The sequence below is a fragment of the Pseudoliparis swirei genome, chromosome 23 (genome assembly GCF_029220125.1).
Source record: "Pseudoliparis swirei isolate HS2019 ecotype Mariana Trench chromosome 23, NWPU_hadal_v1, whole genome shotgun sequence".
NCBI lineage: Eukaryota > Metazoa > Chordata > Actinopteri > Perciformes > Liparidae > Pseudoliparis > Pseudoliparis swirei.
Window position 1 is genome coordinate 16,687,470 of NC_079410.1, and position 137,500 is coordinate 16,824,969.

General features: G+C 45.0%; 7 protein-coding genes across 16 annotated transcripts; 5 read left to right on the forward strand and 2 right to left on the reverse strand.

The window, feature by feature from the left end:
- Window positions 1-12,576: 12,576 nt before the first annotated feature.
- On the forward strand, window positions 12,577-18,819 carry LOC130188773 (prostaglandin E2 receptor EP1 subtype-like). The gene is made up of 3 exons (XM_056407250.1): window positions 12,577-12,964; window positions 13,561-14,447; window positions 17,784-18,819. The coding sequence occupies exons 2-3, from the start codon at window positions 13,608-13,610 to the stop codon at window positions 18,057-18,059; spliced, it is 1,116 nt and encodes a 371-aa protein (XP_056263225.1). The 5' UTR covers window positions 12,577-12,964; window positions 13,561-13,607; the 3' UTR covers window positions 18,060-18,819.
- Window positions 18,820-20,141: 1,322 nt separating this feature from the next.
- On the forward strand, window positions 20,142-34,478 carry LOC130188340 (interleukin enhancer-binding factor 3 homolog). Of its 4 annotated transcripts, none has more exons than XM_056406646.1 (18): window positions 20,142-20,212; window positions 21,792-21,884; window positions 22,773-22,996; window positions 23,143-23,317; window positions 24,242-24,389; window positions 25,748-25,839; window positions 26,874-26,969; window positions 27,659-27,776; window positions 27,865-27,962; window positions 28,046-28,157; window positions 28,301-28,414; window positions 29,506-29,768; window positions 29,863-30,042; window positions 30,151-30,432; window positions 30,846-30,975; window positions 31,081-31,128; window positions 32,581-33,012; window positions 33,635-34,478. In XM_056406646.1, the coding sequence occupies exons 2-18, from the start codon at window positions 21,882-21,884 to the stop codon at window positions 33,793-33,795; spliced, it is 2,676 nt and encodes an 891-aa protein (XP_056262621.1). In that variant the 5' UTR covers window positions 20,142-20,212; window positions 21,792-21,881; the 3' UTR covers window positions 33,796-34,478. The 4 variants fall into 4 exon arrangements, with proteins under 4 accessions (XP_056262621.1, XP_056262622.1, XP_056262623.1 ...); XM_056406647.1 differs by having other exon boundaries at window positions 29,563-29,768; XM_056406648.1 differs by lacking the exons at window positions 32,581-33,012; window positions 33,635-34,478 and adding an exon at window positions 31,611-31,928.
- Window positions 34,479-35,317: 839 nt separating this feature from the next.
- farsa (phenylalanyl-tRNA synthetase subunit alpha) lies at window positions 35,318-43,517 on the forward strand. Its single transcript, XM_056407799.1, has 13 exons — window positions 35,318-35,545; window positions 35,741-35,878; window positions 36,649-36,747; window positions 36,818-36,936; window positions 37,364-37,456; window positions 38,608-38,736; window positions 38,815-38,930; window positions 39,592-39,676; window positions 40,470-40,569; window positions 41,961-42,129; window positions 42,223-42,300; window positions 42,946-43,060; window positions 43,166-43,517. The coding sequence occupies exons 1-13, from the start codon at window positions 35,399-35,401 to the stop codon at window positions 43,269-43,271; spliced, it is 1,494 nt and encodes a 497-aa protein (XP_056263774.1). The 5' UTR covers window positions 35,318-35,398; the 3' UTR covers window positions 43,272-43,517.
- Window positions 43,518-46,508: 2,991 nt separating this feature from the next.
- On the reverse strand, window positions 46,509-53,403 carry LOC130189089 (glutaryl-CoA dehydrogenase, mitochondrial-like). Its single transcript, XM_056407748.1, has 12 exons — window positions 53,311-53,403; window positions 51,721-51,836; window positions 51,367-51,399; window positions 51,094-51,234; window positions 50,827-50,889; window positions 50,357-50,527; window positions 50,137-50,266; window positions 48,437-48,653; window positions 48,259-48,362; window positions 48,041-48,166; window positions 47,704-47,864; window positions 46,509-47,284 (listed from the first exon to the last, which is right to left on the reverse strand). The coding sequence occupies exons 2-12, from the start codon at window positions 51,821-51,823 to the stop codon at window positions 47,211-47,213; spliced, it is 1,323 nt and encodes a 440-aa protein (XP_056263723.1). The 5' UTR covers window positions 51,824-51,836; window positions 53,311-53,403; the 3' UTR covers window positions 46,509-47,210.
- Window positions 53,404-55,691: 2,288 nt separating this feature from the next.
- Window positions 55,692-76,387, forward strand: LOC130188784 (choline transporter-like protein 2). Of its 4 annotated transcripts, XR_008830650.1 has the most exons (24): window positions 61,466-62,256; window positions 62,359-62,483; window positions 63,992-64,040; window positions 64,131-64,204; window positions 64,287-64,371; window positions 65,238-65,322; window positions 65,421-65,534; window positions 65,624-65,684; window positions 65,798-65,921; window positions 66,004-66,087; window positions 67,158-67,270; window positions 68,403-68,534; window positions 68,631-68,730; window positions 68,841-68,933; window positions 70,242-70,326; window positions 71,094-71,356; window positions 71,458-71,552; window positions 71,632-71,735; window positions 71,834-71,907; window positions 72,020-72,090; window positions 73,172-73,260; window positions 73,367-73,451; window positions 73,946-74,191; window positions 75,661-75,749. XR_008830650.1 is itself a non-coding variant. In XM_056407272.1 (22 exons), exons 1-22 carry the CDS (start codon window positions 55,828-55,830, stop codon window positions 75,765-75,767), a joined length of 2,115 nt encoding a protein of 704 aa, XP_056263247.1. In that variant the 5' UTR covers window positions 55,692-55,827; the 3' UTR covers window positions 75,768-76,387. The 4 variants fall into 4 exon arrangements, 2 of the variants coding, with proteins under 2 accessions (XP_056263247.1, XP_056263246.1); XR_008830651.1 differs by lacking the exons at window positions 61,466-62,256; window positions 62,359-62,483 and adding an exon at window positions 55,692-55,855; XM_056407272.1 differs by lacking the exons at window positions 61,466-62,256; window positions 62,359-62,483; window positions 73,946-74,191 and adding an exon at window positions 55,692-55,855 and having other exon boundaries at window positions 75,661-76,387.
- A 7,004-nt stretch (window positions 76,388-83,391) lies between these two features.
- On the forward strand, window positions 83,392-97,952 carry LOC130189329 (ral guanine nucleotide dissociation stimulator-like 1). 2 transcript variants are annotated; one of them, XM_056408116.1, is made up of 13 exons: window positions 83,392-83,728; window positions 88,909-89,198; window positions 89,519-89,563; window positions 89,698-89,897; window positions 90,008-90,168; window positions 90,269-90,502; window positions 90,614-90,717; window positions 90,991-91,075; window positions 93,403-93,474; window positions 94,049-94,135; window positions 96,339-96,371; window positions 96,618-96,739; window positions 97,811-97,952. In XM_056408116.1, the coding sequence occupies exons 1-13, from the start codon at window positions 83,705-83,707 to the stop codon at window positions 97,902-97,904; spliced, it is 1,551 nt and encodes a 516-aa protein (XP_056264091.1). In that variant the 5' UTR covers window positions 83,392-83,704; the 3' UTR covers window positions 97,905-97,952. The 2 variants fall into 2 exon arrangements, with proteins under 2 accessions (XP_056264091.1, XP_056264092.1); XM_056408117.1 differs by having other exon boundaries at window positions 90,011-90,168.
- A 27,612-nt stretch (window positions 97,953-125,564) lies between these two features.
- LOC130189031 (nuclear factor interleukin-3-regulated protein-like) lies at window positions 125,565-134,093 on the reverse strand. Of its 3 annotated transcripts, none has more exons than XM_056407643.1 (2): window positions 133,881-134,093; window positions 125,565-129,827 (listed from the first exon to the last, which is right to left on the reverse strand). In XM_056407643.1, exon 2 carries the CDS (start codon window positions 129,318-129,320, stop codon window positions 127,569-127,571), a length of 1,752 nt encoding a protein of 583 aa, XP_056263618.1. In that variant the 5' UTR covers window positions 129,321-129,827; window positions 133,881-134,093; the 3' UTR covers window positions 125,565-127,568. The 3 variants fall into 3 exon arrangements, with proteins under 3 accessions (XP_056263618.1, XP_056263620.1, XP_056263619.1); XM_056407645.1 differs by lacking the exon at window positions 133,881-134,093 and adding an exon at window positions 133,590-133,631; XM_056407644.1 differs by lacking the exon at window positions 133,881-134,093 and adding an exon at window positions 133,018-133,557.
- Window positions 134,094-137,500: the final 3,407 nt, after the last annotated feature.

A 137,500-nucleotide genomic window follows, 5' to 3' on the forward strand; every position in this document is an offset into this window, starting at 1 on the left:
ACAAACGGATGGCCATCATTTGTTTTCCGTCTCAAACACACAGTACAGTTTGTCTGCTTTGTGATTCACATCCGCCCCCAAGGTTCAAGAACGTAGAACATCTTGAGTGACAAAAAGAGTCCCTGCAGCTGCCGACAACCTTGTCTGCAGAAGGATCCGAAAACTGGAACAACAAGCACTCAGTCAGTGAGGTTTCCTTTAGCTCTGGGCTCCTCTTGTGGCCGCTCCACACACGCTAACACAGAGACAGCGTGTCCTTGTCTGTCTCTACGCTGCTCTTGTTAGGGTATTCTAGAAGGTTTTAGCCTTCTGGAAATACAAATATGCAAGGAGGACATCCGGGTGAAATGCCCGACATTGTTGTCTGGACCATGAGGCTCTACAAGAGACCCTCCCTTATCTTTGGAGGCCAAGAGGGAATTACAACAAGTGATTGGATGAATGCTAAAGAAATGCAAATCCAAACAGTTTGACTTGCAGATAGTATCTTTCAATAGTGTTATTGTTTTGGGACTCTGTGCCAGTTATGGATAAACAATGATCTCACGTCTGAGGGGACTGCAGCTATTTCTCATGCGAGTTCCCACACCAACGGGCTTTCAAAATTCACCCAAGGAATAGCATTTCATTTGAGCTCTTCAGAAACACATTGGGTAAAGTCACGGAGACGATGTCCATGTTTTATAGGGCGAAGACAGCCTCAAGTGGCCATCTGAGGAACTGTCGCGTTCGCCACTTCCACGATGGTTTCATTTCCGTGCACCGGAAGTTGCCCTCTTGTGTTTCCAGCCAGCTCATAGCTAATCAGCTTGCTCGCTAGCTCAGCCGAGTAAATAAAAGATCCCGGCTTGAGACGATGAGCCCGTGGGGAGGACATCAACGGTCTCACTGACTGCATTACGGACGACATTAACTCCTGCGTTGAGAGCACCGTGCCGACCAGGGCCGTACGGCGCTTCTCAAACAGCAAACGCTGAATCTCCGTGGAAACAAAGGCCCCTCCTCAAGGAGAAGAAGAGGGTCTTTAGATCTGGTCACATGAACGAGCTGAGGACTGTCCTGACATCCTGCGGTGCAGGGTAGTGGAGCATGTCTTCAACCTGAGCTTGAGGTTGTGGAAAGTACCGGAGCTATGGAAAACCTCTTGCGTGGTACCGGTACCAAAGACCCCACGGCCCAAGGACTTCAACAGCTTCAGGCCCGTGGCGTTAACATTGTGATGAAGACCCTGGAGAGGCTGGTTCTTGTACATCATGGCCCCTGGTAAACTCATCTTTGGACCCACTTCAGTCAGCCTACCAATCGGGCATCAGCCATCTTTTATGGAGCAGCAGCATCCCGACAGCGGACAGGAAGAGACTGAACACACTGGTCAAGAAGGCCGTGTGCTGGGCTGTCAGCGGCGTACGGTGGAGGTGTTGGGAGACAGGAGCATGATGTCGTCCCTGATGGACAACACCTCCCACAGGACACTGTGGCAGCTCTACAGCTCCTTCAGCCACCGGCAGAGGAACCACACCTCCTTCCTTTGTGCACAACCAGCGGAGCTCCCAGTAGACCACAAAAACACGTCAATCACTCCAACCTGTGCAATATTAATACACTGTGGACAATAGCTATATCTGCCAGAGTATATGTAATATTAAGTTAATGTAGGTTATTTCATTTTTATTTATTACTGTTTTATTGTTTAGTATTTATATCACTTGTTTTGATGTCTTTAGTGTTTTTTATTATTGTTATCTATATTTAAAAGGGACCATGCCGTTAAAACATAAATGCCACCATTTGATGCTCTGTACCAGATTGTAGATAGAGCTAATTTGCATCTGTAGTCCCTTGACAGACCACAACAAACATAAAACAATAACAAACATAAAACAATAACAAACATAAAACAATAACAGCCAGTACAGGATAAGACACACAACAACTGTATATGAGAGACTGAACAAGGGATAAACAAAGCACTTTAACCCTTTGCTGCTGTAATCCTGTACATGTACCCACTGCGGGACTAATAAAGGATCATCTTATTTGATTTTATCTTTAATCTACCTCTTTCTGAAATCAAGGACCTACAACAACTAAAAGATCTAAAGAGGTTTTATTGTCATTGTTGTTTTACAACGAAATTCCATTTGATGGCCCACAGCCAGTAGCAGTAAACCACAAAGATAAACAAGTACAAGATAAAAATACACAAGAGGAATACATTTTCTTTCTTTTTTTAAACATTACCAAGTAAAATGAGGTGTGTTTGTTTTGATAGTGCAAGAGTATAAAGTGTCACGTGTCTGCCATGATGTGTACGTACTGTACGACAACAGAAAGACAGGAGTAGTAACAAAGGAGCTTTTTTTCTGATTAAATTTGAGTTCCAATAAGCAACCAGTGGAGCGACTCATCGAGGCACCAGTGTGAGCATCATTTATTATTCCAGCTGTTAAACCTCCACGACAAGCAGCCGTTAAATCCCTCACACAAGGCTTGTTTTCATGTAGTATCTGGTTCAGTTTAATCTCATTTCTCAACTCCAGAAAGGTGAAATGCAAACGTTGAGCCGGGTCGTCCACCTCAACAGGAAGTGATGGCAGAGATACGGGGAGCTCTGCTGGGCTGATGTGCTGCAGGGGGAAGCATCGGCAACATCTGGCCTCAATCTCGGAGGCCGTGGGCAGGAGCTCTCTGGCACTTTGTGAATGAAGCCCTTTATGAGAGGTTTGGAAGCGACTGTGGACTAAAACCGCCAGTTCAAGTCACACTGACATTTAAATGAGTTTTTGGGCACGAGCTGATGGTGCCACACGAAGGTGTGTTCGGGAGGCGTCTGTGAGTGTGGCTCACAACACCAATGGCTCTGTAGAAGAGAATGTCCAATATGCATTTATGCAAGGAAGGATAAATGATATAGATCCCTTTTTTTTTAATCCATTATGAATTCTAAAATACTACGTTTTTTTACTTTCTTTATCATAATCGTGAGATAGTTCTGCATGTTCTCTCGGTGGCAGCATGGCTTCCTCCCACAGTCCAGAGAGCTCAGACTCTTAATTGCCCATCGGTGTGAATGTGGGCGTGAATGATTGTCTCTACATAAAGGGGAGGACACGCAGTTTGGATACTGGAATATTAAGAATGTGAGATCTTATAAAATGTTGTATTTTTTAGATCAGATAAGAAATCAAAGTCAGACTTCAAACTTTGATGTCGTAATCGTAAATAAAATACGATGTGGTGCACGCGAGAAAATAATTCCAATAATTAGGACGTTATAATTCTTAGTTATAGGATTTAAATGATTTATTACTGAGCCATAATTATCATATGCTTCATAGCAGTCAATATTATGATGTATTTACTAACCTAGTGACATGCTATCTCATAATGAGTATCGTTTAAACTATGAACTGAAAGTTCTCTCTTTTTGACATATTTTACTGGAACAACTCGTCTTGTCTCAGGAGAGACGAGCGGTCAACGTGTGCTCTTGGCGAGTGTGTTTCTGCAGAAGCACGAAAGTTTGCAGAACTGACAGGAATGACAGGCGTCAAGGTGTGGCGTCTGAGTCCCTGTGCGTCTGTGGTGGGAAAATGATGAGAAAAAAAGAATCCTGGACATGTCTCACATCAAGGACACCAACTAGCCCACGCAACGGCAAAGTAGAAGCACGGCGTTGTGTACTCGTTGCTGCCTCGCGGCTGTTCTCATGACTTCACTGGGATGTTTCCCAGGTACAGTGAATGCAATCACAAGGAATCCCATGGTCGTCAAAATCATGCTGCACTTTTTAAAATTGCGTTCCCTTTTCACTTCCAGGCAACTTGGAAACGAAAAGAAACCTCCATGGCAGGAACGTTTCCCAAAAAAATTACAGAATGTAAATTACGTTTGGAAACCCGTTGGCAGGATTGTCGAGTCATGTGTGATGCGGCCTGCGAATGTGCATGAACCCTGGGATGATCTGTGTCAGAGATCTAAATGTATATGATTCATACCGAGCTCGTACAGTTTGTGATGCAAATGCAGTAGCAGGTATCGTCGTAAGACTTTAGCCCATTGAGTGTGACGACATGGGCCAAAGAGGAGGCTTGTTCTCATTGGGCGGTCCTGATGTTTATTAAAAATCAACAACTCGAGATTTGATAGCAGCTCTGTGCGAAAAAACTTCCACCATTAACCGAGCTGTGCCTTAAAGCCCCGCTGGGCGAGGACTACTGTCTACTGTGTTTCCATCAACTATGAAAGACCAGATTGACATCGGGGCCAGATTCCAACAAAGGGACCTTCAGCTCGCTGCTCTGGGAACATGTCGGCCTGATCACGGAATGTTTGTTCTGTGTTCGGTGTTTACAACTGCACAGGTTGGTACGATGTGTTTAGGACGAGAGCTAACGCAATTTTACAGCAACACAACTTTGCCAAAATATTTATTCTACCCAAAGTATTCTGATTCAGCCTCATAGGTTACTCATTTTAATGTACAACCTGGATGGAGACAAAGCGCCCCCCAGAGGAGAAAGCACTGATCAAAATGCACTGTAACGTTAACAAAATGCACTGTAATGTTAACAAAATGCACGTTAACAACAAAAATGCTAACGTTAACAAAATGCACTGTAATGTTAACAAAATGCACTGTAACGTTAACAAAATGCACTGTAATGTTAACAAAATGCACTATAACGTTAACAAAATGCACTGTAACGTTAACAAAATGCACTGTAACGTTAACAAAATGCACTGTAACGTTAACAAAATGCACTGTAACGTTAATAAAATGCACTGTAACGTTAACAAAATGCACTGTAACGTTAATAAAATGCACTGTAACGTTAACAAAATGCACTATAACGTTAACAAAATGCACTGTAACGTTAACAAAATGCACTGTAACGTTAACAAAATGCACTGTAACGTTAACAAAATGCACTGTAACGTTAATAAAATGCACTGTAACGTTAACAAAATGCACTATAACGTTAACAAAATGCAAATGCACTGTAACGTTAATAAAATGCACTGTAACGTTAATAAAATGCACTGTAACGTTAACAAAATGCACTGTAACGTTAACAAAATGCACTATAACGTTAATAAAATACATTGTAACGTTAACAAAATGCCGACAATTCGCCGAAAACTGTCCTCCAGTTCTGCCGCGTGAAGCCGATGCAAAAGTATCTTAAAACTGTCATTCCGTCTACTGACCAGCGGAGGGCGACTCTTCTGGTTACAAAAAAATAAAAAGGTCTAAGTCTACCGCATTCCAAATTTGGGAACTTCTGTTCGTTGTTAAAAAAAACATGGCGAAACAGCCGTATTCCAAGATGCCGGCGGCTAAATCTCCAAACTCACGGCTTCATGAAGGTAGCCTACTAACCAGTCACAACGTTTGTGTCCACTTCTTCTATAAAGTCGACGGTGTGGACAGATTGCTGGCTGCTAACGTAACGGAGGCTTCAGAGTCAGGGTCCCAGTTCCCCCGTTCTTCCTACGCCTCACTTTTGTCAAAGGCTAATATTTTAGGTGCTGCAGTTTATTACTATAGTTTATTGGTATAAGTGCATCAACAACTCAACAGCTTTGAGTTGTTGATATATGTGTTATTGTATATGTGGATATGGATAGTGTGTGGGTGTTCCTGTGTGTGTAGATTGGCATTTGTACTCGCGGTGGGCTGGACTATGCATACGAGCTACTTTTGTATGTGTGCTGTTTGTTTTGTTGTGTTTACTTATTTGGATGTCAAGGATTACTCTGTTTTGTTGAAAATGCTAAATATAAAGTTGTAAAAAAATTTTTTTACGTAGTTCCAATGCATACTTTTTTATTTGACATGTCAGCTTTTGAGGTTGTGGTCATTTCAAGTGTTTCTGTGAGACGACATTGTTTCTTTTTGTACTGGATAAAACAAAATGTGCTGCGCATCTGTCGTGGTGTTCTGACAACCACGTGACTCATAAGTTGTTTCACAAGTTAAAGTTTGGGCTAATGCAAAAATACATTGTATTATGACAACGATGTCATTGTAAAGTCGATGAATAGCCACAACTGTCCCTTTATGTCATATTCATAGGCGACCTCTCCATGTGTCGGTCCCACGTAAGATGATGAGGTCTTTACGTAATGATGTAACACCTGGTCCAAAAAGACCCGGTGTCTAAATGTTCCCTCCGCGTGTCCTCGGCAGTCTTTGCCCGGCCGTCGTGTTTGAGTGGTGTTGACGAGCTCTGCACGCCGTGAGTCTGGCGAGCGACTCCACTCCTCTGCGGAAAAAGTGAGAGCGGAGAGTAAAAACAAAAACAAACCGACCTGTAGTTGCACAGGGCAGACCATTTGGACTTCACACGTGAGTGGAAGTCTTCCGGTGGTTTCCTAAAGGTCCTTTTCAGCTGATAGGAATGCCAGCATAACCAGAGCATTTGAAGCTGATAGGTTTTATAGTGCCTGTTGTATTGTTTGTTTCCACCTTTTTAAGAAGCACGACACGTTTTAGGAATGTAATACTTCAGGTTGTAAAAATAGCTTTTTTTAGGTCCTATTTGTTAGAATTCTCTTTAAATGCCAACCAAACAGTCGTGTATCTGTGGCTGTAACAAGCCCATCCGGGTATTTAATTAGGCCCGCATGACATGATAAGAGGGCATCTACCCAATCCTGATGACATTAGGTCCTCTTGGTAATTAAAACATGCTGTTCTGCCATAATCAACCTCCACTTACACCACTGAGACACTGAGCCGAGCGACTCTCCGCCCGACGCCTACCGCTCAGTACAATGTGACGGCCGTGAAGGGAGAGGACAAGTGAGAACAAGACGTAACTACCTTGAGCAGTGAAGATTAAAATAGCTCAGACACACCACAAGTCATCGTGTTTAAGAATGGGAAAACCCGCTGTGAGAAATCCCTCAGGAACAAATACTCTGGAAAAGATTGAAAACAGGACTCACTACCACCAGTGAGCTCGCTTTAAAAAAAACTTAGTAATAAGCGTGTAATAATAGTAATAAAAACACTTAATAAAGCAAGCTTATCTCTAACCACCATGACTGCAGAAGGCAGTGATGAGATTAGACATGCATTAAAGGAGTCATGCATTAAAGGAGTCATGCATTGAAGGAGTCATGCATTAAAGGAGTCATACATTAAAGTACTCATGCATTAAATGAGTCATGCATTAAAGGACTCATACATTAAAGAAGTCATGCATTAAAGGAGTCATGCATTGAAGGAGTCATGCATTAAAGGATTCATGCATTAAATGACTCATGCATTAAAGGAGTCATGCATTAAAGGAGTCATGCATTGAAGGAGTCATGCATTAAAGGACTCATGCATTAAAGGAGTCATGCATTAAAGGACTCATGCATTAAAGGAGTCATGCATTAAATGACTCATACATTAAAGGAGTCATGCATTGAAGGAGTCATGCATTAAATGACTCATGCATTAAAGGAGTCATGCATTAAATGACTCATGCATTAAAGGAGTCATGCATTGAAGGACTCATGCATTAAAGGACTCATGCATTGAAGGAGTCATGCATTAAAGGAGTCATGCATTAAATGACTCATGCATTAAAGGAGTCATGCATTGAAGGACTCATGCATTGAAGGACTCATGCATTAAAGGACTCATGCATTAAAGGAGCCATGCATTGAAGGAGTCATGCATTAAAGGACTCATGCATTAAAGGAGTCATGCATTGAAGGAGTCATGCATTAAAGGACTCATGCATTAAATGAGTCATGCATTAAAGGAGTCATGCATTGAAGGAGTCATGCATTAAAGGACTCATGCATTAAAGGACTCATGCATTAAATGACTCATACATTAAAGGAGGCATGCATTGAAGGAGTCATGCATTAAAGGACTCATGCATTGAAGGAGCCATGCATTAAAGGACTCATGCATTAAAGGAGTCATGCATTGAAGGAGTCATGCATTAAAGGACTCATGCATTAAAGGAGTCATGCATTAAAGGAGTCATGCATTGAAGGACTCATGCATTAAAGGACTCATGCATTAAAGGACTCATGCATTAAATGACTCATACATTAAAGGAGTCATGCATTGAAGGAGTCATGCATTAAAGGACTCATGCATTAAAGGACTCATGCATTAAAGGACTCATGCATTGAAGGAGTCATGCATTAAATGACTCATGCATTAAAGGAGTCATGCATTAAAGGAGTCATGAGTAAAGGAGTCATGCATTAAAGGAGTCATGGATTAAAAGACTCATGCATTAAAGGAGTCATGATTAAAGGAGTCATGCATTGAAGTAGTCATGCATTAAAGGAGTCATTCATTAAAGGAGTCATGCATTAAAGGAGTCATGCATTAAATGACTCATGCATTAAAGGAGTCATGCATTAAAGGAGTCATGAGTAAATGAGTCATGCATTAAATGACTCATGCATTAAAGGAGTCATGAGTAAAGGAGTCATGCATTAAAGGAGTCATGGATTAAATGACTCATGCATTAAAGGAGTCATGATTAAAGGACTCATGCATTAAAGGAGTCATGCATTAAAGGAGTCATGCATTAAAGGAGTCATGCATTAAAGGAGTCATGCATTAAAGGAGTCATGCATTAAAGGAGTCATGAGTAAATGAGTCATGCATTAAAGGAGTCATGAGTAAAGGAGTCATGCATTAAAGGACTCATGCATTAAAGGAGTCATGCATTAAAGGACTCATGCATTAAAGGAGTCCTGCATTAAAGGAGTCATGCATTAAAGGACTCAAGCATTAAAGGAGTCATGCATTAAAGGACTCAAGCATTAAAGGAGTCCTGCATTAAATGACTCAAGCATTAAAGGAGTCATGCATTAAAGGAGTCCTGCATTAAAGGAGTCAAGCATTAAAGGAGTCCTGCATTAAAGGACTCAAGCATTAAAGGAGTCATGCATTAAAGGAGTCATGCATTAAAGGAGTCAAGCATTAAAGGAGTCCTGCATTAAAGGAGTCAAGCATTAAAGGAGTCCTGCATTAAAGGAGTCATGCATTAAAGGAGTCAAGCATTAAAGGACTCATGCATTAAAGGAGTCCTGCATTAAAGGACTCAAGCATTAAAGGAGTCCTGCATTAAAGGAGTCATGATTAAAGGAGTCCTGCATTAAAGGACTCAAGCATTAAAGGAGTCCTGCATTAAAGGAGTCATGATTAAAGGAGTCCTGCATTAAAGGACTCAAGCATTAAAGGAGTCCTGCATTAAAGGAGTCATGATTAAAGGAGTCCTGCATTAAAGGACTCAAGCATTAAAGGAGTCAGGCATTAAAGGCGTCCTGCGTTCGCAATAGTGACTTAAGATAGAGCCTTTTTTCCAAAGTTCATATTCAGTAATGACGTTTCTCTTTCCTCTGCTCTCTTTTGAAATACGATGCAACGGCATCATTTTTAAAAAACGTGGCGCCGTGGAGACTCGGCATTGGACTGTCCAGTAAAGTAACAGTGTGTACATCTGCACTTCGTTCGTTGACTCTGAGCTAACCGGGTAACGTAGAGCTCCTGCTAGTTAGCCCCATGTGGCAACCAACACACCACGCTCATGGCTACACAATTAAACAAGTTGTACCAACTCATTAGTGCTGAAATACTATGAAGATAATATGAATAATTCTGGGTGAAGGTCCTTTATTTAAATGTGAAACATAAGATCCAGCCCTCCTCCCTCCAAAAATGTGTGTCCCTTCTTCTTTTTTAAAATTAGTATCTTTTGTTTCATTCACCTTGAAGCAGATTAATTCGATAAATTTGAACTCAAAAATAAATAAACAAACCAAACAAATCGTCTACTGGCCACAAAACTAGTAAGTTAAGCGGAGGCGTACCTTTATTTTGAAAGGCCTTTCCACTGTTGGTTCACCAAAAAAAGGGAAAAATACAAACCGTCTGGCCACGCAGAGACTTGTATCTGCCTCAAGATGTTTCTTACAAAACACGGTACATAACGTGTCACGAATTCCCCACCTTCCTAGCTAAATTCATCCTCCTGTCATTCCAGATCCTGTCATATTCACCTGATTGTCCCTCATTCCCTTCACCTGGTCCTCACGCCCTTCTCACCTGCAGCCCATCCCCTCATTAGTCCCTCACTATTTAGATCCCTCACTTCCTCTTGTCCTCTGCCAGATAGTCTTGTGTGTCACTGCCAAACTTTCCAGCGAATACCTAGTACTAGTTCTGATCTGCCTGTTCACCCGACTTGAGATTTTTGCCTGCCCCTTTTTGGATTTGTTGCCCTGTTTGACGGACCACCCGGTTTTGACCCTGCCTGAAACATTGAGTAAACTGCCTCCTCCTGCATTCTTGTGTTTGTTGTGCTTTTGGGTTCCAGTACCTGTAACCTTTACATAACGTCTCTCCTCTCCTCAAACCCCACAACCACCGTGAGGGGCGGACCGACATGTTTCACTTCATGTGGTCAGTCCAGGGGGCCGTTACATCAGCAGGGCCAGGGCAGGAGGCTGGCCCACCAGGCAGGAGGCTCCAGAAACAGCCAGGGGAACTCACAAGGACTCCGGGGAGGAAGCAGAGTTAGTAATGTGTGATGGAGAGATGTAAATTCAACCCAATAAGGAGAGAGAGAAGAGGAGAGAGAAGAGAGAGGTGCTCAGTGTGTCCTAAAGGTCCCCCAGCAGCCTATAAGCCTCTAGCAGCATCTGAAGGGGCTGGACCAGGTAAACCTGATTCAGCCATAACTATAAGACTATCAAAGCTCTCGATATATCTATATATGTAATAATATCCAAGATTCCTTTGGGGTCTTGGGTATGTCGTCCATCTGGGCCCATAAAGACAGATTTATTCAAGATGAAGTGCCAGAAACAATCTCACCTCGTTAAAGTGCACTTTCACTGAGACAGTGAAGAAGTCAACGCACATAAAAACCAACAAGCATAATTATACAAAAATGTCTGGACAACAATCCTGGTAATTATAAGGCTGCAGTTGTAATGAAAAGAGAATTCAGAGAATGCTGCTCACAAACTGCAGCTGGCCACATCCGACCGATCCAGAAGAGGATGGTGGTCGTCCTCGAGCCCGGCGTCCCGTCAGTCAACGCACGTTGTGAGCGTACGACTCCAACCCCTCGAGAAGACTTGTTTACGGCCGCTCTCGCCGTGTGGTTTTCCACTTTTATGTCCCTTTGGCGCAAATGAAAAAACCTGCAATTAACATTGGCTGCACAAGCAAATGGCCTCCATGTGGAGTTAGGATGCAACCGCCAACCCGACCACTCAAAAATACTTTTATTCCTCTTACTCTTTACGCGGTTTACGCAAAAAGTAAGAAAGTGTCAACGCGTTTATAAAACTCTTCTTTTTTTCTTTGGATTCTTTGAGTGGGTTCGCATTGTGAGATATATTTTTTCACCTGAGACCATCTCCCTTTGGTCGTACTTTTTTTTCTTTTCTTCTTCTGCTGTAACGACGGTGAGTTAAGAGAGGAGCTCGAGCTCACGTGCTGTTGCAGACGGAGAAAGAACACTTCGCCCCGGCTGCGGTTGATAATAAACGTCTCCCCTCTTCGGTTTGGCTCTTTTTCTCGGAGCAGACTTGCTTCCTGTCTCCTAACCCCGAAGGGCCCTTCCTCTCGAGTCCCTCCACTTAGCCATCTCAGCCGGGTTTCCTAGATAGACATGCACATGAGCATTAACCCCCCCCCCCCCCCCCGGCTCATAACCGCCACCTGTCTCTTAATTGCACGCCGTCTAAACATATTCAGACCTGCCGATACAGGAAAGCATTCCAGACTCAGGTGTGTGCTCATGAACCGCCTTATCAAAACAACTCTCAACACACTGGCATGTGTCACTTATACACACGCCTCATTGCAAAGAGGACATCGCTTTTTTCAACACACACACCGAGGTGTGTGTGTTGTGCACGTTGTCTGTTTTGACATACGGAGGCGGCGGTGAAGCAAGAAGACCCCTCTCCCTCTCTCTCTCCCTCTCTCCCTCCCCCTCGCTCTCTCTCTCTCCCCCCCCCCCCCTCTCTCTCTGGAGGAGGTATTTCAGACAAGTGCAAAGATACGCCCGGCCGGTGATGAGATGAACCCGAGAAGCTTCAGATTCTTCCTTCATGATTCGACACTGCAGCCTTTTGTGCGTTGTCCGTATCAGTTGTGCGTGCTTATCATTTTTGCCCAAATTCCCTCCCAAAACACTCCGACAGCCGGCGGTTGTTTGTGGGGCAGCCGGTTTGCATGGATGAGAGGATGTGGAGGTTGTTGAAGCGAGGCTCAGTGGAGGAGGGCGGTGTGTTCCCATTTCTACGAGGGCCAATATCTGGAGCAGTGAACGTATAACGCAACAAGATTCAGCTCGTCAGCAGCCGGTTTTTATTATGAAGAATCGGGCATCAATCAGGACATTACTCATTTTGTTTTTTGTGATATGAAGTCATCCTTCTTCCAGTGAAAAGCTAGACTCCTGCTTATAAAAGTGATACTTGAAAGGAGTTTTATTTCCCAGCCTCGGGCAGGTTTCACTTCTTCAGGTTGTTGTTGTTGTTGTTGTTGAGGGCTTAGTATTTCAGCCCTTTGCCTTGGAGTCAGCATGTTTTGTTTTTTGTTGATATTAGACATATCGCGGAGCATCAATTGTTCCCGCTCCGGGGAGGCTCTGCCGGGAGGACCACGCTGGGTCCTGACCCCACCGGGGGCGGTGTGAGCGCGGCGCAGCTCCTCGGTATAAAAGCAGCCAGCAGCAGTTGGAGTGTCAGAGGCTTGAGCAACGCAACAGAGAGGCTGTCCTCAGAGGAGAGTTACAACACAGTGTGCACATGGGGAAGCGGTTGAGGTAGAAGAACAAGAAGAAGAAGAAGTCCTCTTACTTTGGATCTATACCAGACCGCAACCTGGATTAATTTGTTCTTATTTGCTGCAGTTATGAGAAACCGTCCGGATCAGAGGGACTCTGATCACCCCCTCGGATCTATTATTTCAAAGGTGGGTTGAATATCTTTCACGTGTATGCAGGCAGGCTGTGGTTCCAACTGTAGTGCTGCTTAATTCTGTCACAATGTGTTGAAACTATTTGAAGAAACTTTGAAAATAGAAACATTTAACGGAAAGAGAAATGAAACGCCCTCATGTTAATTATTAAAAAAACTCTGGGGCATTCTGGCATTGCAGTGAATCATTATGTAATATCATTGGGTTATGTTTTGTAAATTATTAAGTTTCTATCACGTTTATAACAACATATATTATAGCTCTTATAGGTATACTATATCATATAATATAATATAGGTTTAATAGGTTGTATAGGTTGGCACAGATAATAACATTTAAGCATAAAATACACAAAAAGAGAAAAACTGTAGTATATCAGTATTTGTTAAAGCTGCATTCAATACATCCTGAGCAGTACGCTGTGTGTAAATAAACGTCTGCAGAGCGACGCCTCGTCTCAAAGTGAAAGGCTCTCTGCACCAAGACCTCAAGAGTGCTCTGAGGACTCGTCTGTGGGGGTTGAAATGTGAGCCGCTTAGTCGTGAGGAGCTGAGCAGAACCCTCACCCTGTCTTGTTGCTTCTTTTTTAGGGTCATCTGAGCCAGAGGAACCCCATCAGGCCCGGAGCCCGGCAGTGATGCTGGCCATGCCGCACGACAACTCCTCCGGCGGTAGCCCCTTCCTCCTCCCCTCCAACCACACCCCCGGGAAGCAGGAGCTGCGCAATGCCACCCGTCCGCAGATCAATGCCGCGTACGCCGGCCTCACCATGACTCTGGGCATCCTGTTCAACGTGGTGGCGCTCATCATCCTCGCCAAGGCGTACAACCGCTTCCGCCGGCGCTCCAAGGCCACGTTCCTGCTCTTCGCCAGCTCCCTGGTGGCCACGGATCTGGCGGGGCACGTCATCCTCGGGGCTCTGGTGCTGAGGAGATACTCGGTGGGCCCCGTCTCCGGCCTTCGCGGCGGCGACAACAATCCGGACGTGTCGTGTCTGTTTCAGGGAGGCTGCATGGTGTTCTTCGGCCTGTGCTCGCTGTTCCTGGGCTGCGCCATGGCCGCCGAGCGCTGCCTCGGGGTCACCGAGCCTCTGCTGCACGCTCGCCTGGTCACCACGGCGCGGACAAAGATGGCGCTGGCCTTGATCTGGCTGCTGGCGGTGTGCGTGGCCCTGCTGCCCTTCTTCGGGCTGGGCGCCTACACGTACCAGTACCCGTGGACGTGGTGCTTCATCAAGGTGATAGAGGACACCAAAGCGACGGACCTGGCCTTCGTGGCGCTCTTCTCCGGGCTGGCGCTGACCTCCCTGACCTCGGCCTTCGTGTGCAACACCATCAGCGGCATCACGCTGGTGAGAGCCCGGCTCAAGAAGAGCTGCTGCTCACGCCGGCGCTCAGCCGGCTCCCACGACACCGAGATGGTGGTCCAGCTGGTCGGCATCATGGTCACCTCCTGCATCTGCTGGAGCCCCCTGCTGGTGAGCAGACCTCCTCTGTCTGAAGAAGGCCTGGTCAGCTTTAAATATTGCGGCTAAGAAGTTGTTTTTAAACTGATTTTTAAATGCACATACATATGATTACTATACACATATTACAAAGCAATATATATATATATACCCCAAAATACAATACATGTAATTCCTGCTCTTATTTGCTTGAGATTTCATGCTTTCTGTCAAAACACTTTTAAAAACATTATCTGCAGGTTGTTTTTTGGGGAAAAAAGAAACATCACTATGAGGTGTCATGACATCATTTCATCTGAAGAAGGCTTTTTTAGCTTAAATTATTGCGACTATGTTGTGGTTTTTAACCCTTGTGTTGCCTTCGGGTCAATTTGACCCGATTCAATGTTTCACCCTCCTGTCGCCTTCGGGTCAATATGACCCAATTCAATGTTTAACCCTCCTGTTACCTTTATATTTACTAACATATTTTACCCTTGAGGTCAATATGACCCCAGCTATTAAAATCTCCAGAAAATTCTTAGAATTAATATTGTTTTCTAAGTTTAAGTGTGAGGTACTTTATATTTGTTTGTTGAATCCCGAAAGAACACCGACATTAAACATTGAATCGGGTCAAATTGACCCGAAGGCGACAGGAGGGTTAAATATTGAATCGGGTCAAAATGACCCGAAGGCAACACAAGTTAAATAGAAGTTTAATGTACATAAACATGATTACTATTCACATATTACAAGGCTATATATACACCCCCAAAATACAATACATGTCATTCCTGCTCTTATTTGCTTGAGATTTCATACTTTCTGTCAAAACATTAGTTATCTGCAGCTGATTTTTTTGGGGAAAGAAACATCACTATGAGGTGTCATGACATCATTTCATATGTTGTGTTTAAAAAAAAATAGATTTTATATATACATGTATACAATATACATATTACAAAGTAATATATACAGTATACCCCAAAATGCAATACAGTGAACATGTCATTCCTGAGATGTCATACTCTCTGTCTAACACTTTTGAAAACATTAGTTATCTGCAGCTGATTTTTTGGGGGGAAAATAGGAAACATCACTCTGATGGGTCGTGGGAACAAATCAGCTGATGTGGGAATCACCGGATAGATGAGGAGTTTTATTTTGAAACTTTTGGTTTCTGACTTTTTTTTTACAATCAACACTTAAAATGACGAAGGCACTTGCAAATGACACTTTAGTACATAATATAAACCGTAAGTTTAATTTGTACCTCTTTCTTTAAGATTTAATTAAACATTTTTTTTCCTTTACAAAATGTACCAAAACACTGGCGACGAGGAAGATCTCGGGGTAGAAAATGACAAAAATAAATATGAAAGAAATTCAAATGTTCAGCACGGAATTTCATACCAAAGGACAAAGTGATGATCAGACCCTTTAAACGGCTGTTTAGGAGGATTCAAATAATCTGGGGGTGTAATGCTTATTATTGCACCCATGCATCATCACAGCCAGTTCAGAGCAGCAGGAAACAGGAAGTTTTGAATTCCACAATAAGTTCAACAGAGTCGCACCACAGTGTTTATTTTGTTTATTCACATTGCAGTTCAGGGCGACACTGGACCGTGTACCAAAAATATGACGCACAACCATAGCGTGGTTTAGGAAAAAAGTTTTAAAGTGCTCTCAGGGCTTTATGGTGCTTTATTAAGTTCAATTCAATTCAATTCAGTTTATTTGTATAACCCAATTTCACAAATTACAAATTTGTCTCGGAGTGCTTTACAATCTGTACACATAGACATCCCTGCCACAAAACCTCGCATCGGACGCATCAAGTAACTTCATTTAAGCCAACGGTCTTTTTATGTTTTCAAAAGACTAATGATGCATATCAAGATAAACACATTCATACTCATTCAGTGCAAACCTACATTTGATCACTGCTATGAATAAATACAATGTATTTCCACTTTCTGGGAAAAATATGTATTTTAAAAAAAAAGTCTTAACATACACCCTTTTCAATTCCTCCATTGTACTTTTAAGGTCAGACATATTTATATTAATAAGTAATTAAAAAGGTAATCTTTTATTGGAGCAATATGACGTTTACAAATTACATTTTTATGGCCGCTGCCTTTGATCAAATATAAATATTCAACATATATTTTGCTTCATTTTATACACACACACATATATATATACAGGACTCTCAGAAAATTAGAATATTGTGAAAAAGTTCTTTATTTTCTGTAATGCAATTAAAAAAACAAAAATGTCATGCATTCTGGATTCATTACAAATCAACTGAAATATTGCAAGCCTTTTATTCTTTTAATATTGCTGATTATGGCTTACAGCTTAAGAAAACTCAAATATCCTATCTCTAAATATTAGAATATCATGAAAAAGTATACTAGTAGGGTATTAAACAAATCACTTGAATCGTCTAATTAACTCGAAACACCTGGAAACACATTTTCAAATGTTTGATTTTGTTTTGCTGTTATAAATAATTTTTTTTACTTGGTCTGAGGAAATATTCAAATTTTATGAGATAGGATTTTAGAGTTTTCTTAAGCTGTAAGCCATAATCAGCAATATTAAAAGAATAAAAGGCTTGCAATATTTCAGTTGATTTGTAATGAATCCAGAATGCATGACATTTTTGTTTTTTTAATTGCATTACAGAAAATAAAGAACTTTATCACAATATTCTAATTTTCTGAGACAGTCCTGTATATTATATTTGGGCATTTTTGGAAACTTTCTGATCTCCACCAAATTTCAGTTCATGTTCTGTGGGCTACAATGCACTGTATGATATTGTAATGCATGACGAGTGAGCTCTATTTAACCCTCCTGTTACCTTTGGGGTCAATTTGACCCCATTCAATGTTTAACGTCTCTAAAAAGATGATTGACATCATTTTTTTCACTTCATATTTCATGACTTTTCCGAATTTATTGGGGACAACTAGAAAAACCTAAAATTCACATCATGATATGTTTTCAATGTCCTGTACACAATTTATGAATTTGTAAATTTGACCCCAGGCGGTTTTTCACTGTGTAAAACATATAAGAAATATCAACTTTTTTATTTATTTAAAGGGCTATTTAGGTAGTCAACAAACAAACAAACATAAAGTGACACTTAAACTTGCGAAACAATATAAATTCTAATAATTTTCTGGAGGTTTTAATTGCTGGGGTCAAATTGACCGCACGGGTAAAATATGTTAGTTAATTTGAAGGTAACAGGAGGGTTAAAACAGTGGCTGTTACTGTGTTTATATTAAAGATCCAGTTTAAGAGATGATCTTTCATCCTATAATTGTTTCAATCATTTCTTTGTAGGTCTTTGGACTGATGTCAGCCACAAAGTCCTACAGCGGCCTCCTGGGCGACGACAGCGATACGTATCGGGGTCTGATGGTGATCGGGGTCCGGATGGCGACCTGCAACCAGATCCTGGACCCGTGGGTCTACATCCTGCTGCGGCGCGCCATCCTCCAGAAGATCTACCGCATCACCAAAAGACGGCCCAGCTTCAAGGGGAGCACGCTCCGCTCCGTCCGCTGGGAGCTCAGCTCCTTTCAGAACTCAGAGAAAAACTGTGTCAGTAAGATCTGAATGGACATATAGACACACATATATATATATGGACTTTATAAATATATATATATAAGGAGGCAGAAAAGAGGAAGAGGCCGGGTAATCTGTCCCTTTTGTGCTCAGTCCAGCGGTCCACATCTGGATCCACATTCAGAGTTGAAAGGTTCCTATGAAAAGGGAAGTCTGGTTTAGGTCAATGAAGGAAATGTGTCGGGATCCAAAAAATGGAACGTGTTCCAGATTTTTTAACATCCCTGAGTTGTTTTGTCTCCAGTACAAGCCAGTGTTATACATATGAACTGTTTTATCATAAGAGATTACGGCCCAGCCACAGGACATGTCCTCGACGAGAGGCGTGAATGAAAACGACTTCGTAAGTTGGAATGTGAATGTTTATTGTTTTTTTGCTGAAGTGAAGACCGTAAGTATCCATATAGTCTCAAAGCAAACATCTCAACTCAAAGGTTTCGTTCCCTTTGTTCTCCAACACAATGTAAAAGTCAATGACTTGTGTAAATAAATGCTCACATAAAGAGAGCCGTAAAAAAAAAAAAAGAAGAAGAAGGGCCGTGCTGTTACCTCAGCCTAAAGATGTGAAGAAGACGATGTGCTGTGACATGAATGTGAACGTCTGTTTCTGCGTGTTTGTAGATGTGTCGGCGGTGTTTTCACCGAGTGTCTCGGGACTGAAAGTGAAGCTGCAAAAAAAGCTAATTGGATGTGATATTGTGAACAAAAGGGAATGTACTTTTAGATAATAAATGATCTGTTAATGTTTCATCTTATTCTGGTTAATGCATGATGCCATAGTTTTTTTTAATTATTATTATAAGAGAAAAGACAATGCTAGAGGATGACAAAACAGTGGACAAAACATCATGAAGTCAGAGTATTGGAGAATGGTGTGGGTGTAGGTGTGAGTGTAGGTGTGTGTGTTGTGTGTGTGTGTCTGTGATTGTGTGTGTATCTGAGCCTTTTTATCTAAGAAAAAAAAAACATAGATGAGGGCAGATTTATATGTATGTGTGTATGCATGTACGTGGAATTTAATTGGTTTTCAGTCAAGGGAAAATGAAAAATAAAAATGAAGATTAATCATGGCATAGTTTTTAAGTAATGTTTCCCGAGTTAAGGCAAGGCACTCTCATGTCCTCTTGATGGAAGCCTGTTAGCTTAGCACAAAGACAGGAAACAGGGAACCAGCTTGGTGGTTCTGGAACAACAACACCTCAAAAGCACACCAATATAGTGTAGAACTATTTGCATAATGCCTAAGACCAGCAGGAACATGATACAAAATATAAGCTGGCAAAATATAAACATACATAGACTGATTATAAGGGGACCATGTATTGAGCTTTGTGGAACTCCACAGGTCGCGCTAACCTGTGAGAACACAAGACCTGAACCAGTGGATGTGAGTGGTTGGCGGGATTGACATGTCACATGTTCTTTATCTCATCTGTCATTTAGTAGCGACAGATTTGTGTTCCCTCAGAACAAAGGTTGGTGACCTGACACTGTCATATGATGCCTTTATGTTCTGGCTGTGTAAATACATTGTCACTGGGTTTCACAGCACTGAAAGTGAGTGGTCACTCTTGTGTTTACAATGTTCAGAAGGCTATCGATTTTATTTGGGGTCGAACTGGAGAATTCACGCTATAATGACACACACGCTTATAGGAAATAAGAATATACAGATGTGATACAATGGTTACACCTGTGTAATGATCGTGTTTTAATACTTTTATTACACATATATGTATATATCAATATATATATCGATATATAAATATATCGATATATCTATATATATCACACCGTTAAATTCACACTATAATGACAAACACGCTTATAGGAAATAAGAATATACAGATGTGATACAATATGTATATATACAGTATATATACAGTATATATATATATATCGATATATATATCGATATATATCACACCGTTAAATGAATGAGCCATGCATGGAGGCGATTCAATTCAATCAATCATTCGTAGCCACGCCCCCCTTGTTCCCATTGGCCACAGTTGCAGTCACCAGTAATCTCTGTCCAATGAGCGTCATCGTTTTCCCCTCGTGCGCGTTTCCGTGCACACTCCTGGCCGAGACCGGGAGCGAGCGTGCAGCAGCCGTCCATTAACAGCAACGACACTCCGGTGAGCGAGAATAAACACACACGTTCAGCGCTTAACAGACACGCAGTTAGTAGTTGTTGTGGTCGTTGGGCGCCACAGGGAACCCACGAAGCCTGCGAGCGGGTTATGAGCGGCGCTTTATTTCATATGCGCGTCAGAAGTGTGTCGGTTGAGCTTTTGTTCGGCTAAAGCTAACATGCTAAGTGCGAGCGGAGGGTGAGCTTTACAACGGGGTCTCGTCTCCTCGACCATTTTGCTTTCTGGCTCGACAGCCCCGGTATCCGGAACATAGCGTCCCGTGACGTCTTTGCACTTCTTTGTAGTCGCTTAGTCGACCGCCGTGAGGTGTTTCTGCGCGTCGTGAGGCTTTAAACGGTTGAGCCGTTTGCCTTTTCTGCGGGGGGGTTGGGTGCTAGTTTGCTGTAGCTAGCTTGAGCTAGCTTTAGCTCGCAGCCGCGGCCAGTCAAAGTAAAATGGCGTCTGTTTTTAAATTCCCCTGACGGGAGCCGCGGGGCCTGAGACGCATCACGGCCGGGCTACCTCTTCCTCCACGACGCACTCTATACAGGAATAAATACAAATCGTGTGTCAGTGTCGGTTTAACAGGTGTGTGTTGGTGGCACGCGACAGCAACTTGTTGACTAAAACGCAACGTGGGCGATGTGTATCCTCGTTATTATTGTTTTACCTCGTCGGCCCGAGACCACAACGTTAAACCAACGCGACGTTAAACCGAACATGTACACGCTGCCGATGATCTCCTAACGTTAAACAACGGAGCGTGTTAGATTACCGCATGAGGCTGTTGACTAATGTGTTCACCCAGATACCGTGGTGGTGTTGTTGTTGTTGTTGTGGCTGCTGCACAGGAGCACAATCAAAACATTGACAGTCGTCCGTGTAGAACTTGTTGACCTCTACCCAGAGATCAATCGCACAGCACAGCCCTAACTGTCTGTGTTTACTCATCACACCACCAGTTCACTTTAACACTGCACTACATATGAAATGTGTGCTTGAAAGTCAGATTTATTTCACGTTTCAGCTTTACTGCCGAGGAAAGTATGGGTGTGTTTGTAATCCTCGAGGCATGCCTTGCTCTCTCCACATTCCTCCGCTAGTACCACGTTTATCTCATTGATGGATAAGTGATTCAGGGTTCGTACAGTCACGGAAAACCTGGAAAAGTCATGGAAAAAAACTTAAATCCTAAAAGTTTTGGAAAAGTCATGGAAATTTGTTATCACATGTTCATTTACGGCGAGTTTGAAATAACCAATATGTTTTTTTAAAGAAAGATGCTCAAAATATAAGCTGGCATACGCTCACAATACGCAACATTTTCTAAATTGTTCATGTTTATAACGAGATTTCAGTTTGGGCATGGAAATTTGGTTTCAAGTCATGGAAATCCATAGGTCAAAATGTGTAAGAACCCTGGAGATCGTCAGTCACTTGAATGTGAAGTGTTTTACCCGCTTCATTGTTAAAAGCCTCATGTACAGAAATTAAAATATCTTAGTTTTTCGTAGGCTGCAGATTTGCCCGTCTACTTTAAAGTTATGTTGAAACTCGTGCCTGTTGTCTCGCCTGTTTACAGAAGGACTGCAACATTGTCATCGGCTGCCGAGAAGACATTTTCAACACTGGTTCACTGGATAAGGGAGTCGCCACGGTCTCTCTCGCAACAATGGTAAATACTTCATTTCTAGCATCTCGGTTTGACATGAGGCTGGCCGCCAAAGCAGCGGACACGCTTGCTTCATATGGGATATCACATGGAACGGGATGAATAAACGCAACTCCTTTAATTTAAGCCACAGGGCTGGTTTCTAGTGTCTCTCTGCCGTCTGCCTGGGGCTTGAGGAACACATGCTGGCTTTGGCTGCCTGTGTGCACACAGGGTTTAGGTAATTCAATTCAATTCACTTTATTTGTATAGCCCAATTTCACAAATTACTAATTTGTCTCGGAGTGCTTTATAATCTGTCCACATAGACATCCCTGTCCCAAAACCTCACATCGGACCAGGAAAAACTCCCAAATAACCCTTCAGGGGGAAAAAAAGGGAAGAAACCTTCAGGAGAGCAACAGAGGAGGATCCCTCTCCAGGATGGACAGATGCAATAGATGTAATGTGTACAGAAGGACAGATTTAGAGTTAAAATACATTCAATGAATATGACAGAGTGTATGAATAGTTCATAGTAGGCTTATTCCACGATAATCCCTGGTGTTAGAAGCCTGACCCAGACGTGAGACCATGTTGCTCTTCTTTGGGGTTTTCATTAATCAAAGATAAGAGAACTGGAGTTTTGCAGGTCAAAGCAGGATTAATTAAGTTGTTTAAATAACTGAACATTTCCAAACTGCAACATGGTCTGAAGTGTATTTTCTGTCCAGTTGGCTGTCGTCTTGCTTCCTTGATACAGGTCCATGTGTTATGTAAATACTACGGATTTGTTTTATTATTCAGAAAGCACAGTGTCTGTTTTTTTGTTTTCTGCAATAAATTGTTTTGTGCTAACCCGGGCTGGTATGGTCTCCATTCATATTGATCTTGTGTCTTCTCGCTCCTCAGCCCCCTCCAATGCGCCACCGCTCCATGCGCGTCTTCATGAACGACGACCGCCACGTCATGGCCAAACACTCGGTCATCTACCCAACTCAAGACGAGCTGGAGAGCGTACAAAAGATGGTGTCCCACTCGGAGCGGGCCCTCAAGGCCGTCTCCGACTGGCTGGATAAGCAGGAGAAGGTACCCCCGATGTCCGACTTGGACAGCGCAGACACCGATAAGGAAAGGTGAGGAGATGTCTTCACGTTCAGCTGGTAGGACAAACGAGTCGGCCAGTAGGATTTGTTTCAGTTCCTCTTCTCTGACCACTGCTCTCTTTCTCTTGTCTGTCTTGTGCGTTTTCCATGTGTTCGCTGTGTGTTTTTTTTGGTAGTGAGCAGAAAGATCAGGCCACCCGCTCCCTGCGGGGCGTCATGAGGGTGGGCCTGGTTGCCAAAGGCCTCCTACTGAAGGGGGACCTGGACCTGGAGCTGGTCCTCCTCTGTAAGGAAAAGCCAACCATCAATCTGCTGAAGAAAGTGTCTGAAAACCTTGTGGCGCGGCTCAAGGTGAGAATGCGGCTCGGCTGAAGCTTTTTTTTATAAACCGCTCTTGTTGTCGCGGCGACGGCCTCCGCAGACGAACGGAGGCGTTTTTTGTTCTGTGCGCTTCGTTACTCAAACAAAAGCAACGAGTGCACCCCAGAGAAAATCCCATAGACTGTAGGTGTACCCGGCAAAGCGCCATAAAGCCACCTCCACAGTGCCGAGGAGGGATTGTAATTATCTGTAAACTCGTACCTCGTGTTCATGGGCTACTGTAGCCCTATTAGACTCATTACAAAAACTACATTTGAATATCCTGTAAACAATTTGGTTTGGCTGCAAATTATTTACTCCGTGAACGCCTCCTGTTTCTAGAGCATCTACAAATGAATCGTTTGTGTAATCTACAGATGTGTAAATGGTGCTTTTATAAGTGAGCTATGTATCCGTGGTTACCGAGGTGCGCCACCACGAAGCTTAATTCAGTGTAATGAATAATGTGACATGTTGTGTGAGTAGCTGATGCTTTGGTTGTGAGGTTGTTACAGATTTTATTTTTTGACGCAAAAAAACACACAACATAAGTTAGTTATTGAAGAATTATAACATGGATAAGTGAGACTTGCAGCTAAACAAAATAACCATTACACTGCCTTCTTGTGGGAAAACTATGTAATGGGGACACTGTCTCTATATAGCTCTATTTCTGTACAGCTATTTTGTTTATCATTCTTCATATACAGTAAACTATAAATCGACTGGAACATCAGTCTGCCAATTCATCTGACCGGCTCTCTTCATCGTCTGTGTTGACGTGAGACTGGAGTAGTCTAGATTAAACCACAGACATGATTCCAGACCTAGTTGTACCTCATATAAATGTATGTGGTACCAAAAATAATAACAATTGACTTCCTTTGTCGTGTCCTAAACACTTTGCTCTCACAGGCGATCACAGAAGAAGAGTACGTGGTCACCCAGCATATCCCCGAGGCCAGTATCGTCATCACGAACACCAAGGAGCCCCCCCTCACCCTCACCATCCACCTGACCTCCCCGCTGGTCCGCGAGGACGTGGAGAAGGCCTTGTCCGGAGGTAAGCCGCGGCACCCGAGGGCCCCAGTGCTTCTTGAGCACCGCCTCCTCCGAGCGGGGAGGCCCGGCCGGCAGCCAGGCGAGATAGATATTGTTTATTGGGCCTTCAATGGAGCTGGGGGGACAAGAATGCACCGTCACGTAATGAAACTGGGCTATGCTTAAAGCGCTCTAGACTCTCTCTCTCGTAGTTCCATGTGATGTAATTGTACATTTTTGATGGCCCAATATACAGTATAGGGCAGGTAGCTTACTGACTTTTGAAGACGTGGCTTTCCCTCCCTTAACTGTCAAGGTCACCAACAAAATGAAGGCTTACTGAGAATTTAACCAAAAGGAGAGAGACCACTTTGTCTGCATGTGTTCTTATCACTGATGGTAGACGGTTCGCATTGCAGCAAAAATGAGAAGCAAAACAAGTGTTGGAAGCTGTCCTGGGGCGCTAGACCCAACATCGAGCTGTTGACCGCCCCTGATGTTCATTAGCGGGGAAGGCTCAGGGTTACAGATGGCGACGAGGGACGCACTCCAAAACGCACCCGAGTCTTTAGAATGACACCGACTAGCGCATCATTAAATAAGTATACAATCACTAAGCCGGTTTTTGGCTGTGCAATTTCGTCAAAGACGTTGTTTTCGAAAGTGGGAGCGAGGACCTGTTTTTAGCCGGTGTTGAACCTCGGTCGTATCTGTAGCCCTGGGCGAACAGTGATGCCCGGTTTGGGTCTCCTTCTTTTACTTTATTGTTTTTTTTCTTTCTTTCAGTTTTGCTGCAGTGTGGACTTGTTTTGATACCCCACTTTTGTGTGCATCTGATAACTTCTGCCTGTGGTTCCAATTCTGATTCTCTCTGTCAAGCCTTCTAGTTTGTCAATTTTTAGGGACGCTGGACCTTTGACCAACTGGCCGCTCTCTGTCTCGGAAGGGGCAAAGTGCAGCGCACACCCAGTGTAGGGGCGAAGGGGAGGGGCTCTGCCTCCCGTTTGACGCCGGAAAGGGGAAAAGCAGAACCTGAAGCAACCACGGAGAGACAACCTCCCACTTGATGCGACCCGTTGGCCTGTAATGAAAGAAAAGCACGTATAGCTTCGACGGGGACGCTTTTAGTCTAGTCAGGTTACCACCCGCTTCACAACTCTGTTGTTCTGGTGGGTTTTAAGTCCCACCATTGTGTGCCGGGTCAGACAAAACGCTATTAACTGGGAGGTTGAGAGCGCTTGGTGGTTCTGCAGTGGAGGGGTCCCCCTCCCCTTCCCCCTTCCTGCCTGGTCTGGGAAGGCTGCCTGTGTTCCCCCTGGCCGGCTGACAGAACTCCCCTTGGTCAAACTGTACCTTGTCTTCTTATCCACCTGCCAATAGAATCGCTTTCAGTCAACGATCCCCCGGAAGTTCTGGACAGGCAGAAATGCCTAACTGCCTTGGCGTCTCTCCGCCACGCTAAGTGGTTCCAGGTTTGGATCTTGTCTTTATTTGTCTCTAAAAACAGAAGTAGTGTTGAGTTTTGGTTTAATGCTGTTTGTCCTTTTGTCTTTTGATTTGGGTGTTCCGTGTGTTTTTATTTCCTCTTTTGAAGTCTACCTACTGTAGTAGTACGAGACTATCTGGATGTGCGTTTCTTAGGAAACCTTTTGTCATTACACTGTTGTAGCGTCGTCTTGCTAACTGGATTCTACTGCAGTGCCTTCTTTTCTTTTTCTTTAAAGAAGTTCAATGCTGCTTTTTAGTCCCTGACTTCCGTAGTCTACCTCGCATCTGCTCAACTCAATCAACAACACAAATAATCTGGGACTAATACACCCTGTGTCCAGGTGCAATATCTCTTCAATATTAGTGTTGGTGTGAGTTGTCGTCTTCACATTTCTATAAGCTGCTCGTAGAACCCCCGTGACCCCGTTCTGTAGTTTTGAAGAGAGACATGTATAATTAGTTCTGCCGTGTTGATACCTCGTTCTAGTTCTGTGTCACCTTTGGTCCTTCACGCCGTAACAGTCTCCGGCTCTGATTGTTACGGAGTGAAAGAGTACAGAGCATGTGGCCTCCACTTCCTGCTCTCTGTCTTCTCTGTCACTCTGTGTGCCACAAAATCAACAATAATATTGCACCGTGGGTCTTTTCATTTTTTGTGACCACTGGCTTCATCGCCGCCTTTTTTTAATGACGGTAGATCTTCCTTGTCGCACATTAAAGCTCACGTGATGTTTTGAGGTGGCTTCATTCACACTTTACCTCCTGAACTTAATTTGCGAGCATGTTCCGTCGGATCGAGGTTACAAATGCGACCGATCATATTCAGGATCTCCAAACATTCTGTCATGCAATATAACCATAACGACAACGCTCAGCTGTTGTAGTCTGTGTGGCTTCCATTTTTAATACACATCTCCCCTTTTTGTTTATTTCGACGTCTGCGTTGCTTCGCGCCTCGCTGTCGTCCTCGACTAAAGCCGCGTGTCCTCCCCGTGCCCCTCCCTGCTTTTGTCCTCAGGCCAGAGCCAACGGTCTGCGCTCCTGCGTCATCGTCATCCGGATCCTGCGGGACCTCTGCGCCCGCGTCCCCACGTGGGCGCCGCTCCGTGGCTGGGTGAGTGAGCGCCGCCGTAACACGGCCTCGATACGGCGAGGTCTTGTGGCTGGGAACCTACGGCCATGTAGGAGGAAGCGTTCCCAACTTTGACGTGGCTGCCTGAAGCGCGGAAGGTTATGTTTTGATCGCCGTGTATTTATTTATTTATTTGTATGCGTGTTACTCGCATAACAAAAAGTTTTAAACCCAATTGCATGACATTTTGTGGGATGATTGGTTATTATCCGGGGACCATTTGATTAGATTTTGGGATCAATTGGGTTAAAGGTCAACGTCAAGGTCATGAAAAGGTCAAAATCTTCTTGAATCGCATGACATTTGGTGGGATGATTGGTTATTATTCGGGGACCATCTGATTAGATTTTGGGGTCAAGGCCATGAAACGGTCAACATCTTCTTTTTACCATAGTACGGTCAATTTGTATCCAATTGGCATGCAACTAATGCCGAAATGTTCATAATTCAATGCCCAATCTTGTGATATGCGCTCTACCGAGTGCCCGTTCTAGTTATATTATCAGATGGTTATAATTTTCTTTTGATGGCCCCTTTTCTGCCTGGATACCAAAAAATAAGACGTTGCTCAACTGCTGAGGTCACGTCTAACGCAGTGACCTAAACTCTGTCTGCGTGGCCGAGCTTAAAAATGTTCTTCTCAAGCAACCTGTCTCTCTCCCGCTCTGCAGCCGCTGGAGCTGATCTGTGAGAAGGCCATCGGCACGGGGAACCGGCCCATGGGGGCGGGGGAAGCTCTGCGCCGAGTCCTGGAGTGTCTGGCTTCTGGCATCCTCATGTCGGGTATATGTATGTGACGTGTCTTCTTTTTAAATTTACATTTCAAGTTCCACTTTTTATTTGTATTTTCTCTAAGTGTCGTGTGCACTGGGTATAGATGGGGCCGGAATCTCCGATCCGTGCGAGAAGGAGGCCACGGACGCCATCGGCCACTTGGACTGCCAGCAGAGAGAAGACATCACAGCGAGCGCCCAGGTGAGCGAGGCCACGGCGGGTCCGTGTGCGTGTTCCCGATTTCGGTGACCGCGTAACTGACCAACGCCTCCTTGTGTCTTCAGCATGCCTTGCGGCTGTCGGCGTTCGGACAGCTTCACAAAGTGCTTGGGATGGATCCCCTCCCTTCAAAGATGCCCAAGAAACCCCGCAGCGAGACTCCTATTGACTACACAGGTAAACCGGGCCGGCTCACCTGTGAGATTCAAACCATCCTGATTGTTGGTTCTTTAGTTTTAAGATGTACTGTGTATAGATGCAACGCACCTCGGTGCCTCGCATGCTCTTATGCCTTTTTTGTGTGTGTGTGTGCGACGCAGTGCAAATCCCACCCAGCACGGCGTACGCCCCACCAATGAAGCGGCCCATCGAGGAAGAGGAGGGAATCGATGACAAGAGTCCAAATAAGAAGAAGAAAAAGCTGCAGAAGAAATGTGAGTGCTCCTCCTGCTGAGTTTGCTGAAAGCCAATGAAAACAGTCATTCCTAACTCGTATCTGCCTTGTTGGTTATTGAATTAACTCTTGGAGAGCGGTGGCGCCTTCACCCCACGACAGACAGCGACGTGCAAAGTACCGCAGCGCTTCGACCTTTTGTGCTATCGGCGTAATTATATCAGTTTACACCGAGAGCGATTACATTACGTGAATGGTCAAAACTAGTGGCACGATTACATCTGGGGGAGGAGTGAGCAGAGCAGCAGGGGAGAGGCTTGGAGTGGCATTTTCATTGTAGATGATACTTTGATGTTGGAAATAGGGAAACCTCTGGACCCCAAAATAACAGCCTGGAACATAGACGGCTAGAACAGCCTGTAACATGGACACGTATGACAGCCTGTAACATGGACACGTATGACGGCCTGTAACATGGACACGTATGACAGCCTGTAACATGGACACGTATGACGGCCTGTAACATGGACACGTATGACGGCCTGTAACATGGACACGTATGACAGCCTGTAACATGGACACGTATGACGGCCTGTAACATGGACACGTATGACGGCCTGTAACATGGACAAGTATGACAGCCTGTAACATGGACACGTATGACGGCCTGTAACATGGACACGTATGACGGCCTGTAACATGGACACGTATGACAGCCTGTAACATGGACACGTATGACGGCCTGTAACATGGACAAGTATGACGGCTTTGAGAAGATGTAAAATGGGTTAAATTTCCTTCTTGTAATGTAATAGTTCATTTAAAATGTTTATAAAGAGAAACCTGATGATGCATTCAAATACGTTACTTTACTTTTGTGTTCTAACAGTTTAAAGAATCTATGACATAATAATAATGACGAATACTAATAAAGTGCAAAAATAATTAACACAAAGGGCATTTTCTAACACATTTAGTGATTTGTAAAAAAAGAGGAAAAGAACCAAGCGGCCACGCTACAGCTCTAGACGGGTTGAGCGTGCATTAATCGTTTAGTTTTGGATATAACAAGCAATTTAAAAATGTCACCTCTTAGAGCTTGTGAGTTTTCATAATCTTTTGACTCTACAGTTGAGATGATGAATCAACTGATGGGTGATAATAGCAAACACTCTGTTGTGATGAAAGCTCCGGAGGAGAAGGCCGAGCCGCCCCAGGCCATGAACGCTCTGATGAGGCTCAACCAGCTGAAGCCGGGTCTCCAGTACAAGCTGCTCTCTCAGACCGGCCCGATCCACGTCCCGGTCTTCACGATGTCCGTGGAGGTGGACAGCAAGACCTTCGAGGCGTCCGGTCCCTCCAAGCGCACCGCCAAGCTGCACGTAGCCGTAAAGGTGAGCGCGGCGCGGGAACACGTAAATCTGTCTGTTTTTCCCTTTTTTATTATACGTGAGTTTTTTTTTTTTAAACTACGCTTGTTGTGTGCAGGTCCTCCAGGACATGGGTCTGCCCACCGGAGTGGAGCTGAAGGCGGCGGAGGTGGTGAAACTGGAGGAGGTGGAAGTTCCTGTCGCTGTGGAGGAATTTAAACCGGTTAAAACACCGGTCGAAGCCCCGGCTGCTGCCGCCGCAGCACCGGCCAACGCCGACGCCACGGACGCCGCAGAGGTACAGAAGCTCCCCCCCCCCGTGTGTGAGGGTGACGATCGCATGAGGGGAATTTTAGCCTTTTTTGTGTGTCCCGTTTTCCACCGACCCCGTGTCTGTCGCCATCAGAACGCTCGCCAACAGGGACCGATTCTCACGAAGCACGGCAAGAACCCCGTGATGGAGCTGAACGAGAAGCGCCGCGGCCTGAAGTACGAGCTCATCTCCGAGACCGGCGGCAGCCACGACAAGCGCTTCGTCATGGAGGTGGAGATCGACGGCCAGAAGTTTCAGGGCACGGGGTCCAACAAGAAGGTGGCCAAGGCCCACGCGGCGCTGGCCGCTCTGGATCGCCTCTTCCCCGAGGGCTCCATGGCCGAGGCCGCCAAAAAGAAGAAAGGGCCGCCCATGGTACGACGTCACCTCCCCACGGCGCGATGCTGCCGGGGAAAACACGCTGCGGACCTCTGGCCAGGGGACGTGCATCTAGTATAAAACATAGATATATCCATCAATCAAAAGTCAATTATTTCTTTAGTGCGTGTAAAATAGATTTTTTTAAATGATATTAAATATTTGAGACATTTATCAATTTGGCTTCTGACGGTGAACTTAAGATATGTGGATTGCTTACATGCGGAATCAGTCGTATTGAATATGACTCAAACTAAATGGACCCAAATTGCCCAAAGAGTTGTTTTTTTCTTAAAATAATAAAGTAACTGGGCGTTACAGGGTTACATTACGGTCGTTAGATGGAGGGGAAATGGCTGCTCAACGTTGATATAAGAAGGTCAACAATAACGTGTGTGTGTCCCCGTCAGCACACGCCCGGCTTCAACATGATGGGGTCCTCCGGGGCCGGTGACACTGCTCCGCCCAGGGGCCGAGGAAGAGGGCGAGGTCGCGGAAAGGGGCGGGGCTTCAATAACGGAGGAGGCTACAACCAAGGAGGTAAAAATACCTTTTGACTGTCGCACACGCGCACTCCTGAGAACACATTATCATTATTATGAGTGTTCAAATCGGCATATTAAAGTGAGTTTTGTATCCGGCCAGGTGGCTTTGGAACGTACAACTACGGAAACAACGCGGTCTCCGGATACAGTGAGTATTGATTTAACCCATTCTGATTATCCTGGTCTGACTGGATGTTTGCTCGTTGTCTGGGCTGCAGCTACGCTTTCATGTAAGACGTGGATGTTGTGTCCTGGGGGGCGGGGGGAGGTGCATCGGGCCCGGACTGAACCAGTATGACTAGTGTTGTGTTCTAGAAGACCACGTAATGATAAACCATGTTGGGACGTTCCCAGTTCAATGATTTTACATTTCTCTGCTTTAAGCAGAGAAATGTAAAATGAGAACCCCTTTCTTCCCTCTGGCAGCCTGTCCTGAGGACTGTCCTCCCCGAGCGTGACAGGAGCAGAGAAATCAAAAAAAAAAAAATGATCAAACTTAATCTGACCAAATGAGTCGCACAGCTGCCTGTTTTATGGCAGGGGAGAAAAAAGAGGAAAAAAACCTTCCAAATAAAGAAACCTAATTTTGATTTATTTGTTTCCCCTTCTCTGCCCTGTCTCACTCTTTAGGTGACTTTGTCTCAGACTGCTATGGCTACCACGAGTTTGCAACATAGATCTCCCCCAGACTAGAAATCAAAAACAGTCCTTGTAGAAAAGGATAACACAAAAAGGACAATAGTCAGTAGTGTTCCAGCCGCATCATGAACTCTCTTCACCGTCAAGTCCACAACCCTGGGAATAAAGTGACCCCTCCCCCCCCTCCCCCTTCGACCCCATCTCACCTCTCCACTTGTCACGTCCGACACCTCGGGGGAGACTATCTGCCCCACTGCATGCGTGTAGACAAAAGTCGCACACTGTGGATGCACCTGACTGCCTGGAGCCCCCGAACTAAAACCACAGGGCTGATTTTATTTATGATTGCCTCCATGTGTCGGACCGGGCTCTGGGATTTGTTTCCGTTTGTGTGGATCACGCTGAAGGCTGCTGGGAGCTGGACGACACACTGACTTCTGGATTATTGTCAACACTGCAACCGCCTGTCCTCTCTCTCTCTCTCTCTCTCTCTCCCTCTCTCCCTCCCTCTCTCTCTCCCTCTCTCTCTCTCTCTCTAAACTGTTTACTTCGATGAGAATACTGAAAGGAATCTTAACATGACTTTATTTCATTCTAATATTCTGTCACTTCCAAACGATACTGAGCTGTCTTTAAAAAAAAAAAAAAAATTATGTAGAATCTGCCGTTACTGTGTCATATTGGCAACACTGTTAGTGTGTGTGTGTGTGTGTGTGCATGGATGAACTGAGGCTGTTGCCACTAACTGTGCACACATACTTGCTGAATTATGGAATCTGAATGTTTGGGGATGAGACGACTTGTTGCTTTTATGTTTCTTTGTTTTTTTTAAGAATAAATGTGACGCCACCCATCATGACCGTTACTCCAGGTCTGACTTAATTACACGTAGAGTATATTTAGTAGCTTTTTAAATACACGTCGTGCCCATTTTAAGATGTGTGCCGTGCTTACTCCCCAGATTACAACAACAGTGGCACCAACGGGGGAGCCGGGGCATCGAACAGCCCGTCGGGTGGCGGCGGCGGCAGCGACGGCCCCCCCACCAGCCCGGGGCCGGGGTCCTCTCAGGCCTCTTACGGCTCCTATTACCAGATCGATGGCGGCTACACCGCCCCGTCCGCCACAAAGAGTGCCAAAAAGAAGCCTATGAACAAGGGCGGGAAGGCCGCCTTCACGAGTCTCCTGGGGGCGAACAGCGGGACCACCGGGGGGTACCAGTGCAGCAACCCCCCCGGGCAGGGCTCCTATAACCAGTTCGGCCAGGGCTACGGTCAGGGGAAGAAGACTTTCAGCCAGAACCAGGGGGGGGCGGGCGCATACTCGTACAGCACGGCCTATCCCAGCCAGGTGACCGGGGGGGCCGGAGGCAGCCAAGACTACAGCTACGAAGGCGAGTTGGTTTTAATTATTTTTACTTTCTCAGTTTCTTGTAATAGCGAGAAGATATTCTTCGAACAAGATCCTTTTCACGTGAAGCTATACTTCATCGTTACGACATTTTCCTCCCCACTTCCTGTAGTTTATAACGACGCATCATTTATTAAACGCTCGTTTTCCCCCACAAGTCACCAAAAATATAATTAATTGCAGTTTTTCAGTCTTAAGATGAGAAGAGATAATCCTTTGAGTCCAGGATTACAGCAGCAGGTACTCGGTAGTGAGCAGTAATATAAAAAAATGTAAACGGTAAGAAGAATACAATAGTAATAGTTCGACTATGTTGAGGAAATGTTACTTCCTGTATTCTTGTTGTTCTTAGTTTGTACTCTAGGTTGAAATGCACTTACTGTTTGGATAAAAGCTTAAAGCAAAAGCATGTGCTGTGTAATGTAATGTAATTAGATATACAGACGGAATAAAAGTATATGCACGGTAATAATAATTTAGTGTATTTGCATTGCACAAAAATGAAAGTGTCCAAAGTGAAAGTGATATGAAGTTAAAATACAGAATATGTTATGTTTATTCTTTTGGGAAATCTTTTGACCAACTACCAAACACTTTGCTGCTAGGTTTCAACAACCAGTCCAATTACAACTCACAAGGAGGTGTGGGAGGAGGAGGAAACGACGACAACGACAACAACCAGGGCTTTGGCACCAACCACTCCCAGTACCACAACCCAGTGGGCTACGGCCGAGAGGACGGCAGCATGAGCTACCAGTACAGATAAACTCTCACCGCGCCGCACTCCAGCACGCCGCTGCGTCTCCCGTCTCCAAAGAGCCAGCGCTCTCTGCCCCCCCTCCCCCCTGTTTGCTTCTTCTGTGCGTTTTGATTTTCCGTGGGCACAAACGGAGACGTCTGAACTTTTCAAAGTCGGAGACGTGCTGCGGCTGAATTTCGTGGTTGTTCCAGTGGTCCGGTCAGTGCTTAGTCTTGTGTTTTTAGGTTTTTCTTCTTAAATCTATGCTACCAGTCCTCTTCGTCACTATATGAGGAAGGCTGATTCCACAAGTTACTCACCGTCTCTGACTTTGTTTCCTTTTCATTCTAAAGATCTGTGTGGCGCAGGCAGTTTCCTTTTCTCCTGTGAAACTAGTAAAAATCTACAACGCTTGTTGTATTTTCTTTTTTTTAAATAATAATTCATGAGAATGCGAGAATAGCTTGTTCTGTTTCTGCATTGCTTGTAATTCCGGCTCATTTTGTAATTTACCTAATGTGATGTAGTTATTTTAATGAATGTTTTTTTTTGGGGAGTTTACCGGAAAATAAACTTACATTCTGATAAGTTCACATTTCTGCTCAATGTAGCATTTTCATTGGGTTGGATTTGTTCCTGTTAATGTATAACCAAGTGTTTGTATGAAATGATTTTTATTTTGAAATTTATTAAAGTTCGACTTTAAAGTATCCAGTTTGTACAATTGATACTATTGATTAAAAGTTTTAAGTTCATTATGAATGACCAGATTAACTATGAATTACTTGACTAAGGGCTCACCAGCAAAACCTGGCAACCCGAACTTGCTCTTATTAATGGCGAAAAACCTCAAACTGAGTTTTAGTAAAGCAACTTGTTGTGACTTCTATGGGTAGTTTACGACAATCTTAAATCAAAGGAGTAAATTTCACAAAGATACATGATGAAATTAGCATTACAGACTTCAGGGGGCCCATAAGAGACTTTATAAAGCTAAAGACCCATTTTCACAATGTTCATGTTAAGCAATTAAAAGAATCAAATATGTAGCATTTGAGCGTTTAAAACTAACTTATGAATTGTGCTAACGGGATTTAATTATCAGACCTGGTCAGCATGAAACTATAGAAGCCCGTTTATGAAACTGAGAAAAAAATTAGCATTCTGTAAGTCATAATGAGATAGTATCTCATTATTTCGACTTACTATCTTATGAGTTAGTAAATCAAAATAATGAGATAGTATCTCATTATTTTTACTTAGTCAAAATAATCTCATTACAAATTATTGAGATTATTTTTGACCAACTCTCATTGTGAGATGTATGATATGATATTCCTTTATTTGTCCCACAGTGGGGAAATTTCAAAAATCACAGCGGCGGTGCACATCAGAGCAATAATGAAAATAAATATTTTAAAAACAAAAACCACAATACTAAAAGACTAAATACTAATACTGAAACTTCCATATTAAACTCTTATTTAATTATATTCCAACAGAAAAAAAAGTATTACAGTATTTACGGTACAACATTCCCACATTTGTAACGTCTCGCTACTCCAGTTCATTCGGCCTTGGGTCACGCGACGTCACATCCGGTCTCTTCGAGGCTTCGCAGGGCTCCAGCATGGCGGATACCGGTGTGCTCGAGACGCTCTTGCGGCGGATTGAGAAGGCGGACGGCGGCGTGGACAGCCTGGAAGCGGCCGGCAGCCTCGGGCTGGACCACCAGGTCCTGGTCGGGGCCGTGAAGAGTCTGCAGGCCCTCGGCGACGTGAGTTTTACGGGTCTGGAGCGGCGGCGGAAGTCCGACTGTCAGCGTCAACATTGGGAATTTAGCGCGACTGACGCAATAACGTTAAGGAGACGAGGAGTTCAGCGCTGTGTGAAGTAAAACTCAGTTAATGTGGCCGTTAGCGGAGGGAGCTGTGACCCTTTGAGCCGACATGTCTGCTCCCCGCTCCCCCAGTTGATCTCGGCCGAGCTGCGCTCCTCGAAGCACTGGGAGCTGCTGGGTGAGGGCACGGAGATAGCCGAGCAGGGCAGCCACGAAGCCCGGGTCTTCAGCTCCGTCCCGCCGGAGGGTCTGGCGCAGAGCGAGCTCATGGTGAGTCACAGGCGGACAGGTGGGAGGAGGTTCCCGTGGGGCAGACCTCGGACTTTTATTTGATATATATTTAGCAAGTTTTTATATATTTTTATTTAATTTATTTATTATATATTTGTACATATATTTTTATATATATATATAAATTGTTATTATTATAATATATATTGTTATTTTTATTATTTATTTATTTGTGTGTATATATATATGTGTATATGTATGTGTATATATATATATATATGTTTTTGTGTGTATGAATGAATAAATAAAAACTGGGGTAACTCAACGATGATCAAAACAGAAGTATAAAATTCCACTCTGTTTAAAATACATGTTTAGAGATATATCTTACCATAACTTTAATTGAAACCCTCCCTCTCTCTGTTGTTACTTTCTTGCTCCCATGGTTCTTTGAGATGACGAGGAGACTAAATAATAAAGAGAATGTAAAAACATTTCCTTATATTTACAATGTTTAACTATTAATACCAGGTAGATTTTTTAATAGTACGAGAATATATTATTGCTCCACGGAGCGACGAGGGAAACCGTAGGAAAGGAGGTGTTGCTGTGGAGACGAAGATCGTTCTGTTTACTTTGTATATTTCCTCCTGCATGTAACTTAAGGAATGAGTCGGCTGAGGCTGTGATTAAAAGGCATCTCGCGTAAACTATGCAAAGAAATAGGAACGTCCCAGAAAAGCCATCCCCTCTTCTTCCATAAACGCACTGGGGACTGTTTTGATATATTGTTGGTCTCCTCTGTGCAGAAATTATCCTTCGGGAAGATCGGCTTCAGCAAGGCCATGTCCAACAAGTGGATCCGAGTGGACAAGGCTCACGAGGGCGGCCCGAGGATATTCAGGACGGTAGGCGGCACATTGACCTCTGAGTAAAGTGTGTGTGTGTGTTCATGCATTGACCCCCCCCCTCTCTCAGGTGGAGCTCATAGAGGACCAGGTCAGAGACAAGCTGCTTCTGGTTCAGAGAGGAAACTCCTCCGAGCTAGAGGAGAAAGAGAAGAACGAGCTGAAGAAGAGGAAACTGCTCTCTGAGGTGTAAGTGCCCAGCTCTGTGTGATGCCTTCGTCCACCACTAGGTGGCGGTACACGGTTTGTGTTCAAACCCTCCACCAGCAGTTAGGAGTTGGGTTAGGATCCTATTTGAAGAACAGAGGATGGCGTCTCGGGTCTGATGTGGGCATCAGTTCAGTTTTTATAGGAAAGTTATGAATTTTTTAATCAAGACAATATTTAGCAAATAAATGATCGTATAAACTAAATCATAATTATATATTTTGTTAGCAGTTTGAATTTGTTTGTTGCCGATAACTAAATATTCAATCAGACATTTGTAATGACTGACTGTAGACGACGACTGCGTTCTGGATTCTGGTGTAAAACCTGATGAAATGTCCTCTGGATTAAAACCACGGGAGCATTTTTCTTTAGAAAAGCAAAACACCTGTTTTCTTGTTGCCTTTAGGACTGTGAAGTCCTACTGGATCACCAAAGGCAGCTCCTTCAGCACCACCATCACCAAACCGGAGACGGAGCTCACTCCCGAGATGATCGCCAGGTGAGTCCGGTTTAGTTTTAAATAAATTGAAAGGAGATGAAGTCGATGTGAGCGCGTGTCCCGTCCCTTCTCGGCCGTCCGTCAGTGACGGGGTGAGCCGGGACTCGGACGCAGAGAAACCTCCGGCCCTTAAAAAGGGGACGGGTCCAAAGACTTGGGCTCTGTGCTAAAGGCGGGGCTGGACAAAACGAGTGTGACGTAACATTGGCAGTTTATTAAAACCCCTCTTTATTCTGTGGTTGGTGCGCGCCAGGCGTCCATTGTTCTGTTGCCTCGGAGACGAAAGGACGTCAACGGAGAGTGGCCTTTATTGTTAAATGTTCTCCGTCTCCATTCTTAACTAAGTTTTTATTATTATTATGAATTGTTTTAGCAAGAAAAGCCATACTTTAGCTTTTGCTTTCTACTATTTTAGTTTGTAATTTTTTTTATTGGCTTCCATAAATCTCCCCGATTCACGAGTGGAACTTAAATAAAAACATAAGAGTCACTCTATCTGTGGGACGGGTTGAAATGGGAAATAACTCAACATCGTGTGTGTGTGTGTGTGTGTGTGTGTGTGTGTGTGTGTGTGTGTGTGTGTGTGTGTGTGTGTGTGTGTGTGTGTGTGTGTGTGTGTGTATTTCATATCCAAGTGTGATTAAAAGGTTGTTATGAATCACATCACAGAGGGGATCTAGCTTAACCCTCCTGTTACCTTCACATTTAATAACATATTTGACCCCAGCAATTAAAACCTCCAGAAAATTATTAGAATTAATATTGTTTTCCCAAGTTTAAGTGTGAGGTACTTTATGTTTGTTTGTTGACTACCTAAATAGCCCTTTAAATATATAAGAAAGTTGATATTTCTTATATGTTTGACACAGTGAAAAACAGCCTGGGGTCAAATTGACCCCAAAGAACACCGACGTTAAACATTGAATGGGGTCAAATTGACCCTAAAAGTAACAGGAGGGTTAAAGCAGATGTTTCTCCTTCCCACCTCACGATGTTTTAACGTGCCGCTGGTTTCACATTTCTGCTCTCGATCATCTCCGCCGTGGAGTTATTTGAAGAAGCTGTGAAGTTCGATATCTTGTGATTGAGGAGGGTCCGCCGCCGTGTGTCCGGCTGCTCGCCTCACGGCGTCCGTCTCTCTCGTGTCTCAGCGGCAGCTGGAAGGAGAAGAAATTCAAGCCCTACAACTTCGAGGCGCTGGGCGTGGCCCCCGACTGCGGCCACATGCACCCGCTGATGAAGGTGCGGACGCAGTTCAGGCAGATCTTCCTGGAGATGGGGTGAGCGCGCGGGCCGGTAAACATCGAGCACTTCGAGAAACACGCGAACAAATGACATGAACTCCCGGCTTCCCGTAGCTTCACGGAGATGCCGACCAACAACTTCATCGAGAGCTCCTTTTGGAACTTCGACTCCCTGTTCCAGCCGCAGCAGCACCCGGCCAGAGACCAGCACGACACCTTCTTCCTGTCGGGTGAGCCGCCGCGTTCCGTGCCCAAGGTCACAAGGTCACACGGTCACTTGAGATGATCATTTACTTATTTTTTTTTAGGGGGCAATTTTCCCCCACTGACTTCATCCAGGGGCATTTAAACAAATAAATTGGGGGCACTTTTTGAAACTTGTGAAATAACATTTAACCTTTGTTAAAAAATAATAGATATACTTATTTAGGTTTACAGTATATGAGCAATAGTCATACAAATGGCAACAATAAGACTTTTAGGCCGTAGTCTACAGATTCAAAGTGTTTTCTTGTATTTTTTTAACAAAAAATATAACTGTCAATCATTTTCAATTTTATTATTATTTCTTTGTGGTTCATTATTACATTTTTGTAAACAACTATGACCAATTATAACTTATTCCTTTTGTTTTTTTATAATTCCAAATTATATTTATTGATTTGTGTGTGTGTACCTATAACTAGTACAGGCCATACAGAGAGGACACACACAACAAAGAACACAAACAAAAAGCTATTAAATGATCATGATTATTAAAAGTAAATCCTGGGGCATCTGTTGCTCCTCTCCCGGTGATATCAGGGGCAACAATATATTTCTTAGGGGCAGTGTTGCCCTTTGCCCTGTTGTATTTTCAATGCTGTTTACACGGAGTCCTCCCCCCCTCAGACCCGGCGCTCGCCCACGACTTCCCTCTGGACTACCTGGAGAGGGTGAGGAAGGTCCACTCGGAGGGCGGCTACGGCTCGCAGGGGTGAGACGGCGATCACTGTTACTTTGTATTTACTTCTAATCGGGAAGACACGCCCCTTTTTCTCCCGGTGGTCATGTCATGTCCAGGCGCCTTCGATGGTGGATGTCGTCGAGGGGAAGCAATAGATTCCTCGGTGTGAATCGAGAGAGGACGCTCCGCTCCTCGCCGCGGCTGCTGGCGGTCAGCGGCGTGGCGGACCGAAAGTGTGAAATGCGTTTGTACCGTCGGTCGTTATCGGCCGCTACTCGAGAAGATCTGCGGTCAGAGGAGGTCAGGGAGGAGGCTCCGTGCGTCGCATCGGGACGCCTTCATGCAGGAACATCCAAAGAGTCGGATGAATTAACCGTAACATTGTCATCATGTGGTAAAATGTGAACGTGTAACATTTTGGGTGGAAAACCTGAATAATCCATCAGTGTGAGCAGCGATCTCATCATGAGGTGTTTAATCTGTTTGACATCGGCTCTGAGCTGCTTTGGGTACACAATTAAAACGACACATTTAATCTTATCTTCTAATCGATCGTTTGGATTGACGATGACAAAGTAAAACAACATTTAGAAGTTTGTTCCCACCGACTTCTGGGTCATAGATGAAATATGTAAACATGATCTAAATGTTTTTATATATTCCGTGAAACCATCTCAATGGCCAGATTTGAATGGTCTGATGCGCCTCTCACCGGTGGCGCCTCCATGGACCATGATGCATTGCGCCCAGGCTTCCGACACCAGGGCGTCCATACGGCGTTTAAGCATTTCCCATCGGCTCTCTGACGCTCTCTGTCTTTCAGGTACAAGTACGACTGGAAGGTGGAGGAGGCTCAGAAGAACATCCTGCGCACCCACACCACGGCGGTCAGCGCGCGCATGCTGTACAAGCTGGCCCAGCAGGTGAGGGAGTGGACCGACGCTCTGAAAGTCTGAAGAATTGTTCTGAAGGAAAAGATCTTCAGAGGAAACGAGCCCCGAGCTCGGAGCCGCGTAAAGAAATAGTTCTGTTTTCTAGGGATGCACCGATCCATATCGGCTGATATTCCCATTATCGGTTTTGATCGGCGTTCTCAAAACGGCCGATCAGATGACGTAACATCTGCGAGAACTATCAGACGTTTCAATCGCCGCGCATCACAACGGAGACGATGCGCCCGGCGAGGGCCGCAGAGTGAGAGGTCCACGAGGTGATCCTCACCACCGAGCGGCGTCCCCGTCCCCAGAGTTGAATCTCTGGGTCAACTCAGCCGACTCTCACATGTCTGAGCGGAAGGATTTAAGTGACAACATCCGGTTTTGCAAAGTTAGCGGAAAGAACCACGTGAAACAACATCCGTTTTTCAAAATAAGATGTCGTCAAATCATACATGAACATATAAAAGTAAACAATTCTTAGCAGAAGAAGTACAGGATAAACATACACAACACACAAACCAACGGTAAGACTAAGACTTACTAGGAGGAATTAAAACATGATGGAGGAGAGATCGTGACTTGTCTGTTACACAGCCAACAGAGGACTGCTGCCCCTCTCCCTCCAGCTTTTTTGACAATTCACACCACAGTTCAACCCACACACAACAGGCTCAAATCAGGTTCATTCATCATCAATCAGTTTCAGTTCAAGTTGATGTCATTAGTAATTAGAAAAGAAATAGTATAAGATAATATACACAATAATACAACAACAATGAACTGATTTTGTATCTTTATAGATCGTTTCTGAGATTTAGCTTAAATGATGCTAACTTTAAAACATTGTTACTGTACCAAGGAAGAGTTTATCAAAATAAGTCAGACTTTTGTATGTTAAGAAAAGTCCTGTAAATAGATTTCCCCAAGAGTTCCAGAAAATGAATAATGCAGACGTGTTCCATACATATCTGAAATCCCCTACAATAGCAATCAAACAATTTTAATGTATCAATTAGGACATTTTTCAAAGTAAAAGTCCTAAATGTTTAAAGAAATCTGTAATTTCTTTAATGTTTGAGTTGCTTTATATATGTATTTCCTCATAGTCCTAGGCAATAATGCTACACAATGAATAGAATGCTTCAATCGACACCGTGATCGGTATTATCGGATTGGCAGATACTGATTTCAGTGATCGGCACCAAAAACCTGATCGGTGCATCTCTACTGTTTTCATTTCCATGTGATCATTAAAAAAACCTTGTAAAGGTTTGAGCCCCGCCCCCCCGCGATGTTTACGGCCCTTTTGACCACGCACCAATGTCGTATGTACTGTATATATGACCCCCCCTTCTCTCTCTCCCCCCCCCCCCCAGGAGAAGTTCACCCCCGTCAAGTATTTCTCCATCGACCGCGTGTTCAGGAACGAGACGCTGGACGCCACCCACCTGGCCGAGTTCCACCAGATCGAGGGCGTGGTCGCCGACTACGGGCTCACGCTGGGCGACCTCATGGGCATCCTGCACGCCTTCTTCACCAAACTAGGTGAGTGGGGGGCGGGGGGGGGGGTCTGGGACTAGATGCTGGAGGAGCGAGGCGCCATTGTTCCCGCCTCACCGCTCCGTGTTTCTCCTCCAGGGATCACACGGCTGCGCTTCAAGCCGGCCTACAACCCGTACACGGAGCCCAGCATGGAGGTGTTCAGCTACCATGAAGGTGTGTGTGTGTGTGTGTGTGTGTGTGTAAATACGACCAAATGCGACGTTTAGTCCGAGTTCAGGTCTTTAGTCTCCTAACCCTCGGAGGATTCTGTGAAGGTATTTTGCGACCCGAATGACCTCGGGCTGCCGGGTCGGGACCCACCGGCGGGTCGGTGGAGACTTTAAATAAATATCATATCTTTAATGTGACGGGTGAGCGACAAAAGAATGAGAGCGTGTCAATCGCAAAGAAATTCATTTATCGGTTATTTTCTTGTGCTCCGCGAAGACGAGCGGCCATCACTCCTCTTCACACACTCACGTGTCCCGTGTGGACGCCACCAGGGCGCCGCTCCCTTTGGTCCACGACTAAATCCCCTCCCGGCTGAGTGAAAGCCCCCAACTAAACCCCGCTAATGCCAACTAGCTTAGCAGATCACAAGGTCACAGTAGCCACCACACCACCACCAAACTACCTCCACCACCACCAAACTACCTCCACCACACTACCACCACCAACACTACTACTACCACCTCCACCACCCTACCGAGACATTAATTAAAGGTCTTGCAGCCTGAAAACCTTTTTTCTTTAGCTTTTTATAGGGCGGTTCTGTTTTTGCTGGCTATAATTAATAATAATTCGTCCCCGTTCATGCAGGACTAAAGAAGTGGGTGGAGCTCGGGAACTCCGGGGTCTTCAGGCCGGAGATGCTGCTGCCCATGGGTCTGCCTGAGGACGTGTCTGTCATCGCCTGGGGGCTGTCTCTGGAGAGGTACACACACACACACACACACACACACACAGGCAGGCTTTGGCCTCTATTCGGGCTGCGTTTTCAACAACAACAACAACAACATCTCTCTCCTCTGACCTGCAGGCCCACCATGATTAAATACGGCATCAACAACATCCGAGAGCTGGTGGGACACAAGGTGAACCTGCAGATGGTCTACGACAGCCCGGTGTGTCGGCTGGACTGCTGAGGGGCCCCCGGCCTTCAGGAGACCCCGTTTCCACGCCGGACACCAGTCGGTCTGAAGAGGAAGAAGGTCGGTTCCCCCGAAACGACTCTTCGCGGATCACGGGAAGCCGTCGTCACTCGGGAGCCTTCGTATGAACTCATCCGTGGGTCAGAGCGAGAACAGCTTCTATTTCCCCTTCCCGTTACGTCCTTGCACCAATTTCTACTTGTACAGGAGAAGGTTCAATAAAATGCTTTTTCAACACTGTGTGTGTGTGTGAGTGAGTGTGTGTGTGTGTGTGTGAGACCTGCAGCTACAGGACGCAGGATTAAGTTGTGTTTTTGTCCAAGTTGAATTACTGGAAGTCCGTTTAGTCTTCTTCTTAAACTAATCCCTCGTGTGTCTTGAAATAAGCATTTTACTCCGGCCAGCTGGTTGGTTGTTTCACAGCCTGAGACGACGGATCAGAGAAACCTTCGCCTGCCTGCCAGCTGGGCGTTCCTCACAGGTGATCTCAAGAGTAACAGAAACAAGAAACACCGTTTAGATCCGTCAAGAAGACACAGTTTATACGAAAAGACCCAAACACAATCTGACCTGTGAACCCGCTTCAGAGGGGACGTCCACTGAGATGATCGTCCCTGGGTTTGTGACGGGGGTTTGGCTCGTTGACGTCGTGTGTGTGACGGCATCTCGACGCACGTTGCGTAATTCTGAGACGTCGTCCAGATGAAAGAAGGAAGTCAACGAGAGACTCGGGACGACCGCGTCTTACCGGCCTCGTCTGTTACGTAACATCACATCTGCTCGTGTTCATCATTGAGACTGTACGTGATCACGCCCCCCTGTCACAGGTCGTCCCTGGAGCAGGTCTCGGATGGGCCCCGGGCTGTTGGAGAAGGCCAGCGAGTTGTGGCTCGTCGGGCTGTGCGGGTGCGGGAAGAAGGAGGGGATGTAGGGCATGGCGGCCATCAGCGTGGCGCAGCGGGATGACCACGCCGTCCTGGTCCCACACGTGGAAGGCGTTGTGGGCGAACGGGTGCACCGGCGGCGGGTGGCTGGAGGCCATGCGCTGCTGGTTGTTGGCCAGCTCCTTTTCTTCTGCCCCCGTCGGGCCCAGCACGCACTCTGAATTAGGAAAGATTTAATACCATCAATATAAAAAAGGGCACAAGGTCAGTGGCTCGTGAAGTGTTTACTTTGAAGATCAGGCCTTAAATAAATCAGTAAGTCCTGAAGGCTGTGCAGTGACGTTAGTTCAAATTGTTGGAGATAATTGATTTATATGAAGTGTACAACATATCTTTTGAAAATATATGTATATATAAATATTCACGTATTGAGTCCATACACAAGTAACTTATTGTGAATGCAAACTTGACCTAAAATAATATATTTATATATATTTAATTTATAAATATATATTTAAAAAATATACATATTTATATAAATATTTTTAATTTTTTATAAACAATATGTATTGAGTCCATACACTAGCTACTTATTGTGAATGCAAAATTGACCTAAAATATAATATATATATTTAAAAAATGAGATGTATATATTAAAATATATTTATATCTGTGTATATATATATGTTTTTTTAATTACATTTTGTTTATATATATATATATATATAGTCACACTGCACTTCTATATATCTAATATATTAATAGTGAGGAATAACATCCAGTTTAAGCTCAAATGAACGTGACTGTTAGTCTACATGTATTTTATTTAAATTAAATGATCAGAAATCATGTACCTGTTATGTCTATGGCCAGGTCCTTGATGAGATGTCCCACGATGGCGTAGGCGACCCCCACCACCGCCGCCGCCATGAGTGCGTACACCAGCGCCTTCGGCAGCGGGATGAGGTCCTTCACCGGGGGCCGGTACTGCAGGTACATGGGCTCCACAGTGGACAGGTACCGCATGGAGTTCAGGGCGGCTAAGACTTTGCTGTTCATGGTCGGGCCCGCGTTCTTCCTACAGAGTGAGACCTCCTTTCTCCTGTCGTCGTCTTCCTATCTCTTAGAAGTGGACTCGGACATGAGAGGGAGAGTCGGAGCCCGCGCGAGACTGTTTGAGACTCCTGCAAAAGAGAAGAACAAAGAGAAAGAAGTGAAGAGGACAAGAGATAAAGAAGAAGCCCGTCATGGTGAGCGGCAGCTCGTGAAGCTCTGAACTCCTCACCTGGTCTGGAGCTCCGAATCTATCCAAATGTGTGAGTGAATGATACTAATAGTCCTCCTCCTCCGCCTCACGGCCTCTGTCCTTGGTGATGAAATGAAGCGCGCCCTCTCGCCAGCTCCGCCCACTCCAACATAAGGTCGCGCGCTGCTGTTCTCGAGCCCTCCACAAGTCACCTGGAAACCTCGCAGGAAAACCAATCAAGCCAGGTAGAAGCTGTTAGTGCAGATCCGATCTGATTTATATATATATATATACACATATATTCAATTCAATTAAATTCAGTTTATTTTGTATAGCCCAATATCACAAATTCTCCTCAGAGGGCTTCACAATCTGTACACATACGAAATCTCTGACCTCACATCGGATCAGGAAAAACTCCCAAGAAATAGAAAAAAAACCTTTCACAGGTAAAAACAAAGGGAAGAAACCTTCAGGAGAGAATGGAGGAGGATCCCTCTCCAGGATGGACAGGTGTCATAGATGTCATGTGACCAGAAGGAATCATTACAGAGTTCCATAAACATTCAATGTGTGACATGGTGGTCTCCCTCTGCTTCAGACCATTACCTGGGATTTGGATGATTGTAATAAAAGTGAACGTTGTCGTTTCCTGAAGGCGGTACAACAAACGTACATATATACAATATGTCAATTTGACTGTCTTTTCTGAAGGGTTCTTCACTTTTTTTCCCAGTGAAAGGTTTTTTTTCTCATTATTGGGAGTTTTTCCTGATCCGATGTGAGGTCAAAGGTCAGGGATCTCGTACGTGTACATATTGAAAAGTCCTGAGGAGAATTCATATTTTGTGATATTGGATTCAAGAAATTAAACTGAATTGAATCGTTTCTTGTTTGGAGGCCCAACGGATCACAATACTGCATATTCAAACAAGTGAAACATAAAAGAATAGTCCAGACAATCCGTAACCAGTTATTACTTTGTCAGAATCACCATTCTTGTGTTGTGTGACATAAATACATCTTGGTTGAAAGAAGTCGTCACCAAGTCAGAACTAGAGAACACGCCAATGGAGACAACAAGGTCAGATATGACAACACTGACTTTGTAACAACTTTAATGAATCAACAGGCGAGGACCGTTGTCCTGGAGATGGAGGGAATCAAATATGATCACAGCATCTAATGAATTACAAGAAGTTTTTAAGGCCCAAAAGGTCTCAAATGATCTCACACCCTGATATGCCTGTCATGCTGAGAGTGAAATAACAGCTGGAGAGGGGTGTGACTTACCACATTAAACAGTCATTAAACTTAAATACATTTGATTTATTTAAGCTCTGATCTCCACACTTGACCCCTTAGTGACACACACTCAGTCCAACTGATCGATGTTCTCTCAGAACAGATACTAACTTTTTTCGTGCATTTTAAAACCAGTCGGTGGACTGATGCGTTCTCCTCGTTACGACAGCGTCAACCAGCTGCAGATCTAGACCTTTACCTCGTTCAGAAACCGTCATCCATACAATTCATTTCATTTCGTCGACACGAGGGGGATTTTAGGACAGTGTTGCGATCGAGAGTAGAAAAATAGCCCTTTTTTTTTCCTCTTTAGGATTACAAAAAACATCCACTTCTGAGCGCGTCACACTTCACGAGGTTCAGACACTGAAGTCACGACTTGTTCTTGCTCTCAAAAATAAAAGCACTCAATTATATACGTATATATTCTCCAGGTGGAAACAGTCACTGTACAGGTGGGAACTCCTGAGTCGCCGTGCGAGTTCCTCGCCGTGGGATCTATTTGCCCACAGTGAAGGACTGCAGGCCCGTGATGGCTCTGCCCAGGATCAGGGCGTGGATGTCATGGGTACCTGGAGGAGGAGGGAATGAAAGTTACTAAATAATACCAGGGTTCTTACACATTTTGACCAATGGATTTCCATGACTTTTCCATGACTTTAAACCAAATGTCCATGACCAAACTGAAATCTCGGTATAAACATGAACAATTTAGAACATTTTGCGTATTGAGAGCGGACGGCGGCTTATATTTTGAGCGTCTTTCTTTAAAAAACATTTTAATTATTTCAAACTCGGCATGAATGAACATGTGATGATAACAAATTTCCATGACTTTTCCAAAACTTTTATGATTTACGTTTTTCCAGGACTTTTCCAGGCCTGGAAATGACCATTATAAAATTCCATGACTTTTCCAGGTTTTCCATGACCGTACGAACCCTGTAAAACATGAGTATTGTCTCCTCCTCCTCCTCCTCCTCCTCCTCACCTTCGTACGTGTTGACGGCCTCCAGGTTCATGACGTGGCGGATGACGTGGTACTCGTCGGAGATGCCGTTTCCGCCCAGCATGTCTCTGGCCTGCCGGGCGATGTCCAGGGCTTTGCCGCAGCTGTTCCTCTTCAGCATGGAGATCATCTCTGGGGCCGCCCTGCCGAGAGGAGAGCAGACGCTCATCTAGCGCCACCTTCTGGTCAAAAGGGGCGTTTACAAAGAAATACCAGCAAATCCATCCGCCTCCGATGTTCTCCGCGTTCCGTTGGAGGTCTGATGGACGCGTCGCATCCCATCGACTCCGCCTCCCTCAGAGGACGGAGCGGTCTTTACCTGTTGGCATCGATGAGTCTTCCCAGCTGCAGACAAGCCTGCAGGCCGATGGTGATCTCCGTCAGCATGTCGGCCATTTTCTTCTGTATCAGCTGGTTCCTCGCCAGCGGCACGCCGAACTGGATCCTGGCGGCGGCGGCGAGAACAGGAAACAGTCCAGAGAACCAAAACAACAGCATTCTGACTAAATGACGAATGACATCGCAGAGACGCCCGACCTGTCGAGCGTGTACTGCCGAGCTGTGTGGAAACAGAACTCGGCGGCGCCCAGCGCGCCCCAGGCGATGCCGTAGCGAGCGTTGTTCAAGCAGCCGAAAGGACCCTGGGAGCGGGAGGAGGAGCCGTGAGCGCCGTGCGGTGCGTCGCCGGCGAGCCAGGAGGCCGCGCTCCACTCACCGCGAGGCCCGAGACGTTGGGCAGCAGGTTCTCCTCGGGCACCTCCACCTCGTCCATGACGATCATGCCGGTGGTCGAGGCCCTCAGGGAGAACTTCCCTTCGATCTTGGGCGTGGTCAGGCCCTTCATGCCGCGCTCCAGGACGAAGCCGCGGATCTTCCCGTCGTCGCATTTGGCCCAGACGACGGCGATGTCCGCCACGGGGGAGTTGGTGATCCTGAGGGCGGAGGAGGCAGAAGGGGAACGTTGGGCGGAGGAAACCACAAGGGTCTGAGCGGTGGCGGCGGTCGTGTCTGAAGTTCTAACGTTATGCATAAAACTAAAGGAAAGAAAAAGGCACCATCGGCTCTCTGTGGGTTTCAGTAAAGACCGCAGGGTTGTGGGCTCGATCCCCGCTCTCCCCATTAGTTGCAAGTCGAAGTGTCCTTGAGCAAGGCACTGAACCCCAGTTTCCTCACTCTGCTTAAATAAAGGATGGGTTAAATGCAGAGAACTAATTTCCCCTTGGGGATTAATAAAAGTGTATATTCTTATTCAGGTCTCAAACTGGGAACAGCTCCACCTGGTGGAGAACTCGCGTCACACTTTATCAGAGAGATTATAAACGACTGGGGGGGAAAACATCAAACTAAAGTCACCTGCTGTCTCCAGAGGATTCATACTCAGGTGTAAATATACCTGACATTAACATCCTTAATTACCTTCGCATTCAGAATGCGGAAGGTTATGTTTTGATCGCTGTGTATTTATTTATTTATTTGAATGTGTGTTTGTGTGTTATTCGCATAACTCAAAAAGTATTAAACCGAATCGCATTAAATTTGGTGGGATGATTGGTTATTATCCGGGGACCATTTGATTAGATTTGGGGATCGATCGGATCAAAGGTCAAGGTCATGAAAAGGTCAAAATCTTCTTTTTTCCATAGCGCGGTCAATTTTTATCCAATTGGCAACTAATGCCAACATGTTCACATGACATCAAGCTCCCCACACTCTCATGCCAAGTAACAAAAAAGTGGCTGCGGCGAAGGTATGCGCTCCACCGAGTGCCCGTTCTAGTTCAACCATGTGAAGCTCCTCCCCCTCAGACACATCGCACTGTTTCTCTATTCTTTTATGCAGCCGGGTTGAACCCTGCCCGGAAATGATCCTGCAGCATTAGCTCGGTTATTAATATTACTAAAGTCATCAGACAAACCAGGAGGAATAAACGGAGCGGGGGAGATGAACTCGTGTGATTGGTTGAAAATGAAGGCGACAACTGATTGGCTACAGGCTATGTTGGAAAAAAAAACACACATTTGTAGGAGAGTCTCAAAAACAAATGTGTAGCGATCCACAAACAAATACTAAAATCCACAAAGAAATACAGAAATATATTTGTGATTTTTCTTTTACATTGATATAAATGGTAATATATCCACGTGTGCATTGGAATGCATTGAAATAAATCCTCCTGTGTGCATTTGTAAATCAAATATATTTGTGAATTGTTCCGTGTGCATTTGCAGTCATTGAGAATAAAGCCTCCCGCTGGTCGTTAACGTCACGAGTAAAACCAAGAGCAGTGACACAATATGGAGAATTGACATTGAATTCCAAAAGATCAATGAATTAATTAATCCGCCAACAAGATGCAACGATACGGAGTTAAAGGAACATCTCTTCTCCCATTTATTAGATTTCATTGAAACTCACCAGGTCTTGGTGCCGGTGAGAGAGTAGGTGCGACTGGATGGATTGAACGTGGCTCTGGTCTCAATGCCGCCCGGGTCGCTGCCGTGGTTTGGCTCAGTCAAGCCAAAGCAACCCAGGATCTCACCGCGAGCTGGGAGTAAACCAAAGAGCTCAGTCACGCATCACCGGGGGTGTTTCCGATGCCTGGTGCATTGATATCTGTGGTCGCCTCTCCTCTCACCCAGCCGGGGGAGGTACTTCTGTTTCTGCTCCTCCGTGCCGTAGGCGTTGATGGGGTGCATGACGAGCGACGACTGCACGCTCATGACGGAGCGGTAGCCGCTGTCCACGCTCTCCACCTCCCGGGCGATCAGACCGTAGGCCACGTAGCTCGTGCCGGCACAGCCGTAACCTTCGCGTGGAGGAAGAGGAGCACCACATTCAAGTGAAAGAAGCATCGTTGGAACATTCAAAAAAAAAGTCAGGGTTCTTGGGGTGGAAACCTTTCATCAGACAAAAACAAACAAAGCGCACAGGGACAAAGTCCAAAGTCACCGAAGTACAACGAGACACGTTATAGTAAATGCTTCAAGGAACACACACACATGTACACACACCGTTAAGATTAGTTACAAACATGAAAAGGGTATCCACCGTATTTGGGATCTCCTCTCTAACACATATACAGCCTGTCGACTCAGGCACACTCACCTTTAATGGTGGGGCCCAGGACCCCCAGCTCGCCCATCTCAGACACAATGTCTCTGTGGAACACTGCAGGGAACCAAACGAGCAGCGGTCACGTTCTATTCAACGTCAAGTGTGTCGGCAAAGTGGTAATACTGCCACACACGTTACATAACACTGATTGATAATCTGTGTGGTTCGGCAGAGACCGAAACTGATTCTAAAAAGCTGAATGGAAAAAGCTGATCAAGCGCTAAAATTGAGGACACAAAACAAAGAGGAGTCTCGCACCTTCGTTTCTGTTTGCCATGAGAATGCGAGGCATGAGCTTCTCTTGGCAGTAGGTCCGGAAGGAGTCCCTGATCATGATCTCCTCCTCCGTCAGAAGGCTCTCCAGGTCCAGGCCGTCACGCCAGTTGAACTGGACCTTTGCTGTCAGACATTTAGAAGAGGAACCGTTCAGAAACCTTTCAAACGCAGATTAAAACGCTAAAAAAATGTTTTTCAATCTTCTGACGAGAAGCCGGTAAAATTCAAAATAAATAAGGAGCTGTTGACACTTACGCGTTTTAGACTTGGGCTCGACCTTCTCAGCATCTGTGGAGAATTCAATACCAGAATGTTTATTATCCTGCAAGAAACAATACACTACTGTATTCCCTGAGAATACTAGTGCCATGTTATGATTACTGTCTAATGTGAACTTAGCTACACATCTTCACACACACACACACACACACACACACACACACACACACACACACACACACACACACACACACACACACACACACACACACACACACACACACACACACACACACACACACGCCACCATCTGTACAGTAATGGTCTGCAGCCCGTGAGCCCAGCACACTGAGCCTGATGGGGACACTGGGGGGGCATGGCAGTGCTCACCCCGACCGGCGGCCGCTGCGGTGCCCTGTGCTCTGGAGGCGGAGAGGAAGGCGCATCGGTGAGGGTTCACCAAGAGACGACCCACAGCGCTTCTCCATGCCATGATGAAGAGGAGTCTGTACAAGAAGAAGAGGAAATGCACATTTACTTGTAGAGCAACAGACTCAGCATTCCACCGCTTGGCTTGCAGTGAAAGTCACGGCAGTGACTTCCAAAACTGAGATTCAGGAGCACAGAGTTGAACTGCTGATGCCTTCAGGGGACGTCGGTCTGGTCACCCTGAGCTCGTGCCGGTGTTACGGTTCAAGAAGCGACCGTGTTAACTGCAGGGCTCTCAAGTGTCACGCATTTCGGTCTTAAGTCACACACTCCCGCCACACATCGTATTTATCACGCTGAAAAAAACTCGGCTATTTAATGTTTTAATGTGCCGCAGCGCGCCAACATGAGCTGGCCGCGCTGCCCTCACCGTGGAGGAATCAAGCGCTCCCCTGGAGTTCTGCTGTGAGGAGCCACTTATCAGCCAATCAAAAAAAAAGAAATGGGCTACACAATAGCCAATCAGAAAAGAACGTATCTGTTGTATCTGGGTATGATTTAATCCAGCAACCAATGAAAATAAAGCATCCTGGATAGATATGTCACTCTTGCCTGTCTTCAAAACGTAAGAGCCCTATTAATGACATGTGGTTCAATTAAGTTCTCACTCTCTTAAACTTTAAATCTTGAAATAATGTGTTGTGTTTGTGCGTGTGATTTTGTGTGGTGATGTAAACTCAGCTGTCATAACAAGCAGCAGGAGAGCACCTTGTTAGCCTCTTGGTAGACTGCATGCTCAACACATCAGAGCATTGTTTGTTAAGGCTGCCCACATAGCATTTATCACTTTATTTGCAGGCCTAGGAAAAGGACCCTTTCAAAAAAATTCAAAACAGCACTTTGAACAAGTAAGATGTATTCTAAAGAATTTAACATAAAGACAGGAGAGTTGTGCAATAGAATTAGGCATGTTTTTGTAAATGAGAGTAGAGTTATTAAACACATTTTAATTCTTTAAGATAGCAAAGATGCCTCGTAAAAGACCTTTGCCAGGCCAGAATGCAGGGTACAACATGGGGACAACATGGGTACATCGCCACATTAATAACACGTCGTTACCCTCGTGAATGCCGCATTGTTGAATTTGTATAACATTTGTTATTATGAATATGAGAGGGGTTGACACTTCATTACAAACTTAAACCGAGCAGCATTCACGAGGACAGCTATACGTGAAAAGTCGCCAGTTAACACGGTCGCCTGTTAAACCGTAACACCGGACTGCTTCGCTCACACACTTATCACACACACATTAACTTGAAACGAACGAAGGACTTTAGTCACAGTTTTGGGACCTCTACAGTTTTGGACCTGCGCGTCCAGGAAAGTCACCTAGCTACGAGCTAACAGCGCTAGCTAGCGTTAGCTGTCTCGTAACTCGGCCGTAAACGACGTAATTCCCGTGAGACCTCGGTAACAATGTGCTGAGTGAGCGCTGCGTTGAGAATAGTAGTAAAAACACACGCTGACCCTCGTTTAAAGAGCTTTTACCTGCTGTAAGTGGGACGACAACCTGTGTTCTGGCTTCCACTGAGGTTGATGGCACACTAAGCTGACGTCATCACGTTACGCACGCCGATGTGGGCGTGTCCACGCGTGAGATTAAACCCATTAACAACTTTTTCTTCTGCTTTCACACAGTAGCGTTACCTGCGTGAAAGCAGCACTGCAAATGAAATATTACGACTTATTAAGACTTAATTATTATGAATTACTAATTATTAAGACGTATTGGACGATGTGCTCGTGGCCGTCCACCATCATTGGAGATGGCTGCTGCCCTTTAGGGGGAAACCTCTGCAACCACGGTCGACTGTGATTGGCTCATTGGCAGAAGGCGTTGGTGCTTGTGCTGTATTCATGTTTCAGTTCCCAGAATAACAACAACAAAAAAAGGGGTCGAGGAAGGATGACAGTTGCTGTTCGTTTCCCAATAGCTTCAGCCCTCCCCTGGAGTTGTTCTCATAGCTCTGCTGGGTGAAATGACACATGACACATGACACATGTTTCTTTCATTGACAAACACATGTTTTGCTCCAAGGTATTATTATGACAGCATTATAGTTAATTGTTCACAGATAAAAATATATATATTTAAGCATGCATTTGTCAGCTTCTACAGCATGATACGTTGCACTGTTCAAATTAGCTTCAGTAAAGGTGCAGGGGGGCTGTATTATTGAAGTCAAAGCAGCAGAGCCTGAGATATCTTGACCTTTAGTCCAACCTAACACACCATGTATTCTACACTTCCAGTGGTGCAACCTGCAGTGGTGTTTTTACGACCTGGTAAATGCCCATTTCTTTCAAACTCCACGACCCCAATTTATGACATCGCCTTAAACATGTGTGTCGTCACCAAGCCCAATTGTGTTGTCAACAAGCCCCTGATGAGATCATCAGAGTTAATTTTTTTTCAGACAGCGGAAAGCTCCCTACTTAGCCATGGAAGACATTACAACTGTGTTTGACAATTTTTACATACGACTGTGAGTAAACTGCACTTGATGTGACACACACACATATACACACATATATATATATATAGGATTATTTTTGATGTAATTTTGTACTGGGTAACATCAAATAAATAAATATATATGTATATATTTATATATATATATATATATATATAATGTTACCCAAATACAGTACACAATTACATTAAAATAATCCTCTTAAGGGTCCGTACTGCATATATGTGTTTTTTTAAATGCATGTTGCATTTTGCATATAATAATTCTGTATTATCACTGACGTCTTTTTACTTTGAATATTTCTAATTGAACAATTTTGGATTTTCTCTCTCTCTCCTCTGCAGCCGATAGGCTGCCCAGACTCACGGAGTGCAGTCATTCCAGGACATGTTATGCACGTTGAATAATGAATGAATTCAATTCAATTCAATTCAGTTTATTTGTATAGCCCAATTTCACAAATTACAAATTTGTCTCGGAGTGCTTTACAATCTGTCTGTACATACATCATCCCCCCCCCAAAACCTCACATCGGAAGGAAAAAAAACCATAAAAAAGAAAAGGGGAAAAAAAAAAAAGAAGAGAGGAGAGAGAGAGGGAGAGAGGGATGCTCTCCTAGGGAATGACAGATGCAATAGAGTAAGAAGGACAGAAGGACAGATTTAGAGTTAAAATATGATATTGAATATAGTTCATAGTAGTATATCAGGTAGGGCATACTCCAATCCATCCAGCAGGCATGAGGAGGTGGTGGGGAGGAGGAGGGAGGAGGGAGAGGAGGACAGTGGCAACAGGACAGTGGCGCATATATGCAGACGATCCATCAGGCAGATAGGATCATAGAGATAGATTCTATGCCGTCTCATCCATGGACATGATGACAAAGGGAGTAAAGTCAAAGGAGAGTCCGGAGAAGAATTGAGATTGAGAAGAGAAAAAGAAGAGAAGAGAGAAAGAGGAGAAAAGGAGAAAAAAGATCCTAACGTCCCCCGGCAGCTATAAGCCTATAGCTAGAATAGATTGCTTTTATAATTAATGTTGTCTTTGATTTGCAACAGGCCATTAACAGTTTCACTGCTCTAAATGTCTTGGCTGATGTAGATTTATTTTCGCTCTGAATGAGTACTGCTAGAGTATATATATTTGTAATACAATATTAATTTTAATTGAATAAGCCGCATGTTAGACGGATAGCAGCACACTGGACAGGTATGGCTGTTTCAGTTAAGATAAATTAAACCAGTCCGGGAACGTAAACTCCCGCCTCGGCTCAGCGATTGGCTGAGCGCCTTGTCAATCACAGAATCCCGCGTTTTCATTGGCCCGCACTCTGCTCTGAGGAATCTCCCTCTCGAGGCTCGTAGGGCAGCGGAGAAGATTTTTGGGAGCTGATTTTCTCCCGGAGTGGTAAAAGTGTCAAGACCGTTAGGACCGTCAAGTCTGGAAATATGCTGTAGTTAGTCTCCGCCCCCAAAACAACAACAACAACAACAACAACATCTTTCGCCCCGGGAAGAAAGACTCCGTTATCATGGAACCGGAGGAGAAACCGAAATATGGTAATTATTTAAAGTCCCAACACGGGCACGCTTTGCTCCACTTAGTCCCGGATAGCGACCTGGACGTCACGACTGTAAACAACCCGCTAGCTTCATTTTTATTTCTTGTACTGCTATAATACTTTAGTATTATTAACAATAAGAGGTGATTTCGCGTGTAGTTAACTGGGGCGGACCGCTTTTCCCTTTTGAACTTTCTCACACGTAGCCTAAATATGAACTTGCACGTCACTTAAAACTGTGACTTTCTCCTTATCATACGTAGGCTATAGTTGTTTGTTTTCTTTTTTTCCCGCCATGTTTTTTCAGCAAAACATATTCAGGTTGCGTGTAACACGGTCGGTTAATGTGCGCGAGCTCCCCGGAGTGCCTCGCGCATTGTCCCAGTTGCTCCGCTGCTCGACCAGTTGCTGCCACATTCCTCAGACTGGTATGGAAGCCAGCGGGCACCGGGGAGCTCACAGCCGGCTATGTATAGAGCTCGTGAGAGAGAAAGCACGTGGTTGAAGTCAGAGATTTGAGGTATTCTGCTCAGTTTCGCACGAGACTGCAGCATATCCATTTTTAGTGTGCCTGCATTGTTGAAAACAGTCTCTGCTAACCCCAAACACACCTCTCATGATGGTTGTAGAGTGCAATCTGCAGCTTTTTGCTTCTTAAGTGTATTTCATGAAACGTAAACAATTAGATTTTCGGGCGATTGACATTGTTGCTTTGTAAATAATGCTTTTAAATGTTGCAATTGGTGCAAGGTGAGTGTGTCTAGCTGTCGCAGGATGTTATACCTAAACCCAAGCAGAAAGAAAAACAACCCGAGGCCCTTCTTCTGTAGTGTTCCCCCCCCCTCCCTCCTCTTCTCTGCACACACACACACACACACTTCTTCCCTCGGCCCGCCACAACGACAGGCAAACCGACTCACATCACCAAACCCTCCCCGGGATGCACGAGCACACACTGGAAGACTGGAGAGTTTAACGACGATGCGGACGGAGGAGAAGCACGATCACATTTGTACTTGAATTTGCAAACTCGGCCGCAGCCTCACTTCAGAAACGGCTTTGAGAGACCAGGAGAGAACCCCACAGTGCGTGCACTTTAAGATTCCTCGGCGCGTCTTGAAGCTGTAGAGGGGCGACCGGCTAAAAACAGGAAGCGAGGACCATAATCTAAACCTCCAGAACATTTCTGCAGGATCCACCCGTTCCACATGTTGGAGTAATTTTCAGTCCCGAGATTAATCAAGAAACCTCAATGACAGGATTCCAGGCCGCCCAGCAGCCTGGCCCTGGTGCAGATTAGTAATTATAAGCCATATTTAGCAGAGTGGTTTTTTGAAACCCGATGCTGAGCTTCATGGTCTTTCATGTCCCTGCGTGGGCTACATGGACAGATTTAGTCCCGATTCGGGTGTCGTTTCAGTTCCCGTGTTCTGAAACTTTTCCTGCTCTCTACGAACAAACAGCCGGTCATTGCAGCCGGCCCGCTTCCACTTAGACGCGCTTTATCACTCCCTAAATACCCAAACGGGATCATGGGACTCAGGCCTGAAATACAAAAGGCCCGTCCTGGGAGACGATACAAATGCAGAGTCATTTTGGATTCTCAGAGCGGGCCCAGCCCAGTGAGATGCCTCTATCCTTCCTTTCTCCCTCCGGTCCTGTGGCTCTGTTGTTTTGATCTCATGGACCCTCCTTATCGATGAGAAATATTTATCTTAATATGAAAGAATGTGACACACGTTTTTGGGGAGCGTTCCACCAGCTGTCCCTCGAGTGTTCTCCTCCTGTAGTCGGGAGCAGGGTCTGAGGAGTGACGTCTCAAAGAGTGTGTGTGGTCTCCACCGTGACTTCCTGTTGGCCTCCTGTGTCAGCTCATGTGAACTGGATCTCAGTTTCACTTTCTTTCATGGTGAGTGAAAGAAATCGCTGCATGGGAAACAACAGCAGAGATGGGGGGGGGGGGGGGGCAGAGGAGACACATTATAGAGGTTTAGGGGGCGTGTCCAACTGTCATGACTTGTTTAGAAACACAGATATTTTTGTTGTTGCTTGATTACCTTGCGGAAGGTTATGTTTTGATCGCCGTGTATTTATTTATTTATTTATTTGTATGCGTGTTACTCGCATAACTCAAAAAGTATTAAACCGAATCGCATGAAATTTGGTGGGATGATTGGTTATTATCCAGGGACCGATCGGGTCAAAGGTCAAGACCATGAAAAGGTCAAGATCTTCTTTTTACCATAGCGCAGTCAATTTCTATCCAATTGGCATGCAACTAATGCCAAAATGTTCATAATTCAATGCCCAATCTTGTGATATGCGAAGGTATGCGCTCTACCGAGTGCCCGTTCTAGTTCCAAAATACAATGAGACAGATGTGCCAAAGGATACAACATTTTTCTGTGGGTATATACTCAAGATGTGTGTTTGTGTTGTTTCCTTTCTAAACACAGTCCACACCCTCTCTCTGTGATGAAAGGGGTGTGGGAGATGGGCAGGGAGGGCCGCAGTGACCTTGAGGTGGTATTAACGTCTGCCTACTGCGCTGTCTGGCTGTCACGCTCCTCTTAGTTACAGCCCTTGAAGAACTCAATTGTTTTACTTCCTTGCTTACTTAAGCGATTTATTTGACCTTTGCTTCTGCTTCTTTTAGTTCTCAGGGATTAAAAAAGAAAGAAAAACAGCATATTATTATGAAAGGGTATTGTTGCGCAACACGGGCAAAACGTCGGTTGGCAAACGCCACGACGTGGTCGACATGCTTCACATACTTGCCGGTTTACGCCTCTTAAAGCGCGGGGATCCAACACAGGTGGAGCAAATAACATCATTAATTGCCTCGTTAAGGCTGTAAACTCCACCTGTGCTTCTCCTGCTCACAATGTGATTAATGCCGTTTAACTAAACAGGTGTTCATATTATTTCCAGAAAATGCAACTTCCTGTTAGCATTATTGTTTCGGGCTCTGAATTAAAATATATATAACAATATATATAATATATTCACGTTTAGAGGCGGGGGGGGGGGGATTTTATTGCGGCTTCCAACAGAGGGGGAGGGGGATAATTAAAAAGTATAAACGGTACTAGATACGATATGAGCTGTATAGCTGACAGTGGACAATATGCCGTATTCATAAAACAACGCTCAGCCACCAGACCCTTACCGGGGGGCTCCCCTCCCTGGTGTGGCTCCAGAAGAAGGCCCCCGGTTTCCATACTCCTCCATTCTGGTCGATTCTTAAAGGGACAGTGACAGCTCGTGGTCTGGCCCCCTTCCCTGGGACCACTTTGCCCTGGGAGACCCCAACCGGTATCTATCACCACAACACAGCTCCCGGGGGTCCCCGGGGCCCACCCACCTCCTCCACCACCCTGAAGTGGCCCTTCATTGGAAGGGGAGCCTGCTGGGACATTTCTTCCATGAACAAAAAGGCCTGTCGGGTTTCTTGTCGATTCAGGAAGGTTAGAGCGGTGGCTAGAACGTTAAGCAGGGGAAGCTCATGAAAGTTGTGAGGACTGTTAAACGCGAGCGTGCGATTCAATCACCGGGAGATGGAAAGAAAAGCGCCTCGGCGTAGGTTTGGGGGAAAGGGAGGAGGGAGAGGTATGGGGTGGCGTCTCGGGTAATTATTCAGGGAGCGCGCTTTAGGAGCAGAAGTGCATAAACTGCCTAAAACACGTCGGCGACGCACAGGTGCATCGCTTCACCGCGCGCTGACTACCTGCGCCCCGGAGAGAACACGGGTCCACGGGGAACCGGCCTGGCTGGCTAGTGGCCCTCAGAGGAGTAACGGACAATTTGACCGGTACCGATGCCCGGTCTCTCATCGGACGGTTACCCCTATACGGTCTCTCAGCACCCGGGCCGCTCGGTGTCCCCCGCCTCTGACGTGGGGGAGCGAGAACGAGCGTTTACAGACTTTCATAATAATTTATGACCAACTCCGCGACGGGGACTCGAGCATTACGAATCCCTCTCTGGGTCTCTAAACCAACCACGGTTCGACCGAGAGCCGGAGGTCTCCCAGTTAATATATATATATATATATATATCTCCCAGTACAAATGCCAGTGTGTGTGAATAATCAGTATGTGCCCAAAGGTCAGGAGGTGTCGCCGTGCGGACGTAGCTCAGACTCACCTCGGGGGCCGGACGGGCTGGTCTTGGGTCTCTCTCGGCCGGCAGGTGGACTTCAGGTGGAGGAACGGCGTCAAAAAGGAGATCAAACAAGACGCTCGACAACCCGAGTCTAAAGTTTACAAACTGCAAAGGCAGCGAGTATTTTATTCAAACAAAGAAGAAAAATTAAGAAAAAGGTAAGACAAGCGAAACGGTCTGACCGAACACGACACCGTCACCAACTCACAAACTTTTGGAAAGTCTCCACTTTTTTAGAACTTCACTCTTTATCTCTTCGGCTCATCCTTCTCTCTCACCGGACACACGTGATCCTTGCAGTCCTGATGGGCCCCCCCCCCCTCCCCTTTCTTCCTCATCCCGTGAGGAACCAGGGAGGCGCCAGTGCTCTCCATCAAAGAGAGATAACTAGTTTTCAGCTGATTTAGATGAGATTGGTCACATCCTTGACCCCTCTATTCGTGTACCTCATCATAACTCAGACTTTTGAGGAAGACCCTTACACGGTTCCTTTCATACAGGACTTTTGATATTTCACGTGGGTGATGATACAGAACATATTGGATACATACATCATATTATAAAAGAAAGTCGTTATACAGGCATGTTAACACACATTAATATCTGCTCATGTTGATGCAGTCCGCAGTAACATCACCTTGGTATATAGTTGGGCTATGAAAGCTGGAAACACAATTCAAAGAGGTTTTAATTGGATATCATATGAGTGGGATGCTTATGTCCTGTGTCTGTCTGTGGCCCTGGGTCAGTTCACACAGAGGGTCACTGGTCGAAAACCCCTCAGACAACAGAGCAGGACCATTTCTCTCGAGATAAGCTGCACCTGAATCGCATCCCTACATTCCACCTGAAGGACTGAACTCTTTTTTGACCTTAAAGCCAACTCCCTCCGCCCGCTGGCTTGATTAATGCTCCATTAATGGCCCTGGTGTCTCCGTGGATCTGCTTCAAACATTTAAGCTGCGTCTGCAATAATGTTATGGTTTTATACTCTCTGTGTCTCAGGATCTCCACGCTGGACTTTTGACCCATGAAAAAATCACATTCATTTGTCCTTCTAACAGGACGCACAACACCACGAACAAAACTAATGTGGTACCTGAGGAAGAAACACGAGTTTAGTTTTCCAGCTTCACTTTTGTTTTTGTTTCAGTGAACACGCAGCTCTCAGTGACGAGACATTAAGAGAGCTCAGAGAGCGTTTAATAGATGAAAAATAATATTTTAAAAAACAAAAATATGAACAATAATCAATTTAAGCCTCATTGCGAAACAGAATCGTTGGTTTTACTTCACCGTACGTCTCACTGCTGTCAGCCAGTCCGAGCTCAAGGTTCAGGATTAACTGCAGGTTGTCTTTAAACATGTGGTATCACGTACCACACACTTCAATAACAACAGATGGACCTAAGGACTGTTGTTGTTGTTGTTGTTGAAATTTCCCTGAAAAACAGTTTGGGGGTTATAAACTACAGTGGAGCCGGGGCTCCTGATGGGAATTCCCACGCACAGACACATTGGCCGTGAGACAAGAACAGAGGGATGGAAACCTTCCGTCATTCCAGCCGTGATGCGAGTCTCTGTCGGCGTCTGTTTCAAATACATTCGCGGCTTTTAGTCCTTCTGTGGACTTTACGGAAAAATCTGACTTAATCTAACACACTGATTGCCTTTGGGATCCAGAGTGTCGAGTTTATTAAAGCAGAAAGAAACTGATTTGTGTTTCATCTCGTCCCCACGAGACGGGAGAAAACACTCTTCGAGGGGAAGAGATTTGAATTAATCCTATTTCAGCTGCTCCACGTGGCAATTTAATGACAATTATTTAAGATAAAAAAAGTATTGTATTTTTTTCTTCCCGCCTAGTATTATGAAATTGAATACATGCTGAACATACGCACGCCTCCTCCTCTGCAGCTCCACGAAACACCACCGGGGGAGCAGTTTCTCGTTGTCTCCAAACACATGTTTCTGATAACATCTGAGTACTTTGACTTTAGTCCCCACCTCCACATTCACATCCACGCCTCCTCTCTCTCTCTCTCTCTCTCTCTCTCTCTCTCTCTCACGCTTCCTGTAGATTGGCACATTTGCCCGTTTCGGTCGATGTTGAAGCGAAGGGCAGACAGGAAGTCTTTCTTTTGGAAGTGGGAGGAGACAAAGGGAGATGCACAGGTGGGGCCCGCATTGGAAGGAGGCCGTTGTTTCAGGATAAACACACAGGGGGGGAGTCAGGTGAGGAGTTGCGCTGCTGGCTGCCTGCTCTGACAGCCATTCACTGGGACAGGTCGGACTGGTTTTCTCCCCCGTTCTGATTCCCGTTCGTACCGGCTCCAGAGCGAGAGGAAGAAGCGAAGCAGACGAGGTGAAAAGGGCTCTCTCGGTGCACGTCCGACATTCGAGAGGACTTTTCAACATGCCCAGGGAAGGAGGAGAAGAAGGAGAATTCTATGGGAAAAATGGTAAACTGCTCTTTGTGCTTTTAGTTTTCTTATTTTTCTCCAGCCTCTGCTTTTTTCATTCTGTATTCATCTCTGAAAAAAGTCAAATGACCCGAGGATTATTGGTTAATCTTTAGCCCCTGTAAAACAAAAACGTGTCTACATTGTGTTGAGAGGAATCGGCGCGTCGGTATCAGCATGTCAACACTGTGGGGAAGGGTGTGTGAGTGGTGCTAGTGGAGTAGCCTGCTCCTGCTGGCAGCTCTGCTGATTATACAGGTGTGTGTGTGTGTGTGTGTGTAGCTCTTTTATCAGTGTGATTTTTTTCCTCTCTGCACAAATATGACCGCACGCTGTGTGTTTGGATAATCATTACAGGGAGGAGGCTTTTCACTTCTTACCAATCCACGATGGTTACTACAGCTACACATCAAAGTTAAAAAAAGCCCCCCTTTCCCTTATTGAGTCTCATGACCTCATATTAATCTTGTGCATTACAATTTTATATTGAAACGGTTGAACTGCACCTGGGAGTGAGGGCAGCGACACGGCTCCATGAAATGCAGCACCCATGCGCTTTCTAACAGGAAGCTGTGACTTCTCTTAAGCGCCCGCCTGGTAAATGCCTGCTGCAGCATTATCCATCCCGGACCACATGCATAATTAATATGCAGAGACGCCACGGACGTCTTGGCTTTAAGGTGTCCGGATCCGACGTTGGCAGACGCTCCTCTCCTCCCTGGGATGACCTGCAGCGCGCTCACCTGCAGGCCCTGCAACGGACACCACAACCCACAGAGCAGCAGCAGACGCCACAAAGGGCATACGAGTAAAGTTGATTGCATCGATGTTTCAACTTGAGTGAATGCATGTGCAGGGTTCCTACGGTCATGGAAAGCCTGGAAAAGTCACGGAATTTTAAAATGGTTATTTCCAGGCCTGGAAAAGTCATGGAAAAAACTTAAATCACAAAAGTTTAGGAAAAGTCATGGACATTTGTTATAATCACATGTTCATTTACGCCGAGTTTGAAATAATGAATATGTTTTAGAAATAAAGACTCACAATATAAGCCGGCATACTGGTTTAAAATCATGGAAAAGTCATGGAAATCCATTGGTCAAATTGTGTAAGAACCTTGCATGTGGGACTATTAAGTAACTCTGCGTCATTGGATGGAGTTGCTTTACTTTTAAAGGTGTGCACAATAAATGATGTAATCCCCTCGTGGGCTCCGTCTTCCACATGGATTTCCCCCCGCTTAGTCACCAGGGAGGAATTTGTTGTGTTGCCAGGCGTGTCTGCCTGGAGGGGAAAGTCATCTGACTGAAGAATGGGAGGAAGACGGGGAACGGGGCGGGAGTTTTTTTTTAACCTTAGATCCACTGCCTTTTTGCTTTTAAAAGCCCCAGAGTGCAAGGTGCATCTCTATTTCAGACTCATTCGGTGAGATGTCACCAAACCGCTTCAGAATGGTCACAAGGCAAAGAGTGACACGCGCTTCTTCTCCTCTTCTTCCCGCTGCGCAGGCGAGCCGAAGAAGTACGATGCGAACTTCAAGGGCCCGATCCAGAACAGGTGAGAGAGGGGCGGAGGCTTCTGGCTATGAAAATAAAAACAAATGTCAATGTTTGTTCCCTCACACGCTGCTCTGTCCTCTCTCTCCAGGGGCTGCACGGACATCGCGTGCTGCATCTTCTTCGTTATTGCCATACTGGGTTATTTTGCAGTGGGAATACTGGGTAAGAAAACAAAAACTAAACACTCTTAGACGTTTATAAGGCAAATCGAGGTTTTTGTAACCTTTGACCTCTGTGCTCCCAGCCTGGTCCCAGGGCGACCCCAGGAAGGTGATCTATCCCACGGACAGCCGGGGCCAGTTCTGCGGGCAGGCTGGCACCCCACAGGCGTGAGTTGCTCTCGTCAAAATTCAATTTGATGTGCAGGGTGGTTTGAGCGTCCAAAAATGCTCTTTACCTCACACAATTCGTTGATATATAAATGAATAAATACTACACATAGCAATCCTCTTCTCAGAATATAACTCATCAAAATGATTGAATATCAGATTTTCTACAGTGGCCACAAACTTTTTCCTTCACAATATTTTATTGTAAAAAATTGCAGCATTTTTTCCACCTCTTAATATTCATAGATAACCCCAACAATTTAAATCCAATTATCTCTGCAGTTGTCAATCTAGTAACTCTATGTATATTTTATTTGTAAACACTTTTTTGTTGTTGTTGACATATATATTGTTGAGAACAAATATAAACAGAAGTCTCTGTGAAACTGGCTTCATGTTTAGTTCCTTATTTAACACTCTGTGGGTTTGAAGGGCGCACTTTGGAAATCTACCGTCAGGCCGGGGTCAGCGGGGTTTCAAAATAAAAGCCTTTAAATAACTATTTCACCGGGTAAAACAGGTGGTTATCTCAGAAAAGAGCTTCGCTGGCGGACGTTTTATAATAAAAACAAGTCTGCTATGCAGCGAGGAAGAGGAAGCAGCAACGATTTTACTTCCCTTTATTGGAAATGAGATGTTTTCAGCGGCTCCTTTGACCCCCAATATCTCCTAGAATAGATGAATAAGAGACGGGATGATTAATGCCCTTTAACTGTGCTGCTATGTGTGTTTTTACTTCCTCCATGGACACCACTCCTCTCACTTGTACCATGGTTTGTGTCTCGCCCCCCTCCCCAAAATCGTCCTCGCCCCCCCCCCCCCCCCCCCCGCGTCCTCGTCCTCTGACCGCTCTGTCGTCTCCACAGCAACAAGCCGCTGCTGTTCTACTTCAACATCATGAAGTGTGCCAGCCCCATGGTGCTGCTGGAGTTCCAGTGTCCCACCACGCAGGTGTGAACTCCTCCTCCTCCTCTTCTTCTCTCCTCTACGCTCCAGCAAAGGCTTCTCCCTCCGCTTGAAGAATAAATGCTCCTTTTTTGTTGTTGTAGATATGTGTGGAGAAGTGCCCCGAAACGTTCATGACGTTGGTGAAAGCCTACACCAACAAGAAGGACTTTGCCTTCTACAAGACCTTCTGCAAGGAAGGCGTGACTGACACCATGGTGAGTTCAAAGCCTCCTCGGAAGCTCCGAGTTCACGGCCTCCGCTGGTTCGGCGGTCCACCTTCATATCTGTCTGCTGTGTGTTTCAGGGAATACCAACAATCCTCAGTTTAGGCCTCTGTCCTGCCATGCTGACCCCCAGCAAACCCTGTGAGTCGGATCACGCGTGTGTTGTCGTATCGAGCGCTGGTGTTCTTCTGGAAAGTTCTGCTTTTTATTCTTTTCTTCATTCGGCCTCATTTCTCGTTTCTGCTTCCCTTCAGTCATTCGCAGGTGTTTCCCGGCTCTGGGCCTGGTGGGAGGGGTGGTAACCGTGGGAAACAACTCTCACTTCGACGATGGGAGCGGGAAGATGAGAGACGCCAAGGACCTCGTGGACGGAGTCAAGTGAGTTGCTCTCCTAAACATTTATTTAACAAACGTCAGCCGACGAGAGAAATGGATGAAACCTGCGTGAATCTCTTCGCAGGAACGCCACCGTGGTCATCGAGGCTCGCCAGGCGGTCATGAAGATATTTGAGGATTTCACACAGTCCTGGTACTGGATCCTGATGTAAGTCACCCGGTGTGTGTGTCTGTGTGTGTGTGTGTTTTGATAGTTAGCGGAAGGATTTAAGTGACAACATCCGGTTTTGCAAAGTTAGCGGAAAGAACCACGTGAAACAACATCCGTTTTTCAAAATAAGATGTCGACAAATGATACACTAACATATACAAGTAAACAATTAACTGATTTTGTATCTTTATAGATCGTTTCTGAGATTTAGCTTAAATTATGCAAACATTAAAACATGTTTACTGTACCATGGAAGAGTTTATAAAAATAAGTCAGACTTTTGTATGTTAAAAAAAGTACTGTATATAGATTTCCCCAAGAGTTCCAGGAAATGAATGATGCAGACGTGTTCCATACATATCTGAAATCCCCTACAATAGCAATCAAACAATTTCAATGTGTCAATTAGGACATTTTTCAAAGTAAAAGTCCTAAATGTTTAAAGAAATCTGTAATTTCTTTAATGTTTGAGTTGCTTTATATATGTATTTCCTTATAGTCCTAGGCAATAATGCTACACAATGAATAGAATGCTTCAATCGACACCGTGATCGGTGATCGGTATTATCGGATTGGCAGATACTGATTTCAGTGATCGGTGATCGGCACAAAAAACCTGATCGGTGCATCTCTAGTGTGTGTGTGTGTGTGTGTGTGTGTGTGTCTGTGTGTGTGTGTGTCTATGTCTGTCTGTGTCGGTCTGTGGCTCTGTTTGTGTGTGTCTGTCTGTATGTGTCTGTGTGAGTGTGTGTGTCGTGGTGTCTGGTTCGTGTGTCTCTGTCTCTGTGTGTGTGTCTGTCTGTTTGTCTGTCTGTCTCTCTGTGTGTCTGTTTTGTGTGTGTCTGTCCCTGTGTGAGTGTGTGTCTGTGTGTGTGTCTATGTTTGTGTGAGTGTGTGTGTGGCTGTGTGTGTGTCTATGTCTGTCTGTGGCTCTGTTTGTGTGTGTCTGTCTGTCTGTGTGTGTCTATGTCTGTCTGTGGCTCTGTTTGTGTCTGTCCGTGTGTGTGTCTGTCTGTCTGTCTGTCTGTCCGTGTGTGTGTGTGTCTCACCTCCCCTCCTCTCTCCAGAGGCCTGGTCATCGCGATGCTCATCAGCCTGCTCTTCATCGTCCTGCTGCGCTTCCTGGCCGGGATCATGGTCTGGGTCATGATCGTCATGGTGATACTGGTCATAGGATACGGTAAGGGTGCTCATATATAGATATACACAAATATAATCAAAATAAATCCATACAGATGTTAATCTTGGTGTGGAGAAGTTAATCTTCACCGTGTGATATTTTTAGGATTCTTGTATTTTAGTGAAACACGAGAGCTTTATAATTTAAAATGAGCATCCATTTAAAAATATACTGAATTGTATATATTCTTTATTAAATCAGACATGGGTGGCATAGCGCTGGGTTTTACATAAATCTTTTAAAGCCTAAATGTTCTGCGCTGGTTGGAGGGCTGAGCGTGGTTCTCAACAGAATCCATTATCGGCCGATGGTTCATAAAATGTTCTTTAGAAAAAAGGAAATGATTCAGTTCATGTCAGACTTCAAAAGTAGTAAGGAAGTTACCTACCAGGTGTGTTTTCATAAGATCTCGTTCTTCACTTTTTTCCAGTGTGAACAAACACGCTCAAAACCTGGTGTGCAGTGTAATATTATTGTGTATATATTGGGTCACATCCTGAAGTTAAACACGTGTCTGAAGTTATGTATTTCTACGTGCTCATGTGGAATATGGAACTAAAAGGATTGCAGCGTAAGAATCTGAGCTAAAATGGTGGAAAAAGAAGTGCATAAAAGCTTTAATAAAAGACTTGACTTGACTTAATAGTAAACTTCAGTCAGAGAGATGTCCCGCCAGCCGGTCGCCATGGCAACTCACGAAATGAAGCCAACGGAAAGCTTTCCATCAACTTGCATTCAACCAGCTCAGAGTTTCCACCAAACACTTAGTGAGGGGAAAAAGAAAGTTCTGTTTTGATATCCCACTTCTTGTTTCTTTGCACAATGCTTCAATTTAGTTGTTTAAAAAAAAAAAGGTCCAGCTGCTAACTTGTTTCTCTAAAACCGTGCGCATCATATTATTACTATCTGTCATTTAAACTGTACATATTAGCACCTTTCTGGTTCTTCTACATATTACCACCTTCTGCATAGTGTTTTTTTTTTAATATTTAGTTTTTTTTGTGGATTATTCTCGTGTTATTTCTAAACCGTTGACTCGGAGCCCTGCACTCGATTTCCAACGTGTCTGGACTGTCTGTCTTTACGCACAAATGTCAAACACAACCGTGACTCCTGAGTCCTCGCTGTGCAGGTATCTTCCACTGCTACATGGAGTACGCCGCCCTGAAGGGGGAGGCGGGCGCCAACGTGACGATCCAGGAACTCGGCTTCCAGGTCGACTTCACCGTCTACCTGCAGATCAGACAGACCTGGCTGGCCTTCAGTCAGTACACGGCACTTCCTCTACCTCAACCTTTTAGATTCTGCCCCCCCTCCTCCCCTAGTGACCTCTACCTCTGCGACCCTTCTCCTTCTTTAGTGATCATCCTGGCCATCATGGAGGTCATCATCATCCTCCTGCTCATCTTCCTCAGGAAGAGGATCCTCATTGCCATCGCGCTCATCAAAGAAGCCAGCAGGTCAGACTTCACCGGAGGGCGAGGACCAATCAGTGGCTGAGAAATGTAACTTTTCACTGTGACTCCTAAGTGTCCGACTGAAGGAGTAATCCCACTTTGTCGGTTCTCAGAGCCATCGGTCATGTGATGAGTTCCCTCTTCTACCCTCTGTTCACGTTCCTCCTCCTGGCCATGGTCATCGCCTACTGGGCCGTCACTGCCGTGTATCCTTTCACCTCACCGCCAGCCGGCGTCACTGTTTATTTAATTACATTTATGGCGTGGCCCAAAACGTAGGAGCAACAGGTAACGAGCGTTACGACTTGTGGAGGGATCGCTTTCAAACACAAGAGCTCCGAGCACTATTTTCCACTGATATTCTTTTTTTAATGAAAGAATATTTTCTTGGCTGTGTAATATAGCTTAATATAGGTCATGTTTAATTTGTTTTTAATATTCTCTTGGCTGGCTGTTTTGTAAAAGTTTAAAACATTTTTAATTTTTATATTCTCTTTTTTTCTACACCATGAACAATAAGTAACAGCTTGACCTTTTGATACATGAGCCTGGTGTTTGTGACTCGGAGGCACAATAAAGATGCAACATAATTGCCTTAACAAACCTTGTGGTTAGTGGCAGATCTATATTTGTAATATAGACATTTTAAAAAGTATTCATCCAGTTCCTTTGGAACGGAAACACCTTGTGAATTTCATGTGTTTTTTTTGGAGTTTTATGCAGTGTTTAAGTTTGGGAGTCTGCAACCCGTGTGACTCGAGTAGCCAATGTTGAAGTGCCTTACACGTGCATTCTCTCTACTGACCAGCAGGGGGCGACAACTCAACATCTGGTTGTTTTGAAGTCTATGAGAAGATGACTCTACTTCTCTTGATTTAATCCATTATTACATTACATTACATGTCATTTAGCTGACGCTTTCATCCAAAGCGACTTACAATCCTGTTACATTCATACACTGTAGACGCAGCTACAGGGAGCAATTCAGGGTTAAGTGTCTTGCTCAAGGACACATTGACTAGGGCGGGGATTGAACCTCCAACCCCCTGATTGAAAGACGGACCTGCTAACCACTGACCCATAGTCGCCCCTACTCCCTCAGTAAACATGATTGTTTTTGTTTCAAGTCTTCAGTTCAGCGTGATGTTCAGTGTGTAGCTTAGAGTCAACAGACCATGAAGCAGAGTACGCTTTAGGGCGGGCTGTGATTGGCAGGGGAGTTCTCTGGGTTTTTCCCAGTGTTTTCAGTTCATTAAATTAAATGTTTACACTTTTGGTCTCCTAAAATGTCTGACTCAACAACTTTAAGCTTAAAAACTGTCGTCCACAAACCAATGAGTCCACTTTTATATGCAGTCTGAGTGAAGTCCAGATGTTGATCCAGCCGTAAGCAGCACATGTGGATCAGTAATTCAGCTCCGGTGGGAGAGCTGGCGAGCATCCATGTTGACGTCACAGCAGTGGGATGTTGAACGGGCTTTGTTCTGATGGTTGTCCTTAACAGAACCGCTCAGCTTCCTGTCTACCTCTAACGAACCCATCTACAAAGTGTTTAACGAGACGGCCTGCGACCACTCCAGAGAAACCTGTGAACCAGCGGTACGTTTTATTCTTCACTTCATTTTGATGTTTGATCCTCAGGCAGCATGCTCTTCTTTACTCTTTCTTCATTTAATGTTGACAGCTCTGCTTAAGTTATTGAGTGAATGGTAGCGCCGTCACGTGAGAGAGGAAGCTCGTGGATCCCCCCGTGTGTACGAGGTCTCTATAGAACCACGAGGTCTCTATATAACCACAGAGTCTCTATAGAACCACAGAGTCTCTATAGAACCACGGGGTCTCTATAGAACCACGGGGTCTCTATAGAACCACAGAGTCTCTATAGAACCACGGGGTCTCTATAGAACCACAGAGTCTCTATAGGACCACGAGGTCTCTATAGAACCACAAGGGCTCTATAGAACCACAGAGTCTCTATATAACCACAGAGTCTCTATAGAACCACAAAGTCTCTATAGAACCACGGAGTCTCTATAGGACCACAAGGGCTCTATAGAACCACAGAGTCTCTATAGAACCACGGGGTCTCTATCGAACCACAAGGGCTCTATAGAACCACAGAGTCTCTATAGAACCACGGGGTCTCTATAGAACCACAGAGTCTCTATAGGACCACGGAGTCTCTATACAACCATGAGGTCTCTATAGGACCTTACGAGGTCTCTATATAACCACAAGGTCTCTATACAACCATGAGGTCTCTATAGGACCTTACGAGGTCTCTATAGAACCACAAGGTTTTTATAGGACCTTACAAGGTCTTTATATAGCCACCAGGTCTCTATATAATCTGTATCTGTGCCCAGAACTACTCGACCAGTGCCGAGAAACGGCAGTGCCCCGACTCCGAGTGCCTTTTCGCCTTCTACGGCGGCGAGACCCCCTACCACAAGTACCTGATCGGCCTGCAGTTCTACAACGTCTTCCTCTTCTTCTGGTGCGCAAACTTCGTCACGGCCCTGGGACAGATGACCCTGGCCGGGGCCTTCGCCTCGTACTACTGGGCCGCCGTCAAGCCGGACGACATGCCCGCCTTCCCGGTCTTTTCTTCCCTGGGGAGATCTCTCAGGTGTGTGTGTGTGTGTGTGTGTGTGTGTGGAGGAGGTTTCAGCATCATCTCACACCTAATATCTGAAGTACAACTCATGCTATGTGCCCGCCTTGTTTCAGGTATCATACGGGAACTCTGGCGTTCGGCTCCCTCATCCTGTCAATCATTCAGATCATCAGGGTTCTGCTGGAGTACCTGGACCACAAGCTGAAAGGTCTGGTGCTGAACCCCGACACCTGTCCTCAGCGTCGGTTCAACCTTCCCTTACCTGTCGCTCACCGTCTCATCCACAGGAGCCCAGAATAAGTTCACCAAGTTCCTGCTGTGCTGCATGAAATGCTGCTTCTGGTGTCTGGAGAAATGCATCAAGTTCATAAACAGGAACGCTTACATCATGGTGGGTGGAGTCTGTGCTCGTCCCGTCGCTTTGATATGGAGTCTTGCATCATCGTCGTGTTGAGTTACTTGAGCGTAATGAGTGCGTTCGGCCTACAGGTGGCGATCTACGGCAAAAACTTCTGCGCCTCTGCCAAAGACGCCTTCCTCCTCCTCATCAGGAACATGATCAGGTGCGTGTGCACAGGGTTTGGGATTTGCATCATGTTTTTGTTTTTTTAAGCGTTTGATTTCATGTGACTGGAAGTGTCTCGTTTACATCAGTGATCCTGTTTGATCCCTCAGGGTGGTCATCTTGGACAAAGTGACGGATTTCCTCTTGTTCTTGGGCAAACTGCTCGTTGTTGGGCTCGTGGGTAAGTCTGTTTTTATTTCTCTATTTCTAATAGTGAATATTTCATTGGAAAAATGCAATGTTTTAGACCAGCGAGTAGGGCTGCGTCGATATGGAAAATATGATGTAATGTTGATTATTGCAATCTCAATATTGTTTGCGATGAATAGATATTAAAGTGTAGTCGGTTCTGCCTTTATGCTTCCTTCACTGTACTTGTTAAATGAAAAAAGGAAAGAAATATTAAATTGTCAACAAATCGAACATTGAATTTTTTAATATATTTAATATCTTGAAATTATATATATATATTTTTTTAAAGATATAAAATATATATACATATATCTTTAAAAAATATAAATGTATATATTTATTTATAAATTATTATATTTAATATCTTACATTTCTATATATATATATATTATATCTTAAAAAGAATATATATATATAAAAGATAGTACATTTTCGATTTCTTTCCTTTAAAAATAATAGTAGGATTACTGATACAATATACATAAATAAATAATATATACTGTATGTGTGTATATATATATAATTGAATCTTTTAAAAAAATATATATACATTTTAAAATGTATGTATATTGTATCTGAAATGCTACTTTATAATATAAAAGTGTTTTGGTTTTGATGCTGGTGAACGAGAGCCTTAAAACACGTTGAACCTTCATGCAATGCAGTTCTGACTGCTCAGGTCCTCAAAATGAGGTTCTTCATAATGAGGTTCCCCATAACGAGCTTCAGTCCGTCACTGTGCGGCGTCATAAGCTCAGCGGGACTGAAGGGGCGTCTGCAGTCATAAATGTAAATTAGAACTCATAAATTATACATGTCCTCATTCGATGTGGGGAAAGAACGAGTAGCGCTTAAAATGCATTAAATATGGAATACGAACACAATACAAAATGACAACGTGTCCGACTGGATCTCCATAGACTTTGATGTTTCATGTGAATGAACATATCAGCATATAACACTTTGACGCTCGCTTGGCGTTTGTATTGTATAACGGTTGCGGCCGGAACATCGAGTTCATCCAGTGGAGGTCCACGAGGAGACGGTTGATATGGTCCTCTCCTCCACAGGGATCTTTTCCTTCTTCTTCTTCTCTGGGAGAGTGAAGGCCTTCGAGAACACCGCCCCCAACCTCCACTACTACTGGGTGCCCATCCTGGTGAGTGGGAACAGTCCTGCTGCACCATTTACATAAAAAAGTGTGTGTAGTGCTTTCTCCTCGGCCCTGACCCATGTGTGACCCCTCTCTCTCTCTCTCCCGTCAGACCGTGGCGGTTGGCTCCTACCTCATTGCCCACGGGTTCTTCAGCGTGTACGCCATGTGTGTGGACACCCTCTTCCTCTGTTTCTGTGAGTAGCCCTGCAGCCGGCCCCGTCTCCCTCCTACATCCTTTGTCACGTGTGGACGCCACACCAAACGATCTGTCGCCTTTTAACAGAAAGGCCTCCGACGTATACGACGCTGTGAGCTCATTGGTTGCCTGCTGAAAACTTTCCTCACTTCTTCAAGTCTCCCATTGCTCTTGGTGTTGGGCTGTCACTAATTCTAAAATGGCATGACGACAGTGTGCCGCATTTCAACATAACAGTCCGTGGCATCCAGAATTTGCAGCTGCTCGGTGTTCAACTGTTAGCCTTCAAAATGCCTGTGGGTGCCTTTTGCTTGCTTGCCATTTGACTCTCTCTTTTTTTTGTCTCCTTTCTTTTTCTCACTTCCCACAATTCACCACCTCCCTTTATCCTTCCTACCCGTTAACAACTTTTTTTATATAATTTGTTTTACCTTGAATTCAATACTAATTTTCCAATCATTAATACACACACACACACACACACACAATAAGGTGAAGACCTGGAGCGCAACGACGGTTCAGCCGAGAGGCCTTATTTCATGTCCTCAACCCTTCGAGAGATTCTGTGGAAGAGCGCGGCGGAGGATCCGTCTTCTGCCCGGCAACAGGACGATGGAGACGTTGAGCGGACGCAACAACCTCGGGAGGAGGAGGAGGAGGCGGCTTAGAGAAGAGGAGATTTAAGGGATTTAAGGGGAATAACAAACCCCTGCTGCACTTTTTTTCCCTTCAATATTAGTATATTTTTGGAACTATTTAGTAATCCTAAATGATTATCGGAAGGAGCTGTAACTTTGTTCATGGCTTTCTTTGCACTGAACACAGTTAGATTACAGAGCGCGGTGCCTTAAAGCTTCCTCTGATCGGAGCTCAGTTTACACACAAAGAAATGGAGAAAACCAGGTGTGACGGATTTGTTTTCTCAATTGACCGTTTGCTAAAACCCTCCCCCGATCGAGGGATCGTCCAATCACAGCTTAGCAACCTTGACAGTAGGCAAGAGGCTTTCGGAGTTCGGATGTCTTCTTGGGTTTGATTCATGAAACGACCTTGAAGGGTACCCGTAGAACGCCGGGCTCTGGGGCCGGCAGTTCTTCCCCGTAACCGTAGATCAACAAAAGAAACCTCCTTGCCAGAAGTTTTAAATACTACGAGGAGCAAACGTTTGTGGGAGGAGTCGAGCTGTTTATCGTTAGCATGTTGGGCTAACTGGCATACAACCTGTAGTTCTGACTTATCTCACGCTACATTATGTCGCGCTCGTGGTTATCGGGCTTCCTTTTATCTGTGAGCCTACGATAACCACGTCATCACGAGTTTGGTGTGTGGCCGCTCTGAAGGGGCTCTTGCGACACAATTTGAATTTTCTTTCCCAAGAGAAATCGACATCGGCTAACGTCTCTCAGGAAAATATTCTACCAGTATGTTAGCTGCTCTGACATAAAAACCTCTCTTTAAAAAATGACCAATAATTCCAAGTGATCGATCCCTGTGACCCCCGGGGCTTAGCGACCGGTCAATTGAGCATCCAGCGTCTCCCGGAGCCATTTGTGGCCTGATGATGATGATGATGAAGAACTGTTCTCTGATCAGAAGTGGTTGGATTTAGTTTACAGCTAACAGCCGGGTCCTCACTCAATGACACGGTGCTTGAATTGTCTCCAGTGAGTTCACGGTACGTTTGAAAACTGACTTATTTTTTGAGCCTTTTGATTGGTCCTCCCACGGCCACACGGGCCAATAGAAACTTGAAGCCGCTCATGTGCCTAATTTACAGCGTCAACGCAGGTTTGCACCTTTTTTTAGGTCGTCTGATTGTTTTGAGTCCATGCATCAGGACGGCTGACGAGTCACGTTCTGCACTATCGGTGCACTTTTATTTCGGTTCACACCAAACAGGGTTTCATTTTTTTAAACATTTTTTTCTGGGCTGGCTGCTCTCGTCTGTGGGAAGTTTTTACGATGTGTGTAGTTTTTTCAAAGGAGCTGGTTTAATAAAGTTGGTTTCATAAAATGTATCCTCAGTAATTGAACCTCTTTGAATGGACTCGCTCTATATTGTCTGAACTATTCATCAAAAATGTTTATTAAAGTTGGAAACGAGCCACATTAACTCCTTCAGGTGTACTAGTCGTGAATACACATTTATACAAACTGTGTCCATCATGATCTTTTTGGTGCTGACCCGTCTCTTGATGTCGTTCCAGTGGAGGATCTTGAGAGGAACGACGGCAGCGCCGAGAGGCCGTACATGATGCCCGAGAGCCTCCGCAAAGTCCTGAACAAGAAGAACAAGGCCGAGCCGGCGGAGTAGAGCGCGCCTCCTGCTCCTGTGAGGCGAGACTGAGGGACGGACCGCACCGGCGTTCTGTTCAGCGGACAAGACCGTCCTGCCATTAGTCACCAGGTGACGATCAGCGATGTCATCCATTCTGTTTTGTTACCGCCAAAAAAAGGTTTAACTCCCGCACGTTTCTTACGGATGTGTAGACGTCTTGTTTTCAATTTCGCGTTTTATGGAATTCAACATTTTCATTTTGACTAGTTGTAAAAATAAATAAAAAATTGTATTTTTATCTTGAGTTAAATCTGATGTTTTATTAAATATTTGTTACATGAAGTTTTGCTCATGCAATCTGCTAAAGTTTTTTATGTCTTTGTGCTTTTATATATATATATATATTGGCTTCTTTATTATATTTGAATAAATATTTAACCTTGTTGCCATCACGCATCATGCATACTGGAGTCGTTCACACCTACAAATGAAACTATTGTGTTTTTATCAGCCAGCATATGGAGAGAAATATAGACTGGAACCAAAAGCCAAATGTGTCTTGTAATAGATGTATAGGGTTATACTTTGGTGCTTATGTCATTGTTGTTGAATTGAGTGTTTTTTTGGAAATAAACATAGTTTTTTACCTAATTGAATGAGACTGTCTCCCTTTTTTTAAAGCTATGATTTCATTTCCATTTCCAGCTGCTCAGCCACCAAACCCCGACTGCAAAGTTTCCTTCCGTTGATGCCTCTTAATTATATATTTATGCAAACTGTCTTAAGATGGCTACAGACGCATGTCCTGTAGATGTTGTCCCAATACGAGCTCGTGCTCTTGGGATTTGTAGACCTGCAGCTGTAAAGATTGTAGTCTTTTAAAAATGCATGGAAAAAAAACAACAATTTAGAATTATCCTGAAAAGTGAGCCCCAAATTTTAATAAAAGTCACCACCCTAATCTTCTTTATTAACACTAAACCACGATTCTCCTGATGTTACCCCACAGCTGCAGTACATTTCACAAGACGCACAGTCCACGTATATCTGCCTCAACACAACTCTTATTCATACAGCGCCTCCTAAAGCGAAGGTCCAAAGTGCTCGACAGTAATGATAAAAAAAACCGACTAAGCTAAAAAGGACTTTGACCAAAGTGACGAGCGGCATGACGACGGCCGTAAAAACGCTTTGTGCTGTTCTGCCGTCGCCCATGAGATGAGCGTGACACCTGTGGGAGGCCTCAACAGAAAGGTTCTGCCACGCTTGGATCACAAGCGCCTCACTAAGTCTCCGAAAACCTCGTCAACCAGCACCTGTGTTTTAATACGTGGTCACTTTAACTCTTGTCAGGTGTGTTGGAGACAAATTGGTGACTCGAGATTCAATTCCGTTTATTTCATATAGCCCGAGATCACAAACTGGATATGCGTCCAATAAAATCTTCTGGTTTTGTTGTTTGTGGTTGTTTCAATTAAATTCAGTTTATTTCGTAAAGCCCAATATGACACATTACAAATGTGCCTCAGAGGGCTTTACAATCTGTACACGTACGACATCCCTGACCTTTGACCTCACATCGGATCAGGAACAACTCCCAAGAAATGGAAGAATAAAACCTCCACAGGAAAAAAAGGGAAGAACCCTCCAGGAGAGTAACAGAGGAGGATCTCTCTCTAGGATAGACAGGTGAATATACGTCATGTGACCAGAAGGAGTCATTACAGAGTAACAACACATTCAATGAGTGTGACAGAGTGTGTGAATAGTTGGTAGTCGGCATGGACCACGATCCAGACCTCCGTGATCCATCAGAGAGATGTGTAAATACCATAAGAACGGCGGTGGTGGGACACGAGTGGCGCCATTTGTTCCCCGTAAACCACAACGCCAAAGAGAACGAGGCAGGATTTGCACCCGCCACATTCGTTGCAACTCTTATTATCCGCAAACACAATTCAGAGATTATATTTCACGACAACACCACAGACTTTTTTGTATATTTTTTTGTAATTTAAAAGGACTAGAGGTTGATGTTCGGCCCCATTGTGCCACATCTCTCCCAAAGGTCCCGTCGGCGCCGTGGAGGGTGACGAGTTGAGACTCGTCGTGGCCGGTATCGGTCCGCCGGGTCTCAAAAGGTGTGGGTTTTCTGTTCTGGGCAGGTTTGCGTCACAAGGCCTTGAGTGGTGAACGCGGTGGAGGGGTTTCTTCCATTCCAGTCTCCTCTACGGAGAACACCTGAGCGGCGTGAAGTGGCTGAGTCATTACAGCGGGAGTGGTGCGGCGGCCCCGGAATGCACTTGATATGTGGCCCTGGCAACCCAGAACAATAGTGTGGAACGGGCCTCTGTGATAGCCTGTGTTTACATTTCAAGCATTTTTGTCAATGTTAGAGGAAGGTTGGTGCGAATCAAGTTTTATGACTTTTCACCTGCTGACACGTTTGGCTTGAAAAGAATCTAAAATCTAAAATACACAAATTGTGAGATTATTATAATATATATATATACCGTTCAAAAGTTTGGGGTAACTTAGAAATGTCCTTATTTTTCAAAGAAAAGCTGCATTTTTTCAATGACGATCTTTACATAGTTAATGTGGTAAATCACTATTCTCTGTTTTTTAAGACAATTTCTACACAGGTGTCTAGAGGCCCATCTCCCTTGAAAACCCATTTCATGTTTGAAGGACAAGATTAATATTTAAAATATAAATCATTATCTCTAACTGTGTCAATGTCTTGACTATATTTTCTATTCATTTTTCATTTAATTTGATAAATAAAAGTGTGAGTTTTCATGGCAAACACAAAATTGTAAAAACTTCAGTGTATATATATATATATATATTTTTTTTAAACTTTCAAGGAAGATTCCTTAAAGCTTTTCTTTTGCAGGAACGACCTGATCACAGTCTGTGTTGTCCTCACCATTTATCCAACCTTTTCGGGGAATGAACTCACGACCACCCGGTCACAAGCTCGCTCCTCTAACCTCCGCCCACCGCTGGCTTGTGATTTACACAACTTACAAGCACGTCACATTCATACACCGTAGACTCAAATGTGCCGAAGGCGCTTATCAGTGAGACATACTTTAAACTGCATGCCTGAAAGCTCATGAATGCTCAGTTTCAAAAGGTGCTTGTCTCCTGCACTGTGTTGATTTTTTGGGTTATCTGCATTCTTTACCACGGCTGTAAGCACGGCGTCAGCCTTGAGTGGAAGTCTTTGAATTCCTAAACCCAGAGACCAAAGTCTGGGTATTGTGTGAGATTTTGCATTTTTTATCCCGACCGCATAGCGATTAGTTCGAAGAGCCGCCGTGCTCGAGGGCCGCGTCACAGAGACGCTAGCGGGACTGAGATGGTAGCGGGACTGAGACGCTAGCGGGAATGAGACGTTAGCAGGGCTGAGACGCTAGCGGGACTGAGACGCTAGCGGGACTGAGACGGTAGCGGGAATGAGACGATAGCTTGATGAGATGTTAGCAGGAATGAGACGCTAGCGGGACTGAGACGGTAGCGGGACTGAGACGCTAGCAGGACTGAGACGCTAGCGGGAATGAGACGATAGCTTGATGAGATGTTAGCAGGAATGAGACGCTAGCGGGACTAAGACGCTAGCGAAGCTGAGACGCTAGCAGGACTGAGACGCTAGCGGGACTGAGTTGCTAGCGAGACTGAGACGCTAGCGGGGCTGAGATGCTAGCGGGAATGAGACGCTAGCGGGGCTGAGATGCTAGCGGGAATGAGATGCTAGAGGGGCTGAGATGCTAGAGGGGCTGAGATGCTAGCGGGGCTGAGATGCTAGCGGGAATGAGACGCTAGCGGGGCTGAGATGCTAGCGGGAATGAGATGCTAGCGGGGCTGAGATGCTAGCAGGACTTAGACGCTAGCGGGACTGAGTTGCTAGCGGGAATGAGATGCTAGAGGGGCTGAGATGCTAGAGGGGCTGAGATGCTAGCGGGGCTGAGATGCTAGCGGGAATGAGACGCTAGCGGGGCTGAGATCTGAGATGCTAGCGGGGCTGAGATGCTAGCGGGAATGAGACGCTAGCGGGGCTGAGACGCTAGCGGGAATGAGATGCTAGCGGGGCTGAGATGCTAGCAGGACTTAGACGCTAGCGGGACTGAGTTGCAAGCGAGACTGAGACGCTAGCGGGGCTGAGATGCTAGCGGGAATGAGACACCCACAGTTCTTTTTCTACTCGGCTGACGACACCTCGACCTCACATGAAAAATGTGAGGTCGAGGTAGAAAACACTTCACAACACTCTGAAACCAAATAAGCTACGTCTACTAAATGACCTGCTATGGAACTTACAATCTATCTGATACATCCGATTCACAGAGATGACATGTTGATAGCAACGTGTCGGTTTCAAAAGGGGGAATTAATATATGACACCGAAGATGTCAACATTGAAAGGCACTGGGGGGGACCACACCTGTTCACGTCTATTCTGGCCGGAGAGCAGAAACTAAATCTGTGTCAAGACTTGAGGTGAAAGGGAAACGCGTGCCGGTCGACCCGGCGCTGCTGTGGTGGATAAGGCCTGTGGCCTGGCGTGGCGTGGCGCGGCAAGAGTGTACAAAACATCACGAACACGAGACGGCGGCTCGGTGGTTCGGCGGTGAGACGAGGACTCTATTAGCCTTCAGCTAAAGTAGCGGTTGATCTCCCGGTTGCCTTTGGACCGGAGAGGGCAGTTGACCGACCGCAAAAAAGGCAAAGGTCAAAGGTCACGCCCAGGAAGGCGCTGTCGTCTTTCACAGAAAAAAGCGACACGCCTGTTTTCACTTTCTTGGTAAAGCCAGCATCGTGTAGGGCCGACTCTGAAGTCGTTCCCGGAAACCAACACACACACACACACACACATACAAACACACACACAATGCTCACTCTCACTCATAGGCAACGTTGGGCTTATTGTATTGTGATTTTCATCGTGTGGAGAGCAAAAATGAGAAAAAGATCCCCTTTAATGACACAACATTAAAGGGGATCTTTGAGCTCTGCCAATTCAAGTAGGGAGATGCAACTGTTCGGCGTCTTTATCGCTGTCTTTCAAACTCCTACAGATCAGGATCTCGGGGATCTGCCATTCTCTAATTTAAGATCATAAATCACGAGAGGGCGGGATCACGTGATCCTGGCAATGGTTTGTCAACTTTCATTCATTTGTCCGTGCTTGTCTCTCACTCCTCATGTCTTCACCTAAAACAGATCGACATATTGTGTCAAGTACGACGATGGAGGAAGTTTTCAGACAACTTAATTCAGTAAAAGTGGCAAAATATACTCCATTTAGTACTGAAGTACTTTAGTACTCCGAGTACTGAAGTATCGCTCATGACATGGACATATAATGCAGTCAGATGGACTGTCTGCAGCTTTTGACTGTGACATAATGAAACTGACTATTTGAGCGGTTACAGTTACAAGAGGCATTTACATCACATCCTTCGCATTTGATTGGAAAAAGTGGGCGTGTTCATAATGTAGCGTGACGCAAAGCTGCTGTGAAGGACTGCGGCTCCACACGCACACCTCCCTTATCGCCACACGTCTCCGATTCATTGATGGATGCTGCGATGAAGATGATTGGATTATTATAATTTTTTTAAGAAATATGCAGAAATTGCTCTCTTTGTATTTATTTTTGCATGTATTTGTGTTCAATATAACCTGCGGCGCAACATAAAAGGATCAAAGAGGCCATTTTCATTGCAGCTCGACTTAATAGCATTTTAGCTAAACTTTAATGTTGAACTTGACTGAGCGGGAGCAGAATGTAACTGCTTTGCATCGGCTACTTTTGGTTATTTTAATAATCACTGTAATTATATATACACTACCGTTCAAAAGTTTGGGGTCATCCAGACAATTTTGTGTCTTCCATGAAAACTCACTTTTATTTATCAAATGAATTGAAAATGTAATAGAAAATATAGTCAAGACATTGACAAGGTTAGAAATAATGATTAATATTTGAAGTATTAATTTTGTTCATCAAACTTCAAGCTCAAAGGAAGGCCAGTTGTATAGCTTATATCACCAGCATAACTGTTTTCAGCTGTGCTAACATAATTGCACAAGGGTTTTCTAATCAGACATTAGTCTTCTAAGGCGATTAGCAAACACAATGTACCATTAGAACACTGGAGTGATAGTTGATGGAAATGGGCCTCTATACACCTCTGGAGATATTTCATTAGAAACCAGATGATTCCACCAGAATAGTCATTTACCACATTAACAATGTATAGTGTGTATTTTTGATTAATGTTATCTTTATTGAAAAAACAGTGCTTTTCTTTGAAAAATAAAGAAATTTCTAAGTGACCCCAAACTTTTGAACGGTAGTGTATATGCTTAATAAGAAGCTACAGCGAGCAGCTGACTGGCTTAGCTTGATAAAATAAGAAAAGAGATCAAATCTGTTGATTTTCTGTCAACAAGGCTCGAGATTGTAAACCTTTTTTATTTTTATCGGGGACAGAATATTGTAATAAATATATATCCAGAAAAACTCAAAGTGTTCTAAAAGACCTCATGGGTTTCCAAAATATCGCCAGTTCAATATGTTGTTTTGTGTTTAAACTGGAGCTGTTTTTATGCTAAGCTAAACTAAATGGCTGCTGCTTGCTATTTTATTTATTTATTTATTATCATACAAACGTGAAGGCTGTGTCAATCTTCTCATCTAACTCACGGCAAAAGAGAAACCCGAGATGAGAAAACCGGGAAACAAGTCAGCGTGTTTGGACTTCTGGTCTCAAGGTCAACAGGTTAAAAAAAATAATTATATATATATATATGTGTTTGTTTGTTTAGATGCCTGTAAAAAAAGAAATTTGTAAAGCCCTAACGTATAGATTTTTTTTTAAAGGCGGTTGCTTAGCATGAGGCGCTAGCGGTGGCGAGGCGTTCGTTTATAGCAGGGGTCAGGAACCTTTTTGACGGGAGAGCCATAAAAGTCAAATATTTTTAAATATATTTCATTGAGAGCCATATAGTATTTTTAACGGATAATAAATTAAATATGTCTTGCTTTTAATGCGACTTCTGATGCTGCATGATGCTACTGGGGTGCAGGTGACTTTTTCTTTGCTCCGCCCCGATGCGCGCACACACGCCGGCATCGGCGCTCTGCGGCGCGCGAGACGGCGAGCGGAGAAATGTTAACGCGACACGTAGACGTCTTTAAGAAAGGGACCTTAAATTACTTCTGCTGTGATCTGGCGCGATAGAGAAAATTACAGAGTGGCGGGCGGAGATTAAAAAAAAAACTCAAACTCAAAAGAGCCATATGCCGTCACCGGAAGAGCCATATATGGCTCGCGAGCCATAGGTTCCCGGACCCCTGGTTTATAGCCTCAATGTCAGCTTGTTTGTTACTTCTCATGAAATACATTTATGCTTTAAAATTATTATTTGTTATTGTGGTGTATAGTTGTGAAGATTATCTCGCTGAACAAAAATAAATGTGAAAATTTTCAAGAAAAAAGAAGAAACAAAATCCACTGGCTCCTCCTCCCACCCCCCCCCCCCACGGCTCCAGAGCCGCCTCCCATGATACAGCCCGGTGGGTTTCAGCCCCACCGGCCTCAGTGACGGGAGGGGGGGAGGAACACGCAGCGGGAAGCGGGCAGAACAAGTCGGGACAGTTCAGCTCGTCTTGGAGGGAGCCGCTCGTTTCTATGCTCGCGGAACAATGTAGCGAATACTTTGCGACGACAACAACAACAACAACAACAACACGTCGTGTTTTTGCGATTGTCAACAGGAGCATCGATGTAGTTCTAAAGAAGATAGTCCCCCCCCGCCCCTTAAAACATATTTTTTATTATATCAAGATGCAGCCATAAACTTTTTTTTTTCGCGAGGTGGAAGTTGATTATTTTTTTCCCTCCAGTCCAAACTGTTCGAGTCGGGATGTGAAGCAGCGGCCCGCAGCAGCGCGAGAGATGGGCAAATGGGAGCTGACGATGGTAGGAAGGCTGTGTGTGTCTGTGTGTGTGTGTGTGTGTGTGTGTGCGCGTGCGTGTGTGTGTAGTCAGGGAATATATGGTGCTTTCTATGGGTTATTATGGGAAGATATATTTGTGTCTATAAGTCTTACTCTTCTTCTTCTTCTTCTTCTTCTTCTTCTTCTTCTTCTTCTTCTTCTAACAATCCTATAAATCAAAGTGTGAGTCGAGCTGCAACACGTCTCCCCTCTCATGTGTTCCTCTCATGTTGTAATAATACATTTGAGACCTGATAATCTTTTTTTTTAAATTATGATTTATTTTTTCCTTTAAACCTGAATACCTGTCAATGTAATTTTTTATATATTTTTAATGAAACAGAAGAATCCCAGCCCTGTGGTTGAAATACATATTCTGCCAGCTGCACAACAACAACAACAACAACAAGTATTCATGGATTTTTTTGCAATCGTATTTGCTTGAAATAAAACATGAATATATATACTAATATGTGGTCTGGGTCAGCGAGTAATCTCTGAATACACAAACATCACAAACTGACTTTCCTTTTTAATTATAATTTTTTAAAAACCTTTATTTTACCAGGTGAAACCCATTGAGATTAAAAGTCTCTTTCTCCAGGGTAACCTGGACAAGACGGGCAGCAACATGCACCAAACACAAAGTTACAAACAAAACACACAGAACAAGACGAGCTAAAAGAAACTCAAAGTTAAGAGGCGGTGACATCACCCAGTTCATTACTTCCTATTGTTTCAACTCTCAAGTCTCCATTCTTTTTCCTTCACATCAAACACAATCACATCTCCCATGGTTCTGACCCGAGGCTGTTGGGAGTGCTTGGTACCGGCGCACAATGCCCAGTTTCACATCTGTGGAGCCAACGACCTCTCGGGACAATGGGCTTCGTGTGATACTGGTTGGCACCGGCGGACACGGCGGCTGGACCTTCCTCCTGGCACCGAGTCATTTAAATGATCATTTACATACGAGGATGTGAGTCCTCTCGTCCGGATCACCCACTTTAAATCATTGCAGCGAGAGCAGCCAGTTTCCCTCAAATCCTTTTTTCTTTATATTCACATTGGCCGCTGGCACATATTGTCCATTAATTCATACCCAGCAGCTCGTGACGCGTAGAGCTCAGGAACTGAGATTGAACGTCTACTTGCTTTCGTCTATAGATCTGTGACATCATGCGGATGGTGAGCACCGGGTTCATGTAAGACCTGGTGTTCTTATGTAACCCATGAGGCATTTGAAGGCCCCCCCCTCACACACACACACACACACACAGATTTTTACTCATGTTCACTTTACTTGTTGTGAAAACAGCTGTGAGAAAATGTCCCCGATGATGTCATCAGGGTTACCTCGGTTCATGCTCTGGGAGTGAAACGTCAAATCCCATAGTCTTTTCTTTTACTTTTTATTCAAACCGTATTGATGTGCCGTTTGAGACCCGCAAATACGTCCTGTGAAAATGTTTTGGCAGAATTTAGAGCGTTGCAGATTTTCGGGTGAATATTCGTGAATATTTGAGCTCTAGGTTTGAAGTTATTGAACATGGCTTCCTGCCTCCGGAGTATATTAACAAATATTCATGTCCAGATGAATGAGTCCACATCGCCATTTTTGGCATCTCGAAATGGCGACAAATACAACCTTGACTTACAATTCTTGCCATATATAAAAATATTATCCTATGAGCCTCTGAAATATGGCACATCAATCAAATACCGGGAATATTGAAATTTCCATACTTTGAGGGAACGCCTTGGACCCCAAAACTTCCCATTTTACACTTTTTCTTCCATATCCAGGGGCCAGTAATGAAAGGTATGACGTCTGCCTGGCCCGTCCAGTCACTGATATCTGTTGTACACCATTCTGTCTGTGCCCCCACCAACGTGCACGGCTCTAGGAGCAGCACCTCTGAAGATATTGAACAACAAAAAATTAGGAAGACATTTGTTTTCCTGAGAAAATATGTTTTTGTTGTCTTTGTAAACAAAAAACTTTCATATCTGAAAATCTGATTTGACTATTAAGTTGCATTATGGGAAATGTAGGATCCAGCATTTTTGGCTCAAGTCAGGCTGTCTCTTTAATGACGGTAAAGATGGCGGCTATGGCTGTCTGTTCGGCTTGAGTTAAAACTACACCTGCAGAGACAAAAATGTCAAATATATTTCAACGAGACATAATTCAGTTTTGGTTCCGTTGCTCCGTCAGCAGTGACGATGCAGCTGGTGTTCAGTCCTCACAAACGATGTGTCACAGCTGTTGTGGATACTTCACATCATCTGAGAGCCGGAGCGAGGCCCTCGGTGACCCCGTTCCCCTCGTTGGGCGTTCTGGAGGAGCAGCGGCTCCAACACTGATTGATGGCGCCTCGCCGAGATCAAACGCCGTCGGACCTAAAGAAAGAAACCGTGTGTCTGAACAATATCACGACACGTACGGCCTTTACAATCCTACGAGGCTCTTTGTGTGTGTGTGTGTGTGTGTGATCGGTCGTTGGACAAAAACTCGCTGACACTTTTGCTTTGGTTGTGCTATTTTCGCTTTGCTGTTCTTCTATTTTATGTAACCTTTGAAAGTCTCGTATTTGTCCATAAACATTCGTGTGAGCCTACAAAATTCTGAGAATTTCAGATCGCTGTGCGGCAAGGAAACGAGCATCTGATGACTATTATCATTACACACTAAACTGTTGGTGTGGTTGCTCTAGGCCTGGACGGATGGGTGCGAGGAGCCCGGAGCAAACATTGCATAGTTGTTGTGGCTCATATGGGATTAGTGGGAGTTTTAGTGGGATATCATGTCACTTGTGTGTGTTGGTTCACCTGGCTTTTAAAATGTGTTTACCTTCTCATGGCCCAACCGCTGACCCGAGTGTTTTTGACCGAAAACAATCCCAAATATATATATATTTATATATATAATAATAATAATAATTTATTTTATATAGCGCTTCTCAAGTCACCCGAAGTCGCTTTACAGAGTGCAGAGTCCAGTAGTCATACACACACACAGTCATACCGGTGGTGATAAGCTACATCAGTAGCCACAGCTGCCCTGGGGCAGACTGACGGATATATATATATATATATATATATATATATATATATATATATATATATATTTGGGATTCTTATCTGTCAAACAGTATAAATATATATATATTTCTATAGAAATATATATACATTTTATATACAGGACTGTCTCAGAAAATTAGAATATTGTGATAAAGTTCTTTATTTTCTGTAATGCAATTAAAAAAACAAAAATGTCATGCATTCTGGATTCATTACAAATCAACTGAAATATTGCAAGCCTTTTATTCTTTTAATATTGCTGATTATGGCTTACAGCTTAAGAAAACTCTAAAATCCTATCTCATAACATTTTAATATTTCCTCAGACCAAGTAAAAAAAGAGATTTATAACAGCTGAGTGTTTGTCAAGGCTCAGGAAACCCTTGCAGGTGTTTCGAGTTAATTAGACAATTCAAGTGATTTGTTTAATACCCTACTAGTATACTTTTTCATGATATTCTAATATTTAGAGATAGGATATTTGAGTTTTCTTAAGCTGTAAGCCATAATCAGCAATAAATCAGAATAAAAGGCTTGCAATATTTCAGTTGATTTGTAATGAATCCAGAATGCATGACATTTTTGTTTTTTAAATTGCATTACAGAAAATAAAGAACTTCATCACAATATTCTAATTTTCTGAGACAGTCCTGTATATAGTTATATATATATATTTATATATGTATATATATTTATATATATATATTTGGGATTGTTATCGGTCAAAACAGTATAAACATATATATTTATATATATATATATAGAAATATATATATATATATTTATATATTTATCTGGGATTGTTATCGGTTAAAACAGTATAAATATTTATATTTATATACATATATATATTTATATAGAAATTAGGGCTGTCAGCGTTAACGCGTTAATCTATGCGATTAATTTGGCCGCGTTAATGCACTAAAATATTTTAACGCAATTAACGCAACTTTGTTGACTGCCGGTGTGCGTTGGAGTTGTTGCACTCCTGTGAGTGTCAAGCCGCGGCAGTCCGCCTCCTTCCTCCCGTCTGCTCCTCCATATTCACAGAGAAGCAGAGGGCGACGTGTCGGTGACGCGGGGCGGAAGGTGCAGGTGACTTTTTTTTTTTTCTCCGCCCCGATGCGCGCGCAGACACGCCGGCATGGAGCTCTGCGGCGCGCGGGACGGAGAGAGAAGAGTGACCGACACGTGGAGACAGAATGACATGCTGCTGGAGAGACGACCAACAACAGACGTTTAGTTTAATACAAGAACAAAGACGTCTTTAAGGAAAGAACCTTACATTACTTCTGCTGTAATCTGGCGCGATAGAGAACATGACAGAGGGGCGGGGCCTCACCCTGATAGAATGGTGGGGGAAACACTGGGATGTGTCATATGCAAAAGCCTTTAAAAGGTGAATTTACATGTGTTTGTAAAATCGAGAAAATGAGCCCAGACTCCAGAGGGTTAACATTACATATTTGTCAGTTTACCAAGGCCACTGGTTCTGCTGCTGTTCAGTGTTAAAGATGACAGGACCAATCTCTAATACACCTTTTCTTACTAATCTGAATGTTTCACTGAAGAAACAATTTATCATCCACAATATTAAATACCTCACTGACACTTTATAGGTAGGAGCCTCTTTGAAAACACAGCTCTGTGTGAAGTTTTGTCTTTAAAAAAGAATACAATTAAACAAGTGTCTAAAATACACGCTGTCTGGAGGGATTACTCGTTCATTTAGAAGATTTAATCTTTCGAAGAAAAAAACCCTTTTAATCGCGATTAATCGCGATTAATTAATCGCAATTTCAAAATGTGCGATTAATTAGTTAATTTTTTTAAATCGATTGACAGCCCTAATAGAAATACATATATATTTCTCTATATATATATTTCTATAGAAATATATATATTTATATTTATATACATATATATATTTCTATAGAAATACATATATATTTATTTATATATATTATATATATATATATATTTGGGATTGTTATCGGTCAAAACAGTATAAATATATATATATTTGCTTATTTGACACGAGCATTGACGCACATTATTTCCCACCTCTGCCATCCCCAGAACCCAGTGCAGGAGTGGGGTGAGGAGTTCGAGGACGGAGCGGTTTATGGGATCACTCTGCGCCGGGAGCCCGTCCCCTCCGACGCCGACCCCATCGAGGAGAATCCGTGCTGCGCTTTCGTGCATTACCGAACCTGCAAGGTGCGGCGTCTGAAGGCCGCCACCCTGGAGCTCCTGGTGAACCAGCTCTTCGACCCCGGCAGCCAGGAGCAGGACTACGGCAGGATCTTCCTCTCCACGTACAGAACCTTCACCGGCACCTCAAAGCTCATAGAGCTGCTGTTCCAGAGGTACAATCACCCTTTGTAGAGAATACACTCAATAAGATGAAAAGATTGATACCACGTGCCTTTACAGCTACATTTAGCTTAGCTGAGCACAAAGACTAGATTCTGGGAAAACACACCGTGGCGGTGCGTCAGGATCTTTTTATACATTGTTTCCCTGACAAGGCGACCATCTCTTGCCTGCTTTGATGTCATAATAAGCACATAGCAGGTGCTCATTATCGTGAGGCTTTCAACAACAACAATTATGCAGACGGTGGTTTCAGACTGCGGTTTGCTCCAAGACGGGAGTAAATAAGAATTTGTTTTTCTTCTCCCAATAGAGACAATGCCGTCTCTGATGTGGACAACAGTGAAAGCTACAGTAGGTAAGTGGATGACCTTTGAGTTCAGAGTTTGCTTGACCCGTTAATATTCTTATTCTTATTTTGAATACATCACTGTGGCTTAAAGTGTCGTGTAAAATAGTGAAACTGTAATGACTCTCCCGCTGCCTCCTCAGCCCTCTGTTGGCCTTCGTCCAGACATGGTTGGATGAGTACAGTGAGGACTTCAGGGATCCTCCTTTGCACCCGGCACTTAGGCTGCTGTTGGATCACCTGAGGATCAGCTCTGCAGTTCACAACGACATGCGCAGTCAGCCCAACTTCAGCTCGCTGGCTGGGCAAGCTGACGCACTGCTCAAGAGGTTCCAGAGAGAAGGTGACCCTCCACCACGAGACAAGACCTCAAAAATGATCCGTGCCGTTGTGCCGCAGTTGTCCCGCAAAAAGCCGGGCTCACTATTTTCTTGATCTGCTGTGTTTCTTCAGCAGAAACCGAGACAAATGTTCCTCCCGCCCCGGCAGACACGGAGCAGGATGAGGAGGGTTCTGGTGATGAGGATTCGGGATGGGAACCCTCTCCGGATCCAGGTGGCATCATGGATTTCTCTGCTGCAGCCATCGCCGAACAGCTCACCCGAACGGACTCCGTACGTGAGAGAATGGGTTTTTTGGAAGGTTCCCCTCATTTCTATTGGTGAACATTGACGGTTTTAAGGCAGCTAACTGGGGTTTTCATGGTGGTTTCAGGCTCTGTTCGTCAAAGTGGTGCCATACCAGTGTCTGGGCTGCGTGTGGTCGCAAAGAAGCAAGAAGGAAAACATGTCGCCAACCATCCGAGCCACCGTCGCACAGTTCAACGCCATCACCAGCCAGGTCATCATGTCGCTGCTCTGCCGGCCGACAGACGCCACCTCCGGCCTGCCGCCCACGACACCGGCTCAAAGGGCCCGCATCATAGAGAAGTGGATCCGAGTAGCCCAGGTCAGTCGACAACCCATCATAGAAGGAGAATGACGAGCAGCACAAAGCATGGGGACCATTGCTGTACGAGTCAAAGTGCTTCCACTGAATCTCAAGTTGTTTCCTTTGCAGGATTGTCGTCGGCTAAAGAACTTCTCCTCTCTCAAGGCGCTCCTGTCGGCCCTTCAGTCCAACGCCGTTTACATGCTGAGGAAGACCTGGGCTGCTGTCAGCAGGTAGCGTGTGCTGCTCTACATAATTGTCCTTTGAACCCTCATCAAGTGCAATTCAATGTCACTGACCAGAGCAAGTCAGCAAATGTCCTCGCCCTTTGGTGAGCCATGTGCTGCAGTCAGCCGGTTAATGGACAATGCAGTAAGCCATTATAATGTCACGGGTAACTTCATGGTGTGCTCTTTGTGGTCGAGGACCAAGTACAGTTGTATAGTAGTAGATTATTAAAGTCTAAGTTGCTGCACATTTACTACATACTGTCTCTGTTGTTGTAGGGATAGCATGGCCACGTTCGATAACCTCTGGGAAACCTTCCCCGATGAGAACTGTGTTCTGACCAACAGAGAGATCCTGGTCGAGGTGAGGAGGAAACCGCTTCATCCCAGTGTTAACAGGGACTGTGGTCTGGCTATTGAAGTCCATGTAAATAAAATAAAATAACCCATATCAGAATCAAGACTTTATGGTTGCTGAGATATACACACGCCATTTTCATCATTATTATAATATATATACATGTATGCATGCACATTTCGGAGTATCCCTCTTAGTTATGCTAGCCTACATTGCATTTCATGTCCTTTAGCCGACGCTTTTATCCAAAGCTACTTACGATAAGTGAATTCAACCACGAGGACAAACTCAGAACAACAAGAATCAAGAAAGTAACATTTCTTCAAGAAACCCAAACCACGTAATACCACGAGTAATACCACGAGTAATACCACGAGTAATACCACGAGTATTACCACGAGTAATACCACGAGTAATACCACGAGTATTACCACGAGTAATACCACGAGTAATACCACGAGTAAGGGCCATTCAAGAGCACCAAGGTGCTAATCTGTTTTTATTTAAGGTATAGTCGAAAAATGTTTTTAGTGTTTGGCGGAAGATGTAGGCCAAGAGACTTTCTGCTGTCGATGTTGATTTTGTCGAGTGTTTAGCTCGAAACCGACTTAGTTAGAAAGCTAGAAAAGCTCTAAAACTACTTGGTCGTAAGTTAGAAAGCCAATGTAGCCAACTGTGAAGCAAAGTAAGCTGACTTAGTCCGTCAACAGTAACGTTAGCTAACAAGCTAAACATTTTGAGCTATAGCGTTGTTTGATTAAAGAGCTAATAGTAACTAGTTAATTGTCTGAGTCTCTTTTTAAGTGATGCTACTAGACACAACTGCTACATGCATGCTAGTTGCTAGCTAATGTTAGCCAGTTATAAAGTAGAGTAATTGTATTATAATAGCCAAAACTACTACTAAAATTACGAGTAATTAATATGTAAATGTTACTGAACATTTTTTAGATTTAGTTTTATCACTTTTCTTTATTTGAAAAGGTATAGATAATTCAATTCAATTCAATTCAGTTTATTTGTAGAGTCCAATTTCACAAATTACAAATTTGTCTCGGAGTGCTTTACAATCTGTACACATAGACATCCCTGCCCCAAAACCTCACATCGGATCAGGAAAAACTCCCAAATAACCCTTCAGGGGAAAAAAATGGAAGAAACCTAATAATAATACTTTTAGTGTTTATATATTCTAGTGACCATAAACGTAAGAGGGTAGTTCACTGTACAAATACCACAAAGAATGGTTCCCATATTGATGTTTCGTAATGGATTTTTTTCTTCTTTTCTCATTATTCTTTAGAGTTTAATATTTATTGAAAGGTTTAATGTGTGTTAATGGGAAACTTGAAGCTTCAAGTACACCGTGTTCCCTCTTTTTCTTTTATGAAGCCTCCTTTAGGCGACTGCGTCAGAGGCCACTTGTGTCTCGTGACAATGAAAGGGCTCTAAAGTCAATAGATCACACAGTGGGTCGACCTGTATTCTCTGCACGCAATTGCCCAGCAACCTTCACTCGTATTTAGTGTATTAACTGCTTCACAAAAATATTCAATGGGATCTATTCCCTGGGCAATACTTTTATACGCCCCACTTTTGTTAACTTCTTCTCCTCCGTCTCACTTGTCAATGTGGTTTCAGGCGCTGTCTTTTATTAAGAAGGCTTTTTATTACCTTCGCATTGAAAATGCGGAAGGTAATGTTTTGATCGCCGTGTATTTATTTATTTATTTTTATGTGTTACTCGCATAACACAAAAAGTATTAAACCGAATCGCATGAAATTTGGTGGGATGATTGGTTATTATCCGGGGACCATTTGATTAGATTTTGGGATCAATCGGGTCAAAGGTCAAGGTCATGAAAAGGTCAAAATCTTCTTTTTACCATAGCACGGTCAATTTTTATCCAATTGGCATGCAACTAATGCCAAAATGTTCATAATTCAATGCCCAATCTTGTGATATGCGAAGGTATGCGCTCTACCGAGTGCCCATTCTAGTTATTCGATGTAAACAGTCAATCATGCATTTGCTGAAAGCCTAATTGCTGTTTTTGACATATTAATCCCAAAGACTCAAGAGGGAATGCTTGGTTGTGGCCTCCCTGCCTTTCACTAGATAATGATTAAACAGGATGTCCAAGTTAATGTGTAGTAAGTCTTATGTTGTTGTATTGAAAAACTTGCTTCATAAGCCAGTTTACTGTTTGACAACACACTTCATTTAAAGACCCCATGCACATGCTTGTGTGCATGCATGTAATTGATTATATACCTTTTTATTGTATAGACTATAACTGAAAATAGCTCCGTCTGACCTACTTCTTCGACAGGACGGAAGTCAAGCGACCGCGGATAAAATGTCTCCAAAGATATCCAAGCGATGTCCGACCCCAAGACAGATGGTAAGCCATACCTCAGGATGGGAAAGGTGTGAGAGGATTATAAGCCCGGGGTCGTAGTTATCAGAAGCAACCTTTCTTTTTCTGCCACATATCAAATGAGTGTTTGACAATATGACCAATTTTTTGTGTAACTTGGGGCAGGGTTTAGTTTCAAAAAGACATTTTCCATATCGTACAGCTCTGAAAGCCACAGGAGAAAACGATTTGACTCGGTGTGGGCAGAGTGTCTCTGGCATGGCAGATACCCAAACCTATCTTTAGCCCTCGCGCTGCGTTGAACACGTTTCAGGTGGCCCCCGATCACCAGGATTATAGGACAGTAATAATAGACGACAGCGGGATCTTTTATGAGTCATACGCAACATTCTCCTGGGCTGTAACGCGAGCCCACAGTGCAGCCGACTGGGACTTCTCTTGTGTGAAATGTCGTTAGAAATCAACCCATTTAGTGTGTGTGTGTGTGTGTGTTTGTATAATGACTGGATTCAAGGGACACAAATAACCAGACACAGTGACACAGGAAGCTACTGCTGTAACCCTAATGGACGGAGTGTGCTTGCATGTCTCTCTGCAGAGCTCCTCCAGTGGGTCGGTTCCTTACCTCGGCACCTATCTGACCGTCCTCACCATGCTGGACACCGCTCTGCTGGACACAGTGGAGGTACATGACGTTGCCCGAGGAACACGAGTTCCTGTGCTTGACCGTGATAATTGTTAGGCATGTACTGTACCGCAACATATTTACTTTAATCCCACTGTTTAGCATTTGTGAGCAGTATTTAAACTGACTGCTTGTCGACAATTAATATTGACACTACTGTTCAGAAGTATGGGGTCACCCAGACGATTTTGTGTTTTCCATGAAAACACACACTTTTATTTAAATCCCCATTATGCAGTTTTTCCCTTTTAGCGCCCCCTTCAGTTTTGGAGGTATTTAACGTTTACTTCAGTGTCGTAAATACCCAGTTACAATAGATGCAGCCTCGCATACACTTGTATTGATGACCAGACGAAGTCAGAAACCAAGAAATGATGTCAACCGATAAGCTAAGAATATTCAAAGATTTTACATAAATATGACTGCATAGTTTTATTCATTGTGATATCGGAGATGAATGCTAACATAACCAAAAGAATGACAACATTTAGTTTAGATGAAATACCGATCGCGTTTTCAGCCTATATACTGTAACGTCTCGGACGTTATGGCACTGATGACACGGAGACGGGACGACGTTATTACTCCTCCTTTATTGGGCATCCACCAACACAGACAGCGTGCTCCTCTCAGCTCAGCAGCTCGAACGTCAACAACAACGGTTCCCGTCAACCACCCTTAACTCCCCTTTTCCGACAGGTTAACCCCGCCTCCCCTCTACTCCGCCAATCACAGACACGCCCCCTCGACCAGCATGCACGGTGCCACACTGATTGACAGCCACTTCACAGGGTCGCTACAATACCTTGTTTTCTAAATGTTTGAATGTGGAGTACGTGTGATCGAATACAATATTGTTGACAACACCAAAAAGCTACATATTCATAATTTACATAGGAACGTGTAATTCATTACAAGAGACTTCGCTTGCTTCGCCCTTATTCTGTAGCTGCGAGCGTGGAGTGGCACTATATGACATTGCGTAATCACTGCCAGAAAGCAGGTCGAAGTACATCCGCCCCAGATCGGGCGGCTCCAGAATCCTACATAGCGGAGTTATTTCCCCACAGACCCCCGATGGCGGAGCCGCAAATCGCCATATTAAAAGTCATTGTAGCGGCACAATTTTTTTCAAGCTGTTATTTTAAGGTACAATTGTTGCATAATGTTACTTTAACAAATGAATTGAAAAATGAATCGAAAATATAGTCACGACATTCATTGACAAAGTTAGAGAAACATATTTTTATTTTAAATATTAATTTTGTTCTTCGAGCTCAAAGGAAGGCCAGTTTTATAGCTTCTCTCACCAGCATAACTGTTTTCAGCTGCGCTCGCATAAAAAGGGTTTTCAAGGGTTTTCTGCCCCTCCGTTAGTCTTCTAACACACCTATGTAGAGATTTCATAAAAAAACTGAGAATAGTCATTTACCACATTAACAATGTATAGAGTGTATTTATGATTAATTTAATGTTATCTTTATTTAAAGAAACAGTGCTTTACTTTGAAAAATAAGGACATTTAGAAGTGACCCCAAACTTTTGAACGGTAGTGTATATAGAGGCCAATATGATACGTTCGTTTAACTTTTTTATGAAGTTAAATGTCATCTTGAGGTAACGTTACATTCTGCTAAGCTAACGTTAGCTACTTTTCTTCTTCTTCATCCATCATTGTTTAGTTACCGACTCGTTTAGTAACATGCAACACAATGATCAAGATGTGAGTTCAACCCAAAAGTATAATTATCATTTACAGAGTTAGAGAACAAAAAGCCATGAGGACATTTAGCGTTCGCTAATGGCGGCTTTATCACCCACTAGCTTGAGCTTCTCTTGCTTTAGCTGTCTGATGTGGAATCCAGTTACTTCGGTTTTTGTCGTTGCTGCATATTTTAAAAGCGTTTTCCCCCCAAAATAATTCCCTGGCATAATAACTGTGAGGAAATAAAACAGTGAACTAGTTATTGACGATTTACTGTATGTGGGTTGTAAATGACATGAATACATATTTAAAAGAGGTTATCGTGTTTGCTTACAACAACATAGCAATGTGTTATAAACCATTGAATACTCATTGCTACGCTGTATATAAATAATAAATGGGGGGGGGGGGGGGGCGTTAGGCTATGTACATTAGTAAAAAAAAATAATCTAATTAATCATTGACAAATGCACTAAATCAGTACGTCTCTTTCAACAGGGCGGCCTCATTAACTTTGAGAAGAGGAGGAGGGTAAGTTCCTCTTTTATGTATTCCCCTTTTTTATGAATTATCTTTTTCCACAGTGTAGTAAAAAAAAGTACAAACGTGTCCACGTCACACTGTGCAGCATATTTTCATTGGACCTTCTCTCGGCACACGACTTGCTGAAAGCTCGAGACCCTTTTGGACATCGTCTCATGAAGGACTTTACTCCATGTCGTACCTCGTGTCGGGAGTCAGAACATCTCTACCCCTGTTCACCCCCCCGCCCTGCAGGAGTTTGAGGTTCTGTCTCAGATCCGTGTGCTGCAGGCGTCCTGCTCCCAGTACAGCCTGCCCCATCACCCCAGGATCGCCGCCTGGCTGCGGGGTCACAAGCTGCTCACCGACCAGGAGAGGTGAGAGGTTTCATTCGCCCCCTTCCACCTGACGTTCTGATCGCAGCCCGTTAAAGGTTTCCATAAAGGATCTGAAGGATGGTAAACGTTCCTCAGAGTTCAGGCAAACAGAGGTATGTTGCTCTGATAATGTGGTTGTAGGGCGCAGTGTGCATTAATCACAATGTCGTATAGAGTCGGCTAATCGGTTGTTATCAGCTGAGACGTGGGTTTAGCGCGGCCTCGTCCTAAAGGAGACACTCATCTGACGTTTATAATGCGATAATAATTCGATACAAACTAATAAAACCAAACTCTGGTGGTGAATCAGCTCAATGTCATAAAATCTGTCGATGCATAAAAAGGCTGAAAGCATGACAAGGATCTCTGCTCCCTACAGAACACACCTGGAACACAAAATATGACATAATATATTGCAGTCGCCATATTTAGCAAAAAGAAAGGGCACCTGTGTCTCTTTAATTAACCCTTTGATTGTGTCAACCTGAGAGAACCAACTACACAGTTTACAATGACGTTCACTCTGGTATATTCTTTGGTGAAATAAAGTCAAATAAAAGAGATTCTTCAAATACACATCAATGGAACATTTTACATCCATCGAAATGAAACGAGGCAAATATGACAGCAAACAAAAATAAGTCGTTTTATATGCAGGTTTGTCTTTTTTAGAACTGGATCAGACCGGTTCCACTGTAATAGAGACCAAGGCTGTGTAGTGATTACTATACACTTCAATGTGGACTCTCCCTTTAGGTAGAACGTGCACCGCCCTGGTCCTCAGGAAGTGGTCAGATAGAGACCTATCTGACCACATATAGCCTTCTATAGTCACACATGTCCAAAATGGAATATTAATCGCCACAATAATTATTATGCCACCAATTTATGCGTGTTTGTAAAATTGTTGCGCTAACAATTCGTTAGCTAAACAGATTATTAACCAAAAGTCAATAATCTGTTTAGCTAACGAATTGTTAGCGCAACAATTTCACGACTGTTTAAAACACACTTTGTTGTCCTCAATGTGTGGAAATCCATCGTAGATTCTCATGTCCGGTTGTCTTCCAGCTACGAGCTGTCCAGACAGCTGGAGCCTCCGCTGGACGTGTGCTCGCCGACTCCCTGGGGCCACCGCACACTCTCAAAGAAGCTCTCCTCGTGAGTACGGTGCACACACACTCACTAACACACACTCACAAACACACTCACTAACACACACTCACTAACACACTCACTAACACACACTCACTAACACACTCACTAACACACTCACTAACACACACTCACTAACACACACTCACTAACACACTCACTAACACACACTCACTAACACACACTCACTAACACACACTCACTAACACACACTCACTACTCACTCACTAACACACACTCACTAACACACACTCACTACTCACTCACTAACACACTCACTAACACACACTCACTAACACACTCACAAACACACTCACTAACACACTCACTAACACACTCACTAACACACTCACTAACACACTCACTAACACACACTCACTAACACACTCACTAACACACACTCACTAACACACACTCACTACTCACTCACTAACACACTCACTAACACACACTCACTACTCACTCACTAACACACTCACTAACACACACTCACTACTCACTCACTAACACACACACTCACTAACACACACTCACTAACACACACTCACTAAAACACACTCACTAACACACTCACGACTCACTCACTAACACACTCACCAACACACACTAACACACTCACTAACACACACTCACTACTCACTCACTAACACACACACTCACTAACACACACTCACTAACACACACTCACTAAAACACACTCACTAACACACACTCACTACTCACTCACTAACACACACTCACTAACACACTCACTAACACACTCACTAACACACACTCACTACTCACTCACTAACACACACTCACTAACACACTCACTAACACACTCACTAACACACACTCACTAACACACACTCACTAACACACACTCATAAACACACTCACTAACACACTCACTAACACACTCACTAACACACTCACTAACACACACACACACACTCACTAACACACTCACTAACAGACACTCACTAACACACTCACTAACACACACTCACTACTCACTCACTAACACACTCACTAACACACTCACTAACACACACACTAACACACTCACTAACACACACTCACTAACACACACTCGCCTCAATACACACGCCTGTGCAGCCCGGCCGTCCCAGGTCCTTTCTGTGTGGAGTTTGGGCTGTTCTCGTGGTTCTGCAATACCCTGCACTGCTTCCCCACCATCATAAAGTGACATGCACTGCAGCCTCAGTCCGTCTGATGGATGTGAATGACCTGGTGTGGTTTGAGGTCAGAGGCGCCGATTGGCTGCCACGCTTCTGTCAGTCTGCCCTAGGGCAGCTGTATACGATGTAGCTTACCACCACCGGGATGACTGTGTGTGTGTATGACTACTAGACTCTGAACTCTAAAGCGACTTTGGGTATTTAGAAAAGCGCGATATAAAATTGAATGTTATTATTACTTACCACCACTTTTGGGTATTTAGAAAAGCTGAGAAATTGAAATGTTATTATTAGCCACCACCACACACACTCACTAACACACACTCACTACTCACTCACTAACACACTCACTAACACACACTCACCACTCCTGCTGCTCCAACACACACCTACTTGACACACACTCCTCCATACTATACACACACTATACACACTGCTAACACACACTCACTACCACACACTCCTTGCTACTCCCACTCACTCTTAACACACTCACAAACACACACTTACCTCCCTCTGGCCTACCAACACTACTCACTCACTAACTTACACACTCACTAACACACACTCACTGCCCTCCAAACACACTCACTAACACACTCTCCTACTCACTCACTATACACACTGCTTACACTCCACTGGCACTCCTACTGCTCCACTAACACACTCACTCTAACACACACCCTGCTTGCTCTGCACTCTTCTAACCACACACATAACACTTGCTACACACACTCACTCACATGCTACACTCCACTAAAACACACCACTAACACACACTCACTACTCACTCACTGCAACACACACCACTAACACACTCTACTAACAACACACTCACTACACTCTTCTTACACTCACTAACACACCACTGCTCACTCAACACACTCTACCAACACACCTCACTGTACACACACTCACTAAATACACACCTCACTCAACACACACTCACTAACACACTCCACCAACACACTCACTAACACACTCTTACCAACTCACACTACTAACACTCACCAACACACACCACCAACACACCACCAACACTCCTACCACACACTCACTACTAACACACTTACCTTAACACACATCTATCTATTCACATTCATAACAGTAACTTCATAACACAATCTCTGATATATCATCACTCACTAATTCACAGTCACTAAATCTAACATGCTGTTCACTAAAGCACCACTAAACACACTCATGAGCACTTACAACCCACTACACAGGGAAATCTATTAACAACGACTACACATCACTAAACATATGTCACTATTAAATTCTAACATGTACTAAAGACATTATTTCATATGATCACAGCTACTAAGCACAACCATAATGGTGTACAGCTACACTATCATCAAAGCGTGCTCATTAACACACTGTACCTAAACAAATCACCGTGGTGAGGTGTGTCGTCCCAAGGACTTCTGTTGAGTTGCATGTCCCATCACTGCAAGCACGCCTCTAGCTCCGCTCCTTCCGCACCATCACACATCCTCCATGCCATCCATGACGGTAGTATTGATATGATGTTCACCAGAAATGTGAACCTGCTGCGTTGGCTCCACGCTCTGTCAGGTCCGCCTCCCGGGACTATGCGCTAAAGATCAAGCACCGCAGTAACCCCGGCGATGGAGACTGACCCAGCGTCCCTTGTCGCACGTCGTGACGCATAAAGCGCTTGCTTTAGCCCCTTTATTCAGCGTCTCTCAGTGACCCACAGCTCATAAACGCATGTGTCACAGCCTCTCGATCCGCACTCCCGACCACATCGACTCGTACCAGACTGTCACCCTGCTCGTACTCTCGACTGACACAGAACCGCGACCTCTTCGAAGGAAAGACTCTTCAGAAAGTCGCGAGCGCCGCTTTGACATGCACTTCTCCAAGCTGCTCATACGGCATGAGCAGCTCTTGTTAACCCATCCGACGGTCCACTGGTGACTTTACTGGCCAGTTCCCAACGGCACGTTACAAAACCTCATGGTGAGCCGATTCCACGTGCTGACACACCATAAAACACAGTCAATATTCTCTGAATATGCTTTATTGTTCAATGCTCGTTCTTAACGATGAAGATTAAATTGCTTCGTTTTCGATTACGTATCAAGTGCGTAAAACACTTTACTTAATCCGCTCCTAGTGCGATGACATCTTCAAGCGATTATCTCAGCACTCGTGACCGCTTCAATGCCATGTACCGGCTACGATACATATCTGTCGTCGTGATCCATGATACTGTGTGGCTCCATTGTAGTGAGCAAACCTATCGTCGTGCACTGCTATCATTCTTTTTTAGTGTGTACTCGCCGTGATAATTCACGTCCTGTACCAAAGCTTCCGTTGGGTTCGAGCGCTGGTAGATGCATGCCAGTATATTAAACCGCTCGTGACCCGCTTTCATTCAGTGATTCACTGCTCCTGCAGGACAATGCTGTATTTACAGTACTCAGAAATGATGTCCTTGACTGAGGATTGGCATTCCTGATCGTGTAGATCCAACCATCGCAGCATTGAACTTTTAGATACCCGAGCGGACTGACATGTGCAAACGTTCATAAGAGACAAAGGAGTTAAAGAAGGTTTGTTAATAATTTATATGCAGCTGTGTCTCTATGATAGCAGCAACTGTCATTTGATCAGCTGGTCATGAGGATACATCACTTTTATGTTTTGCCTGGATGTACCTGATGACTCTCTGGAAGAGTCAGTTGTTGAAGAGCACTTAGATGAGCGTATTAAAAAAAAAAAAAAAACTTTTATTAATTTAATTACTTTTTTAAAATTAAAGTATTCAACACACTCGGGTCAGACATGTGAACTGTGGATGACTGAGATCGGAATTGTAATCGTTTTAATGACGTCAGCTGATGCCAAGACTCTCGTGAGACAGCTGATAAGGATCATATTTCATATTTCGGATAGTTGGCGCACGAGGACTCTTTACAAAGAGGAGTAAAATCCCTGGTTTCAGGCTCGGAGCGTCGAGAGCCTTGCTCAAGGGCACAGAAGAAAGAAACTGACCTATCTCCGCTGTCCATGCAGATTTTGGGCTTTGAGATGGTCCAACATAACAAACTATTCATAACTCTTGTGATCCAGGAATAAAATGTAAAACGAAGAGAAATAAACGGTTTAACAAACACGGTTTCAGTCCTCGTGGTTCTGAACTGCAGCTCCTGGTTAAGTTTCCTTATTGCAGTATCAACATTCCAGCACTACTTCTCATGAACTCCTTATAAACAAGGTCATGTTAGAGCTCAAGATATGCTATACGCCAAAACTACTTGTAACAGCCCTGAATAAAACAATGAATGTTTCTATTATATAATAGAAATTTAAGTAAAGATAACCTACGTCTCCTGTTTCAAAAAAAATTGAACTTCAAATATAATACAGTATTTGCCACAGAGAACTTGATATACATTATAGAATAAAAAAGTGCACATTTATTTCAAAATAAAACGTGTAATGAAAATAAATGTACATATGGACAGGTCCAGGTTTATATACAGAAGCAATCAAAAACATGGTAAAATATTGTAAATTAAGGTTAGCTTTCTTTCTTCCATCCCACGACCTCCTTCAACCTATTTTTTGTTTTGTTTTCAATGGATTTCAAAGGTTTTATTGGAAATGTGAGGTTTGTTTGATTAGTAAACCGCAGCTTTAAAGATGTGTTGCTTATGAATTGAAAATAATAAGACTTGAAAACTATTTTATTAAATACACATTAAATATTGGCTTCTCAAGGCGAACACATACACTTGAGGTAAGTCGGTGCATTGGTATACATTGGAAACACAAGAATAACTTATTAAGAACACAAAGGTGAAGTCAAGCAAACAAAAGCACCGTTCCCAAGAATGTCTTGAGAGTGAATAATCTTTTTTCTTCTGTAATTTAAACTTAAATTACTTAAATAAATAAAGCAACTAACTCCTCCTGAAACCCGGTCCATTCATTTGTGTCCTCTGGTGGACATTTTGGTTTTGCATCTCTCCTTTTACTCATTTGAGTTCTCCTGCGTCTAAAGAGGACATCCGGGGCTTTCCAGTGACACCCCGTGGATCGAAGTGGGACAACGACAACATGGAAAGTCAAATATTGCTTAATTGTTGTCTTTTTACTATGATATTCATATATTTTCTTGTTTATTAACATGCCAGGAATGAGATATTGTGTTCTGAAGCCTTTCAGTTATTTGTTAAAAAATAAATCCTTTTATGAACGTTAATTATAGTGGATACCAGGACAACATGTATGTATTTAATGACTCGACATTGTTGTAGGAGACAGAACTCAAGCAGAAAAGATTCTGTACAAAGAAGAAGAAGAAGAAGAAGAAGAAGAAGAATACAAACAAATAGATTTGTGTAAGGTTTATTTATTATTCCTGTTCATACCTTTTATTTATTGATGTTATCTTCCATCCTAAGCATTCCCAGAGCATTGAGAACAAAGTCAGATGTACTATCAACACGATGGATGAACCATTTTGTTTTGTAATCACGTTGAATGTATTATTGGTTTAATATCACTAACAGCCATCATTGGTCTGCTAGAGTGGACATGCTGTAAAATACAAAATAAAAATAATGTTCAACATGTTTATTGTAAGATGTTTGTTTTAACTCTAAATAGGAAATCACAAACAAATGAGAAGTTGGAAGACGGTATTTCCCTTCAGGAGGTTAACAGTGACTTTCACACACTGTAAATCAGGGGTATTCAACTAAAATGTTAAGAGGTCCAGTTAGAGAAATTTTCTTGAAGCAAAGGTCCAGAAGATCATAATGTCTAACTATTTAGTGTGATATATATAGCCTGGTAGTTGTATCAACATCTGCATGTAATCAATACCTTTCAAATCAAATGAATTCAGTACGATTAAAACACTTTTAAACAATATTTATTATCATGTAACATAGAACTGGACTGCAGATATGTATAATGTTCTCATGAACTAAATTAAAATAGGGCTGCATTTTAAAATAAAATAAATACAAAATGAAAATTGTGCATGTAATAATAAATAATAATAATCAAATAAAGTGCTTAACTTCAGAAAAATTAAATAAAGGGAGGAAAAGCTTAAATTTCCCCATTTGTTTCACAGTCTCAAACAATTTTACAGATAATAAATCTCAACACATCTTAACAATTGAACAGTTTTAGAGCATCACTCTTGCATCCCACTCCCCCACTTGTTTGCTCAGTGTGAGAATTGAGCTCTAGCTTGTCCTGCCAGGACTTTAAACCTGGGCTTGAATGGAGTCAGGGCCATCCTCATGCACATGTGGAGGTGCTCATTGGTGAGCCTCGAACGATATTTATTTTTGATGATATTCATCGTGGAGAAAGCTGCCTCGCAGTTGTAGGTGGAGCCAAACATGGTCAAGATGTATATGGCAACTTTCCTCAGACCTGGAAAAGCTGTCTCAGGGACCGTTTGGAGCCAGAAAGTGGAAGGGTCAGTTCTTAGAAACTGCTCTTTCAGGGACACATCTGCTTGGAGATCAACCAGTTGCATCTGGAGAGGCCCAGGATTTACCCATTTCAAGTGCTGTGTGACTTCCTTTGAGAACCCCCTGACATCAGTGATGATAAATGGGTTCTGAATTAACATGGTGAGCTGCTGTCCAAAGCTGAAGCTGTCAAAACGGTTGCTGAAGTTTACGATCAGCTTATCAATGAAGTCAACAAAAGAAGACGCATCTCTCTGTCCCTGAACCTGTTCCTGCACTGCTGGGAAGTGTGCACAGTCTCCCTGCAGGTCTTCCTTGAACAACTCAAGTTTCTTTTGAAAGGAGCGGACAGCGGTCATCAGTTCAGAAATTGAATTGTCCTTGCCTTGTAGCCTCAAATTCAGTTCATTCAGATGTGCAGTGATATCAACCAAAAAGGCCACATTATCCATCTGTTTATCATTTCCTAAAAAGAGAGAAAACTGTGTTGCTTTCTGATGTGTTAGCTCTGCCAAAAAAGATGCTACTTCCCTCCTGATGGACCAAAAGCGCGCTAAGACCCTCCCTTTGCTGAGCCATCTCACATTATTGTGCAGCAAAAGATCATCAGCATTGGCATCAACTTCTCTGAGGAATTCCCTCAGCATGCGATGCTGGGTGGAAGAGGATGCCCTGAGAAAATTGATCATTTTCATCATTGTATTCATCACTTCAGCATGCTCATCTGACAGGGAGGCACAGAGGACAGATTGATGAATGATGCAATGGTAAGCTATGAGCTCTGGATTGTCCTCTTTCAGTCTTGCGACAGCTCCTTTCTCTCTCCCTATCATAGCAGGGGCTCCATCTGTGGCTATTGAAACCACTTGTGTTGGTTCTATTCCTCTCTTTGTTAACGTCTCCTTAATGGCCAGGTAGATATCTTCTCCTCTTGTACTGGTCTGAAGGGGAGTGACACCTAACAGGTCTTCACAGAATGCTTTCTGGTCTGTGTTGAAAAACCTGACGTACACTAACAGCTGAGCATTGTCACAGATGTCAGTGGACTCATCCACAGCTAAGCCTACACATGGTGCCTTATGTATGGCTTCATTTAGCTGGGTTAGCACATCCTGAGTTAATATTTCACTTTTCTTTGTGGCAGATGATGCTGACATGGGTATTTGCTTTATCTTATCACAAAGCTCTTGTTTTGGTTTTCCGTCAAGTAATGTTTCAGCGACGACACTCATGCATTCTTTGACAAGCCCTCCATCAGTAAATGGCTTTTTGTGTTGCCCCAAAATCCAAGCAACTCTGAAGGAACACTCATGAGCACGTTGTTGGGCAGTGAACGTGTGGCTCAGGATCCTGGTGGACTGTTCATATTGGGCTGTGAGACCACTTATTTTCTGTGATCTCACTTCGGATTTGAGTGGGTATGTTTGTTCAAAACCTTTATGTTTTGTCTCATAATGGCGTTTCACATTGCCACTTTTAATAAGTGCCACGGTTTCTGAACATATAAGACACACTGGTTTTGTGCTCCCTGTGGGAAGTATGAACAGAAATGAGTCTGTCCATTCCGGATTAAATGCTCTATTTTCGCTGTCAACTTTTCTTTTTTTGGAGAGCGACATTTGTTCCTTATGTTTCTCTCCCTTTCTCTGTCTCACTCGCCTTTTTCTCAACTTTCTCCGGCGCAGTTGTCCGTTTCTCTCCCTTTCGCTGTCTCACTCGCCTTTTTCTAAACTTTCTCCGGCGCAGTCGTCCGTTTCTCTCCCTTTGTTTTCTACATGTATCGCTTTCTTTTTCTTTCTACCGTCTTTTCAAGTGTAACCTGCCTCTACTTTCTCATCTGTCTGCGTAGCGCTGTTGAGACGTAATGTTTACCGCCGAGAATGCATAGATTTGATTGGCTGAGTGGTATCACGTGGGATGGCTTAACTCGCATGCAATTGGTCTGTGCGTTTCCGCATCCGCTAAACCACTACCGTAAAGACTGCAAAAGCTGCGCCGCGCCGCCGGGTAAAAAAATTAAAACACCCCGTCAGGTTTTAAATCATAACCTTCTGTTTTGGCTGGCGGTCCGGGTCCGGATGGGACGGCCTCTGGGTCCGGACCCGGACCGCGGTCCGCCAGTTAGTGACCTGTGCTGTAAATGTTCAGGTAGTGTTTTCCTGTCTCACGTGACGTCACTGACCCCTATTGTCGCTCGCGCGTGGTGCATCTCGGCCTCGCTACTCCAACCCCTAAAACTGCACAGCGCGTGCATTAAGGTAAAAGAAAGACACATATTAGTATATTAGGTTTAATCCCAACATCGTTATATAAAGTTGTTTTACTAAAAAAATATTTTATTTCCACCAATAAAAAAATCCATGAATACTTGTTGTTGTTGTGCAACTGGCAGAATATGTATTTTAACCACTGGGCTGGGATTCTTATGTTTCTTTAAAAATGAATAAAAAAATTAGATTAACAGGTTTTCAGTTTTAAAGGAAAAAATAAATCACATTAAAAAAAGATGCTAAGGTCTCAAATGTATCGTTAAAACATGAGAGGAGAGACGTGTTGCAGCTCGACATCTGATTTATAGGACTGTCACTCCCTCTGCCCGGTGAAAGATTACCAAACGCCGCCACTAGGGGGCGTAAGAGAGCCGCCCGCTCGGCCCGTAGCGCGAGCTCGCTTAGCAATAAAACCGCGCGGACGTCGAGCGGCCGCCAGGGGGCGGCAGCGCGCCAGCGGTGACGCGCTCTGCTCCACGCGGAGGTGAAGAAGGCCCCGACGCAGCGGCGATGCCCCGGATGTTTTTTTAATTAGCCCCGAATGTTAATTTAAAAAATAAAAATAAAAAATAGATTTGGCACACAAGTGGTTAACACCTCCAGGTCGCACGTGACGTCATTCACCCAAAACAGCGGAGTCAGACTGGCAGCAGGCGCACGTAACAGCAAGCTGCTGTCTGAGAGTGTTTCTATGTCTAAACATTTCGCTGCTTCACTCTTCTGGGCTAAGCCCAGCGCCGCCGCTCCCATAACGCGCACTACGCGCTGCGCGTAGGGCACCAAGTCCTGAGGGGGCACCACAAAACAGAACAAGAGATATATTTAATCGCTCAGCACCCCCGTTAACACTTCTCGGATCGCATCGCTCTGCCGTGATGCGCGCCGACACTCTCACTACCACCCCCCCCCCCCCCCGTGGGTCACTTTCCTATCTCAGGGGGGCATCATGAAGGAGTTATGCTTAGGGCACCAACATGGCGAGCAGCTGCACTGGCTAAGCCCCAGATGTATCAAAATCCTAGAGACGCTCCTGGCGCCGTCCCGTGAAACCTGTATGTGAAGCTCTGTTTGATCTCGTTTATGAATAGGAAACATCATGATCACAATTTGCATTACGCAACCGCTCTGCTCGGCTGCTGCACCTGACTACCTGATCACCTGATCAGCGCCGTAGAAGAAGAACCCGGAGGGAACCCGGAAGGAACCGGAAGTGCCCTGAGTCGACCCCTCCACCCACCAAGTGCACTTGGCTCTAGCAGATGCACACTCAGCAGCGGGATTTAATTCATTTGGTTACAACTGTACACACGAAAACACACACACACACACACTGACACACACACACACACACACACACACACACACACACCCCGACACACTCACACACAGACCCCCCCCCCACACACACAGACAAATACACACACACACACGCACACAAACACACACACACACGCAGACAAATACACGCACACACACGCAGACAAATACACGCACCCCGACACACTCACACACAGACCCCCCCCCTCCCCACACACACAGACACACACAAATCCAACGAGGAATTTATTAATGATCTAATCAAGGTCACAACTCACCAAACCAACAATCATATATGCAAATAACGGTGTGTGTTAGAGAGAGAGAGAGAGAGAGAGAGAGAGGGGGGGGGATGCTCCGGTCAGCAGTTCTGGAGGAGAAACAGGACACTGCCCCTCGTCTCATACTTTCTCATGTATTATGCATGACTGTGATGTCCGGCCATGAGTTTGAGTATGTATGTGTGTATGTGTGTGTGTGTGTGTGTGTGTCTGTCTGTGTGCACGCGAGCGAGCTGCACATACAGCAGCGGAAGTGCACACACGGCATCACCGCGGCCCCCTTCACGGTCCCGAGAGATCTTCGAGCGAGACGTTCAAGGTCTTATCTGTAATCCGCGCAGGGAGCCGGCGCGCAGCCTCCAGCGAGGAGTGATGAGGCGCGGAGTGATATCTGGGTCGTCGAGATAATCGATGTCCTCCACCTCTGTTGCCCCCGAAACTGTTCGAGGGAGGGGGTGATGATATCAACATTTTTGCGCGATGCGTGCTGACGTCATATCGTGAGAAGGAAGCGCGTTACGGATGGCGCGAGGTCATGATCCTCAATCATGATTATTTTTGTTTTTATAATAATAATAATAATAATAATCATTTATTTTATATAGCGCTTCTCTAGACACTCGAAGTCGCTTTACAGTCCAGAGTATTTCCTGCCGCCGGTCTGAAGTTAAACACACACCTCTGTCGCAATGTTTGGGTTGTTTCATAACTCACGCGGGCGTGGAGGCTCTGCGAAGACGTGAGGCAACATCTGATCTCTGCCCGACTCCCCCCCCCCTCTCCCCCCTGTGAGAGCCAGTCAGCTCGAGGGAGCTTAAAGGCATGTGCCGGTGGCCTACGTGCGATATTGCACGTGTGTGGAGGTCAGTGAGCTACTGCCATGTTTTCTACATGTTACACATATTCATGTGGCTGTAACGACGCTGTAACACACACACACACACACACGCACACACACGCACACACACACACATACTAAATGTATTCAAACTTTGAATCATTATGACAGACACTGGTATTCTGAGCAGGGTGCAGATTGTCATATGTTCACAGAGGTAATAGCAGTGGCGGGCCGTGCATTTTCTATCTAGGCCTTCAATGCCGTCTTACTACAGCTGAACAACCTAATGTAAGATATTAGTTCACCAGTGTTCCGGTGCGGGGCTTTTATTGTGAAGGAGCAGACGGAAAAAGATAAAGTTGTCGTGTTTCTTGTGTTATTAAGTAAGGTAAAACCCTCAGTTACACTGAGAGTTCAGAGAATCGTATCGTACATGTATATGTATATTTCTATCGATGTATGTGTGTGTAAAATAAACACACATACATCGATATAAATATGATGAAGATGAAAGTTCCTGTTTACCCAAACACATGACACAATTAATGAGTCTTTTCAATATGTCCCTCTTGTTCTTCACCTGTTCATTGTGCAGCTCCGTTGCCGCTTGTTCGTTGATCTGTAGATCCGCTCCGTGTCCCCAAAAGTTGTCAAAGCACCGATGCTTGTAGGTGCCGAGCCGTACTCTGGTGTCTCGTTGCTGCCTCGCTTAGACAACTCAAGTTTCAAAGCCAGTGTGGCTCCCAACACCAAATCGATCACTTGCAACAGGCATCCCCAGCAGTCCAGTGTGCAGAGCTTCTCGGAGCCTGAGCCATCGGTAGCGCTCGTAGTTGGAACTTTGAAAGTGGCGAGCGAGCCCCTGTCCCGCCTGTGACGGGCTTTGTAGCGTCGGCGTCGGTCTTAAAGTTCGTTGAGAATGGCCTTATAATTATATCCTCGACCAAATCGATATCTTCTCCTCCTTCCGCCATTGTGGGTTGAACAAACAGCTTCGTAGTACGCAAATTATTTCGTTTATCAAATTCAGTTTCCTAGTTCTGAGGTTCTGAGGTTCTGCATCTACCTGCCCATAGGACCCGCCTCTCAATATTGGTAATCCAATCAAAAGACGTGCAGCACTCTGCCTGCTCGCTGCTCCTGTGCCGGTTCCGGGGCCTTCGAGAAGGCCTAGAGGAGCCAACTCTAAAGCTGATTGGTTGACACAACATCGTCATTCCCATTCACTTGAAGCTACCAGCGCCCGCAATGTTGATTCTGAAGGCCTAAGGGCAGATGTTAGCCCCCTGGCAACACACGATGGCTGAATATGATTGGATAAAAGATCTAAGATAAAGACCAGCCCTCCCAATCTCAACCTGGCGCTGGCAGCAGCGCAACCAAGAGGAACGCTATGAAATTAAGAGAATAACTCTTACTCTGGGAAATAATTGAATACATATTTGTGGGCAAATATATTTAGAAAAAAATATATATTCTGATGATGTTTAGGCCAGCAGAGAAGGCCTTGCTGGCCCTGACGGCCCGCCACTGGGTAATAGGCAGGAGTTCAGGTAAAGTGAAACATAAAATTCTTTGTTGAGGAAACACAGAACTCAGGTAGAAGGCAAAGTCCCACGAGAGAATAACAAAGAAAGGGAGAATATACGAGGGGGAAACCACAGGTGTAGAGCATGAGCAATCAGGGAGACAGGAGTGGCTGAGGACAGGTGAAGGCAATGAGCAATCAAGAGACAACTAACAGGGTGTTACACATACACACATACACATGTACACCTACATACACGTATACACACATGTGTACCCATGCACACAAACACGCACATACATACACACATATCCACACATACACATCATACAGTCCTTGAGATTTGCTTCACGTGGGAGTTAAAGGTAAAGTCACGATCAAAGATAACAGAGATCTTTTACAGTGTTTGCAACGCCGTCTACAGAAACCACATCACCAGATAATTGATCTCTGAGGTGCTCAGAGTAAAATCACTTCAGTTTTGTCTGAGTTTAACATCAAGAAGTTGCAGGTCATCCATGTTTTTATGTCTTTGAGACATGCTTGAAGTCTAGTGAGCTGGTTGGTCTTCTCTGGTTTGATCGATAGATATAGTTGAGTATCATCTGCATAAAAAGTTTATGAAGTGTTTCCTGATAATATTGCCCAAAGGAAGCATGTATAAGGTAAATACAATTGGTCCAAGCACGGAACCTTGTGGAACTCCGTGACTAACGTCGGTGGTCATCGAGGCGTCATTGTTCACAGATACATCAATGAAACCTTCTTGTGTGACTCGTCTTCTCAGCCTCTGTATTCTGGCCAATCAGGGGAGGCTTCAGTGTTCCCTCGCTTCCATTGGAGGAGAGCTCAACATCTGTACCTTTCCTATTTCCTCTGCTTAATGTGTGTGTGCGTGTGTCTTTTTCTTCTTCTTCTGTCGCATGATTGATTTTTAATTGATTTTCAGCATCTGCGTGTCACACTCACGACCGTGGCTGCGTGTGCTCGTCTATTTTTAGACTGCTCGGCGTCCCTCACACGCAGTATACCTTTATGGATGTGATGGTGTGTGTGATGGGAGGATGGTGTGTGTGAGGGGATGGTGTGTGTGATGGGAGGATGGTGTGTGTGAGGGGAGGATGTGTGTGAGGGGATGGTGTGTGTGTGAGGGGATGATGTGTGTGTGAGGGGAGGATGTGTGTGTGAGGGGATGATGTGTGTGTGAGGGGAGGATGTGTGTGTGAGGGGATGATGTGTGTGTGAGGGGAGGATGTGTGAGTCATCCCATCCGGTGACGTGGTTAAGTCTCTGTGCCTGTTGCCCGGACACATGGATCTCGTGGATCCCCCCCCCCCCCTTGCTTTTTGCAGCCCTTACTTCTCTTCTATTTTTTTTATTACCAAGAACCATCTCCTCAGCTCGGCCTGTTGCATCACAGACAATGGCAGCCAGTATGCGTTCTGTGTTCCGTGTTCTTTGTTCTGTGTTCTGCGTTTTGTGTTCTGCGTTTTGTGTTCTGAGTCCTGTGTTCTGCATTTTGTGTTCTGAGTTCTGTGTTCTTTGTTCTGCGTTCTGCATTTTGTGTTCTGTGTTCTGCGTTTTGTGTTCTCCGTTCTGTGTTCTGCGTTCTGTGTTCTGTGTCCTGTGTCCTGTGTTCTGTGTCCTGCGTGCAGATAACAGCGCAGAACACGTGGAACCACCGGCTCCTTGGAAGAGGCGAACACTTCCTCAGGCTTCGATGTTTTCCCGGTTGTGATTCTGTTCAGATTATTCATCTTTTTATTGCGGGTTGTATTGATGTGTGTAATCTAACGGCTTTATTAAAGCTCAATACATAATGTTCTAAAGCTTTAAAGATCAGTCATGAGAAACGATTAAGAACCAAAGATAAACAACACCTGTGATTATCCTTCGTGTTTATTGGGACTGCCGTTATAAAGCTCAATACCTGCAGTGTTGTATCCCTCTTGGACGTATCTCACCATAATATATGGTTCCATGTCTCTAAAGTGGTTGTAATTGATATTTTCATGTTAGCGACGGTGACTCCATGTGAAAGGGGCGGGGCCAACGAACCCAGAGGTATGAGCTGCGAGGAGCTTCACTGTCCCTTTGTTCATTGTTTCGGTTCTCCGTACTTCAGAGGCTCACTCTCACGCCTCTTATCGAGTGTTGCACACACACACACACACACACACACACACACACACACACACACACACGCGCGCGCGCACGCAGCTGTTTACAGTGAACAAGCTCGACAAAATAACAACCTGTCCACCAGCAAACAGAAGACGGACGACGTCATCCACTGGCAGGAGGACATGAAGGGGATTTAATTCAGTAAAAGTGGAAAATATTCAGACTAAATCTAATTCATGGCAGTATATTATACGTGATGCACAACGTTCAGACGAGTGAAGCTCGTCGCTGTAACTTTAAATAATCTATTGACTCAAGGAGATTACGGCTGTGAGTTCAGTCAGCTCAGCACACGCCTGTTGGTGAGGTGATTGCACACAACCCCCCCCCCACCCATCCCCCCTTCTTGTGTTGGATGTGTGTGTGCATTGCTCAAAGGTACGTTTGCAGTTATGTGGCTGTATGTGTGTGTGTGTGTGTGGGGGGGGGGGGGGGCAGGTATCCCAGCTGCTCTCCTTCCCGTCACTTGAACCCGGACGGCGGCGGGCAGATGGAGCGGCCTGTCGACGCCGATCCACAGGATGAGGTCATGGAGTCAGCCTGTTGGAGCCACTCCGGACATACTGACCGGCCTACATAGCCAGCAAGTCACGTGGCACCAAAGTGAACACACACACACAAACACACACACACACACACACACACACACACACACACGCACACTGCCACTACTGCTGTTATTTGCATATATGATTGTTGGTTTGTTGAGATCTGACCTTGATTAGATCATTAAAAAATTCCTTGTTGGATTTGTGTGTATATGTGTCCTTGTGTGCGTGTGTGTGTGTGCGTGTGTCTGTGTGTGTGCATGTGTTTGTTTGTGTGTTTGTGTGTATTTGTGTTTGTGTGTTTGTCTCTGTTTTTGTGTGTTTGTGTGTGTGTTTGCATGTGTCTGCATGTGTGTGTCTGTAAGGTTCTGTTCTGTGTGTACTCTGTGTCTTCTCTGTGTCTCCTCTGTCTCCTTGATTGTGTCATTCCCTGCACCTGCCCTTGTTGTCTTTCTTCCCGTCGTCCTGTGTATATTTTCCTATTGTAGATCCTGCCTGCCCCTTTTGGACCTTGTTGTTTTTGTTGTAACCCGTTTTTGCCTCATTTAAGAGTTCCTTTTTGTTATTCAAGTTTCGATCCTGCTTGTTTCTCTGCACATGAGCTCCTGCACCTCGCTACCTGTGACGTCGGCGTGACAGTGTTTGTGGGTATGTGTTTGTGTGCATTTTGTGTGCATGTGTCTGTGTGTGCGTTTGTGTGCATTCATGTGTGTGTGGATGAGTTGTTCTTAACTATCATGATCCAGCAGCATCTCTGTTATTAAAAACTGTTTATTGCTCTTTTACTAATCGTTTACAGCCCTGAATGCAGTGAACATCGTCGACGCCTTTGTGTTTGTGATATGGAGACGGTGTTGCGTTCAATGAGCACGGTGTTGTGTTCAATGAGCGTGGGTCAGAGTGGGTATTATCAGCATCTGTTACCGCCGGTCATAAACAACGTTAATAAAGTGGAAGTCAGGAGCCAGGAAATGGTCCAAGGTCACTGTAACAATTGGCAAAAAGGACTTGGCTCACGTGTGTGTGTGTGTCTGAGTGTTTATGAGTGTGTGTGTTTATAACTGTTGACTCTGAGCAACTGTCAGAAATGGTGTGACCTAGATAGACAAGCTATCTGACATGCCCGGCATGTCGTTAGCGTCTCTCACCTGATCATAGTAATTATCATTCATTATTATGAGATTAATACGGCAGAATGTTTATCACACAATACCAGGCCACTGGAAAATACCTCCCAACTGAGGCCAAGCGGCATTGTTTCGTAAATTATATATATACACAATGAAGTAATTGTACGTGAAGGTAATACTCGTAATTATGAAGTTATGTGAATCAGAGAAGGTTATGAGTCATGAACCATGGCCTTCATACTTCTTTCCTTATTGACGTGTCAGCTGGGCCGAGTCGAGCGCACTATCCCGGAGTTTGCGTTCGCTGCCGTCACGCCCGCGGCGTCGGGTGAAGATCAAGGTGGCGGTGACATTTTTACCATAGTTTTCATTTCTTTGCCTTCTTGTTTTATTTTTGCAACCGGTAAAGGGAAGTGACCGTATTTGGAGGAGTGATGACGGCTCTGGTAGGATACAATGAGCTCCTCTCTCCTCTCTCTCCTTATGGATACGTTCTCATCTCTCCATTTCACATTAGTAACTCTGCTTCCTCTCTGGAGTCTTTGTGACTTCACGTCTCAGAGGGTCCATTGGACCTGGCTGGGTCTGATGCCCCGCCCACTCCTCCTCTCTACCTCCATCTGCCTGATGGATCATGGAGGTCTGGATGGTGGTCCATGCCGACTACCAACTATTCATACACTCTGTCAAATTCATTGAATGTGTTGTAACTCTCATGATTCCTTCTGGTCACATGACATCTATTATTCTGTTCTCTCCTGAAGGGTTCTTCACTTTTTTCCCCGTGAAAGGGTTTTTTCTTTTTCTTGGGAGTTTTCCCTGATCCGATCTGAGGTCAAAGGTCGGGGATGTCGTATGTGTACAGATTGTAAAGCCCTTTGAGGAAAATTTGTAATTTGTGATAATGGGCTGTACAAAATAAACAAAATTGAATTGATGAATGAGGAAATTTAAATGTTTTATTTCTCTTCAGAAGGACATTTAAAGATGTTTTATTTCTCTTCATAAGGACATTTAAAGATGTTTTATTTCTCTTTATGAAGACATTTAAAGATGTTTTATTTTTCTTCATAAGGACATTTAAAGATGTTTTATTTATCTTCATAAGGACATTTAAAGATGTTTTATTTCTCTTTATGAAGACATTTAAAGTTGTTTTATTTCTCTTTATAAGGACAACGATTATCATCAACGATCAGCGTTGGCTTCACTTTTGAGATGGGTTTACGGTTATTTTTATAATACAGAGAAGATAAAGTGAATATAACTTTAAGGTTCTTAAACCTTATCCATAGCAGTGAGTGTATTGAGGTCCAGACTGAGTTGAATGGGTTGAATTGAACACAATCTTTTGTGTACTTTCCGTGACGTCTCATGACGGCGTAACAAACCCACTGACCAAACTGTTTTCACAAAGTTATCGAAAAGTCCTTGTGCCCCCTCTTATTGCTTTATTATTTCTTATCCACACAAAACAAGGCCTTGCATGGATTCACCAAGGTCCTGCGTGTTGCTTCAAAGACCAAATATTAATATATATATATATTTGTTTGCAAATTTGTTTGCCTCGGAAAAACCTTGAAAGAATAACTGAACTATCTGACCTAAAATCAGAAGATCTGCTCCAATGACACTCCGAAGGTTTTGAGGGGCATGAAGCTGGGCTTGAAGGTCAAAGGTTATGTTTTGTGAGATGTAATAACAATATAGTCATCTTTCTAGATCATAAAACGTTTTCTTCTTCAGTGTGCTGTATTACAGTGGTCATAAATAACTTTACGAGAACAAAGAATTGAACGCAATCCCATAATAATCTTTAATTATTATTATTTATTGAGTTTTTTTCTTACTTAAAACGATCTCTATTTACCACGGATTTACCTTAATGAGTAAACAAGACCATGAGTCAGATCATTCCTGGGCAATCCAAGGAAATCATACAGAATCACCAGAATCTCCTCCAGCTCAGACACCAGCAGGACCAGAACCAGAACCAGAACCAGGACCAGAACCAGAACCAGGACCAGAACCAGGAAGGCGGACTGTCAGAACCCTCTGCAGTAAAATAAAAGGTACATTTTAAAGAGACTTTTACGTACGCCAAAATCAATACAATATGAAAGTTCCTTGGAGTGGCTTTAATGGCCTCCAGACAGAAGTTACTCCACCCTGTCTCTCCTCAACACGATGAGTGTGTATTATGGTTATTGGGTATGTGTGTGTGTGTGGTTTTGTTCTCTCGGACAAGATTTCACCCGCTGTGATGTTTGTCCAGTGTGACTTTGACCTCTGACCCTGTTAGGAAATGTCTCTCTTTCTTCTCTTCCTTCTTCCTCCTCCTCTTGACACCCGATCCCCAAAACAATCTCTGGAATGTCCTCTCACCGGCCTCTCAGGTCTCAACTCACCTGAGGCCCCGTTGTCCAACCGCTGTGGGACAAACCGGATCGGACTGGATGAGGAACCAGGTTCAGTGGCGTTCAGTGTGTGTGTGTGTGTGTGTGTGTGTAGGGGTCACTGCATGCAGGTCACGGCGTTACGTACGCATGCGGATGGAACACGACGTAACGCTCCAGCAGTCCGACGTTTTTTAACTTTTTGTTTATTTTTGCGGTGCTTACAAACTCCTTTGAATCCTCGCATTCATTTTGTCTTCGCCTCGTTGCTACGCCGAAGGCCATGGATCAGATTGCTCGGTTACTTGTTCTCCGCCCCACACAAAAGTTTCTTTTTGTTCCTCGTTGCGTAACGGGGTCACCGGATGCCGTTCCGCTTCTCGGCATCCTCGTCGTATTTCGGCTCCCTGGGAGACTCTTCTCCGAGGTCCGCCTCCTCCCTCCTTCCCACAGCGTCTCATTGTCCCCGGGGGAACCCGCGGGGGGCCGGGCGCCACACCTGTGCCAGGTTCCCCTGAGTATGCTAAAGGCCTTTCTTGTTTCCCAGTTTTGTACATCCTCGATTAGTTTCCTTGCCTCCTCTCATGCCGTCAAATTAAGGAGACATGGATGTGTCATGGAGGCAGTGGCGGTGCGTCCATAGGGGGCTCTAGGGCGCCGCCCCTCTTAAAATATTGAGATGAAAAAAAAAAAATGGGAAAAAAAATCCTGTCAAAAAACATTATATGCCAAATCATTTAAATAGTAAATATACCGTGTTGACGTGCTAAATGTGTGTGGGAGACCATTAGCCTGTCAACAACCACTTAAGTTAATGTGAAAAAATATAATATATCGCCACTCATTATCACGGAGAGAAGCCCCTCCCCTTTTTCGGGACACCGGCCCAACGTGTGTGTACGGCATCGAGCAAACATTTCAGTCGTTTCGGCAAGGACGGCTTCTCATTGGCGGATGAAACGTGAATCTTGGGGCACAAAAATGTGCGCTCATTGGCCAATGACATCGTTTTATTATTTCACGTGATTGGACTATTCGGCAGAGCAGAGACGGATCGTTCCCTCAGCCAGAGAGCTCCATGGAGCTACGCGAGCAGGTAGCTAACGGAGCCGTCAGCTGGAGCTCAGTGAGTAATGCGCTGTTTAGTTTCCCCTGTCTGTTGTTCCAAAGTCCTGGGACTGAAACTCTCTGGACTACAACGGGGTGAGGGATCTAAAGAGCTGCAGACAAGTGTAAAGCACGAATCTTGCCGCAGCATCTAGCTAACAGCATGAAGCTTCCGCGGTTTGAGATTATTCTTTTAATTCGATGCAGAAGTATTTTGGGTGTTGGGACGTTGTCCACGCCGAGATCGTTCTGTTCTCTCCGGGGTCCTGCGAGGTCGCGGCGAAGTCACGGCGAGGTCACGGCGAGGTCACGGCGAGGTCACGGCGGACGGGGGACGAGGAGGTCGGCATTGAGTCGCTCGGCGAGGCCTCGACTCGGTTCCTGAGCGTCCTCGCCGTGACCTCGCCGAGCGACTCAACGCCGACCTCCTCGTCCCCCGTCCGCCCGGCGCCCCCCCGGTGTGTGACGGTGGGCTTATAATGGAACGCTGTAGTCACCCACAGTGATGCAGTCAGCTGCTGCCCGGGGGCCAAAACAGCTGCTTTCCAGTCTGATGAGAAAATAAAGACCCCCCTCATCATCTCTCTCTCTCTCTCTCTCTCTCTCTCTCCTGTACCAGACATAAAATAGCACCCTCGTTTCTTTGCATCCTTAAAAGGTGGCTCACACTTTTTTTTTGTTTGCTCCACAGAGAAACGCCGGTATGTGGCGTCGCATTAGCATCAGTGATAAAAACAGAAGTGGTCGCCTCAGAGAGAGAAAAGGGGGGGGGGGGGGTCGCCTCAAAGAGAGGTCGCCTCAGAGAGGGGGGGGGGGGGCACCTCAGAAAGAGACATTCCTGCGCTCTGGGACATGTGACTTGGTCTCGGCGTGCCGGTCTGTGATCTCACAGGCGGCTGTATATGGTCAGGATTCCTGGAGTGGAGAGAGGAGGTTTCCTCACAAGTCAGGGAGGGGTGAAAAGAGGGGAGGCGGGGGGGGTCGCCAGGAGACCGAGCCTTGTTAGGAGGGCCAAACCTGAGTTTTAGGGCATGTCCTCTCCCCCACCGAACCCCTTCACCGCTCTGCTACCCCACAGCCTCGCTCCGGCCTCAGCTGCTTCGCGGGTTCACTCGAGGCCTCGCTGCTCGTGAAGGGGGCGGGGCCCGTACTGAAGAAAGTGGGCGGGGCTGACCTAAATGTTTTGCCTTTTTCCCCAAATGCGGATTCCCACAAAGTGCCGGTTGACTAATAACCCGAATATGGCCCTGAGACTAAACCTCTGACAAAGCTTCGCAACGCGCAACAGCATTTATCTTTTTTAAACGTTTTGTATTTTTAATTGGTAAAAGCAACACAAAGCACGGGCGACTTAGCAGTGACAGATGAGAGCGTGATGAGGGAGGAGGAAGAAAGAAAGGCAGCGATTAGGGAGGGATTGCGTGACCGCCCGTGTTACACCCTGATGTCGAAAGCTCACAGGTGGGGAGACGCAGACGGTGACATCGAAATCCTAAAAACTGACGTGAGCGCGGAGAATTAGCAATGACGAGGTTTATTTTTTATTTTTTATTTTTTAACTTTCAAGTAATTACTGAAGTTACGCAATGCCGTCTGGCAGCAGCCCTCAGTCCGCCCCTTTATGATTATGATTATTAAAACTGTTCCGTCACTTCCTCTGTCCACCGCGTCGAGGACTCCTTTTATTTACAAAGTTCGGATGCAGGAAAAAGCGAGAAATAGAGACTAAAACCATGTCAAATTATTCTCATATGTGCCTTTCAATGGATGTTTCTACCTCCTTAAAGCTCTTTGTTATACAATGTATAATTGTTACGCTATTTAAACATGCATACATATGAATAGACTCTTGTGAATGTGCTGGAATTAATTTTGAGCTTTTTATGATTTTTGTAAATAGTTATTTTTCATATCTGCTGGATGTCTTGAAGTGACTATTGTGTAATAGGTTTTAAATGACAAATTAAGTGCCATTCGTGTTCAGATAAGGATGAGTGTGTTTTAAACATTAAGTATTGACGCTTGCTTATGATGAACTGTGTAAATATGGATTTTACATGTTTTTTATTACAATACATTCAGTATTGTTTGTATTTTTCTCTTTAGATTACATTTGTTGGCACAACTGAAAAATGCAATCCTATTTCATTTTTATGTCTTTAGGACTTTTAAATTGTCTCCCACCAACATTTGAGGTGAAATAAAGTGTCTCTTTTTATTTGCTGTTGAGCCGCATTGAGCCTGATCGGTTTGGAGCGAGGTCGTCGTGGCGACAGAGAAACGATCCGCTCTCACCACCGTTCACTTTTAGCCATTTTTTTTGCCGACGTCATCCAATCCTGAGGAGTTCAACACAAACACATACAGACACACACACACAATACATATACACACACAGAGACAGACACACACACACATATATATATACACACATACACACATGCACACACACGCACTCACATACACATGCATGCACACACACACATACACAAACACACCCACACACACCCACAAACACACAAACACACACACACACTCACTCACTAACTCACACACACACAGACACACACACCCCGCCACACACACACTCATAAACACTCACTCAGACACATACAGACACACACTCACGCACACACATAGACACACACACACACAATACATATAAACACACACACAGACACACACACATACACACACACACACTCACATACACATGCATGCACACACACACACAAACACACACACACACTCACACACACCAGCAAACAACACCTGTGAATGTGAATTTCCACAAGGTCACTCATGCTGGAGCGAGTCCAGAGTCCACAGTGAGCAGAACCCAGACAGACACAATGTTGTTGTTGTTGTGTGATGAAGATGTGGATTAAAAAAGTGAACATATAGTTTTAAAGCTTTTAGGTTTGAGGCTTCGTTCCTCATTCTCAGTGAAACGTGAAGAACGCCTCGTGTTTTCTTTAGTGAGGCGCGTCACGTGTGACTGCTGACCTACTTCTGAGACCAGGAATTGAAAACAAAAAACAGAGGCGAGGCAAGTGAGGGTAAATGAACCTCTCACACACACACACGCACGCACGCACACACACACGCGCACACGCACACACGCACACACGCACACACGCACACACACACACACACCCCGCACAGGGGCCCCCTGACTGAGCTCTGAAATCCAAACAAACATTCCACATTCTTGCTGCCCTCAGAAACACAGGCAGCTGTATGAGCTCCTCTAGTTGGAACCAAAGGTTGCCTAACATTGTGTAACCCCCCCCCCCTCAGTGACCCCTCCCCCCCTGCTTTCCAACCGCCACCGCCACACGGCCGTCCTGAGACGTTTCCTCGCACACACAGAACCCCAAAATAACAGATGTCTGGATATTTGAGCGATATATTTTTCTTCTTGAACATTAAATCATCATAATGAATGCATGAACAACTGAATGTGTGGTATTTATGTGTCCCCCCCCCCCCTTACATCACGTCTGTGAGTTAATACATTGGTTGGCAAGGGAAGTGAAGGAGGGCTGCTGTCTGGGTGTGTCTGTGTGTGTGTGAGTGAGTGTGTGCGTGTGTGTGTGTTTACAGGCAATGGCAGGAACGAGGAAACAAAGGGCCAGTGAAACACATCCATCCTCCATCCACCATCCACCATCCTCCATCCTCCATCCTCCATCCACCATCCACCATCCACCATCCTCCATCCTCCATCTTCCATCCACCATCCTCCATCCTCCATCTTCCATCCACCATCCTCCATCCACCATCCACCATCCTCCATCCTCCATCCACCATCCACCATCTACCATCCTCCATCCTCCATCCACCATCCACCATCCTCCATCTTCCATCCTCCATCCTCCATCCTCCATCTTCCATCCACCATCCTCCATCCTCCATCCTCCATCCACCATCCTCCATCCTCCATCCACCATCCACCATCTACCATCCTCCAACTTCCATCCTCCATCCTCCATCCACCATCCTCCATCCACCATCCACCATCTACCATCCTCCAGTTACCATCTTCCATCCTCCATCTTCCAATCCTCCATCTTCCATCCTCCATCTTCCAATCCTCCATCTTCCATCCTCCATCCTCCATCTTCTATCCTCCATCCTCCATCCAACATCCACCACGCTCCATCCTCCACCTACCATCCTCCATCTTTTATCATTGGTATTCCTTTGAGTGTGTGACATTCTTGTAATTCGCCTCGCACTTTAGAGAAACCGGACAGGCAGCAGGGTCAACAAGTTGTGTGTGTGTGTGTGTGTGTGTGTGTGTGTGTGACCTAGAACGCACGGTGAACACAGTATGTGCTGCAAAGCTGAATCGGGGCCCGGTGTGTGTGAACAACTGCGTGGAGCGTTCAGTGTGTGTGTCCTCCGGGAGCCTTCAACTCTTCTCGCGCCCATTTTGCCCGACACGCTGGTTTCTCATCATTTCCCATCCTTCATCGCTCCTCTACCTCTACCTCTCTCTCACCTGCCTCACACGTTCAGCTCTTTGTTGCTTCGCTCGCCGTGCGCCGAGCTTCGAGCGACGAGCCCGTTACGTAAGAAGAGAAATGTTTTCCGTCTTGACTTCTTCGCATGCTTGTTGTTTTTTGACTGCAGAGGACTTTTCCAAGAATACACACGCATTTTGTTGACGTCGTCATTGTTTCTTTTTTTTAAAAACACTTGTGTTTCTTTCCTCGGAAGTCTCGTAACGAGAGGCTCTGACGCCTTCACGGCCGGCGGACGGTAAACAAGTCACTCGTCTCTGGAACCGAGAGTAACGCGGTCCTTCTAGAGCGTCACCGTGGACACAAACAAGACCTCTGCAGTCCTGACCCCCCCCCCTCCCCCTTACTGGTCTGCTGCCTAATCCGTCTCTCAATCCCCCCCCCCCCCCTGAGGTAACACGAGAGCCCTGTTTCTGTCGAGCAGCGTCTCTGCTGCCAAACAAGGGCGACGCGCATGGGCCCACAACCTTCCATCGATCCACCCTGCAGCTTATTTTCCCTCCCTCCCTCCCTCCCTCCTTGCGCACGCTGACCTACTTTCCTTCTGACCTGTTTACGCAAGCTCCAGCGTAGCAGCAGGGGAACGGGAGGGGGGGGGGAGAAGGGTGCCCCCTCTCAGGAATTTCATGTTTACCGAGCAACAAATCAGTCACGTAATTTTTTATTTCTTTTTTTCTTCTTCCTTCCCTATACTGAATGAATGTGTGTGTGTGTGTTTGTGTGAGGGAATGTGCATCGGTATGTCTGTGTGTGTGTGTGTGACTGAGAACATTGTGAAGGGCATTGATGCGTCAGCCTCAAAGAGGTGCTTTGTTTGCAAGCCTAGATCAAGTTTGTGCACTGGGTTAACCCCTCCCCCCCCCCCCCCTGCTATAAGATTGACCGGATCAAGCCATTGCAGGTGCCAGCTTTGTCGTAATGTTCACGCCACAGAAGGACAGATAGTAGCTGATTATTGAAAATTGACTTCATGTACAAGCTGTATGGTCCAGCACATCATATGGTGCCACGGAGCCTGTGAGTCCGGACTGTGACCACTCAGCCGGCTTTCCTGTGTCAGGACGCAGAATGCAGTGGGCCTCGGCCAGGAGGTTAGCAGGACAGAGGTCAGAGGTCAGAGGCTCAGACCGGCTCTGTCCCGGCTTTGTGACGCAGAGTGGACTCTCCTGGATTTGAGCACGGCAATATAATGTTATTCTATCCATGCCGTGGCATGAGGCTGGATATCGACTTACATTTGGGATATCTTTATGTTGGCGAGGGGTTGTCTGCTCCTGCTTTTAAAGACTACATTACTCAAAAGCTCTGAACTCACAAGACGGCTCCTGCAGTTCTATTATTTGCCCGCAACCACTTAGTCGTTATATACGTTATGACGGAACTGGAGAGGATCTGCAAGGAAGAATGGCCAAAATCCAGGTGTGAAAAACATGTTGCATCATTCCCAAGAAGACTCCTGGCTGTACGAGCTCAAAAGGCTTCTACTCAACACCGAGCACAGGGTCTGAACACTTATGACCATGTGATATTTCAGTTTTTCTTTTTTATTAAATTTGCACAAATTTCTACATTTCTGTTTTTTTCTGTCAAGATGGGGTGCTGAGTGTACATTAATGAGAAATAAAAAGATTTTTTTTTATTTTAGCAAATGGCTGCAATGAAACAAAGAGTGACACATTTAAAGCAATATAGTCGCAATATAGTCCCGATATAGTCGCAATATAGTCGCAATATAGTCACGATATAGTCGCGATATAGTCGCGATATAGTCGCAATATTGTCACAATATAGTCGCAATATAGTCGCGATATAGTCGCGATATAGTCGCAATATTGTCGCAATATAGTCGTGATATAGTCGCGATATAGTCGCAATATTGTCGCAATATAGTCCCGATATAGTCGCAATATTGTCGCAATATAGTCGCAATATAGTCGCAATATAGTCGCGCTATAGTCGCAATATAGTCGCAATATAGTCGCGATATAGTCGCAATATAGTCGCAATATCGTCGCAATATAGTCGCGATATAGTCGCGATATAGTCGCAATATAGTCGCGATATCGGCCTAGAGGTATATCGTGATGTTTGGCCTGACTGCCCCCCCGCTCTTCGATCTCTATAGGCTGTGTAGTTTGAAACAAGACCCACTTTTGTGCTGCTCCTCGGCTATGAATATTCTGGATTTTGGAGGGAGGTGTTGGGGGGACAGTTGTCATGAAGAAAAGTGATCCTTTGTGTCCCACTGCTGGCGTTTGGGCCAACGCGAGTGCCCCATCGGCTGGTAGGTCGCCGCTCGTCGGGTCAGTAGAAGTAGGCCAGTGTTACGTCAGACGGGCTTACCAGGGAGTCTGCTGTCCCCGCAGGGCAAAGTGTGTCATTGCGAGGCTCCTCTCGTTGCAGATTAGCCTATGATGCCGAGAAGAAGGGGAAAAAAGCGAGTTTCCCCCACGGGGAACAATAAGCTCTGCACAATGGAAACGGTTTCCTCGGAGGTTTTGCCTCGCAGAAGACATATCGTCATAAAATAAAGACTCAAGGACTATACAATTAAGATTACAACCAAGGACGGTTCTAATGCCCTCATGTATCCTCTCTGGTTACTGATGGTGATTACGCTGAAGTCGATCCGTGACTAATCAGTAACGTATTAGCTAACCGGTGATTCTGGCACAAAGATCTTGGAGCCCGATGACGAGTCGGGCTGCCAGCGTCGCCCACGGACTGGGATGGCTGTGTTGACAGTCGCTGCTCGCGCGCAGAGAGCTGCTCAGTTCAACGTTAGGCTGTAAAAGTCGGTGGATAATGTGTCCGTACGTGTGCGTCACATCCTACCCGCTGTCCTGGTGTTCGAACGCCACTGGAAGAACGGAGAGAAACGGGACGTGTTCACGGTATGTCGACAGGGCCAACACTCTCTTTATTATTATTTTCTTTTTGTCAATCTTGAAATGCTCCCATCTTCCACAATGAACATTAGTGTCTTTACATACATATTTATGTCAAAAAGAAGCAATGGTGATGACCAACCAGACCGACCACCGCCCAGATCTAAACACCACACCATCTCTGCCTGCTTTTCTCTCTTTTTCTTTTTTCCTCATCTTTTTCATAAAACCATCAGCAAAACCACAAACATTACTGATTAATACACTGAAAAAAGGTGGTGGGGTGGGGGTGGGGGGAGGATGAGGCAAAATACATGTCATCACAGTCAAGAGGAGAAAAGACACAGTCTAGAGGAAACAGAACGACACCTAGACGATAAAAGAAGAGGATATAAAACCAATGAAATAAACATTACAGTGTTGTTCGGGGGGGGACTTTACATTTATACACAAATACCCCAGAAAGCCAAACGTGGTACATAGACTTTTGCTAAACTAGAATCCAGTGCGAAGCAATTCATCGCCACGCGGTGGACGAGCTACCACGAGAGAGGGATGAACGACGCCTGAAATGATGAATGGAGGCATGCAGGACACATGGGAGGCCATTTTCATTCACTCAGATTGTTGCCGGGCAATTTAAAAGGGGACGCTGGCACAAATTCAGGGATTAAAGAATTTGGGGGTTTGCAGTAGCTTTTAGTTTCACTCGTCTATCTGGGGAGCCAATGGAAACCTCGAGGGTCCTGTTGGGCCTTGGTCCAAAACCTTCAATTAACGTGCAGTAACTCTCCTGAGGGTCAGGGTTACACAAGAGGAACTCGTTCACGTTTAAATGAATCGGACCGTAACTCCTCCCCCAAGTATCCCATACCTCCATTACAGTTCAAGCTCAAGGCCGCCGGATGTATCTCTAAAAAGGTCTGTACAGAGTCTCCGTCTACGTTCCCGCGGGCTTTTCTACAGTGATATGTTTCGATAAAGGTCAAATAAAGTAAAAGCCGTGGAGCCCTGCAGCTGGTGAATTCCACCGAAGATTTAAAGGCTGGTTAAAGGTTACGTAATCCCAACATCCCAATGAGGCCCTTCACCTCAGGAAACCACGCGTTCTCCATTCAGTGCTGTTGGCGCTCCAAGCCGGACGGACATTTCTGCGTCAACAGGGCATTAACAAATGATTAATGCTGAAGCTTAACAATCAAGAGGCGTTTTTGTCTTAATTCGAATGGGTCCTGTAGCAAACAGTGGACGACATGGCTGTACAGTAATTGTGAATCATAATAGGATGGTCACTTTCAAAAAACCCTTTCACCATTGGCGGGCGCGTGGTTCGCATTTTCGTTGAATTTTGTATTCAAATTTCTTTGTAAAATATATATATTTATAGTCGATACATATATCACAGTAATATACAAACCAAGTGCTTACAAAATAAAGGGTGAGTGCGAATCTTTCGTGAAATCATGGAGATGGTTGGGGGAGCGTAAGGGTTGGTAGAGGTAGGGTCTGGGAAGAGGTATGGAACTCGATGTTTGTCGTGTTGGTGCTTCTTTGGTCGAGGGAAAGTCCCCAGTGTACGTTTGCATTAGATTAAGGCGGATAAGCCATACGTGTGTATGTTTGTCTACAGTCAGATATGTACCAAATTCAAAGCACTGAAAAAGCTCGAAACTTGTCCTCGTCCTACATTCTTGTTTGAGATCCAAATGTAAAGAAGAAGCCGGTAGTTCCATTCCTCCTCTCGTCACGTAAAAAAAAGTGCTTCTGTAAATATGAAGAGGATGTAAGAAATGACAAATCTGTCCAGTATATACAAATATGATACAGCCCTCGAAGATGTCCGGCCTTTCTCTGGCGATGTCGGGCGATAAGGAAGTAGAGAGGTCCCAAGGGCTTGAGGAGGGGGGTTGATTAGAGGGCAAAGGCATGATGGCAGGGTAGTTCTTCGAGGAGACATCGTCTTTTCTCATAGTGAATGTCGCCTAATCTCGCCTCTTGTTTCATCGTCCACCCGTCTCCTTCTTCTCGCTCTCCGTCCTGCCCCCCTCCGCCGAGGCCGCCGGTTTGAAGCCGCCGGCCGGGCTCTCCCGCACGACGCTCAGCTGCGACGTGAGGGACAAGTAAGGGTGCTGGGGCAGGGGGGGCGGCGTGGCGGACGGAGGGGTCATCGGGGATTCCTGTCCGGAGCTCATGGCCCGGTGTTTGAGTCGGAGTTTGTGGGGCAACGCCGTGCCCTTCACCTCCCCCTGGGCCTGAGAGCAGCCCCGCGAGGAGGCTGGATGGTGGAGGCTGGCGACATGTTGGCCGTGGTAGCTGCCCAGATCTGAGCACGATAAGGAAGGGGACTCGTCATCGTCCGTGGACGCGTCTTTTTCGGAGCTGCGGGGATGTCCGTCGCTGGATGAGGCGTCCTTGCTCGAGGGGTTTGGTCGGCCCCGGTAGGGAGCCTCCCCTCCGTGGCCGCCCTCGTAGGTAAGCACGGGCGGCTCCTCGTCTTGGGCCCTGAGGTATGGATGATGGGGCTGCTGATGAGCGTGGTACAGGTAGGAGCGGTTGACCCCCTCCACTTGTTGGTGGAGGATCTCTGGACACGGATCTCTCCCCTGCTGGTGCCGCTCCTGCTCCAGGTGGTGTTGGCCAACGCCGTACCCCTCATGGCGGCTGTCCGTGAGCTCATATGGAGGGGAGTCTAACGTCTTCCTCTCCAGCTGCTCCATCACTCCAGCCAGTGTCTCCGCGGAGCTCTCTGCGATGGGCGGAGGCAGCCGGCTGACGCAGGTCTGCTTCTGGGCCGCCGGCACATCGATGTCCTGGTGCACAGGGTAGGAGGCGCTGCTGGAGCCGTACAGAATGACGCTCCTCTGGGCAGCCGGTGGGTGGGGGGCGGGCTGGCTGACGGCGTTGTTCGCGGTCACCGGCTCCTGGTGGGGCTGTTGTTGTTGTTGTTGTTGATGGTTCTGCTGCTGTTGTTGGCTGTGATATGCGGCCTCCAGCTCCTGAGAATGCTGCTGGATCTGCTGGTGAGTGGGCGCCGCGGGCAGACCGCGGTGGATGTTGAACATGATCTGTGTGGTGGTGCCACTGGCGATGTCCATCTCCAGCCGGTCGCCCTCCTGTTTGATCTGGAAAGGAAGCGGCTCCGGGCTGTCTCTGGACGAGCCGTCCGACATGTCCGACAAGGAGCCGCGCGGGGAGTATTTCACCATCTGCCTGTGGCCCTCGCCGTGTCCGGACTGCTCGGTTTCCGAGGAATCGGAGTTCATCATCACCTGAGAACCGCTGGAGTAGCCGCTGGAGTAGTACTGGGTCGAGGAGGAGGAGCCCCCGTTTCCCGCGTTGCTGCTGGCGCCCATCTGCTGGCTCTTTTCAATGTAGGAGGCGGTGCTTATGAGGCCGAAGCGCAGCTTCAGCTGGAGCAGCTCCGTCTTGAGCCTCGTGTTCTCGTCGTTCAGCGCCATGACGCGGTTCTCCAAGACCATGTCGTTGAGGCGCCGCTTCTCCCGGGAGCGCTTGGCGGCCTCGTTGTTCTTGCGGCGCTTCTCCCAGTAGCAGGCGTCCTTCTTCTCGTCCGAAATGAACTCGCGCTTCCGCCTGCAGCTCATGCTGGGTTTGCCCTTGGCCGCGCGGCCCAGGCGATTCGGACTCCCTTCGGCGGAAGGAAGAGACTCTTCATAACTGCTGAAGGTCTCGCCGCAGTTATTGTCCCCTGAGTTGTTGTCTAATGTGTTGAGAGCTGATGTCAGGTTTTCCATTTTTGTCTCGCGGCAGCCAGTTTGAAATGTTTCCTTTTTGTTGTTTGTTGAAGAAAGAACTGGGTCAAGGGAAGAAGAGGAGGAGGCGGTGCCAAAAACAACCTCGAAAGGATCTCTCGCAAAGTTCTTCTTCTGCTTATTGCAGTTTTTGTGTAATTGTTGACAGGAGCGGACTCAAGTGTCCAAATTAGCCAAAAAGATGTAGAACAGCTGGAGCTCAGAAGTAACTCTCATTTATTCACTCCGAGGGGCTTTGTGGTTTAGTGCCCAGACTCGTCACACGCCCTAAGTGGATCAGATCGGTCTTAGAAAAGCACAAATTTCCTCTTCTCCCTCTCGCCTTTATGCCGTTGGATGTGGACGTTAAGCTGGCAGAGGAGCGTCGCAGATCTCCAGGCACGCAGCAGGATGTAGGTCGGCCCGTCTACCTCGGCGCGCCGGTCTCTCGGGGAGCTTCGCTCTCGCTCCGTCCGTCTGTCTCTCTTGAGTCGACTGCGAGATGAAAGGCTGCAGAGATGGAGAAAAAAAAACGGGGAAGTTAATCCATGTGGACCGCTGGCGTTCACAGAGCAGCCAGAGAATTATTTATTCTGCGTCAGTTTTTGTTGCATCAAAGACACATCCCACACCCGACAGCTCCTCCTGGGCTGTTTGGACACGTCTGGCTTTAAACTAATGAATTGCCGCTGGACCTCCCAGTCTGACCTTTGACCCCGCTATTGATCTGCTATGTCTGATGAACTCTAGCCCGTGGATGTTGACCTTTGTGACGCATCGAGGGGCATTGCATATACGTTTTAGAACATTTTGCAATGACCACGAGGGTTCTGCCGTTTCCACGGACACGCCCCAAATCCACAAACGCTGCAGAAGCGCCCCTCCTCCCCCACCCGATGCGTTTTTAGTCTGCAGAGGAATGTGGCAGCATTCTTCCGCCCAGAACAACTCCGATGCCAAGTCATCGAAGCGGAGTGAACAGATAAGGCTGACAAAGGCAGCGAGCCGGCGCAGGTCAAGGATGAAGAGGCCGAGACCGGGATAGTGATCCGGAGAAGCCGCTGGAAGGTGGCCCCCCCCCATTCCCTCCGCCCCCTCGACAAATATAGGTCAAGACCTCCTGGAAGGAAGGAAGGAAGGGGGGGGGGGGGGAGTTGTGGCGAGACACAGGCAGGAACAACACAGCTTATTCATGTTTTAGGGTAAAACACGAGGGTAGTCGGAAGTCTCTTAGCAACTACGGTGACGAGCCGAACAGGTGCCCCCTCCACACACTCCCACTACCCTGTGGTAATAAGGGCGTAACAGCAGCTACTTTAACTCAACGTTTACTCGACTGACGGGTCGGTGTTCTTACATATGAATGCATCCGTAATACCAGTAGATCTTGTTTTGTTTACCAGTCGCAGTACGAGCAGCTGCGCTCCTGCATAAGGGCTCTTACGACGTCTGGATCTGTAATCTCATAATCCGGGGTGGTGTTTGTGCTGCTTATAAACTCTGCTCTTCCCAGGATCTGACACCATTACGTAACATCAGGCGTATCCTGGCAATGAATAGGAATCAGGGGGGGGAGAGAGACTGTATTTCACCTCTTTAATGCAGCCCCTATTAATCTGAAAGGGATTTTTTGGGGTTCGAGGATATCCTCCTGAGCCCGAAAGAGACGGAATGAGACTTATTTCTCAGCGAGTGTCCCACTGACCCAGAAACTGAGGACACAAGTCTGTCTGGATTATATGAGTCTCAGCCAAATTGCGGAGAGGTGAGGCCGGGCGAGAGACGAGGGAGGGATAAAAAAAGAAAGGAAAGAAGAGCAAACATATTATTAAAGGAGACGATAAAAGAAACAAAGAGGTTGCTGAGAATGAGAGCATTGGAGCATCGTCCTACAGACGGAGGTGAGAACACGTGAAGCAGAGACAAAGACCCGAGAACCAATGAGAGAGAGTTAAAACAAAGAGAGGGATGGAGAATGGAAGAATGGATGATACTGTTGCTGGATGGGGGGGGGGGGGGGGGGGAGAAACAAGAGGCAATTGAGACAATGTTGGTATTGCATCAATAGAAGGGATGTGTCACCCATAGCAACAAAAAGAGGGGAGAACAAAAAGGGCAGCCAATCATATCGGACTCTCTCGGGTGAGGGGTGGGGCAAAAAAAGGAGACTCGGTCGACGCCACCAAGCACGTGGCCATGGCGTGACACAGTCAGGATGAGCCTGGCACACCAATGAACAAGGGGGTTTTAATGGAGTCATGGTGGCGGGCTCTGTTAATGCCCCCCCCCTCCCCCCCCTGTGCCGCAGAATTCTCTGTGGCACTTGTGGAATGAGAAAGAAAAAAAAGCCCTGCAGGGCAGCAAGAGCCTCAATGTGGCGATGAGCTCTGACACGAGGGCTGAGTTCAACCCCCCACTGCACCTGTTTGTGTCGGAGCGTTTCAGGAAATGGAAGGTCTGAAATAAAAGGCTTTGGGGGGGGTCTGAGTCAGGAGGGCCACAAAGTGGGACGGCATGGAGAGACACTCCCTCACAGGTTCTGTGGGATCACCGCGTGTTGCCCAAGCTCTGGTGATGCAATAGGCTGTACGTTATTGTAAAGGGTGTGTTAGACTCCTTTCATTTAATAAAGTAGTATAAGTCCTCTTGCTGCACGTCTGCCTTTTTCTTTGTTATGGCGGAGGAGGGTTTATTTTGGTGACCTACATTCTTACTGTGCACGCGTCTGCCAATGTGTAGCGGCCACTCACATACACAGACTATAATATATATATATATATATATATATATATATAGTATGTGATTATAATTTGTGAGCCGATTGCATAATCTGCCGCGCACTTTGATCTCTTTTAATTATTTAATTCGTGTATTATGCAACCCGCATAAAGCCATTCGGTGCACCCTGCGACCGATGCGGCACGCGCGCACAAGCGCACACGCGCACACTTTGCAATGCGTAAAAAAAAGTCCTGGACACTTGAAACGGGATTTCTTTTTACAAAACACTCAAAATCTTTGTCTTTAAGTTCTGACGCTGCTGCGATGTGATAATTATCTGAGTGTAATAGCCTAGTTATATTAAATGATGAAGAAAAGACCGCGCTGCAAGAGATGTGTGTGTGTGTGTGTGTGTGTGTGTGTGTGTGTGTGGGGGGGGGGACCACGTGCAGTGCATTAACCACAAAGCCAGTGTGAGAAAAAAACATTATTGTTTTCTTATTCAAAATAAAACGGAAAACATCCCATAAAACACTAGTTTGCCTTTAAAAAAAAAAAATCATAATTCCTATATGTAGTTCATCACCTCAGTGATAAGTTATAGGACGACGTCCACAAACTGAGTTTAAAATACGGGTCCAAGTTCAGCAGAAGGCCACTATGTGGTTTAATTCCGCCGGTAAACAACAACAACACATATCATTCACGACATATTGTGAGGAGCATGTTACCCCCCGCATGCCTCCTTTGTTGCCCCGGCTGACAGATCGTATTCATGCATATTTAATCGGATTCTCAGTCATCCGAGGCGACACGAATCCATCTGTGCTGCGGAATTAAACAAAATCTACACATTTTCGTCCAGCACGCCGTCAAAAAAACAACAACACCTTTTTATAAATATAAAGCTGTTAGGTGAGGAATAAACAGAAACATATCGGATCCGCATTTGATCCAGATGTTCTGCTCCACGCCTCACCTGGCAACACCGTTATCCTCCTTTTATTTCCTGTTTCTCTCTTTCTATTTTTGGCTGCCGTCAAGTCCGAGCCGAGGTCGTAAATAAAAAAAGCCAAAGAAGTGAAGAAGAAAAAAAAATTAAAATGTCCACATGTGTCTCCAGGACGGATCCGGTGCGGCTCCTTCCTCCAGACTGCAAACAGCGACTCTGACGGGTTAAACCCGGAGAGCCGCGCGCCGCGTTAACCTTTACAAAGAGCTGCTCCACGTGACCGGAGAGCGCGTCCTCTCCCAAAAAGAAAGTGGGTATTAAAATAAAAATGAATCCAAAATATAAACCTGACCCTGAACGTGACTCACTCGTGATATTCTAGAAGAAAACAAAATTATGAATAACAATAATTACCTGATATCTATAACGCGTATTCCAAAACAGAATCTGGGATGGACTAAAAACAAACTCCCTTAAATGCACCACAACGACCTGCGAGTATATGTTTAAATGCACCAGAAACCCCACCGCGCGGATGGGTTGACCCGGCCTCGTTACCGCCACTTAAACAACAAAAATCCACATCCGCCAAAACTCACCGCACATTTCCACATATTTTGTTTTCGTATCCCTGAAGGAATCCCGAGACCTTTAGCCACCCCACACCCCCCCTCCCACAGAGACCCTCACGCAGTCTTCAGAGGGTGTGTGTGTGTGTGTGTGTGTGTGGGGGGGGGGGGGGGGGGGGGGTTACAACCTCGCCTTGACTTTGAGAAAATGCACCCAGGCACCCAAAACAAACGCTCGTGGTGCGAAGAACGGGCACCGCGACCGGAGAGCGGCACGGACCGAACGTCATGATGCCGACATTAATTAAAACAACCACTTACCCTTTATGTTATCTCTTCAACAAGGGACCGAATCCACAGAGGACACCGACTTCCAGTCCACACAATCCGCTTTTCATCGGCTCCGGTCCGCAGCTCGCACTCAGTCCGCAGCTCTCCGTCTCGCGCAGGTAAAGATGCAGAGCGCGTGAACACAGTGGCGCTGTTTGCACTGCGCACCTCATGTCTTGTTGGCTCCAGGTTCTCTCTCTCTCTCTCTCTCTCTCTCTCTCTCTCTCTCTCTCTCTCTCTCTCTCTCCCTCCTCCTGTATCTCTCTCCCTCTTCCTCCCCTATCTCTTTCTCTCTCTCTCTCTCTCTCTCTCTCTCTCTATTTCCCCCTCCTCCTGTATCTCTCTCTCTCTCCCTCCCCTATCTCTCTCTCTCCTTCTCCCTCAGAGTCTCTGAATGTATGTTAGTAGGTCAGTTGTTGCATAACAGGACGCTTTGAGTGCCTAGTCACGTTTTTTGTTTTTTCTCTGGGCTCTGGCCCCTCCCTTCAAATCCTGTTGCGCGGGGGGGGGGGGGGGGGGGACTTGGCTCAAAGCCAGACTCAGTCATAAACTCATATGATACCTATAATAAGGTTACTATACAACACCCAACAAGATGAAGAAGAAAAAGGCAGCGGAAACACACACACACACACGCGCGGTGAGCTCAGGAATATGAGAATGACCCTGTTTCTCACAGCTGGTGTTGGGGACATATTCTCGTCTCTTGAGCCGAGACCAGACTTTGTCTCAAGAGACTTTCTGAGAACCGGAAGCGTTTTGCATCCACCTTTTCACGTGCGCTCCAACAGCCGCTGGCCACTCCCCTAAATGGCAAACGGTCATTTCGAGGCGAGCCGGAAGTAAACTGTATCCAATTAGCACTTGAACGCCACGTTACTTCTACTGCACTCTGTTACACAGGTAAAGGGTTAGTTTAGGAGATGGTGTCTTCAGTTGAGTTTATATAACTCTGGATGTCAAATGGAATTCATTTTATTGATTAACCTCCAGATTGAATGAATTTAGCTCCTTCAAACATCTTGTGCTGCAGCAGAGTCCGACCTGCGTCCTGGTCCGGGTTCTCAGTCCTGGTCCTTATTCCTGGTCCTGGTGCTGTTTCTCATTTCTGGTTCTGGTTCTTATTCCTGGTTCTGGTTCTCAGTCCTGGTTCTGGTTCTCAGTCCTGGTTTTCATTCCTGGTTCTGTTTCTTATTCCTGGTTCTTATTCCTGGTTCTCAGTCCTGGCTCTGGTTCTCAGTCCTGGCTCTGGTTCTCATTCCAAGCTCCGTGAATAGTTCTGGGTTTAAATAAAAGAAGACTGACGTGCAGGGACGTGCGGTCAGGGGAGGCCGGTGAGGCAGAGCCTCACCTGTCATCATGAGTAAAAAAAGTTTTAAAAGATAAATACAAATAAAATAATTTTAACATCAAATTTATATTAGTATTTGTCCACCGATCTTTATGTATGACTAATTTCGAACATTTTATAGTCAAAATCGCTGAATTTGCCTATTTCCTGTTCAAACAGGATGAAACGAGAGTTGAGGCGACGAGTCGAGCCTCGACCTCTGATTGCGCAATCCATCACAAGCTGGGTTGAGACATGCAATTGGCCCGTGCGGGTTGCCGTATCTCTGCATGTCGCCAATATAATGTTTGCAGATATGTTTATTTGCCCTGATATTCCACAGTCTGGCTAAGGTCTTTAACCATTACAGTTTAATGTTTGTAAGTGACATATTTAGTTTTGCTGATGGGAAACTAAACCGCAGTGAAAAGGCGCAGGGTGAGGTGATAATACTCTGCCGCCCTGCAGGGGGCGCTAGTGAGCCAACGGGTACTTGTTGCTGCTTCTTCTATGCAGAGGCGCCAGGCGAGTCAAGTCCGTTTGTTTTTGTATTTTGCTGCCAGACTGCCAACATGGAAGAGGATTATATATCTAAGCTTAAACATGTATCAAAACTGGACTTTCAGTCAAAAGTGGACGTGATTAACACAGGTGGACCAACGCCGGAGCTAAAAGGTCTGCTTCAAACTTTTGTTTACCTTTACGTATCTGTAATATGTACCGTGTGCGCGTGTGTTGTGTGAAGAATGCTGATGAGACATGAAATAACCAGTAGCCAATTGAATAAACCCCTTTTGGGTTCATATATTTGTAAATCTGACACTAAAGGAGTCAGTGCCTCACCAACCATGAAGCTCACCGCACGTCACTGATGAAGTGACTTGAGAGGAGATGACGGCTCCCTGTGTGTTTGATGGACAACATGAACAACATGGACAACATGGACAACATGAACAACATGAACAACATGGACAACATGAACAACATGGACAACATGAACAACATGAACAACATGGACAACATGAACAACATGGACAACATGGACAACATGGACAACATGGACAACATGGACAACATGAACAACATGAACAACATGGACAACATGGACAACATGGACAACATGGACAACATGAACAACATGAACAACATGAACAACATGGACAACATGGACAACATGGACAACATGAACAACATGAACAACATGGACAACATGGACAACATGAACAACATGGACAACATGAACAACATGGACAACATGAACAACATGAACAACATGAACAACATGGACAACATGGACAACATGGACAACATGAACAACATGAACAACATGGACAACATGGACAACATGAACAACATGGACAACATGAACAACATGAACAACATGGACAACATGAACAACATGAACAACATGGACAACATGAACAACATGGACAACATGGACAACATGGACAACATGGACAACATGAACAACATGGACAACACGGACAACACGAACAACACGGACAACACGGACAACACGGACAACACGGACAACACGGACAACACGGACAACACGGACAACACGGACAACACGGACAACACGGACAACATGAACAACATGGACAACATGGACAACATGGACAACATGAACAACATGGACAACATGAACAACATGGACAACATGGACAACATGAACAACATGAACAACATGGACAACATGAACAACATGAACAACATGGACAACATGGACAACATGAACAACATGGACAACATGAACAACATGGACAACATGGACAACATGAACTACATGTACAACATGAACAACATGGACAACATGAACAACATGGACAACATGGACAACATGGACAACATGAACAACATGGACAACATGAACAACATGGACAACATGAACAACATGGACAACATGGACAACATGAACAACATGGACAACATGGACAACATGGAGGTGTCAGGAGGTGAAACACGAGGAGTAAAGGTTTCACATCTTGTGCAGATAGAAACGGGTAAAGTACAAATGTAAAGTATCTGAAACCTTGAATAAAACTCTACATTGAGATATGAGTTTAAATTCGTGACCCCACACGGCCTTCAGGAGGAAACCACACACACACACACACACACACACACACACACACACACACACACACACACACACACACACACACACTGCAGCCATGAGCTCATTGGAACATCTTTTTTTTAACGGCCCACATGGAGCTCCGCCATGAGATCACAGTAAGCCCTGATGTTACGCAACAAGAGAGCGAGAGAGAGAGAGAGC

Coding starts and splice junctions, on each gene's coding strand:
- LOC130189089 (XM_056407748.1), bottom strand. CDS start 51,823: ATGGCATGGAGAAGCGCTGTGGGTCGTCTCTTGGTGAACCCTCACCGA. Junction 50,890..51,093: donor CATGGCAAACAGAAACGAAG/GTGCGAGACTCC, acceptor GGTTCCCTGCAG/TGTTCCACAGAGACATTGTG. Junction 50,528..50,826: donor CCTGGGCCCCACCATTAAAG/GTGAGTGTGCCT, acceptor CTCCACGCGAAG/GTTACGGCTGTGCCGGCACG.
- LOC130188773 (XM_056407250.1), top strand. CDS start 13,608: ATGCTGGCCATGCCGCACGACAACTCCTCCGGCGGTAGCCCCTTCCTC. Junction 14,448..17,783: donor TCTGCTGGAGCCCCCTGCTG/GTGAGCAGACCT, acceptor ATTTCTTTGTAG/GTCTTTGGACTGATGTCAGC.
- LOC130188784 (XM_056407271.1), top strand. CDS start 62,438: ATGCCCAGGGAAGGAGGAGAAGAAGGAGAATTCTATGGGAAAAATG. Junction 70,327..71,093: donor GAGAAACCTGTGAACCAGCG/GTACGTTTTATT, acceptor ATCTGTGCCCAG/AACTACTCGACCAGTGCCGA. Junction 73,452..75,660: donor CACCCTCTTCCTCTGTTTCT/GTGAGTAGCCCT, acceptor ATGTCGTTCCAG/TGGAGGATCTTGAGAGGAAC.
- LOC130189031 (XM_056407643.1), bottom strand. CDS start 129,320: ATGGAAAACCTGACATCAGCTCTCAACACATTAGACAACAACTCAGGG.
- LOC130188340 (XM_056406646.1), top strand. Junction 27,777..27,864: donor CATCCTCATGTCGGGTATAT/GTATGTGACGTG, acceptor CACTGGGTATAG/ATGGGGCCGGAATCTCCGAT. Junction 33,013..33,634: donor CCAAGACTACAGCTACGAAG/GCGAGTTGGTTT, acceptor CTTTGCTGCTAG/GTTTCAACAACCAGTCCAAT.
- LOC130189329 (XM_056408116.1), top strand. CDS start 83,705: ATGGGCAAATGGGAGCTGACGATG. Junction 83,729..88,908: donor GCAAATGGGAGCTGACGATG/GTAGGAAGGCTG, acceptor TGCCATCCCCAG/AACCCAGTGCAGGAGTGGGG. Junction 93,475..94,048: donor GTCCGACCCCAAGACAGATG/GTAAGCCATACC, acceptor GTCTCTCTGCAG/AGCTCCTCCAGTGGGTCGGT.
- farsa (XM_056407799.1), top strand. CDS start 35,399: ATGGCGGATACCGGTGTGCTCGAGACGCTCTTGCGGCGGATTGAGAAG. Junction 35,546..35,740: donor GTCTGCAGGCCCTCGGCGAC/GTGAGTTTTACG, acceptor CCGCTCCCCCAG/TTGATCTCGGCCGAGCTGCG. Junction 35,879..36,648: donor TGGCGCAGAGCGAGCTCATG/GTGAGTCACAGG, acceptor TCCTCTGTGCAG/AAATTATCCTTCGGGAAGAT.